This window comes from Momordica charantia (genome assembly GCF_013281855.1).
Source record: "Momordica charantia cultivar OHB3-1 chromosome 2 unlocalized genomic scaffold, Mcharantia_2.0 BLBB01000002.1, whole genome shotgun sequence".
Classification (NCBI taxonomy): Eukaryota; Viridiplantae; Streptophyta; class Magnoliopsida; order Cucurbitales; family Cucurbitaceae; genus Momordica; species Momordica charantia.
Window position 1 is genome coordinate 15,452,761 of NW_028275160.1, and position 115,722 is coordinate 15,568,482.

The following is a 115,722-nucleotide window of genomic DNA, read 5'->3' on the forward strand; positions in this document are numbered from 1 at the left end:
ATATCTAATGGATTAACTTCTCTAACGAACTTATTTACCTGAATAATTTGTTTTTGTCAATAAATTTTTGAAAATTTAAATGACAAAATAGGAAAACAAAAACTCTTATAATATGAAAACTAATACAATAACCTAATATGTAAATAATTAATTTAACAAATCAAGTAATAAATATTCATGGTTAAGTATTCAAGTTAGTTAATAAAGACATAAAAATAAACATAAAGACATAAACATAAAAATAAACATGAAATAAAGAGTTTAAAAGTAGTTAAGACATATACAACAACAATCATACAAACACTAATAAACTAAAATAAATCATTAATATATTAATATAAAAATGTAATTTTATACTATACCTCATCATCAAATCAAATAAATTTATGGATTCTTAAATCTTTAGTGTTTCTCTTGTAAATAATGAAAATTTTTCATTGCAAGAGAAAAGCCTTCATAAACATTTTGAGAGAAAAAAAATATATAATTCTATGTACGGTGTTTTCTTTCATGTTATATAGATGTTTGTAATCACACCTATTTGGGAATGAATATATCATTTCATCAATCACACCTCTTGGATTAACTAATCTATCTAAAAAAAATACGTCGGTCTACTATATTATATATAAACAATTATCAATCTCAATCGCACCCATATGTGAATGAACACATCACTTCTCTTAACAGGTACCTCGACCAAACAGTTGCATCCTACATAAGTTTCAAGGGTAAAATAGGTATTTATTAAAAAGTGGAGGGCAAAAATAGAAGGCAAAGATTCTCCTCCATAGCCTCATTTATATAACTAATTAATATCACGTGCATTGCACGTGGTAATAAACATTTTAATATAATATTTCTAACAATTTAACATATAGAATAACAACTCAACAAACTTTTAAATGTACTAATATTTTGTTTCAAATAAAATACATTTAATATAATATTTCTACCAATTTAACATCTAGAATAACAACTCAACGAAACTTTTAAATGGTACTAATATTTTGTTTCAAATAAAATATATTATTATTTGTTGACATTTTCAATTAAAAAAAAGGGTAAAGTCTTCAAACTAAAACAATAAAATAAGAGATATAAAAAACATTGAATATACTATAAAATTGAGTTAATTAATGTGGTTATCAATTTTTGATAATCAAGTCTATTGTTAATTGAGACATAATAAATTAAATTAAATTATGTAACTAAAAATTCGAACAATAGTGAAATAATTTGTTAGATTGTCAAAATTATAATTAAATATTAAATGATTGGAACAAATAAAATTACTTATTTTTACTCTTAAGCTACTTTCTAAAATTGAAAAATCAAATATATTTTTTTTTATTTTTAAAAGGATAAATATAAATTATACTACACCATTTAAATGTAATAATAATTAAAAAAATACAATCTATACCTAGCACAATTATTAACAACTTTCTTAATCTAAATATGGATACAAAACTATTAGACAATTTAAAAAATGATGGTATAATTAAATATATTAAGGTAATATTATGTAGTTAAAGAAATAATGTTTTGATATTAAAAAACTATAAATAAAATAGACACAATACAAAAATTGAAGTTTATGACGTAAAAATAAATTACACCAAAATAGTAAATAAGAAAAAATTTATAATCTTATGTAACTAATGAATGATGATCTGTCTCGTTCATCTTAAATTTATTAATTATTAGTTTCAATAATTATTTTTTTAAAACATTTTTAAAGTGAGAACTTTATATTGCTCTCTCCTGCCAACGATGATTCATTACTATCTATGCAAACATAATTTCAATGCAAAATTCATTTGCAATTCTTATTCGTTGTCAATTTTTTTGTAAAAAAAACAACAATAATCTTTTTTCTGTGTTTTCTTAAATTATTTACTCATTCTTTTATCTTTTGTATATTATGTAATAAGGAAGAATGAACCAAAATTAAAGAATTGAAATTTGAGAAATAAACTTAATACCATGTACTGCCATGAAATCATTGAAAAAATGTGAGATAAAGAATCACATGACCAAAAAAAATAAAATAAGAACAACAGCAATCAAAAAGTCATATTAAGATAAAGAAGAAAACTAATACTAAAATATAACATGAATATATTTTAAAACGTGAAAAGAATATTAACTAAATATCAAAACACGAAGGTATCATGAATATAAAACTTAAAAGTAATCCACATAAAAATATTAAAATAATCTAAAATAATAAAAGTTGAAGATAATACAAATACATAATTTTGTTACTCTACCTCTTAATCGATTAAATATGTTTCTGGATTCTCAAATATTCTTTTGACATGGTTCAATGTTCACTCATGAACATAAGAAAAATCTTCATTAATATTTTGGAAATGAGTTTTAGGTCATAGAAGAAAAAGACATAATTTTTCATTTTATAGATTATTTGCTATGACACCTATGTGTGGATAGATGCATCACTTCATCAAACAGTTGTACTTTTCATCGGATTAACTTTTCTCAACACATTTTTTCACTCGAATAGTTACAACTCTTTTGGATTAAACTCCTTGTTTCATCGAATGGTCACAACTTTTTTGGATTTGTTATCCCAACAGACACTTTAACTCGAACAGTCGTGTCTCTCGTAGAAATTTGAAGGGCAAAATAGGTATGTATTTAAAAGTTGGGGGCAAAATGAGGAGGTTTTTGTAGATTATTTGTTATGGCACCTATACGTGGATAGATACATCACTTCATCAAACAATTGTACTTTTCATCAGATTAACTTCTCTCAACACATCTTTTCACTCGAACAGTTACAACTATTTTGGATTAAACTCCTTGTTTCATCGAATGATCACAACTTTTTTGGATTTGTTATCTCAACAGACATTTTAACTCGAACAGTCGTGTCTTTCGTAGAAATTTGAAGGGCAAAATAAGTATGTATTTAAAAGTTGGGGGCAAAATGGGAAGGTGAAGATTCTCCTCCATGACCCCATTTAGATATAGTATAGATATAGATATAGATATAGATTTAGTCAATCTTCTTTATAAATGGCTTGATTGTTATATTACAAGTAATTTTTTAACCGACCAAGACATGAAATATTGGAACTTCTAATTAATATATATATATATATATATATATATATATATATACACATTAAGGAATATTTACGAATAGCCAACATGAGCAACACTACTAAAAGTTCATAGTGTTTAGGTTCACGTTCAAGTTCCGTACCTCATAGTATATGTATATATATCTTTTATGATATCGTGAGAATTGAAAATGACTCACGAGCAAACAAATCACATTTTTTTTTAATTTAGTACAACAAGTGAGGATCAGGAATTCAAATTCATGACTTTATGATCGCAGATGAATGCCAAGGCACAAATCACACCAAATTTAACCAACAAAATACCTAAAATCAAATCACACAAGGGTTAAAAAAAATTAAAAAATGAAAAAAGAACCCAAAACTTAGCAATACTAATTAAAATAGTTTCATCTAGTTTCATCTAGCCATCTAAAAAACAAAAACAAAAGCTCAACTAATAAAATATGTTAGTATTTAAGTTTAGAATCCAATTTTATTATCTGCGGAAAAAAATTAAATTTGATAAAATTAAAATTGATTCTTTTTTTTTAAGGACATATGGGAGTGAGAGATCGAACTCATGACCTCTTGGTCATGATAGATGACTTAACTATTTGAGCCATGCTCCGTTTAGCAATTAAAATTGATTCCTAAGTCAAGTAAATAGAGGAGAAAAATAAAATGTTTCCTTAATTTATCAAATATCGACTCTGTATTTATCAATAAACTAATTTCTAACAAATGCGTGACAAATTTTAGATGACGCGTTAATATTAAATAAATTTATCTTATCTTTATCATATGTTTATTTTTTTTCCTTTTTCTTCTCTTCCCCTCTCCCCTCCCTTCTTTCTCTCCCCCTTCATCTTCTCTAATATCCACGATTCTATTATTCTCTCAAACGCTATAATTTTCTCTAAAAAAAAAAAATCGAGAAGAGGAGTTTTTGCCCGTTGCTTAGTTATATAGGTTCGAGCACAATAATTTATCTGAACTTCATTTATGGCTTTCAAAAAATTCAATTCTTCACAATGTTTGTGCTTGAATGAGAGCAAAATTAGGAGGCTGCTTAACCGGATGAGCAATAAAGGGCTACAAAACCCATCTTCTCCATTTTTTTAAAAGAAAATTATGCAGGCTCGACGTAGGGGGAAAGAAAAGGGAAGAGAGAGGGGAAGAGAAAAAAAGAAAAAAAAACAATTACACGTAAGATAAAAGTAATATAAAATTAATTAACATTGTCACATCATTTAAAATTTGACAACTCAATTATGCCACGTCATTTTTCTATTAGTCAACTAATGGTCAAATAAGTTCAAGGAGCATTTAGAACCATTTTCTAAGGGTCGGGACCAAACTGTCACTTTTTTAAAACTTAGGAACCAAATAGACACTTATCCTCAAATTAAGTGTATTTTACCCTATTAAAAATAAATAGAATTGAACCAACCCAACCTAATTTTTTTTTATAAATCGATATGGATTGAGTTTATAACTGTTGAGGGTTAATCGTGCACGACCGACCTGAATAAACCGAGACCCAAAGAGCCGACCTGCCAACTTTGACGAGGAAGGAAACTGCCAAGCCTCATCCTCCAGAACGGGGAACGGACCGGTCACTGCCAAGGACCGACGGTCGCTCAACGGACCCCTGCTCGGGCAGGGAAATACACCGATGGGACGTACACCTACCCCATCTACCGTTATAAATACACCACTCATCGATGGGCCCAGATATGTGAAATCTATTTGATGCTTACCTGTTGAGCTCGGCTTAAATACTAACTTGAGCTCGGACTGGCTTACCTCCTTGCAGGTACCTCAAGAAATCCTCCAAGTGCCGTCAGCCGACCTCCGAGCTCGTCTTTCGTACATCGACAGAATTTTGCATCAATAGTTGGCGCCGTCTGTGGGAAATGACTGTCACAGCCAGATCAAGTAGATCAATCAACCTCTAATGATAGAAGGTTCCCAAACATCAAGCAATCACCATTCCAAAGACCCGAAAGCTCGGCCAGTTGTCTCTAAACCACTGGCAGGATGGAAACCGAAGACCTGGACTGATTCCCAAAGGTCGAAGTCCCGTCTCCAGGTCGAGGTGGTATTCGACCCGCAAGAAGAAATGAATGCCATGAGGGCTCAGGTCGCGGCCCTAACTGAGGCACTACAGACAGCGAGAGTGCCACTCCTCGAGCTCCCCTAGCTTGAAATCCAATACGATCCCCTAAGGGGAAAGGCGAAGGCTACTGGAACCAACCAAGAGAGGTCGATGGGGCGCAATCCGTCAAAGCTCGTCCTTGGGGGAAACGACAACCCTCAGGAGCCGGAGGACATGCGCGCCCGTCTCTCCTTACTAAATGAACTAGACCTCCGCAACGTGCTAGATCAGAAATACACCAAGAGAGACGATCCCCCGACGAGGTCGGAGTTGGTCAACAACGGGGATCTGTTGCTACAGTTCGAGCAGCTTCTGAAAGAGCTTAATTACAACCTTCGAAAGGTCTAGGGCAAACCCGTCTCGGATAACGACAAGCCCGACGAGCCACCCTTCACTCAGGCTATCCTAACTACACCGATCTCATCCAAAGGAAAGCTCCCGAGCTTCGACAAGTACGATGGATCCGCCGACCGGTGGACCACGTGGAGACCTACGAGTCCCTGATGGAGTTCCACGCTTACACTGACGTGATGAAGTGTAGAGCGTTCTCCATGACTTTGCAGGGGTCTGCAAGAAAATGGTATCGGCAGCTCACGCCTCACTTCATTTCCTCCTGGAAGCAGCTCCGCAAGGCCTTCGTGGTCCAGTTCGCGGCTCAGCAGGGACCCAACACTCGGCTTAGTATCTGCTCACGATAAGGCAGAAGGCAGGCGAAAGCTTGAGATACTATGTTAGGAGGTTCCTCGCCGCACAGATCATGGTGACCTGCAACGAAGAGTTCGATTGCTCGGCGTTTGCCTCAGGGGTCTGACATGAACAGTTGAAATGGTCACTCGCCAAGAAGCCCGAGCTCAACATTAAGGGCAACATAGAGTGAGCCATGAAGTTCATGCAGGCAAGCAAACTCATTCAAACAAGGGAGGAGCCGCTGAGGACTAGCTCCACAGGTGAAAGGAGAGGTTGGAGTAGTTCTCGGAGGTCACCCCAGCACCAGCAGTAGTATGACCGCGAATCTCGACAGAAGCAAGATCAGAAACGCGGACGACATGAAATGTATAACCGCTTTACACCTCTGAACGTCCCGGTGGCTGAGATTCTCGCCAACATACAAGAACCGAAGCTGGATCTGCTGACCGAGCTCAAGCCTATGCTTCGGGACCCTGAGAAGCGCAATAGATCAAAATTCTGTCGCTTCCACAAGGATAACGGCCACGACACCTCTAACTGCTACGAGCTGGAAAGGTAGATCGAAGGACTCATTCAGAAGGGGTATTTTAAGAAGCAAGGGACAGCTCTAGTCGGAAGAGGAAACAGAGCAGACAGCTCAATAGGAGAAAGGACCGAGAGATAGATAATGTAGTCTCCCCCAAAGCGTCCAAACCGACCTGTCGTGATCAACATGATCTTCGGAGGACCAAGTGGGGGTCAAACTGGTAACAAGCACAAAGCGCTGGCAAGAGAAGCCCGCCATGAATTATGCGTGAGTTATGCGCAGCTCTTCACTTACCAGATTTCGTTCTCGGACGAGGACATGAAAGGACTACACAACTTTCACAACGACGCTTTGGTCATTGAGACTCAGATCGATCACGTGACTATCAGGCGCATACTGATCGACGGAGGTGCTTCCGCTAATATTCTGTCATTTTCCACTTACATCGCTCTTAATTAGATGAAAATAAAGTTGCGTTGAGCATGACATTACTTTAGTTAATATAATTATTATATTAATGTATGCTTACAATACATGATTATAGTTTTAATTTATTAAATTTTATAAGAGTTATAAAATTTGGCAGATAGAAATTTAAATCTATAATAAAGAATTGCATGGAAACATAGGGTCTAAGTTAATTAATTTTAAAGGGGTTTAAAATGAATTAGACCTTAGGTTATATCTTCTAATATGATTAGGGGTAGTCTTTTATTTTGTTTTAACTAGGTTTAAAATGAAATGATAAAAGACTAAATATAAAATGCCTATAACGGAAGCCTGTCTAAGGAATGTTCTGTCTAGGTTGAGGTATTTAAGCTGACCGTAAGGAAACACCTCTACCTTGGAACCGATCTGGGGGTTGAATTAGTCTATATTTTATATAAATGCAATAATGTCGTTGGTTTATTAAAATGTTTAATGAACTAAAACATTAATGTACAACTACCAATATAATAGTTCTATTGGGTCAACTAAAAATTCACTTAGTTAATTTCACTTAAGCCGGAATTTATCTAAGTAATATACTCTAGTCTTAGAATACTAAGTGGGAGCAAAAGAGAATATGTAATATACTGCTTATATATTTGATATACAAAGTATATATAACATACTTTTCTCTCTCTATCACGTTCTCCTTTATATTCACACTATGAGTTCCATGCTCGGCCTCATGTCGCCCTAGGTGCGGCCTCCCTACGGAAGGTGTTTGCATGGTTCAATATCGGGGTCAATCGAGATAGTATTCATAGTAAGTGGGAGAAGGACATGTGACAACACATCCTGCTGTCTCCGCCATTGGTTTGCACCGTGAGGTTTCATACATAACCTGCGTGTCGTCCTGGAGCGACCATCCCTACGGAGGGTTCATTGTATGGAATCAAAACCAAGGCAAACTCCAAAAATGGATAAGGGTCTCTTAGGTTTTGCTCCGATATTTTCCTTCCCTACGGCGGGATTATTGGGGCGGACCTCTGAGGTTTGAAAATGGTGGGTCACACTTACGGGGAGTTGTTAAGCTAGTTAGCAATGTCCTGACCAAATGAACGATGACTAAAGATTATAGGAATAAGAGTTATTCTGGTGTAAAATTTAGTTGTGAACGTCCCCTACGGTGGCTGTTGCTCTAAATCACTGAAGCATCGCTGCAAAACTTTTTTGTTAGGGTGCTTAATTACTTTTGCTAAAATATGATTGGGTTTAAAGGCTAATGCATGAAACTAATATAGGTTTGTTTTTACTTTTAGCATGTCTACTTCTATAATTGCACTCCTAGCCGCGCAAAAAACTTAATGGCGAGAATTACAAACAATGGAAATCGAATCTAAACACTATTTTCGTGATACATGATCTTCGGTTCGTCTTGCAAGAGGATTGTCCTCAAGCTCTTGCACCTAACGCCACTGTGACGGTGCGCAACGTCTATGACAGATGGATCAAGGCCAATGCCAAGGCCAAGGTCTACATCTTGGCGAGCATATCTGATGTGCTTGCTAAGAAACACGAGGACACAGTCACCGCTAAGGAGATCATGGACTAGTTGCAGAGCATGTTTGGACAACCGTCCTTATAGGCTCGACACGAAGCCCTTAAGTTCATTTACAACTCCCACATGAAGGAGGACTCCTCAATGCGAGAACACATTCTCAACATGATGGTCCACTTCAACGTGGCAAAGTCGAACGGGGCTGTCATAGACGAGCAGAGTCAGGTCAGCTTCATTCTGGTACCTCTTCCGAAAAGTTTCCTGTCATTCCGCAGCAATGCGGTTATGAATAAGCTGGAGTTCACTCTTACCACGCTTTTAAACGAGCTGCAAACCTACCAGTCTCTTACGAAAAGTAAGGGACAAGAAGGGGAGGCAAATGTTGCCACCTCAAAGAGGCTCAACCGAGGTTCGTCCTCTGGAACCAAGTCTGCGACCTCTTCTTTTGGAAGTAAGACTTTCAAGAAAAAGAAGGCTGCTGGTAAGGGGTCTAAACTTGACTCCGCTGCTGCCGCTGCCAAGAAAGGCAAGGCCAAGGTTGCAGAGAAAGGAAAGTGTTTCCACTGCAATATGGACAGGTATTGGAAGCGCAACTGCCCAAAATACTTGGCTGAAAAGAAGAAAGCCAACAAAGGTAAATATGATTTACTTGTTTTGGAAACATGTTTAGTGGAGAACGATGACTCCGCCTGGATACTGGATTCAGGAGCCACTAATCACGTTTGTTCTTTATTTCAAGGAATTAGTTCCTGGAGGCAGCTTGATGCTGGAGAGATGACTCTCAAGGTTGGAATGTGAGAGGTCGTCTTAGTTGTGGCGGTAGGGGAGCTCAAGTTGTTTATAAACAAGAATATGTATATATTATTAGATAATGTGTACGTAGTTCCTAAAATTAAACGGAACTTAATTTCAGTTTCTTTTTGTTAGAACATTTGTATTCCATTTCTTTTAATTTAAATGAAGCGTTCATTTCAAGAAACGGTGTTAATATTTGTTCTGTTTTGCTTGAAAACAACTTGTATGTGCTAAGACCAACCATAACTAAAGCAGTGTTAAATACCGAGTTGTTTAAAAATGCTAAAACTCAAAATAAAAGGCAAAAAGTTTCTCACAAAGAAAATACCTATCTTTGGCACTTAAGATTAGGTCACATTAATCTCAATAGGATTGGGAGGTTGGTTAAGAATGACATTCGAAGTGAGTTAGAAGACGATTCTTTACCACTATGTGAGTCTTATCTTGAAGGCAAGATGACTAAAAAACCTTTTACTGGAAAATATTATAGAGCCAAAGAGCCCTTAGAACTTATACATTCAAACCTTTGTGGTTCGATGAATATTAAAGCTCGAAGAGGGTATGAATACTTCATCTCTTTTATAGATGATTATTCAAGATATGGTTATTTATACCTAATGCAACATAAGTCTGAAGCCCTTGAAAAGTTCAAGGAGTACAAGACTGAAGTTGAAAATCAATTAGGTAAAACCATTAAAACACTTCGATCTGATCGGGGTGGAGAGTATATGGACTTGAGATTCCAGGACTATATGATAGAACATGGAATCACGTCGCAACTCTCAGCCCCTAGTACACCTCAACAAAACGGTGTATCAAAAAGGAGAAACAGAACCCTGTTGGACATGGTTCGATCATGATGAGCTATGCTCAGTTGTCTAACTCGTTTTGGGGTTACGCAGTGGAGAATGCGGTTTACATTTTGAACGTAGTTCTATCAAAGAGTGTTTCTGAAACACCCTTTGAGCTATGGAAGGGTCATAAAGCTAGTTTACGTCACTTCCGCATTTGGGGACGCCCGACAAACATGCTCATGACTAACCCAAAGAAACTGGAACGTCGTTCAAAAGTATGCCTATTCGTAGGTTACCCTAAAGAGACGAGAGGTGGTCTATTCTTCGATCCTCAAGAAAACAGAGTGTTTGTATCGATAAATGCCAGTTTCTTGGAAGAAGACCACGTTCAAGATCATAAACCACGGAGTAAGGTAGTGATTAACGAGATTTCCGAAGAGGCTACAAACACGTCAACAAGAGTTGTTGATCAAACTGGCACTACAACAAGAGTTATTGATGAAGCTAGTACATCACGTCAGTCACATCCACCTCAAGTATTGAGGGTGCCTCGACGTAGTGGGAGGATTGTGTCACAACTTGATCGCTACGTGGGTTTAACTGAAACCCAAGTTGTCATACCTGATGATGGCGTTGAGGATCCATTGACCTACAAAAAGGAAATGGAAGATACTGACAAGGACAAATGGGTCAAAGCAATGGACCTGGAAATGCAGTCGATGTACTTCAATTCCGTTCGGGAACTTGTAGATCAACCTGACGGGGTAAAACCCATAAGGTGCAAATGGATCTAGAAGCGAAAACGAGACGCCGAAGGAAAGGTACAGACCTATAAGGTGAGACTTGTGGCAAAAGGCTACACACAAAGGGAAATGGTAGACTATGAAGAAACCTTCTCCCCTGTAGCTATGCTTAAGTGCATTAGAATATTTTTGTCAATTGCCACATATTATGACTATGAGATCTGGCAAATGGACGTCAAGACTGCTTTTCTGAATGACAATCTTGAAGAAAGTATTTATATGTCTCAACCCAAAGGGTTCATAGCACAAGGTCAAGAGCAAAAGGTTTGCAAGCTTAAACGGTCCACATATGGACTGAAACAAGCATCTCGATCTTGGAACATAAGGTTTGATACTGCGATCAAATCTTATGGTTTTGACCAAAACGTTGATGAGCCTTGTGTATACAAGAAGATCGTCAACAACATTGTAGCCTTCTTAATGATATCCTACTCATTGGGAATGATGTAGGATACCTCACTGACATAAAGAAGTGGCTAGCGACTGAGTTCCAAATGAAGGATTTGGGAGAAGCTCAGTATGTTCTTGGCATCCAAATTCTAAGGGATCACAAGAACAAAATGTTAGCCCTGTCTCAAGCAACTTATATCGACAAGATGCTTGTTCGATATTCGATGCAGTATTCCAAGAAAGGCTTATTGCCCTTCAGGCATGGAATTCATATGTCTAAGGAACAATGTCCTAAGAAACCTCAAGAAGTTGAGGATATGAGACGTATACCCTATGCTTTAGCAGTGGGCAGTCTGATGTACAGTATGTTGTGCACTAGGCCTGACATTTGCTATGCAGTAGGGATGGTCAGTAGGCATCAATTCAACCCAGGATTTGATCACTAGACTGCTGTTAAGGGAATACTCAAGTATCTAAGGAGAACGAGGGACTACAAGCTCGTGTATGGCGTTAAGGATTTGATCCTTACAGGGTACACTGATTCTGACTTCCAAACAGACAAGGATTCAAGGAAATCCACGTCGGGGTCAGTATTCACTCTTAACGGAGGAGCAGTAGTTTGGCGAAGCATCAAACAAGGATGCATCGCTGACTCCACCATGGAGGCTGAGTATGTTGCAGATTGTGAAGCAGAAAAAGAGGCGATTTAGCTTAGAAAGTTCTTAACAATTTGGAAGTCGTTCCAAACATGAACTTGCCCATCACACTTTATTGTGATAACAGTGGTGTTGTGGCAAATTCTAAAGAACCTTGAAGCCACAAGAGAGGCAAACACATCGAAACGAAGTATGACCTTATACGAGAGATAGTGCAACGAGAAGATATGATTATCACAAAGATCGCTTCGAAGCACAACATTGCTAATTCTTTTACGAAGGCACTCATGGCTAAAGTGTTTGAGGGCCACCTAGAAAGTCTAGGTCTATGAGCTTTGTACGATTAGTCTAAGGCAAGTGGGATAAATGTAATAGGTATAGTGTATGCCCTAGTTTATTGTATTTTCCCTTTTGTCTTATGATAATGTACACCCTACTCGAGTTTAGTTCAAGGGAGTTTGTTGGGTGTGTTGCCCTAAACTCGTAGTTTGTATTTATATAGAAACAAATTTATATTCAATAAAGTTTTATTCAATAAATTTGTTGTTGAATTCATAGCATTGTATTGTCCAAAATCCAATAAACTAAACATCCAAGGTTATTTTCATGTAACCGGGACAGTATATATACTGGGTATATATTTGATATACTAGGTATATATTTGTAAAACCCCTGATATACGAGGTATATATTTGATATACCCTTGATATACGAGTGGATAATGTCCCGTGAATAACTTAAATGGTCTATAATATATGGATAAGGCTGGGTACCTTATACTGGCAACACTATGGATACGACCCACTTTGTAAATGTTACAGACGACTCGATCTAGGTCGTTCGTGTGGAGACATGCGAGTAAGGGTATCCTATACAATGAGTTTGTATAAGACCGGACTGCGAAATAGACAATCTTTAGATGTAACGCCATTGACTAACAGATTGCTATTTCATAAGATGACCAAACAACTCATTCTCAATCCTGAGTGAGTTATGGACTCCTGTCCGTGAGGGCTCGTCCTTTGATCTGTATGGGTGAGAGTGGCCTAAGTTGCCGACTCAATATTCCTACTATTTTGGGGATGAGACCGAGTGGGGAGCTGGGAACATAACTTCACAAGATGGAATTCACTCCTCTACGACTTTAGGGGAGTAGATGAGTGTTATCTTAAATGCTGACTCCGGGACTTGAACAAGGGGCCCCACCCTCTCATTGGCCTGAGAGGGACTTCCGATTATTGGTCAGACCATAACCGGGTTGTTCATTAGAGGAGCAATGGTAGTTAAGAAGTAAGATGTAACTCAGGGGTAAAATGGTAATTTGACTCAACTTGAGTTACGAGCCCTTGTGAAGGATTGACTTGTCATTAATGGTCGTATATCCGTGGACACAAAAAACATTCTACAGTGAGAAGAGTGCAACTGCGGGTCTTTAATGGAGTGACTCGTAGTTAACGAATGTTGATTAACTCGGTCAATGAGTTTGACCGATTAATCTCGTATCGCTGGAGCTGATTACGCTTGTTTACATGCGTAAAAAGAAGGTTTTAGATGCTGTTTTTACTATGTTTCAGCTTTGTTTCGGATTTTTCTCGATCGTTTGAGTTCCAATTCATGCAAAATTCATATACTATGGTTTGTCGATGGCTTATGTTGTATTTATGACATTTTAGGACCATTTGGGAGTGCAAATTAATCAAAAGAAGCAAAAAGACGAAAAAGTTACATGGGAGGCGCCAGGCGCCTGGGATGCCTGCAGAAAAACAGGTTTTCTTCCAACTTTGCCCTTAATGAAACGCGTCTTCCCATGCGTTTTGGTGGTTCCAACCGATGCATACGTGTAGAAGAAGTGTTCCACTATCAGTTTGAGCACGATTTGGTCAGTCAAAGGAGTTGGAAATGGGTGATTCACCATCGTTTTAGGACCTACCTAACCAATTCTGCACAGCTATAAATTCCAGCAACTTCTCCACCAAATTCATCAAGCCTTGCTTCCTTCTCTTGATCATTTTTAGTGTTTCTTTGTTGCTTTCTAAGTACTTTTGAGTTGCTTTCATTAGTTGCTTTTGGTTTTTAAATCCCGAGTACTTTACATTCTTTTATTGAGCTTTGTTTTGTTTCCATTTGTACTTAGTTATTTTCTACTTATTCAAATATATAAAAATCTAGCACTTTGCTTATCTTCTCTTTGCCTTTACTTTATTTTTAGTTAAGAGAGTTGTGTTTTTGGAGGAAAGAGCACGTGACACTCTCCCTTGCTTGAAAGAGAAGGGCGAAGCTCTCAATCCCGATAAAAACTCTCCGTTAGTTAACTTTCGTTTTTCACACATGCATTCCACATTCAACCATTTGACTTGCTGTATTTTCTTCAATATGTCTTTCTAAATTCCCGTCTCTAGCCCGGTTATGGATAGTTAGCCTTTTATGTCTAAAAAGGGTTTGCTAAGAAGTAGTGTTTTTACTTTCCATTCATTGCTCAACATGTTTTCCCAAAAAGTTAGGATTTAGAGAAGGCCACTGTAAGTCTTAACAAGTCAATACTGAAAAGGTTGCTTATTTGCATTGTTGAGTGGTTAAACCGAGGAGAGGAGCGCCTTAGACATAAGGGTTCCGCTTAAGTAGCCTAGACATAGGACCTTAACCTGAGGTTGCGACTATTTCCATCCTAAAACTAAGATATATCTCATAATAGATATATTAGGGAATGTCTTAGGACTTTGAACTTGCTTAGACATAAGTAAAGTGAGAAGCGTAGTCGTTAGTTTCTAAAGTAAAATGCATATTGTCCTTAGCATGCCCTTGATTCTTTGTTGGCTAACTTGAAGTAGTTCGGGCTAGGTTTTATTATTATAAGTCCAAATCCCAAATCCAAACCATTATTTGTGACCACTTCCCATTTTACAAGAATCACTCATTCCAACATTCACTATTCTTTAAAACTTTAGAGTTTGGAAATTGTTTAGAAGTCCTTGAGGATCGATACTTGGATACTCCATCCATTTTATATTACTCTGACAGGTGTGCGCTTGCATCTATATAATTGTTACCACGCTTAGTGCGTGCGTTCAGCATAAACACCCAGTCAAGTTTTTGGCGCCGTTGCCGGGGACTTTAGTTTTAAAATTATTTTCAAATTCTTTTAGTTTTTATTTTTTGTGAATTGTTGTTGGGTGTAATTTCCATCCACTGTTTTTGTTCTATATTTTTGGTCGTTTATCTCACAAGGGTAAGTTAAAGTGCATGAGCACAAGATCTTTTCTTCTACCCCTTGACCCTGAGATTGAGCGGACCCTTCGAAAAACTCGAAAGGAGCAAAGACTTCGAAAACAACTAGAAAAGCAAAAAGAGAGACAAGGTGAAATCAGTCCTGAAAGTGAGGTAGAGAGTACGAGCACATCGATGGTAGATATTCCACCTCGTGATCCGGTTGATCCACCTGCTGTTAACGGTAATATGAGGGATCATGCAAGAAATGATGAATTCAACCATATCCAGATGGCGGACAACAGAGACGTGGCAATGCGAGAATATGCCGCCACGGCTTTTCAGAACTTTGATTCAGGGATAGTCAACCCTATTCCAGCCCACGCAAACTTTGAGCTTAAACCAATGATGTTCCAAATGTTGCAGACAATTGGACATTTTGGAGGGCAGGAACATGAGGATCCACATGATCATCTGAAATCATTCATTCAAATTGCAAATGCATTTCGATTACCTGGTATAACAGACGATGCTCTGAGACTAACACTTTTTCCATTTTCTTTGAAGGACCAAGCTAGAGCATGGCTCAATGCATTTCCACCGGGATCCATCACCACATGGGGGTCGTTAGTGGAGAAGTTCTTAACAAAATTCTTCCCACCTACTCGCCACGCTGATATCAGAGAGGAGATCATCTCCTTTAGACAGTATGATCGTGAACCTGTTCACGAGGCGTGGGAGAGATTTAAAGAACTAATCAGGAAATGTCCGAACCATGGCTTGCCGGCATGCATCCAGATAGAACATTTCTTTAGAGGTTTAGATCATCTTACTAAGATGATGCTAAACAATGCTGCCAACGGAGCCTTTACAAAGAAGACATTCAACGAGATAGTTGACATCCTAAATGACTTAGCTTCACATAACGAACTATGGTGTTCGCAAAGATCTAGGGCAGCACCAAAGAAGCAAGATCCAGCTGGAGTTTTGGCTCTGGACATTGCGACCTCGATGCAAAAAGAGATGGTTACAATGAACCAGAGGCTAAAAGAGATGGCATTGGGAATAAAAAATCCATTAGCCACGCCGATACAACCTGTGCAGTCGGATTATTGCACTCCTGCCCCTGTTTGCCAAGTCAACGATCTCATTTGTTCATTCTGCAGTGAAAACCATATTTACGATAATTGTCCACATAACCCTGCTTCTGTTTTTTATGTAGGACATGGGAACAATAGGAACTTTAACCCATATTCGAACACCTACAACCCAGGTTGGAGGCACTACCCTAATTTCTCATGGGGAGGACAAGGAGGTTCGAGCGGTTTTAATCAAGGGCAGAGCCAGCAGAATAAGCAGCCCTATGTTCCACCTACACAGCAATACATCCCACCATCGCAACAGCAGTACAATCAGAGAACACAGACTCCACCAGTTCAAAATAACAACTCAAATCTTGAGAATATGATGAAGGAGTACATGGCCCGAACCGACGCAGTGATACAATCCCAAGCGGCATCAATGAGGAATTTCGAGACCCAATTGGGACAGCTCGCCAATGAATTGAAGAATAGACCACAAGGTTCTTTTCCAGGCCATACTGAATTACCAAAACGAGAAGGGAAAGAACAGTGCAAAGCTGTCACCCTCAGGAGTGGACTGGCATATGATGGACCAACAATGCCAACAACAGATGTACAGATTCCGTCCACTGAACCAATTGTAAAGATACCAGAAAATCCAACAACACCAGAAAAAGAAAATATTAGAAAAGGTAATGAGGACACCCCGAGTGTTCCTCCACAGGTACAGCCTTCTTTTACCCCTACTCCCCCGTTTCCACAAAGATTAGTAAAGAAAAATAATGATTCCCAGTTTAGAAAATTTTTAGATATTTTAAAACAACTGCATATAAATATACCATTAGTAGATGCTCTAGAACAGATGCCAAATTATGCTAGGTTTTTGAAAGATATAGTTTCTAGGAAGAAAAAAATAGGAGAGCATGAACTGGTAGCCATGACAAAATGTAGTAGTGAAGCTGTAGGCAGCCCGCTACCCATGAAATGTAATGATCCTGGTAGTTTTACCATTCCATGTTCCATAGGAGGAAAAAACTTAGGTAGGGCATTATGTGATCTAGGCGCTAGCATTAATCTTATGCCATTATCAGTTTTCAAATCTTTAGGAATAGGAGAAGCTAGACCTACTATGGTTACCCTCCAACTAGCAGATAGATCTATTATAAGACCTGAGGGAAAGATAGAAGATGTTTTAGTCCAGGTGGACAAATTCATTTTCCCTGCGGACTTTATCATTCTAGATTGCGAGGCAGACTTAGACGTTCCCATTATTTTGGGAAGACCATTTCTAGCCACTGGGGATACAGTTTTTAATGTGAGGAAGGGAGAAATTACAATGAGGGTAAATAATGAAGAAGTTAAATTTAACGTTCTAGTTGCCATGAAATTACCAGGAGACTTTGAAGAGTGCTCTGCTATAAATAGCTTGAATCCTATTATGTTTGATGAGTTTTATGACTTATTAGTTACAGAGATTGAAGAAGAGCTTGATAAGATAGCAGAAGGACCAGAAGATGTGGCTAATCCTATTGAAAAAATACAAAAAGAAGAATGCAAGTCGTTACTTCCGTCCATAGTGGAACCACCCACGTTGGAGCAGAAGCCATTGCCGTCGCATTTGAAATATGCGTATCTAGGGGATAACGACACTTTACCAGTTATTATAGCTTCCAATTTATCACCTACTAATGAATATTCTTTATTGCAGATTTTGGAGAAGCACAAAAAGGCCATTGGATGGACGATAGCAGATATCCGAGGGATAAGCCCGGCCTTTTGCATGCACAAAATTCTATTGGAAGAAGATGCTAAGAACTCTATTGAGAGTCAAAGGCGGTTGAACCCGAAGATGAAAGAGGTTGTAAGGAAAGAAATTCTCAAATGGCTTGACGCCGGTGTTATATACCCAATATCCGACAGCAGCTGGGTAAGCCCAGTACAGTGTGTACCAAAGAAAGGGGGTATTACCGTGGTGGCCAACGAGGAGAATGAGCTCATCTCAACCCGAACTGTGAGCGGGTGGAGAGTTTGCATTGATTATCGCAAACTCAACAAGGTAACAAAGAAAGACCATTTTCCTCTCCCGTTTATTGACCAAATGCTCGACCGTCTGGCAGGTAAGGATTTCTATTGTTTTTTAGATGGATATTCGGGTTATAATCAAATTACTATTGCTCCAGAAGACCAGGAGAAGACAACATTTACGTGTCCGTATGGTACGTTCGCTTTTAGGCGAATGCCCTTTGGACTATGCAATGCACCCGCGACTTTTCAGAGGTGTATGATGGCCATCTTCTCTGACATGGTAGAAAATATTCTAGAAGTTTTTATGGATGACTTTTCTGTTTTTGGAAATTCTTTTGACGCTTGTTTAGTTAATTTGGAGAGAGTATTGGAGAGATGTGAACAAACAAACCTAGTCCTAAATTGGGAGAAGTGTCATTTCATGGTACAAGAGGGTATTGTTTTGGGTCACAAAATTTCCAAGCAAGGAATAGAGGTAGACCACGCTAAGATAGACATCATTTCAAAGCTACCTCCTCCTACAAATGTCAAAGGGATTAGAAGTTTTTTAGGGCATGGGGGATTTTACCGCCGCTTTATAAAAGACTTTGCTAAAATTTCTAAACCCTTGTGTCAATTGTTAGAACATGATAGACCATTTGTTTTTGATGATGACTGTTTAAAATCATTTGAAATGTTGAAAGTTGCTCTAAGTTCAGCCCCTATAATTATCGAACCTACTTGGGATTTACCTTTTGAGCTCATGTGTGATGCCAGTGATTATGCAATAGGAGCTATGTTAGGACAACGTAAAAACAAGATCTTGCATCCTGTGTATTATGCTAGTAAGACTCTGACCGATGCACAACTCAATTACACTACTACTGAAAAGGAACTGTTAGCAGTTGTGTTCGCCTTTGATAAGTTTAGGTCTTACTTGATAGGCACAAAAGTCATTGTTTTTACTGACCATTCTGCTTTAAAATATTTATTTGCTAAAAAAGATGCTAAACCACGTTTGATACGGTGGATTTTGTTACTTCAAGAGTTTGATATTGAAGTTAGGGACAGGAAGGGTACTGAAAACCAAGTTGCTGATCACCTGTCTAGATTGGAATCCCCGCTCTGTGATGATGGAACTGTTATACGTGAACAGTTTATTGACGAGCAACTCTTGCGAGTTGATTCAGTTCCGTGGTATGCCGATATAGCAAATTATTTGGTAAGTCGAATAGTTCCTTATGAGTTCAACAAGCAACAGGTAAAGAAATTTCTAAATGAAGTTCGATGTTATCGTTGGGATGAGCCTTTTTTATATAAGCTAGGACCTGACAATATCTTACGCAGGTGTGTCGCAGAAGAAGAGCACGAGGCGATATTAGACGCTTGTCATATGTCTCCATATGGAGGACATTTTGCAGGACACAAAACCGCAGCCAAAGTTTTGCAAAGTGGGTTCTTTTGGCCCACTCTGTTCAAAGATGCACATAAGTTTGCCCAGGTTTGTGACAAATGCCAACGGACAGGTAATATATCTAAACGCCACGAAATGCCTCAAACCCCGATCCTGGAGATTGAAATATTTGATGTGTGGGGTATAGATTTTATGGGTCCATTTCCATCTTCTAATGGTAAGCTTTATATATTGTTAGCAGTAGATTATGTTTCGAAATGGATAGAAGCCATTGCAACTGCTACCAATGATTCCAAAGTTGTCATTCGTTTTCTGCAAAAGCACATTTTTACGCGTTATGGAACCCCGCGTTGTCTGATAAGCGATGGGAGGGCTCATTTTGTGAATAGGTCTATGCAACAGTTGCTGACTAAATACAATGTGCGTCATAGGGTTGCAACAGCATATCATCCTCAGTCGAATGGGTTAGCCGAAATATCTAATAGGGAGATAAAAAACATTTTAGAAAAAACTGTAAATCTTAACCGTAGGGATTGGTCTTTTAAGCTTGATGATTCACTTTGGGCATATAGGACAGCATTTAAGACTCCCCTCGGCATGTCCCCCTATAGGCTAGTTTTTGGAAAAGCATGTCATTTGCCTCTTGAGCTAGAATATAAAGCATTTTGGGCTACTAAGAAATTAAATTTTGATTTGTTGGCTGCAGGTGAAGCGAGGAAGTTACAATTGTTGGAATTAGAAGAACACAGGCACTTTTCTTATGAGAATGCTAAGTTGTTTAAGGAACAAACTAAACAGTGGCATGATAGGCGTCTTCGGCCGAACAATCTTCAAAAAGGTGATCTGGTTCTGTTATTCAACTCTAGGTTGAAACTTTTCCCTGGAAAACTTAAGTCTAGATGGTCTGGTCCCTTTCAAATTTTTAAAGTCTACCCATATGGGGCAGTGGATCTAGTTGACTCTAAGGGAAATGTTTTTAAAGTAAATGGGCAGAGACTTAAGCCGTATTTTGGAGAACCAGTGGATAGAGGAAAAACCTCTATTCAACTTTCAGGTCAATAAATTTTTACGAAAAATGTTTTTTCCTTCTTATCCGTTTTTGAAAGAACAAAAGTAAAGGAAGGAAGTCTTTGTATCTTGTATTTTCTTTTTGTTTAATTATAAAGTTTTTCTTATTAAGAGAATGTTTGTGAAAACGTTGAAAAAAAAAAAAAAGAATTATGCAGGCGCCTGGCGCCTGCCCTGTTTTTCCAGCATTTCGAAAACTCTCAGGTTCGAGAAGTCGTGCAACATATCTACAACTTAAGGGCTTCATTGGATTTTGCGGTTTTACCTTCATGGCCTCCAGCGCTAGCTGCTATCCTTGGTCATCCATCTCCCAGTACTGACACTGATCCTAGTCCACAACCTCCGACTTCATGAAGGGGAGGTTCCTTCTTTGCTATTTTTGTGTTTTCTTCTTTTGGTTAATGACGTAGTTTGCATATTCTAGCATTACTACGCATGTTTTTTTTGTATTGATTATGTTTCGGGCTCAGTTGAAGCATGAATAAATTAGTATCGTTTATCTTCTGATCACTTAAAGTATGCCTTCACTTAACCTTAGTTTAGCTTTTCACATGCCTATTTTGAAGCATCTGTGTTGTGCATGTGATTTCATGTCGATGATGATTATAAGAGATTGTTGAGTTTTCGGTTCTATGCCTGACTAAGCTTTGAGCTATTTCCTTTGTTTATATGATAAACTCATTTTCTTTTATGTCTTTTTGATCTTTACAGACTTTAAGCTTTTTCTTTGCCCCTATATAGGAAGTCCTTGTCCTTTTTACTGTTAAGCCTTTTTCATCCGATGCAAAAGTCTTTTCCCAGTGAGGACACTGTCTCTCTTAAGTTTGGGGGGGACAGTCGTTGTGTCAGTCGTTGTTTCAAAAAGATAAGGTGTTATTTATATTTAAAAAATCATGCTATTTTCTTTTGAAAAAGAGTCAGTTGGAAAGAAAGAAAATGTTGAAAAAGCACTTAGCTAAAAAAAAAAAAATATATAAAAACGAAAGAAAGAAAGAAAAAAGTTGCAAAAGAGTAAAAAGAGTCTTGTTGAGAGAAAATAAGAGTGGGGAAAAGACTTGTGTTAGAAAGAAAAGAGCGGTAAAAACATTGAGAATTAAAGAAAATGTATTTATGATTCCCGAGTCCTACTGTAGACACCCATTTAGTTTTAGGTTGGGTGTTGACTTTGAAAATAGCAGTAAGGATGGTGATAAGTGACTTCGTGTTTCTCATTGTCGTCGTTTTATGACCTAGCTGTTAGTTTCAAAGTCTTTCTACGAGTAGCTGTGGTTGAAACCGATGTTAGTGTGTGGAAACCTCAGGGGCTAGTAGCCGGTCTTTCAGATGTAAAAGTCTTAGTGTAAGGAGGGAGTGTGCAGATTCCTTAGGAGTATTTGAAAACGTTTTCTGTTTGTGAAAGAGAAAAAAAGATTTTGAAAGAAAAAGTTTTTATCATTTCAAACTTGGTTTATAGTGACTAAGTTTACAAAGGCAATAGAATGGTAGGCTTTGACATCTTTTCCTTGAGACAATTTATGATTGAACATCTCGGTTGCTTTTGCTTTTCCTTGTCCATGTGTTAGAAAGCTGATTAAAGTTGCTAAGTTTTGCTTGAGGACAAGCAAAAAGTTAAGTTTGGGGGTGTGATTACGCTTGTTTACATGCGTAAAAAGAAGGTTTTAGATGCTGTTTTTACTATGTTTCAGCTTTGTTTCGGATTTTTCTCGATCGTTTGAGTTCCAATTCATGCAAAATTCATATACTATGGTTTGTCGATGGCTTATGTTGTATTTATGACATTTTAGGACCATTTGGGAGTGCAAATTAATCAAAAGAAGCAAAAAGACGAAAAAGTTACATGGGAGGCGCTAGGCGCCTGGGATGCCTGCAGAAAAACAGGTTTTCTTCCAACTTTGCCCTTAATGAAACGCGTCTTCCCATGCGTTTTGGTGGTTCCAACCGATGCATACGTGTAGAAGAAGTGTTCCACTATCAGTTTGAGCACGATTTGGTCAGTCAAAGGAGTTGGAAATGGGTGATTCACCATCGTTTTAGGACCTACCTAACCAATTCTGCACAGCTATAAATTCCAGCAACTTCTCCACCAAATTCATCAAGCCTTGCTTCCTTCTCTTGATCATTTTTAGTGTTTCTTTGTTGCTTTCTAAGTACTTTTGAGTTGCTTTCATTAGTTGCTTTTGGTTTTTAAATCCCGAGTACTTTACATTCTTTTATTGAGCTTTGTTTTGTTTCCATTTGTACTTAGTTATTTTCTACTTATTCAAATATATAAAAATCTAGCACTTTGCTTATCTTCTCTTTGCCTTTACTTTATTTTTAGTTAAGAGAGTTGTGTTTTTGGAGGAAAGAGCACGTGACACTCTCCCTTGCTTGAAAGAGAAGGGCGAAGCTCTCAATCCCGATAAAAACTCTCCGTTAGTTAACTTTCGTTTTTCACACATGCATTCCACATTCAACCATTTGACTTGCTGTATTTTCTTCAATATGTCTTTCTAAATTCCCGTCTCTAGCCCGGTTATGGATAGTTAGCCTTTTATGTCTAAAAAGGGTTTGCTAAGAAGTAGTGTTTTTACTTTCCATTCATTGCTCAACATGTTTTCCCAAAAAGTTAGGATTTAGAGAAGGCCACTGTAAGTCTTAACAAGTCAATACTGAAAAGGTTGCTTATTTGCATTGTTGAGTGGTTAAACCGAGGAGAGGAGCGCCTTAGACATAAGGGTTCCGCTTAAGTAGCCTAGACATAGGACCTTAACCCGAGGTTGCGACTATTTCCATCCTAAAACTAAGATATATCTCATAATAGACATATTAGGGAATGTCTTAGGACTTTGAACTTGCTTAGACATAAGTAAAGTGAGAAGCGTAGTCGTTAGTTTCTAAAGTAAAATGCATATTGTCCTTAGCATGCCCTTGATTCTTTGTTGGCTAACTTGAAGTAGTTCGGGCTAGGTTTTATTATTATAAGTCCAAATCCCAAATCCAAACCATTATTTGTGACCACTTCCCATTTTACAAGAATCACTCATTCCAACATTCACTATTCTTTAAAACTTTAGAGTTTGGAAATTGTTTAGAAGTCCTTGAGGATCGATACTTGGATACTCCATCCATTTTATATTACTCTGACAGGTGTGCGCTTGCATCTATATAATTGTTACCACGCTTAGTGCGTGCGTTCAGCATAAACGCCCAGTCAGGAGCTTCTGATCTGTAGGTCCATTAGGTCCCCTTGCTAGCTCATAACGGGGAAAACGAATATCATTTTTTTTTTGAAGAATTTGAACTATTCAAAATTGCTCAAGGGAATATATGTATATTGATACATGATAATATATAGTTAATTCTAAATTAAAAATATATATTATGAGAGAAATTATTTGAATGAGATTCAAATAAAATTAATATGAATAAGATACATATTAAAACTATAGGTTAAAAATTATGTGCATAAGATGTATATTACGACTATATGTTATACGAGAGAAATGCTATAGAATATGATTATATTTTTGTAATAAATAATTAAGTGTTAATTATTTATTTAATTTATATATATGTATATATATTAATTAATTATTAATTAGATTAATAATTATTTATTAACTAATATGATTAATTATATATATATATATTTATTTATTTATTTAACTCCCCTGCAAAATTGCAGGGAGTGGGCAGTTAAGTGACGTGGGGATACCCCATGTCACTATCTTTGTTATTGGGTTTTTTGCAGTTCTGCAAAAAAAAAAAAAAACAGAACAGTGAATAACAAAGAAACGGAACTCTCAGTTTCTCTCGATCTAAGGCTCTCTCTCAATTCTCCTCTCATTCCAAAGAAACGCTCTCACAAGCGTGTTCTCGAGACCCAAGAGGATAGCTTAGAAGATTCGGTGGTGGTGTTCTGGTGGAAATTAACTTGAAGAAGAGTTCTTCAAAGGTAAAAACATTTATCCCCTGTATTTTCATCTTTTACACACTTTTGATTTTGTTTCTCAAAAATTGATGAACAAAGATTCGCTTCCGCTCTGGGATTCACATCCCATTAGTAGTGATAGCAGAGTTGCGTATGGTCGAGACCATGGGGGCCACGCGCTTGGATATATGGAGCGACTCGCAGCTCGTAGTCAATCAGATCACAGAGGAATACCAAGCCAAAGACGACATGATGGAGAGATACCTGCATAAGGTGCGCGACCTGTTGTCTCGCCTCTAGGAGTACACCATAGAGCGAATACTGCGAGCAGAGAACGCCAACGCCAACGCTCTAGCTAAGCTGGCATCTTCCTACCCAACCGAGTTGTCAAAGTCGGTTCCAGTTGAGATCCTAGAGGCTCTCTCGGTTCAGGAACCAGAGGCGATGAATATCGAAGCTTCGACACCGACCTGAATGGACAATATCAAAGCCTTCCTCAGGGGAGAGGAACTCCGACCTCAGGAAAATGCAACGCAAAGCAGCTGGATACATGCTCTGGGGCGATGTGCTGTACAAGTGCGGGTTCTCACTGCCATTGCTAAGGTGCCTAGACCTAGACGAGGCGAACTATGCCCTTAGAGAAATCTACGAAGGAGTATGCAGTAATCATGCTAGAGGTCGGTCCCTTGTAGCCAAGCTGGTCAGGCAGAGCTATTACTGGCCCACCATGGGGCGTGACGTTATAAAGTTCGCTCGACTGTGTGACCAATGCCAAAGATTCGCCACGACAATCCATCAACCGCCTAAGCTCTTCATGCTGATCTTGGCCCCGTGGCCCTTCGCCCAATGAGGAATCGACCTAATTGGACCCCTGTCATCCGGAAAGGGCCAAACAAAGTTCGTCGTGGTGGCCGTGGATTATTTCACCAAGTGGGAGGAAGCTGAGCCGTTTACCACCATAACCGAAGCCAAGATCACGAACTTCGTATGGACGAGCCTCGTCTGCTTGTTCGGCATACCGCATGCCATTATATCCGACAATGGGAAACAGTTTGACAACCCTAAATTTAAAAGCTTTTGCGCACAGCTCGGGATAAAGCACTTATGCTCTTCCCCAGCTTACCTAGGTGGAAGCCATCAACAAGATCATTAAGCGAGACCTAAAGCTAAGGCTAGAGGACCGAAAAGGAAGATGGGCTGAAGAGCTACCGGAGGTGCTGTGATCATATCGAACCACCACCAGAAACTCCACGGAGGAAACCTCGTTCGCCCTAGCCTTCCGCTCGGAGACTGTGGTTCCAGTTTAAATCAGCCTCCCTATAACTCGGACCGAAGCCCTCGATGTACCATCAAACGACAAAGAGCTTCGCCTGAATCTTGATCTCTTAGAAGAGAGAAGAGAGACCTCACAGCTCGAACTAGCTGAGTATCAGAGACGAATGAAGCGACATTACGACGCAAGGGTCAAGCCGCGTCGCATCCTACCTGGTGACCTCGTCCTACGCAAAGTCCTCCAAAAAGGGGGAGCTCTATAGCCAACCTGGGAGGGCTCATATCAGGTGAAGGGCGAGAAACAAACTGGAATGTACAACTTGACCAGCCTTGAAGGGAAGCAGCTCCCCCACCCATCGAACGCGCAACATCTGCGCATTTACTACCACTAAGTATGGCCTAGCGAGCTATTTAAGCGCATTATGTAATTACAAGAAATTTAAATGCAACTCTTTCATAGCAAAAACGAGCTACATTTAAATGAGGGCCTAGAACGTTTTGTTATTTAAGTGTCAAAGCGCAAATGCTTGTTAAGTGCGAAAGTACGAGCTAGACAGGACGTACAAAGTCAAACAAAGAAAGAGATAGAAGACCAACACAAAGTGAATGATAAATGCGCCGAAGTTTTATTAAAAATTCACTGAGGAGAAGGCCTCGGACATTAAAACATAGAAGAAATAGAAAAAGCGACAGCAGGAAGAAGCAGGGAAGAAGCAGTGGAGTCAATTGTCTAAGAGGTCGGACCGAGCCACCTCGACTAAAGGATCATCGTCCACGGGGGCCACCTGAACGAGCTCGTTAAACTTCTTCACCCTGGCCTGGATGACTTCTTCAAGAGCCACAGTGCCATCCAGAGAGATCGTCCACGACTTAACGTAGGCGCGTTTCGGAGGAGATCTAGCTCGTCGTGGTTCTTTTCCAAGTCGCGAGGGCAAACTTGAAGCCATCGTTAGCCAACGCCTTACTGTACACCACATAGCCCGATAGCTCTTGTAATTTGGCATCCAAAAAGTCCTCATCCTTCAACTTGGCGGTCATGGCAGCCTCAGCCCATCGGAGCTTCTCAGCCTCCGCCTACAGGCCCTGGTTAGCCAACTTCAAGGCGCCGACCTCAGAGTCGGAGCTCTCAAGACGAGCTTGGATGTCACGAATCCCTCCCCCTTTCCAGCCAGCTCACCCTCGAGCTCTTCAACCTTTGAGCCAAGGGAGGCCGCCTTCTTGTTCGCTTCCAGTAGCTTGGCCCTTGTGTCCCTGAGCTCGACCATGGAATGGTCCCTCTCTTCTATGGTCTGGGCATGAGCCGCAGTCTCCTTCTCGGCCCAGCGATCGCGACCCAGCAGCTCGGCTGCCACAAACGTCATGAACTTGCACATGAGGGCGTGCGCCTGAAGAAAGTAATGTGTTACGCTAATAACAGACAAACAACCAAAATATAGCTAGAGGCAATAAGTTACCTCGGCGACATGGTCGATAGCGAGCTGGACAGTCTTGCAAGCATCCCCAGAGGGCGAGCCAGCATGCCGGATGGCCAGACTCGAGCCCTTTTCCACCTTCTTCTTCTTCTTCTTCTTCTTCTTCCTCTTCTCTATAGAAGCATGGACCGTCTGGAGAGGAGCTGCTTCAGTCACGGAGCCTGGGCAAGGAGTGGCGAGGTCAACCCCATTGGGACCTCCTCGTCGCAACCTCGATAGGCAACGAGCTACTCCCCACCTCGACACCCCTCTTCTTCCTTCCCAACAAAAATGTTGGCAGCATGTCTGCAAAAAGACCTGCAGGTTAGCTCCTACCTACCAAAAAAAAAGATAAAAAGGGGGGTAGCGCACCTTCGGAATGGATTGGGGACAGAAGTGGCCAAAGAGATCTTGAAGGACTCGGAGTACAAGGAGCTGGGTCAGCCTCCGTGATGACGTGCAAACTGTTGTCGTTGGTTCAACTCGAAAGGGTAAGAGTTAAAGGGATTACCTTTGCAGTCATTACCTTGGGTAGACAGAATACTCACTATGCTTGAGGCCGGAAACACTCCATGAGTTTTATGACCAATCAAACAAGCATACTCTGAGGGGACAAATACGAAAGCCTAAGTTCAACCACACAAAGAAATTTGAAATTTGAAGGGGGGGATGCACACGGCAATGAGAGAAACACTCATATTCTATTCATCAAAACTTGTCTTACAAAGAAGGGGAACATACCTATTTATAGGCCAAAACCCATGGCCCTTTAAGAAAACTAACAAAATTAAAAAGAAAAATAAAATTGATAAATTCCTAAAAAGTATAAAACTTGCCTAAAGATGAATTTTAAAAATGATAAATAAAACAATTAAATCAAAGATAAAATCCAAAACAAATACACTAAAAAAATCCCAAATCAAAAGGAAATATATTCCTTAAATGGGAGGAGTGGGTGACTGGGCGTTTATGTTGAACGCACGCACTAAGCGTGGTAACAATTATATAGATGCAAGCGCACACCTGTCAGAGTAATATAAAATGAATGGAGTATCCAAGTATCGATCCTCAAGGACTTCTAAATAATTTCCAAACTCTGAAGTTTTAAAGAATAGTGAATGTTGAAATGAGTGATTCTTGTAAAATGGGAAGTGGTCACAAATAATGGTTTTGGATTTGAGATTTGGACTTATAATAATAAAACCTAGCCCGAATTACTTCAAGTTAGCCAACAAAGAATCAAGGACATGCTAAGGACAATATGCATTTTACTTTAGAAACCAACGACTACGCTTCTCACTTGACTTATGTCTAAGCAAGTTCAAAGTCCTAAGACATTCCCTAATATGTCTATTATGAGATATATCTTAGTTTTAGGATGGAAATAGTCGCAACCTCGGGTTAAGGTCCTATGTCTAGGCTACTTAAGCGGAACCCTTATGTCTAAGGCGCTCCTCTCCTCGGTTTAACCACTCAACAATGCAAATAAGCAACCTTTTCAGTATTGACTGTTAAGACTTACAGTGGCCTTCTCCAAATCCTAACTTTTTGGGAAAACATGTTGAGCAATGAATGGAAAGCAAAAACACTACTTCTTAGCAACCCTTGTTAGACATAAAAGGCTAACTATCCATAACCGGGCTAGAGACGGGAATTTAGAAAGACATATTGAAGAAAATACAGTAAGTAAAATGGTTGAAATTGGAATGCATGTGTGAAAAACAAAAGTTAACTAACGGAGAGTTTTTATCGGGGTTGAGAGCTTCGCCCTTCTCTTTCAAGCAAGGGGGAGTGTCACGTGCTCTTTCCTCCAAAAACACAACTCTCTTAACTAAAAATAAAGTAAAGGCAAAGAGAAGATAAGCAAAGTGCTGGATTTTTATATATTTGAATAAGTAGAAAAAACTAAGTACAAATGGAAACAAAACAAAGCTCAATAAAGGAATGTAAAGTACTCGGGATTTTAAAACCAAAAGTAACTAATGAAAGCAACTCAAAAGTACTTAGAAAGCAATAAAGAAACACTAAAAATGATCAAGAGAAGGAAGCAAGGCTTGATGAATTTGGTGGAGAAGTTGCTGGAATTTATAGCTGTGCAGAATTGGTTAGGTAGGTCCTAAAACGATGGTGAATCACCAATTTCCAACTCTTTTGACTGACCAAATCGTGCTCAAACTGATAGTGGAACACTTCTTCTACACGTATGCATCGGTTGGAACCACCAAAACGCATTGGAAGACGCGTTTCATTAAGGGCAAAGTTGAAAGAAAACCAGTTTTTCTGCAGGCTTCCCAGGCGTCTGGCGCCTCCCATGATGCTTTTTTTGTCTTTTTGCTTCTTTTGATTAATTTGCACTCCCAAATGGTCCTAAAATGTCATAAATACAATATAAGCCAACCACAAACCATAATATATGAATTTTGCATGAATTGGAACTCAAACGACCGAGAAAAATCCGAAACAAAGCTGAAACATTGTAAAAACAGCATCTAAAACCTTCTTTTTACACTAAAAAAATCCCAAATCAAAAGGAAATATATTCCTTAAATGGGAGGAGTGGGTGGCAAGGCCAGGCTGGCGAGCGCGGGAGGGCGGGGCTGGCACGAGGTGCTTGCGCATGGGCGGCGGTCAGGCGCGCTGGGCGCAGAGGGGCGCGCTAGGCATGCCGATAGGGGCGTTGGGTGCTGGGGGCATGCAGTCACTGGGCGCTGGACGGTAGGGGCTCTAATGGGCGTGCGGTGCGCACGGGTGTAGGCGCTAGTGGCAGTAGAGGCGCTGATGGGCGTGCGGCGCGCGCGGGCGTGGGCTCTGGCGGCGGCAGGGGTGCGCGGACGCTTGAACGTGCAGGGGTGCTGGCGTGCGGGTGCAAGCGGTAGGCAATGGAGTGAGGGCATGGGCGGCTGGCAACACGCGCAGGGGACAGACAATGTGAGGTTAGCAAGGCGATGACGTGCGTGGTTGGGGGCGTGCTGTGCGGAATGTTGGCGTGCGCGATAGAAGCGCACGCGTGCGGGGACGTGCGCCTGGCGGTGCGTGCGTGCGAGTGGCCTATGTGCATGGTAAGACATACTCGTGTCATAGGTTCACTTGGCAGCAGTTCAATAAGGCACCTATGTTGGACCTTGGTGCCTTCATTCTATTTTTCTTGTATGGAACCAATACAGTGTTGCATATATTTCTCCATGGCTCCTTGAAGCTTTTTGGCACGAACCTTCGTAATTGGTCCTTGTGGTAAGCTTGGTAGCTTTATGATCACATCAGGTAGATCGAGGAAGGACGCCGAACCAACTTCCCGACACCCTGACGAGCTATTAAGTAATACTAACCTGGGTGTTTGAGGATGTGTTTAACGGTATAGCAAGAAAGAAATTGGGAGACGGACAGATACTCTGCGCCAAGAGTATCCACGCCGAGCCCCCACCACAGCATCCAGTAGCTGAGCAGATTCCCCCATCCGTTGGTAGTGAGCTAGGGTGGAGCCAGGTTCATGGCAGTAAAGAACTCTTGCGTGATGAGGTGAAGATGGAGCCGAACCTCGAAGTCGAACATCTTCTCGTAGAAGGCGACGTGCCCTTCAAAAGGGTTTTCTACGGTCTCCTCCCGTCTAAGGAACCTCATGCCTATGTAATAGAGTATCTCGTACGTAGCCTTAAAGAAAGCTAGAGACCCCTCCTCTAGCTCGGAGGGGCTGTCAGCTGGTCGTTCTACAGGTTTGGAGGGGGAAGACATAAGGTTGGATCTCCATGCAAACGGGCAGGTTGTCCCCACCGACATGGAAGGGAGACCTATCATCAGAGGCACCACCCAAGGCCGCCCCCTCAGAGCACGCCCTTCTACTAAGCGAAGCAACAGGAGAAGACTTCCACAAGGGTGACCTAAAGCTCTCATTTGAGCTCGCCCTCCTAGACCTAGAGCTACCACTACACCTATCGGACATTGCTAACTACGATGAATTTATAGATAGGGGACGAGCTACTAACCTCGACGCGAGAGCTGAAAAAGTCTTGGAAGCGTGAAATGAAGACGAAGCCCTCGAATATATATATACCCAAAGAGTGGAACGATGGTTGATTGCTCGAGAGCACCTCGAAGGCTCCGTCGGACGTGAAATCTTCGAGCGGCCATATAATGCTCCTATCAGCCCATGATTGGTCCACTTTGCCCGTCCAAGCTCGGAGACAAAGGCAGAACCAGGTCACCCACATCCCCCTGAATATCTCTCAGGTGAGTAGCTCGCCACCCGACCTGAGAGGGGGCCTCTGTAGGTGTTAATCGTGCACGGCCGACATGGATGAACCGAGACCCAAAGAGCCGACCTGACAGGTCTGCAGCAACAACTTCAACGAGGGAGGAAACCGCCAAGCCTCATCATCCAGAATGGGAACGGACTGGTCACTACCAAGGACCGACGGTCGCTCAACGAGCCCCTGTCCGAGTAGGGAAATACATCGATGGGACGTACACCTACCCAATCCACCGCTATAAATACACCACTCATCCATGGGCACAGGTATGAGAAATCTGTCTGATGCTTACCTGTTGAGCTCGGCTTAAATACTAATTTGGGCGTCGGAGTGGCTTACCTCCTTGCAGGTACCTCAAGAAATCCTTCAAGTGCCGCCACCCGACCTCCAAGCTCATCTTCCGTACCTCGGCAGAATTTTGCATAAACAAAAACTTAACAAGAATTGTTTGAATTATATGAATCAACAACTCAAACGATTAGCTCGAGTCGAAAATATCACAAAAACTCCAACCCACGTACATCCATGCCATGCTATTTTTCAATAACGGCTTGTTTTTCGTTTTCTTATATATATATATATAGAAAGAAATTCATTAAGAATAAGTCGAAAAAGTCCCTACTAGCAACGTCATGTAACTAGAGTGGGGTACAATTGACCCAATTTTTGTTACTCTAAGACACAATGACCTTTCGAGCAAGAGAATGGGCAAAGATACATTAGCGTTTCAACTAACGTGATTACACGAAATAACTTCATAAATGTCAATCATGTTGGGATAATGGAGCCAAAACAGGAAACTCATATCCTATGAAGAAAAAGATTTTCAACACTACTACCAATTCCTACCAGGAGTAGGATATTATTGTCTTATAAGGATTACAATATTGTTTTCCTATAAGAATTAGGATATTTAACCTTTTATAAATAGAGTCATTTTGTTAAGGTTTTATTTGTATAGAATTCAAATAAAAAAGACTTGAGTGGTTGTAGACAATGTTGAAGAGGAGTTTGTATCTCGTGGGTTTAGTGAATATTTTTCATTCATGTACTAAAGTATTATTGGGTTTAGAATACTTAGAAGCTAGAGAACTTTTGTTGGAACCTCTATGGGATATTTGAAGGGACGTAAATCCCGCAACGGAAACGACGATCTTTGTTCTTGAATTTTGCGGAACAAAAACCACAAGTTTAAAGAAAAACAGGGGAAACCGAAACTTAAGTTTGAAGACCTTCTTCAAAAACTCCGGTAATTCCAACAACGAACACCACCAAATGATCTTCCTTGCTATTCTCTAGGTACGAGAATGTGCTTGTGGGAGCAATGAACTTGAAAGCCAAGGGAATTGAGAGCGTCAAAGTTTTTTAGAGCAAATCATGTTTTTTAGAAAGAAATGCAGGGGGTTATCAGAGAAAAGTTACGAAACTCTTCTATAACTCCCCACCTAAAAGTAACCACCCATTCCCCTGCAATTTTGCAGGGGAGTTTTATTTTATTTTATTAATATTAATATATTAATTAATTAATAATTAATATATATAAATATTATTAATTAATCATATTAATTAATATTAATTAATTAATTATTAATCTAATTAAAAATGAATGAAAGAATTATATATATATATATACACATACATTAATGAAATAAATAATTAACACTTAATTATTTATTACCAAAATAGAATCATTTTCTAAAACATTTCTTTCGTATAACATATAGTTGTGATGTACATCTTATGCATATTATATTTAACCTATAGTTTTAATATGAATCACATTCATATTAATTTTTATTGAATCTCATTCAAATAATTTCTCTCATAATATATAGTTTCAATTTAGAATTAACCATACATTATAATGTATTAATATACATATAATCCCTTGACCAATTTGAACATTTCAAAATTTTCCAAAACCTTGATCCTCGTTTTACCAGTTATGAGCTAGCAAAGGGACCTAATGGACCTACAGATCATAAGCTCCAACGATGCAAGATTAATCGATCAAACTCATTGACCGAGTTAATCAACATTCGTTAACTACGGGTGTAACACCCCAGAATTCTCAACATTTCCAAACAGGGACCGTTACTAAGACTATCTAAAATTTTCACTTAAATAAGAGAATTATCTTCACAACAAGATTAAACAAAACTACCATACTTCTTCTGCGCTACTCTGATTCAATACTCACGAGAGCTTGAACAATCAAAACAACAACACTAAAGATTTAAGAGAAACTCAAATCCTTTACAGATAATCCATTTAATTACCAACTTCACATTATCCAAACTCCTCAAGGAAACCTTTACTAATCATAAACCATCCACTAAATGAAAATTAACATCTCGAATGGCAACGAAGCAAAAGCTAACTCAAGTTCGATCAACTTAAACAAATGTATTCATAAGTATCCTAAGAAGATTACAGTCCTGGAGTTCAAGAAGCTAACAAAATTAATGTTCTAAAAAGAATAATGAATTGACCACCTTAAAACATCCTTTAAACCATTAAACTAAACAAAACCAACCACTAACAACTCAACTACAAGGTGAAATAACTGCAACTATCCTAACTAAAAGAATTAAATACATGCAGCACAGCTAATGGTCTTTCCGATCAAGCCTCCTCCTCGCCACCACCATTCCAAAGAATAACCCTGTTACCTACAAAGTCTAGTGAGAAAAATAAGGGGTGACTACACCCACGGTACCCAGTAAGCATTACATACTTGAAGGGTCACGCACAAACAGCATGCTATGCAAAGAATCCACACATCATGCTTATCAATAACTTCAAGCTTTAAGTAAAAAGAAACATATTAAAAGAAGTAGTTTATGCATAAGTTTAACTAAACATGCACCAAGCATGTCAAACTCATCCTTACATCTAAACTCACTAGTTCTCTTTCCTAGTTCCTCCAAGACTTACTCCTTCAAGTCGAATCGACCCCTGACCTCGCATAGCCAAGGCATCCACACTTCTCCACGATGCTCGACGTTGGACCTTGACATTTATCCCCAAGGCCTCAACTACTACCAAACGTGATGGTCCTTAGCCTCCAAGCAACTCCTAACCTATCACACTATGTTAGTCCTCCAAGTCTAACTCCTCGAATCGTATCGGCCCTTGCCATTTATCCCCAAGGCTTCAAACTGTGCATCACATTATATTAGTCCTCCAAGTCTAACTCCTCGAATCGTATCGGCCCTTGCCATTTATCCCCAAGGCCCGACATTCATCTACAGAGGCTTGGCGTTCGACCTTGCCATTTATCCCCAAGGCTTCAAACTGTGCATCGACCCTTGACATTTATCCCCAAGGTATCGACGACTACTCAACGTATTGGTCCTTGACCGCCACCACATCAAGACCCAATACTAATTCAACAAAATAGAATCACCGTGCTGACCCCCGAGCCTTTGTACCCGGAGCCTCGACACTCATCTCTACCAAGTTGGGGTATCGATCCCCGACCTTTGCACCTGGAGCCTCGATACCCAACTAGGGACGTGTCAGCCTTTTTGGCCCTGTTAGTTCTCCATTTACTGTATTACATCCCGAAACTTTCACCAGAGTCCTACTACATACTTTCTAGGCCATGACCCATGCAGCACTCAACTCACAATAAAACCAGCATACTTCCAGAACCAAAAACAGTAAGCTAAAAATGAGATGACAGGTCTACATGCATGCGCAACACAACTGATTTCTCCCATATTATTTCAGTATGCTTTTATGAACACAACCATACAACGATAAAACCATTCATAATCCATAATGCTTTCAGAAATCCCACTAAGCATCAAATCCAACAACGCAAAGCAAATCAATTATAAATAACCAGAACCAACATGATTTCATTCAACTAGTTATAATCATTAGCCAATATTCACCAAGACATCAACTTACATATTAATAAATAATAAACACACTGAAAGCACCAAACAATTCATACATATTCATACAACAAACATCCCCCAAGTAAGAACTACTTACACACTCTCAATGTTCCTAATTCTTCAGTTGATTCGGCACCTAGGCATTCAAATAAAAAAACAGCATGTCAAGAAGACAGTTCTAGTCATAAAAATCAGTTATAAGGAGGGTTCGAAAGGTCCGTTACCACAAAACGATTTCGTTTGAGTGTGGGTAACTCATATCTAACTCGAGCAAGGGTGGGTAACGTAGATCGGGTTTCAAACGGGTGTGGGTAAGTGCCAAACACCACGAAACTGCTGCTGTCCACGTTTTGCAGCAGAGGAACGCGTTGAAACAACTTCCAACGACTTCGTTTTGCTATTCGTTACTACAAAACGACTTCGCTTAGGTGTGGGTAACTCTTATCTAACTCGAGCAAGGGTGGGTAACATAAATCGGGCTTCGAACGAGTGTGGATAAGGACCAAACACCATGAAACTGTTGCCGTCCATGTTTTGCAGCAGAGGAACGCATCGAAACAACTTCCAACGACTTCGTTTTGCTATTCGTTACTACAAAACGACTTCGTTTAGGTGTGGGTAACTCTTATCTAACTCCAGCAAGGATGGGTAACGTAAATCGGGCTGCAAACGGGTGTGGTTAAGCACCAAACACCACGAAACTGCTGTTGTCCACGTTTTGCAGCAGAGGAACGCGCCGAAACGACTTCCAACGACTTTGTTTTGCTGTCCGCTACCACAAAACGACTTCACTTATATGTGGGTAGCTTAGATCTAGTTCGGATAGGTGTGGGTAAGGGTCGAATATCGCCGGAATGAAGAAAAACACTACCAAAAACACTGCTGTTGGTGACGTCGTTCGCTGCCATTGCCAGTGACGCCGATCGCCGCCGCTACCTCGCCGGAGAAAACAAAGAGAGGGGGGGGGGCAGCTGAAACAAATGGAGAAGAAAGAGATGTGGGGTAGCTTAGGGTTTCCTTTCCTTTATTTTTGTTTTAATTTACATTCTTTTTGTTTTAAAAACTAAAAGCCCAATCCCTTATTCTTAAAGGAGGCCCAATTAGATAACACAATGGCCAAAAACAATAAGCCCAATAATTATACTTTAGAAATCAAATAAAACCCACAACAACACGAAATAAAATAGTTAACTGAAACTCTAAAACCCAAGAATAATAATCCACAGAAAAAGTAGAATTTAGGAAAAAAAATCCTAAAACCCATGAATTTAAGATTTAACTAAAAAATCTCCTATACAGGTCGAGAACTTAAATTATCTTAATCCAATGAAATTAAACTTAATTCTAATTTAGCCAAAAATTAGAATTTCAAAATTATAAAATCCAAAAATTAAAGTTATCAGCTTAGGGAAAAATCCAAAGACACTATTTATCTCTTAAAATAAACGAGTTAGAGAACGCGGGGCGTTACAACGGGTCACTCTACTAAAGACTCGTAGTTGCACTCTTCTCACTGCAGAATATTTTCGTGTCCATGGATATACGACCATTAATGGCAAGTCAATTCTTCACGAGCGTTCGTAACCATATATGGGTCAAATTACCATTTTACCTTTGTATTACATCTTACTCTTTAAATACCACTACTCCTCTAATGAACAACCCGATTATGGTCCGACCAATAACCGGAAGTCCCTCTCAAGCCAGTGAGAGGGTGGGGCCGTATTTAAGAGAACACTTATCTACTCCCCTAATATCGGGAGGAGTGAATTCCATCTTGTGAAGTTATGTTTCCTGCTACCCACTCCGTCTCATCCCCAAAATAGTAGGAATGTTGAGTCGGCGACTTGGGCCACTCTCACCCATACAGATCAAAGGACGAGTCCTCACGGGCAGGAGTCCATAACTCACTCAGGATTGAGAATTAGTTGCTTGGTCATCCTATGAAATAGCAATCTGTTAGTCAATGACGTTACATCTAAAGATTGACTATTTCACAGTCCGGTATTATAAAAACTCATTGTATAGGATGCCCCTACTCGCATGTCTCCATACGAACGACTTGGATCGGGTCGTCTGTAACATTTACAAAGTGGGCCGTCCATAGTGTTGCCAAGATAAGGTACCCAGCCTTATCCATATACTATAGACCCTTTAGGTTATTCTCGGGATATTATCTACTTGTATATCAGGGGTATATCAAATATATACCATGTATATATACTATCCCGGTTACATGATAATAACCTTGGATGTTTAGTTTATTTGATTTGGACAATATATTGCTATGAATTCAACAACAAATTGATTGAATAAAACTTTATTGAATATAAATTTGTTTTTACATAAATACAAACTACGAGTTTAAGGCAACACACCCAACAATATTTTGGGGAGAGTTATTGTAATCCAATCATTGACAATATTAGTGAATTACCCACATCTGAGTGGAAGACTGGACGTAGCCCTTAGTGGTGAATCAGTATAATTTTGTTGTGTCGTATTCTTGTGTTTTACAGTTTCTTCTTTATTTGCATATTGTGATGTGTGTTTGGATATTTCTGTGGAAGGAGAAATTATACAGGACCATTAATTTCCCAACAAATCAAAACATAAATTTCATCAATAACCCAATGAATTTTGAAAAGATCCATCTCGATATAAGATACCAAACTTGCTACCTTAGAAGAATCAGTTTCAATTTGGATTGGGAAAGGGAAACCCACCAAAATTGTGAGCTCTTCAAGCCTTCATGAATGGCTAAGGCCTCTAACATCTTGATACTGCTGACATCTTGAATCCTTGCATAACCAGCCAAAATGATGCAACCTTCCTCATTCCTAGGCCCACCCAACCCTCCTCTATTACTGCTCTTTGACCAAGAAGCATAAGAATTAAGCTTCCAAATGTAAGGAGGAGGAGTCCATGACACTTGGATAGTTGGAGCTCGAACATCTTTATCGACTAGCTTAACACTCTGCATGTTGTCAATGGATGAGAGCAGGAGTCGTTTAATCTTGAACTGTAGCTTTTTGTGGATCAGGTTGCACTCCATTGAACACCATCCAATTCCGGAAAGTCCAAACATCATATTGGTTAGGGAAGAGAGTAATCCATAGTGTCCACAAACGTCGGATCGGCAAGGATGAACTAGACTGTGATCTTATAATGCCGAGCAGAGGACCTACAAAACAGAATGAGCACTCTGATGCCAAAGTCAGTGAATTACCAAACTAAACTCGAGAGAGAATTTAGTGTTCGCGTACCTCAAAGTGGAGTTGAATGGTTCTATTTATAGGCAAAATCCTCGACAGTGTTCCCGACAATGCCTCAATGACTCTTTAAGGTTGTCGTGAAATTAGGCGTGTTGTGGTAGAGTGTGTCGGAGATGGAACTTAGCCGAGGTAGAGTAATCGGTTCAACCAATAACATGGGAACAGGATTATGAGTGGACATGGTTGGCTTAGCCACCAAAGGAGATCGGCTCAGCACAAAGGGCGACCGAGATGACGAAACTTTTAATCACCCTGTGAGCCATGTGTAAAACTTTTGACCCATCCATCTCTTGCCACGTGTAAGCTAAAATGTCACCTCCAACACATAGTATATAAGGAAGGACAATTATCTCCATTGATATGAGGTTTTTTGGGTGAAATCAAAAGCAAAGTCATATGGGGGTTATTTCCAAAAGCGGGTAATATCATACATTATGGAGATACTTGGGTACCTTTAGAGAAGACTCAATTGAGAGGACTTCGGGAAGGTCTTCGGCCCAGCGACGTTCCCACTATGCAAAGGGCTAGGGGCTAGAGATGGGAGTTAGGAGCTCGTCGGTGCGGTATAGTAGCAAACTTCTGGCACTTGTCGCATTTTCTGACGAACAGCTTCGCGACGCGGTCTAAGCTCGACCAATAATAGTCTTGCCTAATTATTTTGAACGCCATGGACCGAACACTTGAATGATTTCCACATACTCCCTCGTGCACTTCCCTCATGACATAGTCGGCTTCGTCCGGGTCGAGGCACCTGAGGAGGGGAAGAGAGAAGCCTCATTTGTAAAGCTTCCCTTGTTGGATAACGTAGTGGGCAGCTCTACAACCCAACTTTCTTGCCTCGACTCAGTCTTCGGGGACTTTTCCGTTCAGGTAGTCCTTAATAGGATCCATCCATGTGAGAGAGGTCGGCTGAAGGTCTATCACCTCGGCCTGGTCAATAGAGGGCTCGCTTAAGACTTCCACCGGTACTGATTAAGGGAGCTTGGTTTTGTATGCGGGCTAATGCGTCGGCATTTGAGTTTTCCGACCTCGGGACCTAACAGATTACACATTCCTTGAACTGGCTGAGTAGTTCCTTCGCTTTACGCAGGTAGCATTTCATTTGGCTATCATTTTGTTAAGAAACCCTTGAGAGTTGCATCTAAGAACCTTGCTAACGAACAAGACCCATAGAACTCAATCCCAAAACCCCAAAAACAAGTATGGAATCGACCCAAGGAAAAGTTTAAGAACGGATTACCTTGATGATCAATATCAAGAGTAAAGAAAACTCGTTTCTAAACTCGTGATTCAAATCACTCCACAAGAGGTATGATCAACACCGCTTGAATGATCCTAACATGCAAATTCTAAAGACACAAGAAATTGCACAAGAAATGGGAGATAAAACTCTCAACCAAGCTAATGAGAAAACTCACTTTTCATTGAACTTCAAATTGTGTTTACAACAAGACGTCTCAAGGCTATATATAGCCATCCTAGCAAGCCATATGAAAAGTCTTAAGCAAATGAAAAGACTTGTAACTTACAAGAAATGAAAAGACATAACTTACAAGAAATGAAAAAGCTTGCAAACGAAAATACATAACTTCAATAAATGGAAAGACAAGCAAATGAAAATGTTAAGAACATGGAGAGTTTAACAAAATAAATTGCAATCCCATCCATAATGAAAGATGTGAGTGTTTGACTTGGTTTTGGAATTGAATGGAGCTGACTTTGACTCGCCTTAAAAACACTTAAAAATGCATAACTTGCACCAAATTGAAGTGCATAGTTCCAACTTCTTGCACATCTTCCTTTATTTCTCTTGTACAGTTCAAGAACGCTTGGACGTAAAGTAGCAAAGCTTGTTGAAGTTTCCTAGCTCTCGATCTTGTAATCGGTCCAGAGGCATAACAAAGGAAGCTCCTTGGTTCATATCACATTTGCTCGATACTCGTCATTAATTTGATTAACTATGAGCTACGAGTCGCTGAGTATGAGAATGTGATTAACTCTCATTCCTCTCGCAACCTTTAGTCCTACGATCAAAGCTTCGTACTCTACCTCGTTATTTGAGGCTCTGAAGCTGAGGCTCTGAAGCTGAACCAGAGCGCCTACTCAAATCGCAGGTTACCTAGTCCGAGCAAGAGCATGCTGACCCTAGTGCTTTTGTCATTGGAGGAGTCGTCGACATATAATGTCCACTGAGCTCGGTTGTCGACCTCATGTCTATAAGGGGTCAGCTCGGCAATGAAGTTAGCTGCTGCTTGCCCTTTCATCTTTGTTCTAGGCTCGAAACCAATGTCATACTCGCTAAGTTCTAGGGCCCATTTCATGACCCGCTATAAGGTCTCAGACTTGTGGAAGATCTACCTCAAGGGGAAGTTAGTTAACACCGTCACATGGTGGGCTTGAAAGTAAGGTCGTACTAGCCGAGCTGAGGTAACGAGTGCTAAGGCCGGTTTCTCGATGCACGAGTATCGCGTCTCTACGTCGATCAGAGACTTGCTAGTGTAGTATATTGGGTGCTGATGACCCTGATCCTCTTTAAGGAGTACTGAGCTGACGGCTTTCTCGAACACGGCCAGATACATTATAACTGTGTCGTCAGGGAGTGGCTTCGCTAGTAGGGGTGGCTTCGCTAGTAGGGGTGCCGAGCCGAGATATTCCTAGAGTTGGTCAAAAGCTGCTTGACATTCAGGTGTCCACTCGAGTTCTCCTTTCCTCAGTACTTTGAAGAATGAGAGACATTTATCGGTGGACCTCGAGACAAACCGGTTCAGTGCGGCTATTCGACCATTGAGGCACTGAAGTTATTTTAGATTCTTGGGAGGCTCCATCTCAAGCACCGGTCAGATCTTGTCTGGATTGGCTTTGATGTCTTGCTGATTGACCATGAAGCCAATGAACTTACTCGAAGCTATGCTGAAAGCACACTTCTTTGGGTTCAGCTTCATGTTATAGCGGTGGAGGACATCAAATGCTTCAGTCAGGTCAGCTATGTGCGAGCTGACCTGCTTGCTCTTGACTAGCATGTCATCCACGTATACTTCCATATTTCGGCCGATCTGCTTGGCGAACATTATGTTCACCATGCACTGATATGTGGCTCTCGAATTTTTTAGGCCGAACGACATGACCTTGTAGTAGTAGAGCCCTTAGTCAGTTACAAATGAGGTGTGCTCTTGGTCAGGTATGTGCATATTAATCTGGTTGTAACCTGAGTATGCGTCCATAAATGTAAGTATTTCATGGCCGACGGTGGCATCCACGAGCTGATCTATCTGAGGCAGAGGAAAACTATCCTTTGGACAAGCTTTGTTCAAGCTAGTGAAGTCAATGTAGACGTGCCATTTACCGTTAGCTTTCTTAACTAATACTACATTAGAGAGCCACGCGGGGTAGTGAACTTCTTTTATAAAATCAGCTCATAAGAGCTTATCAACCTCCCTACCTAGTACAAGGCTACGCTCAGTATCGACAGGTTGAGTTTTTTGCTTTAGAGGTATAAAAGAAGGATCTACGTTAAGCCTATGAACCATAATGCTCGAGTCGATCCCCTAGCATGTCTTCATGCGATCATGCAAACACGTCAGCATTTGCTCGTAGGAAAGTGATGAGCTATGTCTTGGTCTTTGCCCCTAGCTTGGTATTGATGCTTACTTGCTTATCTGGGCTCAGGAGCGGCACGAGCTCGAGTTCCTCAGCTGGGGTCTGCGGGTTGGCTCATCCAACGGTGGAGCCTAACTGTAATAGCTGCACAGGTGGCAAAGCCTTTTAGTGCTGTTGTATAGCATTCTCTTGACATTTCTACTCGCTTTGAATGGTGGCTATCCCTACGGCTGTCGGATACTTCATCATTTGGTGGTAGGTTGAAGTAATCGTCTTTAACTGATGTATGAAGGGTCGGCCTAATATATCGTTGTAAGCCGAGGTCTTGTCAATCACCACAAACTCGACGATTAAGGTGACCTGATGCTCCCTTTCATAAAAAATGACCGGGAGTGAGATATAGCCTTCGACAGTTATTGATTCTCCAGCAAAACCTACCAACGGTGTAGGGCTCACTTCAGCTGAGCTGGTTCCCATCCGAGGGCCGAGTACACTGACATGGAGAGTACGTTGGTCGAAGCTCCTCCGTCTATGAGGACTCGCTTGACCATAACGTGATCGATCAACGGGGTGATGACGATGACGTCGTTGTGAGGAAGATAGACGCCCTCCATATCTTGCTCGTCGAACGAAATCGGCAAGATCTGCTCTTTTGAGTATGAGGTGAATACCTCTTGCGCTGCTTCTCTGATCAGAGCCTTGTACTTCTGTCTTGACCGACTCCCGATGGGCCTACTAGAGATGGTATTGATTACAGAGGGTCAGTCACCGGTTCGTCGAGGTGGTGTTTGGGACCTTTTCCTGTGGTTATCCTTTGTGGAGGTGGTCGGCTCGTCCTTGTCACGAGAGCCAAAATATTTCTTCAAGTACCCATGTCGAATGAGATCCTCGATCCGATCTCTCAGTGCATAGCAAGTCGAGGTGTCATGGCTGTGGTCCTTATGGAACCGGCATTACTTCATTTTGTCTTTCTTGCCGGTCGGCTTGAGGGTTTCCCTGGTGGTGAGAGTAAATTCTCAAACCCACGTTCCTCTACAACTGTTAAAATTTCGGCTATAGGTTTGTTAGTCGGCGTGTATTTGTCTAACCGAGGTCCCCTCTTAGACTCGGATTAAGTATCACTATGCTGATCGGAAGGCTTCTCGTCGGGTCGGTAGCTGGAAGTGCGGTTGTTGTCCCGCCACTGTTTCCCTGCCAAAGCGCAAGGCCATCGATGTACCTCCGGGCGCAAATTAGTAGTTCATTCAAGGAGGTGGTTGGCTTGCTACCGAGCTTCATTACTAAGTTCTTGTCGTTCAGCCTGGTGGTGAAGTAGATTATGGCCATTTCATTTGTACAATTCACCATAGTTACGTGCTCATCCATGAACTGCATGATGTAATCAGTCAAGGACTCACGCTCACGCTGCTTAATTGTCCTGAGGTGGGATGTGGGAAGCTTCATCAATTGTCGGGCTGAAAACTGGTTGATGAACATCTTGTACAGCTGCTGATAGATTTTGGCTTCAGTTGTCGGTACCATAGTCGAGTCGAGCCCTCTAGAGCAATCTGGAAGGCTCGACATTTAATGGCGTCACTAGCAGTAAGGAACTCCATCTTGCCCTCAAATATTTCCACGTACAAGATAGGGTCCCCTGACCCATCGTACGGGTTCATCGTAGAGGCCTTGAATTTATGGGGGATAGTCTCATCTAAGATGTCCTGGCTGAACGGGGGCTCCTCACTTTCTGAGAAATCAACCCGACCTGGAGCCTTGTACTTGTTTTTGAGATCCTCGATCTCCTTCTACATCATTTCTCTGAGTTGGTCCATCTCGAACTAGATGCTGGACTTAGCTCATGACTGATCATTGACCTTCTCGCTTCGGGTCCTCTGCTCTACACAGTACCTTAGGTCACTTAAAGCCTTCTTCCTGTGAGGCATGGCTTTGCAATAGGAATGACGCATCTTGAGTACGCCACGCAGATCGTGGTTGCCTATGGAGTTATCTGGCTGAACCCTGGGGAGCCGAACCCTAACATTGGGTAGGGTGGTGACGATCAGTTTAGTCGCGGGCCCTGTCCACATAGGAAACACTCTCTACACTCTGGCGAGGTCGGGACGGTGGAGTGTTGATACGGATGCCTCCCTGACGGTGAAGGGGTCAGCTGGATCTTTGAGGGTAGGGTCGATTGATTTCTTCCCTTTAGCTTGGGGGAAGGGTCAGCTGGTCCTTTCCCCTTAAGTGGGTCTTGGACAATCGAGGGAGTCGATTCGCCATTGGTTCGCTATCCATGGCAGAAAGGCGCGCCTTTACCTCTGCAATCTCAACGATTGCATTGGCGACAACGGGCGAGTCGACACTTTGCCCTGACTAGGCATGAACGTGCCCCCACCTAGGGATGGTCGGCGGGTGTGGAGGAAAGGGGCAAACTCTCCCCTATTCTCAGGAGATGGCAGTCCGGTGAGCCTATCGCCAGCAGTAGGATGCTCCACGTTAGGGTGTTCTTCGCCTCCTTGGCGAGTCTGAACACAACCATTGGATGTCTCAACATTCTGGGAGTAGGTCTTACGAGAGTAGGTGCGACGTGCGACGTTCTCTATCTCGTCCCCCAGCGGGGGTAAGAGTGTGGGACAGCTGTGAGCGAGTGGAATTGCCATTGCTCAGTTCTCAGTTGGTTGGTAGGGAACGACTTGAGAGTATTAAAGTGACTCCCCACAGACAGTGCCAAATGTTAAATCAAGAAATTGTTCAACTCCGCGAACGTCAAATCGACAAGGATGAACTAGACTGCGATCTTAGAATGCCGAGTAGAGGACATGCAAAATAGAACAAGCACTCTGATGCCAAAGTCAGTGAACTGCCAAACTAAACTAGAGAGAAAATTTAGTGTTTTAATCCTCGAGAATGTTGCCGACAAGGCCTCAACGACTCTTTAAGGTTGCCGTGAAATGCGGCGTGTTGTCGTAGAGTGTGTCGAAGATGAGACTGAGCCGAGGTAGAGTAATCGGTTCAACCAATAACATGGGAATAGGATTATGAGCGAACTTGGTCGGCTCAGCCACCAAAGGAGATCGGCTCAGCACATAGGACAACCGATGCGACGAAACTTTTATTCACCCTTATGAGCCACGTGTAACACTTTTGACCCATCCATCTCTTGCCACGTGTAAGCTGAAATTCCACCTTCAACACATAGTATATAAGGAAAGACAATTATCTCCATTAATATGAGGTTTTCTGGGTGAAATCAAAAGCAAAGCCGAATGGTAGTTATTTCCAAAAGCGAGCAATAGCATACCGTGGAGATACTTAGGTACCTTTATCTTTAATAAATATTATTAGAGCCATTGTAAAAAACCTAGCTGTGTGGAGGAAAATCGTCCGAGACCGAATAAGAGTAATTCGTGAACTTAATAGTACTAATATTTTACCGTGTGCAATGCACACATTTTTTTTAACTTTTAAAATGTTAAAGTGGGTGAAATATTATTCAATTTAATTATTTTTAAAAATTAAATAGGATCAATTTTCTACATTCTTACCTGTAGTTTTATTTTTCAAAAAAAGAAAAAAAAGGAAAAAAAAAAGATGATACAATTTGTTTTAGTTGGTTGAATATTTCAGGAGAAAGTATATCTTTAAGTTCTTTGTGTGTTTTTTTCAATTTAGTCTTGATTGATTAAAAAAAATTCAATTTTCTTTCTTACGTTTTACCCGTTTTAATATAATCTCTTGTAAGTTAAATCTAACTAATGATAAATTTACACGAAATTGGTGAAAATTTGGAGGAGAAGAAAATATATAATTTAAGAGACGAAAGTCTCTAATTCCTCCTCCAAAATTTTAAGAAATTAGTATAAATTTAAAATTTTCTTCTCTTTAGATAATGTTTTTTCTTATATAATTTTTCATCCACTCACTAAGTATTATAATCTTTTTGTCCTCTAAATTTCCGTCAATTAGTGTCCTGTAACTTTATACTTCATCAATCTTAACCTTTACGGATCGTGAGAGACTAACTTGAAAATCTTATAATATAAGAGAACTAAATTGAAATAAGGGCCAATCTAAATAGCAAAGGGCTTAGAGGGGATGAGTTTAAACTATGGTGGCCACCTACCTAGGATTTAATATCCTACGAGTTACCTTGTCAACCAAATGTAGTAGGGTCAAGCAGTTGGCCCGTGGTTAGTCTAGGTGCGTGCAAGTTGGTCCGGACACACAGTTAAAAAGAAAAGAGAACTAAATTGAAAATTTTAAAATAATATAACTAAATTGAAAAAACAGTCAAACATTAGGATAATATGTGGGGTATGGATTCGAATCTCAATGATATATGTCTTAATCAAATTTTTTTTTTTTTTTGAGTTAAAAAGGCTATATATGTCTTAATCAATTTAGGCTCCCATTAGGCTTTGTGAATATGATTTTAATGTTACTGACTTAATTGTTATTTTTAAATTATAAGATGATTTTGCGTGATTTAAGTTCACACAATTATGGATTGAACCGAGCCGGACCGGTTTTTTTTCAAATACTTTTTCCACTTCTATCTTTCTTCCTCCATGAAACAGCAGCGGCCAAACCTACATCGCCGCATCTCTTCCTCCACGACCGCACCCGTCGCCGCCGAGAACATCTGCTCCTCCCGTCGCCGGCGTGCTGAGATCTCCCGTCGCCGCATCTCTGTTCCTCTCCCCTTCGGTTCTTCTGTCAATCGATTCCTCTCCCATTTCATTCAATCGATTCTCTGTGTCTCTATACCCCACCATTCCAATCTCCCAAACAATGCTGTCTTCTCACTCGCGGTTCCGCCCTCTCCACGTCGAGCCCATCCACCATCTCAGACGGTATAGTCTCTCTCTCTCTCTCTATCGTTTTTTTTCCTTCTTACGGATCCTGTTTTCGTAACCTAATTCTTATTACAGATCTATTTCTATTATAGATTTATTTTTAACAAACTATTAGTTGAGTTCTCTTGTCGCCACTTTGATTTGTATTCGAGGTAATTTTTTCTTGTTTTAAGAAAATGTTGGGGATGTATAAATATCTAATTGCTGCCTACAGTGGTCATACATCATATGCTGTTGTATAAGTCTTTAATTTTCTATTAATAATGCTTGGCACAATATATATAAAATGACAGTTATCTAACTCTTTCTAATCTTGTGTTCATTCATATGGATGGGTTTGATTTACCAAAAAATGTTTATAAAAAACCAAGTTAAGTGAACAAATTGTAAATTAAGTGTGTACAATATTAGACCCATCAATACAATACAAGTGGTATAAGAGGGACGTGAGGAATTGGAAGACAGAAAAAGGGTAAGTGAGAAATTTGTAGAAATAAGTGTGTATGTTTCTTATAAGAAAATGGTTAAAATTTTTGTGCAAGGAAAATTTTGTGGTAGTACATATGCATTTGTGAGGATTTGGAAAGAGATTAGCTAGAAACACCCTTACCAATTGCGACTTAGCCTTCCATTGACTTAGCATTCAAAAGAAACATGCTATTAGCTAAGTCCTGAGTGTGAGCATTGGTAATCATAGCTTGTATTATGTACATAAGGTTTAAATTTTTGAGCGAGTTAGTGTATTTATGTTCATTTCATAAGTTTAGTTATTTATATTCACAAATTATGAGAACTTTAGTTGCTTATATGTTCATAAAGCGAGTTAGTGTTTTTATGTTCATTTCGTAAGGTTTCATTATTTACCGAGTTAGCGTCTTTGTGTTTATGCTTATACTTTTGATTATTGAGTCTGTTTCTGTGACGTTATGATTTCTGATAATAACATGTTTTCTATGTTACCAATTCAGAGAAATGTTTTATAGTTTGAAGTTTGGGAGGTAACAATGTATGTGGTTTTGCGTTATTTGAGTTATTTTAGTAGCTTGATGGCTTTTGATTCCGCTTACACTTTTTGCGACGAAATTTTGCGCACTGCTGAAAGTCTAATTTGTGTGTTACTTCATATGGTCTTTATCTAATAGAAGCATAATTACCTCATGTGCTTCCTTAACACATAAATAGTAGATGGAAGGGGACAGAATCCAATGGAGAAACGTCTTCTGCAACTTCTCTGTGGTATTTATGCTTCTATTAGATAAAGACCATATGAAGTAACTTTACTTTCTTAGGCACTCTGGACTCCCGGATCCAAGGGGGATTTGAGTTTAGCTCTCGATTTGGTGAGTTGGAGAAAGGCAGATTTCGCCGTGACCCGTGAAGGAGCCAAAAGGGTCAATCTTGGAATTTGAAACCTAAATTTAGCTTTGGAGGGTTATCTAATTTTTCTTTCTTCCCCCTGGGAACTGTGTGAGTGCACCTTTTCTTTTTGTGAATATTTTAGGTGAGGTTATCATGCCAACTTTTAACCTGTTGAGCTCAATTAATTTACAATTGCTTATTAATATGTTTCTCTTATCCATGTAAGCAGTGATTGTGCACATTAGCAAGGTTTCTGCTCATTATTCTCACAGTACTTGGTAAACTTTAGTACTGTGAAGGGAACATATGCAAAGATGGGGCGCTTGAAGCTGCAAACTGGAATAAATGCAATTGAGGAAGAACCTGAGGAGTGTGATGTCACATATACAAATAAAACTGCTTTAGCTTGCATGATTAATTCAGAAATTGGTGCTGTATTGGCAGTAATGAGAAGAAATGTAAGATGGGGAGGTCGATATATGTCAGGTGATGATCAATTAGAACACTCTTTAATTCATTCACTGAAGGCATTAAGAAGGCAGATATATTCATGGCAGCATCCATGGCATACAATCAACCCTGCTGTGTATCTTCAACCATTTTTAGATGTAATTAGATCGGATGAAACTGGGCCACCTATTACTGGGGTTGCTTTATCTTCTGTGTACAAGATCTTAACTCTTGACATGATTGATCAAAACACTGTTAATGCTGGAGATGCTGTTCACTTGATAGTTGATGCAGTTACCTGTTGTAGATTTGAGTTAACAGATCCTGCATCAGAAGAAATGGTTCTGATGAAAATACTTCAGGTTCTTCTTGCTTGTATGAAAAGTAAGGCATCCATTATGTTGAGCAATCAGCATGTCTGCACCATTGTGAATACTTGTTTTCGCATAGTTCATCAAGCAGGCTCAAAGGGTGAGCTATTGCAACGGATAGCTCGCCACACAGTTCATGAGCTTGTTAGGTGTATCTTTTCACATCTTTCAAGAATCAATACTACAGAACGTGCACTGGTCGGTGGCAATAGTTCCAGCAAACAGGAGGTACTAATTTATTCTCGGCATTTCTCCATAGCTAAATTGTCATTTTTGCCTATTGCTGGCTGGGATCTTAGGGGACTAAGATGGGAAACGAAGCTGAATTAAAAAGAAATTTATTCATTTTTGCACGGTAGTGTTACTTTAACTTATGAAAAGGGTCTCTTTTCAGCATACTTTCCGTACTAATATCTCTGGGTATGAATTATATCTTATATCTTTTTTCATTTTTAATTTCAGTCTTTTTTGGAATCTAAAGTGATAGAAAAAATTTCCTGTTTCCGGCTGGTTTTATCAATATCAAAATCGGATGATATATATTATGACTTATGAGATACCTGTTGCACCAAGGTCATATTTTACAGCATTCTCAATTTGATTTTAATTATTTTGGGTACAACGATAAACAATGGCTTACAAATGTATTATTGTTAGAATCTTTTATCTTATTATATTTTTTGTGCGAGATGAAATCTCACGCACGGTTTTGAATGAGAGGAAGAAGTGAGCTATTATGTGGATACTCATTCTAAACCACATGGGAGCTTATGTAGCCAAATACTCTCACCTCAACCAATAGAATTTCTGCAGATAACTTGAGAAGTGCCTAGAGAGTTTCTACGAGAAGAGACTACATCATCCTCTTTTTGGCTTCGGCCAAACACTTTTTCTCGCTGGTCGAGCTTTCTACAAAAAGGTTGATTCATCACCAGTTCTGCAGTTCAGGCTTAGAACCTCTCGTTCATTATCTAATGGATTTTCCATTGTAATACTCCCTCCAAGAGTTATCAAGGTTTATATAATTTGTTCGGAGATAAGGGAAAGCTATTGGATCAAATGACAAAGCCCTATCAAAAGAGGAGAAAAATCCCCTTTTCAGAGATCAAGATCAAATTAACGTTTATTCTCTTCATTTCCAATTCAGGGAATTGTTTGGGGGTGGAGATTGAAGATATGTGGGGCCTGCATTGATCTAACTTAAAAATATGAACTGAGTGCCATTTGATGAGTAATTGAGAACAAGGGAGAGGGACATGTTCATAGGGAGAACAATGTATATATATTTTTTATGTGAATTTTACATAACAGGTGAGAAACCACTACTGGTGCAGGGAGCCAAGCATTTTGCCCGATGTCGCCTATGATACTAGGACCAATAGGTCAAAAATGAGTTTGTTTGTCTATTAGTTCACAGTTCTTCTCTTTATCGCCGTTAGGAAGCAGTAGAGAAAGAATCGTTTATTGAAACCACTTTGTTTGTAATGAAAAGGAAAGAGAAGGCAGCTGAAAAAAGATAGGCAAATTTCTCGGAATCAGCGGGCTATTTGAAATCAGACTATCTTGAAACGGGTCAGCTAACCACTTGCTTAAGTGTCAAATGGTTTGGCAAGAGGTCAATGATTACGTAAGTTGCTCAAACAATCCCAATCAGCCCCTCCGAAGAGTTAAGGATTCCACTTTTTCAAAATCGAGAATGGATTTGGTCAACTACATTAAAAAAGAATTAGCAAACCCCATTATACAGATGATAGGACAGGGCTGAGGTAGTAATCTCGACGGAGAGGGCTTTTTCAGCTTACTCTGCTACAGTGGACCGTTAGATCCGCAGGGTGCCGCAGTTTGTACGGAAGATAAGAGACCGCTTTCCTTTTATGCTTCCCTGAAGCATACCTTATACTAGTGGAGGAGTTGTTAGATCTTAGTGTCAACTGTTTAACAGTTCATCTCTATTGCATGTTAATTACCGAGGTCATAAGGTATTTGGTAATGAATGTATCTGCTGCCCCGTTGACACTTCATCAAGTTCATGTTCTATAAACCACTATGATTGAAATTCCACGAGAAGAAGAGTTTGTCAAATGGGAGAAAGTCTTGTGCCCAACTGATCAAGGAGGTCTCGGTCTTCACAGGCTGCAAAACAATAACTGTGCCCTCCTTGCAAAATGGATTTGGCGCTTTAGAGTTGAAAAATCTGCACTTTGGAGAAGAGTCATCGAGGCTAAATATACAGCTGAAGCATTCAACACTAAACCTGGATCTAAATCCATTAAGATAGCACGCGGTCCTTGGAGGAATATATACAAGCAGAGGCACCTCATCTTTGACAGAATATCTTCCAAAGTGAGAAATGGGGCATCAACTTCCTTCTGGCATGATTCTTGGCTGACTGATACCCCTTTGGCCTCAACCTTCCCTCGCCTCTTCTCCCTCTCAGTTCGGAAAACAGCTTCTGTCAAAGAGATTTGGAACCCAAATCTTAATTTTTGGGACTTGGGCTATAGACGCTTTCTAAAGGAAGAGGAAATAACGGACTGGGCATCATTATCCAATCAACTAGAATCCACCTTCCTCCATGCACGTGAGGACTCATGGATTTGGCCACTAGATAAAAATGGTTCCTTCTCCATCAAGACTCTTCTCACTGACATGGCTCCAAAGAGATCTCTCCTGCATTCAACTCTTGCCAAAGCCATTTGGAAAGACACTTACCCCAAAAGAACCAAGTTCTTCATCTGGGAACTTGCCCACAAGGGTATCAACACATCAGATAGGCTTCAGAAAAGATTACCCTTCATGGTCCTCTCCCCACAATGGTGCATACTATGCAAAAAAGATGGGGAATCGCCCTCCCATCTTTTTCACACATGCTCAATGGCCAAGGATTTTTGGAATTTGATTCTTCACGCTTTTGATTGGACTGTTGCTCTCCCCTTTGACATCCAAGTCTTGCTTTCATTTGTCCAAGTGGGTCACCCCTTCAAGAAAGCTCAAGAGATTATGTGGAAGCACTTCATTCGAGCCTTTCTTTGGACATTTTGGAATGAAAGGAAACATAACATAGACTATTTCTTGACAAGGAGTTGCCTTTCATCAATCTTTTTGACGCCTGAGAGGCAAACCGATTTTGCCCAGGTGCACCTTACAAGGTGCCCAGGCGAGTGTCTTCAATCGGGCGCTCGCCTCGGTGTGCCTTTCGCCTGAGGCCAGGCGATCGCCTCGTTGAAGCTAGGCGATCTGCCTTATATATATATAATTTTTAATTTTTAATGTGTTTTTTTAAAAGAACTTTATATATATATATATATATTTAATTTTTAATGTGTTTTTTTAAAAGAAGCTTTCTCTCTCGCAAAATACCTCAGTTCACAATCCCTAACCATTCTCTCTGCCTCTCGACATTCACCTTCACCACCCTCAATCTCCGGCCATCGCCCGCTCCCATCTCCGACCATCACCGTCGCCGCTCCCGTCTTCGACTAAATTTATTGAATTTGGTTGTTTTATGTATCTTGTTGACATTTACTATGCACTATTTTGGTATTTATTTTTTAAACTATGTTTACTATATAAATTTATGCACTATATATATAATTTTTATTTATTTATTAAGGTGCCCCTCGCTTCACTCGGACGTCGCCTTTGTATCGCCTCTCGCCTCAAGGCGATCAAAAGGCTTGTCGCCTTGAGGTGTGTCTTGCGCCTCGAAAATACTGATGCTATGTCTTGGCGTAATACAACCCCCCTATTTTCACTCTTATAGTATGAACTCTTTATTAACCAATTGGAGAAGTTTTATGTAACTCCATTGGTTTTTTGGTGGGTTCACCCCTCTCATTGTAATTTCATCCATCAATGAAATTGTTTCTTATCAAAAAAAAAAAAAAAGAGAGAGAGAGAGATAATATCCCATTTTTATGAGTTGGATCATGGACTCCGCTCAGCCATGTGAAAAAAGGAAGCATATAGATGCATTTTCACGTATCTTTCAGTTCCTTTGAAATTTTGGCTCATAAATTAAATAAAGTGATATGGTTCAAATTATGGATTTTAGATAATTGGAGTCAGGAGTGTGTTGATTGGTATATTATATGTGGTTGAGATTTATTACGTAGTGATGGTAATGAGGAAAATGGGGTTAAAATTGCAAATTTATTATTATTATTATTATTTTTTGTATCTATGATTGTCCAGATCTGCTTACATGCATCTCAGCTAATTTCACAGGACAATCGCTCGCCCTACTACATTTGATTGCCAAGGAAACTCGTTAGACATTAAAACCTAGGTAGGTGGTCACCATGGTTCAAATCCATCACATCTAAGTCCTTAACTATTTACATTGGTCCTTATTAACCACTAGACAAGACAAGATTTTTACATAGTTGAAATATCAAATTTCATTATATACTAGTATTAAGTTTCTACAGCCTTTTAAAAGGCTTTTGAGGCTTACCTCTTAGGAGACTTGAATTTTTAGTCTCGTGGCTTATGCTTTCTTTGGTTCATAAGAGACATACTTGAGTTGAGACAGAAATTATTAGCTTCAAGCTTCTTTGGTTCACAAGGGGCTTATGCTTCCATGAGAGAACGCACTAAGGCTTAAAAGTATTTGTACCTCATTTAATATATAGAAGAATAACATCAATTTATTACATATTCTTCAAAATAGGACGTCCACTTGTGCCACAGTAACTAAAATAACGGTGGAATAAAAGAGTAAGGTAATCCTCTTAGCATAATGGTGATGATGTTGAGAATGATCTTTATAATCTTTATTTAAGGAAGTGAAAGTTGATGGAACACATCCTTTTGTCTTTCCAATTTTATATTATGAAAATCATTATGTCCATAATACATGGTTTTGCGTTTTTTTGTGTTCTTTATTACATTTACAATGAGGCTTATGCCTCACTTCTTTTAGAGAAAAAGCCTGAAGAATGCTTTTAGCCTTTTAAAATGTTGGGCTTTTCGTCAAACCGAACATAGCTCAAGTGGTTAAGACATCTATCTTTGACCAAGAGGTTATTAGTTCGAACCCCTACCCCCACATGTTGTATCAAAAAAAAAATGTTGGGTTTTTCATATTATCTTATATTAAAACTGTTAAGCTGCCCTTTGTCAAAAATAAATATATAAATGAATAAATAAAAGAAAAAAAGAAATTGTTAAATGGATTTATGAAACAGTGTTTTCTTGTGCAGGCTGGTACAGCGGCTAATGATGACCATGTGCTTGGAAGTAGACTATTGGAGAATGGAAACTTGGGCCATGCATTTGATTGTCAATCATCATCCAACAATTTTCAATCCAATTCTTCATCAGGTCCGATGGCAACTGGGATGGAGGAAAATTTACTTGAGGATGGTAGCACGAAGGATACTGTTCCATTTAACTTTCATCTCATGAATGAACCTTATGGGGTACCCTGCATGGTGGAAATTTTTAGATTCCTCTGTTCATTGTTAAATCTAGTTGAGCATATGGAGTTGGGAGCTAGGTCAAATACAATGGCTTTTGATGAAGATGTTCCTCTTTTTGCCTTGGGATTGATAAATTCAGCAATTGAGCTGGGTGGCCCTTCCTTCCGGCATCACCCTAGGTTATTGAGTTTAATCCAAGATGAACTATTTCGAAATCTTATGCAATTTGGTTTATCAACAAGCTCGCTAATCCTTTCAATGGTTTGTAGCATTGTTCTCAATCTATACCACCATCTGCGCACTGAGCTAAAGTTGCAGCTTGAGGCTTTTTTTTCATGTGTAATTTTGAGGCTTGCTCAAAGTAGGTATGGGGCTTCATACCAGCAGCAGGAGGTTGCCATGGAGGCTCTTGTTGATTTCTGCAGGCAGAAGACATTTATGGTGGAGATGTATGCAAACTTAGATTGTGACATAACTTGCAGTAATATCTTTGAAGATCTTGCTAATCTTCTGTCAAAGAGTGCTTTTCCAGTTAATAGTCCTTTGTCTTCAACGCATATCCTCGCTTTGGATGGTCTTATTGCCATTATTCAGGGAATGGCGGAGAGGATAGGTAATGGAACAGGCCTAGAAAATAGTCCTGTGAATCTTGAGGAATATACTCCTTTCTGGATGGTAAAATGTGAAAATTACAGTGATCCTAATCAATGGGTTCCATTTGTGAGAAGGAAAAAGTACATCAAGAGACGGTTAATGATTGGAGCTGATCACTTTAACCGTGATCCCAAGAAAGGTCTGGAGTTCCTTCAAGGAACCCATCTCTTGCCCGATAAACTTGATCCCAAAAGTGTAGCCTGCTTTTTCAGGTACACTGCTGGTTTGGATAAAAATCTGGTTGGGGACTTCCTTGGAAATCACGATGAGTTTTGTGTCCAGGTTCTTCATGAATTTGCTTGGACTTTTGATTTTCAGGACATGAATTTGGATACTGCTTTGCGACTGTTTTTGGAAACTTTCAGACTCCCTGGAGAATCACAGAAGATACAAAGGGTGCTTGAGGCATTCTCTGAGAGATATTATGAACAGTCACCTCAAATTCTTGTGAATAAGGATGCTGCTCTTTTACTATCATATTCACTCATTATGCTCAATACAGATCAGCACAATGTTCAAGTGAAAAAGAAGATGACGGAAGAAGATTTCATTCGGAATAGCAGGCACATAAATGGAGGCAATGATCTACCAAGAGATTTCCTCTCTGAGTTGTATCACTCAATCTGTAAGAACGAGATTCGTACGACTCCGGAACAAGGCAATAGTTTTCCTGAAATGACCCCGAGCCGATGGATAGATCTGATGCTTAAATCCAAGAAATCCTCTCCATTCATTGTGTCTGATTCTAAAGCCTACCTTGATCGTGACATATTTGCTATAATGTCAGGGCCAACAATTGCTGCTATATCCGTGGTATTTGATCATGCAGAACATGAAGAAGTCTATAAAACATGTATTGATGGATTCTTAGGTGTTGCAAAGATCTCCGCGTGCCATCATCTTGAAGATGTACTTGATGATCTTGTTGTGTCCCTCTGCAAGTTCACGACCCTCTTGAACCCATCATCTGTTGAGGAGCCTGTGCTGGCCTTTGGTGATGATACAAAAGCTAGGATGGCGACTATGACAGTTTTCACCATTGCCAACAGGTATGGTGACATCATTCGCACAGGTTGGAGAAACATCCTTGATTGCATCTTACGGTTGCACAAGCTTGGTCTTCTCCCAGCCCGTGTTGCCAGTGATGCAGCTGATGAATCAGAACTTTCTACTGACACTGGGCACGGAAAGCCGCTTACAAGTTCTTTATCTGCTGCTCATATACAGTCAATTGGAACTCCCAAGAGATCCTCCGGATTGATGGGACGGTTTAGTCAGCTCTTATCACTTGACACTGAGGAGCCAAGGTCACAGCCTACCGAACAACAACTTGCTGCTCATCAGCGTACCCTTCAGACTATTCAGAAGTGCAATATTGACAGCATTTTTACAGAGAGCAAGTTTCTTCAGGCTGAATCTCTATTACAGCTGGCACAAGCACTCATATGGGCTGCCGGACGGCCCCAGAAAGGAAACAGCTCTCCTGAGGATGAAGATACTGCAGTCTTCTGTCTGGAATTGCTGATTGCCATTACTCTGAATAATCGAGATCGAATCGTGCTTCTTTGGCCAGGTGTTTATGATCACATATCTACTATTGTGCAGTCAACTGTCATGCCCTGTGCCCTGGTGGAGAAAGCTGTTTTTGGACTTCTCCGTATCTGCCAGCGGTTGCTTCCTTATAAGGAGAACCTTGCAGATGAACTTTTGAGATCTTTGCAACTTGTCTTGAAGCTAGATGCTCGGGTTGCTGATGCATACTGTGAGCAAATTACACAGGAAGTAAGTCGCCTAGTAAAAGCAAATGCCTCTCATATTAGATCCCCATCTGGATGGCGAACAATAACATCCCTACTCTCGATTACAGCTCGCCACCCGGAAGCATCTGAGGCAGGATTTGATGCGCTACTATTCATTGTATCTGACGGTGCTTACTTGTTACCAGCAAATTATACCCTCTGCATAGATGCCTCAAGGAAATTTGCTGAGTCTCGTGTTGGACAGGCTGAACGCTCTTTACGCGCATTGGATCTTATGGCTGGATCTGTTGATTGTTTAGCACGGTGGGCTAGGGAGGGTAAGGAAGCTGCAAGGGAGGAGGAAGCAATTAAAATGTCACAAGATATTGGAGACATGTGGCTGAGGCTTGTGCAAGGGTTGAGAAAAGTTTGTTTGGACCAACGAGAGGAGGTTAGAAACCAGGCCCTGCTGTCGTTCCAGAAGTGTTTGATAAGTGTTGATGAAATCCACCTTCCACATGGTTTGTGGTCACAGTGTTTCGATCTTGTGATCTTCACAATGCTCGATGATTTACTTGAAATTGCACAAGGACACTCTCAGAAGGATTACAGAAACATGGAAGGGACACTGATCCTTGCCATGAAACTCTTGTCCAAAGTGTTCTTACTGTTGCTCCAGGATCTTTCTCAGTTAACAAACTTTTGCAAACTATGGCTTGGTGTTCTTAGCCGAATGGAAAAGTATGCAAAAGCTAAAGTTAGAGGGAAAAGAAGTGAAAAGCTTCAAGAGCTAGTTCCTGAACTGCTCAAGAACACCTTGCTTGTTATGAAAACTAAGGGGGTGCTAGTTCAAAGGAGTGCGCTAGGTGGAGATGGCTTGTGGGAACTCACATGGCTGCATGTAAATAACATTTCTCCCCCGTTGCAATCCGAGGTTTTCCCGGATCAAGATTCCGACCACTTACTCGGTCAGGGTGAAAAAGGCGGCGTAACATCCAGTGAAGTGAATTCTGTTTCTTGGACTGAAAGGGTAGCATCAGACAGTGCTGGAACTGGAGGGTAGTATTATTCAGTTGGAAATCTCAAACTTGTTTCTGCTAGTGATGTCACTATGCATATACTTCAGCATCAGGACAAAGTTTTTGTCTAGAATTAGTCTGTACCCATCCAGTAATTCTTAAATTTACTGAACGGATGATAGGGCACATCTATACTGGAGCTTGCTTTGTTTACGGATCTATACAATTAGAGAGAGGCTATGAAAGTGAGAGCATGTTTGAGAGCCAGGTACACCCTAACAAACTTCCAGGCTTTCGTCGTTTTCGTTAAGGCGTTTCTTCTCTTTGCAATTCTTGATCACATAGTTCCCAGAGTTAAAATTGGCTCATTATAAATGAATGATGTTTGTTAGTGTTGTTATACATATCGTACAACTAGGCATAGATTGAATGTGGAGGTGTATTATCATTCATCCTTGAATGAAAGCGTGTACTTATTGTTTTGTATTACCTTGCTGAGTTATGTACAGAACCAAAAAGTTTGCTAGTAATCTCTTGATATGATTATCTTGTATGATGCTTTACATAATTTGGATGCCAGGAGTTGAATTTTAGGGGAAAATATGATAGGTGAGCCTGGATTATACTCATGCATTAGATAGTAACTTAATATTATTTTGGTCTCAGTATTTTTTTGACTTTGGTTCATTTTGGTCCCTATATTTTTAAAATGTTTATATTGGTCTGGTTTCTGTACTTTCAACTTTTTTTCATTTTAGTTTTTATACTTCCAAGTAGTTCTTGTTAGTTGATGTAATTTTAAAAAGTGATTAATTTGGTTATTTTTACAAAATTTTAACACAAATTTTATACAAAATGAAAAATATTTAATACAAATTTATGGTTACATTTCAAGAAATTTATTGAGTGAAGTATCGAGCTAAAATTATGATCGAAAAATGAGATAAAAATTACATAAATGGACGAAATTATCACTTTTTAAAAGTATAGAGACCAAAATAGATGTTTTGAAAGTACAATGACTAAAATGAATAAAAGTCAAAAGTACAAGGACTAAAATGGACGTTTTGAAAGTAAAGGGACTAGCCTAAGTACAAGGACCAATGTGGTATTTAAACCTACATATTTTTTTAGTACCTATTTAGCAGTTAAACTCTATATCATACCATTAGTAAATGGGAAATTGGGATTTATGATGGTGCTTACTTGTTGCCAGCAAACTTTAAATTTCCATGAATGATGCAACTAAGATTTAACATTTTTGATCAAATCAATATTTAAAATCTTGCTAGTGAGTAAGGTCTTAGTCACATACCAGTAAAATTTTCTTTGATGGCATTAGTGTCCAACTCATTTCCATTTCTAACTGATTTTTGTCATTGTGATAATTGTTAGATGATGCCATTAACAAGAGTAAAAAGGTTCTAAGCACGATGTCTCGAAGAATCAGTTGAAATAAATGGATAGTCGGGTCAGTAATTGGCGTTTTGGTACTCGTAATCATCCTCATACTGTATCTTAAGCTTTCACATCATTAAAAGATGTTTCCTTGATCACAAAAGGAGACATACTCTTATCATTTGATTTTCCAATCGTATCGATTGGTTGTCGATCATATGTTTGATGTATTTTGTAATCAGTATGTGGTATTCATGTCTGTAATTGAATCAAATCTTGTGCTTGATAGTGTTATGATCAATCAATACCCAGATAGTAGGCATTTCTTGATTGTATGTATTTGGTGGTTACTTTCTGTATCTGCACTTGGTAAATCAGGACACTAGTGAACAAAATAAAAAGTTAGAAAAATCACTAATCCATTGATGATTTCATTTTTCATTTTTCATTTTCTGTACTGGAAATTGCTATTTTGGGAGTGGTATTCTCTTCATTTTAGGGAACAAACATATCATGGGGTGGCTGATTTTACATTTTGTTTGTAGAGAATGTCAGTTTTTCTAATCTTTGTGAAAGTAGTAGATTTTTGAAAGTTGAATGTAATTATAGAGGAGGTAGTATGTCGAATCATTGATCTGATTTTTATCAGATTAATACATTAAATCCATTTTTGTTTAAGTTTTCCTTCTATCATCATAAACCTAAATATTTGTCCAAGATAACTGCTAGTCAATGGACATCGATTTCCGTGCTAGGGAAAGTTTCAAGGTGGTAGTTTTTAGGGTTGAAAAGCATGCCCATGGATGGTGAGAAGTAGTTTTTTTTCCCTTAAAGTTATCTTTTGACTTGAGATTCTAGATGTTTGTTGTAGAGATTGAATTGGATCAGTTCGACCAGAATTTTCTCTGATATAGTGTGATAGGTCTCTGTAGAATTTTCACATAATCTTATATTGGATGTAGGAGAGGTTAATTAGGCCAATAATCTTGATTATATTGTTTTGGAAGTCGATATTGTCCTATCCGAGTAGCATGCTTTGTAACGATGAGTACTTGGACCAATCGGTTCTTAGAGTTTGAAGGGTGTAGGGGGAGAATAAGACCTCTTGCCTTTTGTTTGATGGATTCGAATGGCATCGACGATTATGAAACATAATCTCTGCACTGAGAACGACTGATTTTTGACTTGATTCTCTCTTAGGAGTGAAATATCAAATACCAATTTGGCTTTTCCTTCTCTTCATTTGGCTGATTATTCACCATTTCTCTGCTGGAAATACTATCGATATCGAAACAGGGCACCAATGAGAAGATATAACCATGCCAAAAAGTTGCATAACCCTTAAGATTTCTGCACATGGTTTAAAAAAGGCTTGTTGGTAACATGTTTATCTTCGACGAGAAACAGGGAGCGAACAAATGCAGCGATCGGGTTGGAGAGGCTGTGGAGCTGCCATTCATGGTTGTGGTTAGAGTTAAAACGTCCAATCAATGGTATGTTATGGATAATATAATTCTTGTAATGTATCATCTCTCATATCCTGCCTTGTCTATGAGTTCCAAATTGTTTTCCAGTTGGTGCTTTTCGAACTTAAAAAACTGAAATCACTTAAAACCATCAAGAAAATTGAACAAAGAACAATGACCTTTCTTGGTGGTAGAGCATGACTTCTTCAACCTTTTACTAACTTGAGAACTCGAACATAATCGTCACGATTCATTTGAAAACGTTGTTGTTTGTTGTTTTTGAAATCCTAAGTTTGTTTACAGATCACATTTTTATATTTTAAGTCTTCTACGTGGAGAAATAACCAACCCAAATGCGAAATACATCATTTTTATTAATATTTTCAAGTATTTTTAGAGCTTTAAAAATATTTTTGATTATGAGGTTGAACGTCAAGAAATAAATAAAGAGTAATTAAAAATTATTTTTACCTATTTTTCTTTCTTTTTTAGTTCGGCACACAGAATGGAGATTCGAATCTCTAATATTTTAAATCTAGAAAATATGCCTTAATTAGTGAAGTTGTTAACATTTTTTGTATCCAAGTATGTCAACGAAGACAACTGGGGTATCTATCCTATTCGCTTTTCTAGCTTTCGTCTCTTAGTGTCAGTGTCGGCCTAGAAGAGTGCTTTTGCCATTGGTGTTTCTTTCTATCTTTACGCATGCATTTCACCGCTCCACCTAAAATTTCCTCTACCATACCATACTCCAACTTGGTAGTTTCCACTACCTGGGATTTGACAGCAGACTTAAAGAATGCGAGAAATTACCTTTTGATTTACCAAAAGTAAAAGAATTAGTAGCGGGTTATCAAATTGAGTATTCGGGTATTAACACATGCTCTATATAGGTACTCGATCACAACCACAAATTGGCTAGTAGTTAGGTGATTGCTAGTCTAGTAAAGGATAAACTGGTTGGAATTGGTCGTTCCTAAAAAATCCACTACATAATGGAGGATGACAAGAAAGAGTACGAGGTAAACATACACTATGACAAAGCATATCTTAAGAAGGTGTTGGCCTTTTCACCCTTAATCTCAAATTAATTAATTAATATTTTGATGATAACAAACCTAATTTTGTTTATTGAAAACTTTAGTGTTTTGAAGTGTTTCACAACATCGAGCTCGAAAACAACTATTCCTACATCTTTTGAATCACCCAAATCAGAGCTCAAACGGAGAAGTTACAGCTGAATGAAGTTGAATGAAAAAATACATGTGACGTTGATGTGGCGGCTGAATCATCCAAACATACCATTGAAAAGTTGACATGTGGCAAAATGTATTATTAAAAAAAATTATGAAGAAAGAAAGGACAGAGAAAAGAGAAAAAAAAAATAGAAAAGAAAGAAAAGAAAAGATTGTCTCTGACGGATAGCTCGAAGATTCAACTAATATCTTTGAGGTCTTGGGTTCAAACTACAAAGAACACAACTAAAAGAATACTAAAAATAATAAATACTCAGAGCCTCTTTAATATAAGATTTACAAAATAAGAGAGTAAATATTATTAGGGAGGAATATTTTAATTAGTTTTTTTTTTTAAATTAGGCTTTTAAAAAAAATCAGATGAGGAGAACTAAAAGAAAAAAAGAAAAGAAATGGAGGGTAGTTAACAAAACGACACCTTCCCTTCTTTCTCTTACCTTATTTCGTCTTCATTTTCTCTTACCTTCACGCCACATGCTTCCTTTTTTTTTTTCACATGTCCTAACTCCATTTTTGTAGCTCCATTCGAACACACACGCCGCACACCTAGAAGGAGTAAAGCTTCGGGTGCAATGACTCAACGAAACCAGACTTTAACGAGAAGGATTGTCTACAAGGGTATATACTCCACGCTAGCCTGATTTGAGAGTTCCCCTTTCTTCTTCCTCTAAATTTTTTCGACTACATGTTTGGGATTCTTCCCCCAAAATTTACTTCGATAATACATTTGTCGCTCTCTACTAATTGTTCCTTTAAATAAATGAAGTTTACATAATAGACCGTTGGTTTTTTAATCTCTACTAATTGTCGCTCTCGGGCCACTAAGAGGATGAGACCCCTAGTTCAAGTCCCAGAGTCAGCATGTATGAGAACACTCATCTACTTCCCTAAAGTTGGGAATGAGTGAATTCTATCTTGCGTAGTTATGTTCCCAGCTCCCCACTCGGTCTCGTCCCCAAAATGGTAGGATTATTGAGTCGGCAATCTGGGACACTCTCACCCATACAAATCAAGGGACGATCCCTTATAGACAGAAGTCCATAACTCGCTCAAGATTAAGATTGAGTTACTTGGTCATCCTATGAGATAAACAATCTATTGATTAACGATGTTGGAGCCAATGATTAATTATTTCGCGGTCTAGTCTTATACAAACTCATTGTATAAGATACCTCCACTCACATGTCTCTACATGAAAGACTTGGATAAAGTCGTTTGTAAATATTACAAAGCGGGCCGTATCCATAATGTTACCAGAATAAGGTCTCCCAACCTTATCCGTGTACTATAGACCATTTAGGTTATTACTGGAACATTATCCACTTATATATCGAATATATATTTTATATCAAATATGTAAATTGTATATTAAATATATACTGTATATCACATATATATTTTATATCAAATATATATTGCTCTAGTTACATTAAGTAACCTTTAATCTTAGTTTATTGGAATATGAGTAATGCAAAGAAATAATAAAATAACTCTCTATTGAGTAAATAATTTGTTCATAAATTACAAATACACGAGCTAAGGGCACCAAACCCAACAATATGGACATACTTTGTTTATGCTTTTTTGTTTGCTACTATTTTTTACTTGTAGGATCAGGAAGTTACCACTTGTTGTAACTTTCTTTTTGTTTTCTTTTGAAAATGGGGCAACTACGTAGTTATACTGTGTATAGACAATTTAATCATATATTTGGTTGCATTTGATAACTTGAGATAAGATTCTCTTATGATAATTTTTTATGCTTTCTTTTGACCATGTAGTAACTACATATTTATACTATGCATGAAATGTTTAATTCTATTTCGAAATCCAATCGTATATTTGTTATTTTTGTTTATGTCTCCATCTATCATATTTATACTATTTATGTTTGTCTTCCATCCATCCATGCTGTATCAACTTCCAAAAGTTGGTGTTCAGTAAGTTTTTGATGAGTACATGGTTCTGCCTTTTTTGTTGGCTAGTATTTTTTACTCGTAGGATCAGGAAGTTACCACTTGTTGTAACTTTCTTTATGCTTTCTTTTGAAAATGAGGTTAACTACGTACTTATACTATGTATGGACAATTAAATCTGGTTGCGTTTTATAACTAGAGATAAGATTCTCTTATGCTAAATTTGTATGCTTTCTTTTTGACCATGGAGTAGCTACATGATTATATTATGTATGAACTGTTTAATTTTATGTTATCAAAATGCAACTTATATAAGGTAATTATTTGTAACGACTCTATCCGACCCCAAATTGGTGATGGTGTAATTGTTGACTGGAAAACAAATAATAAAATAACCCTCACTGTTTATTATAAAAAAAGACAGTAAAGCTTACAAATTAAAAAAAAAAAAGAACAAATCAATGTCAGAGTGCGTTTTTACACCGTCTCTGATTGTGTCCTAGCCGACCGCATCTACCCCACTTTACTGTCGATCTCTTTTCAACAAGAGCAACAAGTCTCTTTTTTCGTGGCCCTACCAGTAGAGTGCTTTACATTTGGAGGAAGGATACGGCCTGTCTTGTCTTCACAAACTATTGAGGCAATGTTGTACGTCTGTCTAATTGGATGTATGTCGCTTTGATATAATAATTGCAATGTTGACACTTTATAGAAATCATGAATAAACGTATTTAAATCCAACCCAATAGCAAGACATGCATGTGGGCATGAGATCAAGTCTAAGTCTTAGAGATGCAATCAGTGAGTTGTTGTAGGGTGGAACCGAATGGAATTGTCCTGCTCCTCTCAGCTTTCATCATGTAAAACTGTGGCTACAAACAATTGCATAGTGATTTCCTTTGTTTATAAGGATAAAAAAGAACTAGTTAGGTGCTGTTTTCTACCATTTTACACTCAGAACCCATATTTTAAACTTAGTTTAGTGTTCAAAACCTTTCATTTTGAGTTATCTTAGGTTATACATGCATATAGGACATTTTTACATACTTTAGAGTTGATTTCTAACGGAATTTACAAATTTGTGCTAAAAAATTTCAAGCTAGGCACCTGGTGCCTTCCCCAATTCCGAGAATGTCCTTATGTAAAATGCAAGTTTTGGTTTGGTTTGAAGCTTCCCCAAGCCCCTCCACGTGTCTTCCATGCATTGATGATGGCCAATTCAACAAACAAACCAACTAAAAGATGTTGTAAAGGGATGACTTTCCATGAATGTCTCAACCTCTTAACTGCTTTGAAGTTCCTATAAATACAACAACTCCCCTCACTTCATGGATCATCCTCAAGTGATCATTTCAGCTTTAGACATTTACTCTCAGTCTATTTACGTTTTCCCTTTAAGTTTTGAGTTGTTATTGTTTTAAACTTTGCTTATTTCAAGTTCATCCTTTATCTTCCAGCTTGTTATTCTTGAATTGTAAGTTTGATCTTATTCAATTAAAATTCCAGCAAGTTCTTTGATATTAATTTCTCTCATTACGAAGTTGTAATCACACAATGTTGTGGAATCGACCGACTATTGCTCCCCAATCTTGAAAGAGAATGGGTTAGGGTCATTCGGGTTACAACTCCACCATTTTCAGCTTGTTTTAATTCTATTCATCTTTTAATCATGTCGTCTACTTCCATCAATGTTAAATTCTATTTTTCCTCTAAAGTTATGAACTAAATTTATTTTCCCAAGTCTGGTTATGGATGATTAGCTAAAGTTTTTTTTAAATCCAACAAGACAATAGGCGTTTTTCTCTTCTTTTATCATTTAATGTTTTTTTACAAAGTTAAAACTTGATTTTGTCAATTAGTGTTTTAACCAAGCATCAATACTGAAAGGGTTGATACATTTTTCACAACATTAATGATTTAACTTTGGAGAGAAATACTTTAGACATAAATATTTCGCTCGGGTAGCCTAGACATAGGACCTCGACCTAAGGTTACGGTTGGCTTTTATTAAAGTAAGTTCAATTTTCTAATAGACATATTAGGGATGAACTTATATCATCAAAATCACTTAGACATAAGAAGATGGCGAAGCAAAATCGATGAAAAATAGTGAGAGGCTAGTTGGAAAAAAGTGTCATATTATTAGCTAATTTGAAGTAACTAGGCTGAGTTTATTGCATTGAGTCTTAGAACACCAAACCAACATTATACTTGATATTTGTCACCCCAAATTCAATTGCAAAGTCACCAATCAATATCATTTTCATTAAAAAGACTTCAATTGTCCCTATGGATCGATACTCGAAATAATCATTCTGTTTTACTACTTGTGACAGGTGTACACTTGCGCTCTATCATTTATTTTCATTCCAAAATCCCAAACATATAGTATTCCCGCATTGATTGATTTAATTTCTCAAAAAATGTAACAAAAGATGGATTGATGAAACTTGTGTAAGAATATTTAAGAGACACCGTATTAAGATGGTGATTGCAGTGGAATTTGCTAACTAATTAGTTAGGTTTGTTATACATTTTAATTAGTGTTGGAGGCAAATTAATAATATTTTAAAATAGTTTGAATGATATAGGTAGATTTGACGGTTTGATTATGTAGATTTGGTAGTTTGATTATGTAGAGATCTTGCCGGTTTGGTTATGGAGCGATTAGGGATTTCACGGTTTGATGATGTGATTTCTCGAATGTTGGTGGTTGAAAACATGAAGAGGTAAAATGGAGAAAGGATGAATGTGTCCAAGGATAAATATGGAATTCTACCCCTCCCTTAAATTTCGAGAATTCAAATATGGCCATCATATGCAATTTACGAAAACTTTTACCATTTTTCATTACGGTATCATGTACGTAGCCATTACTCTGGATTTTCCAAGTTTTTTTAGAACAAAAACTTCATTAAATTAAGAAACGTCCTTATTGGCCAAAATGCACAGCCAACTCGAAAAACAAACTTACCACAACTCACTTTCCTTCAGTTCAGCTGCTCTCTTCGCAAGGGAATGGTCACAAATGTTAGCATTCCTATCCACTTTAACAAAAGAGGCAACCCCATAAGAATCACTCAAATTTAGTTCTTCACAACAATCCACCAAATCTCGGTGAGGTCTTCATCGATTCCATTCAACAGATTTGCAACTTCGATTGAATCAGTTTCAACGCGAATTGGGAACGTCATGCGGAAGTCCAGATGCCGGAACCTTTCATGAATGGCCTCTGCCTCGAGCATTTTGACACTGGTACAAGTATCCACTGTGGATTCCCAGCTAGAATGAGGTCTCCTTCCCAATTGCGAAGCACCCAACCCAAACCACCTCTTTATAGGGATTCCGACCAAAAGGCATCTGCATTGAGAATCCAGGTATGGACCTGAGGAGGTACCCACTTCGATTTCTCCTTTACATCCCTAATCGACAAACTGGTAGTAGGAACTTTAGGGATTTTGTTGCACTGCTTTGAAATGATTTTTGTAGCCTAATGAATCAGATTTAAGTAGATAGGATGTTCCCGTTGAAAAACGACATGATTTCCATGGTGCCAAATAACCCACGACCCGATCTTAAACACTCCAAACTCCTCCTCTGTTGCTCGATCAAGGATCCAATCCTAAGATTTCCCAAGTTCATTTACGGGGTTTGGCTGTTTTGTCATGGTTTATTAAGTCTGAATTTGTTAAGTTTAGGATTGTTAAATCTGTGTTTGGTTGATGCAGGAAGTAGGTTTATTAAGTCTAGATTCGTTTGGTGTTAAGTTTTGTTAAGTTTGTATTTTGTTAAATCGACTTTATTGAACTTGTATTCGTTTGGTTGGGTTTTGATTTTCTTTTTAAAAAATATAATTTATAAACTAATTATTTTACTAAAGTCAATTTTCTTATGAAATTAGGAAACAATGTTGTGAGGATATATGAAATATTTTAAATACATTTGTCCATTCAATTTTTTTTCAATGATTAATTTTTAAAATAAATATTCAATTATCTACGAAAATACTTTTCAAGTATTTATCAAAGTCTAAACAAGAGTATAAAAATTCATTAAAAATATAAATTTCATCGTAGAGAAAATGTTATCAACAATTTATTTAATTTTTCACTATTTACAATCTTAAGTAAATTTGATTTCTTAATTATTCTAGAAAAATTGATTACTTAATTATCATCAACATTACTATTAAATTTCACTTATTTTTATTTGACAATTACATTTTATTACAAAGTGAAAATCTTTTAAACTATTAACTTCATAAGTTAAAAGAAAATATAAAATTAAAATAAATAATTACACAAAATGATAACGTCTTTTACAAATATGATAGTGATAACAAAAAGTAAATAAAAATGGTAGGAACAAAATGAACAACTATATAAAATGAAAAAAAAGAACAAAATAGCTAGAACAAAAAAAAAAAGATTTTTCTTGGATTATTTGGAAAAAAACTAGAGAAAAAATTGTCGATATATGAATTAATTATTTATTAGATGTAATTTGAATTCAATTGATTTACTTATTTATAATTAAAATTATTATTAATTAATTTCTTCATTTATTTAATATATTTAATTAAAAAAAATTAATAAAGAGAGAATAAAGACAAAATATGCGATGTAACAACCTAGGGAGTGAAATAGTATTTACTGTAACAAACTCAGGTTTAAAACTGTGAAGCAAACGTGGGTTTGTTATTCCCCGTTTTGAAAATGGGGAGGGGGTGTTTGGTTCTGGGATTTTCTTGGCAGGAATGGACATGGATAAGTAAAGCTATTGTTTGTTACACAGATTTGAAAACTTTTCATGGGAATAGTTATTCTCAGACATCCCTTATTCCCATGGACAAGGACTTTCTTTGCCCTTCCAGTTTCATGGATTTGTCTATGGGTTTTGTGGTAGACTCTTATCTCAATAAATTATGAAATTACTATATAGATGATTTATTTAGAAATCATAATTATGTAAAACAATGGAAAAGTATAGAATTTACACTTTTGTTATGAAAGAATCCCTAATTAAATGGTACCCATCACACAAATTACTACTATATACTTAGGAATCTCAATATTAAATAATTATTAAAAGCTAGAATTGGTAACTTGGGAGGTCAAATCCCTTAAAATGTGTTAATGATAGTTTCCAAAATAAAAAAAATCCTAAAACCCCAAAAAAACATCCATTTTTGAAACACACCCCTTTCGTCTTCCTCGTTTTTCTTTTCTTCCTCTGACCCTCCATTCCTCTTCTCCAACCGTCCGTCACTGTCTGGCTTCCTCTCCGGCCGACTCCGCTTTTATCCCCTTCTCAGGAGATCTCCATCGGTTCTTCTTCTCCAGTCGTTTCTACCTGTCTTCGTCTCTGATCGACGTCTGTCTGCCTTCATCTCCGACCGCCTCCATTTTTTCTCAGTCGCTAGAGCAATTCATCTCTAGATTGAAAGGTTTGCATTCTAACGAATGTTTTCAATTTAGTTTATATTCAGATATATCTGAGGGTTGTAGTTGGAGAGTGAGTTGCTAATAATGATTTTAGGAAGTTTATATGGAATTTAGTTTATATCCGGATATATGTGAGGGTTGTAGTTGGAGAGTGACTTGCTAACAGTGATTTTAGAAAGTTTAAATGGAATTTAGTTTATATCCACATATATCCAGGGTGGTTGTTGGAGAGTGAGTTGCTAAGAGTGATTTTAGGAAGTTTATATGCAGATATATCTGAGGGTTTCCTATAGCAGAATTAAGGACACAAAACTCACCGGTGAGAAGATGTTGGGTCATTAAGATTTGGATATTTTTGTAATTAATAATATTGGTAAATCAAGAAAATCAATATTTTTTAATGAGTAAATTGTGGTTTTGAAGGGGTGAATTAAGGAATTTGTGTTAGTATGGGACCCACAATAATTAAAAGATTATGATAATAATTTATGAAATTAAATCTTTTATATTTCAAAAAAAAAAAACAAATAACTATAATAAATGTAAATGCATTAAATAATGGTAAACTCGGAATTAAAATAAAATTCTACCTGCAGAAACCTAAAAGTGTAAAATTAGAAAATTTTAGACATTTGTGTAAATAAATTTCTAAAATAGTCTTCCGAAGACATTATCTCATAAATTATTTACTTTATTTTATTTGAAATAATGAGTTAAACTATTCAAATTAAATTTATAATTAATAAAACAACATTAAAATTTTACCAATAATATACTAAATTAATTATTCTATTGTAATAAATTAATTTATTAAATTGTATACTTAATTTTTTAAAATAAAAAATGTAATTATTAATAAGATGAAAATGATTAATTTTGTTAAGTGCATAAAATGATAATTATTAAGATTGATTATTATTAAGATTGATTGCTAAATAAAATCAACAACATATACTATATTTATAAACGAGTGAAATTTAAATTAAAACATAATTGCTTAAATTAATTTTAATCCCAGACATATATACAACAAAACACAATTATCTTTACTTTCCGGACATCGTCTACTTTTTTGAAACCTTGAACCAAACCGTCCCGTAGGGTTTTCTCTCAACTCTCTTTCTCCTGCTTTTTCTCAACTCATTTAGGATTTCAGGTAATTTGGCTTGAAATTCATTTGCCCCAAATTTTGCTTCCACTCTCCCCTCCTCTATACAACATTATAAGAAATTGAGAGTCGCAAATTGGAATCGAATTCTTTGCAGAATGCATTTGAAGGAAACTTAAATGGGAAATTGGGTAATTGGAAAATTGGGATATTAATTAGTACACGTGGATTAACCACTTCCATTAAATCTAACATAATTGACTAAATTGTTATCAATTTTAAAGTATAGGACTAAATCTTTATTTTCAAAAGTTTAGTAGGGACAAAATCGACATTGTTTAAAATAAATTTAACATTTTGTGATTGAAGAAATTAAAATGTTGTCCAAAAATGAGATTATATATTAAGTCAGTCTTGTTTACAAATTATTTGATTGTTGTCCAAGTAATGGAATATTGGACCTGCTAAGAAAGGGTAAAATTTTCTAAGACTAAGGGTAAAATTTTCTAAAAAAGGGTAAAATTTTGTGTAGTAACATATATATTTATATAATTGCCGAGACTCGAGGTGAGGGAGAGACAATTTCCGTCTTCATTCCTTCTTCGTTCTGCCCTTGCTACCTCGTTGCAAGAAAAGCTAGAAACATAAAAAGCGACATAATAACAATAAATTATTTCAATTTTTGTTTATTAATCATAGTAAATCTTTAAATTAATCCATTTGAATCACTCAACACGAGCAACACTACTTCTAAGAGTTCATGGGTTTAGGTTCAAAGTTTTCCGTCCCCATAGTTTATATATATATTTGGATAAAATACACTTTTAATCTCTGAGTTTTGAGCTAGGTGTCAATTTGGTCCCCGAAGTTTAAAAAACCACGGAAAAATGATGTGGCATTTGAGATGTCAATTTTTAGATGAGGTGGCAATTTTTATTAATTTTATATTAATTTAGGTTTAGTTGGCTTTATCATTAATATTTTTAATTTCTTTTTTTCCCTCCCTTTTTTCTCTTGCTTGCGGCACCTCCATGTAACGTTCCAAATCCAAATCCAACTGAAATTCTCATCCCAGATTCCAAATCCCACCTCTCCACCAACTGGGTTCATCAATTTCATCTACTTCAAAACCCTCAAATACAGATTCTCAAAATAATCTCTCATCCGTCAAGAAAACAAGCGTGAACAATGGCAACGACAACCAATTGAATGGGGAAGCAAATGAAGAAGACGATGACGATGATGCCACGGCCAATGGACTTATGCAGATGATAGGTCCAGGGAAGTCTTGCAAGAGAACGAATCTGGCCGAGAAAAAGGGGGAGAAGAAGTTGGAGGAGGGGAGGGAGGAGAGGGAAGAGAAAAATAAATAATTAAAATAGCCAACTAAACCTAAATTAATATAAAATTAATAAAACTTACCACCTCATCTAAAAATTTACACCTCAAATGCCACGTCATTTTAACATGAGTCAAACTAACCGTAAAATTGACTCAATGACCATTTATAACCGTTTGTCAAACCTCATGGACTAAAGTGTCTCGAATTCTAGGGACAACATTAACACCGAACTCAAAACTCAAGGATTAAAAATGCATTTTACCCTATAATTTTTTAGAACCAACTTGAATATAACTCAACTGGAGTAGCTATCGTAGCTATCGCAAGAGTATTTCTATTTTTATCTGAAAGAGGAAAAAAAAACAAGATCAATAACGTGATCTCCCCATTGAAATAGATATTATTATTAGATTGAGGCAAACCATCCGGCATAGAGAGGCAGAGAGTTGATGAAAGGGGAAGTAAAAGTAAATATATATTTTTACAGCAACTCCATTTTGAGAGCAAAGCCTGACGATCTCATCAACCATCTCTCTTTTCTTGCTTCATCATCTCTATGAATTCTCCAAAAACTGTAACCAAACAACAATTTCGTTTTTGTCAGTCACAAAGCATTCAAAATTCAATTCCATCCATCCACACAACTGCAAATTCCGTCATGCCTTAACAATGAAACATGTGACATGTGTACCGAATATGTCGAAACCGACTGTGAAGCTATAACGAAAAAGCTTTGGTTCATGAATTTCTACTCATTTCTATTTGTATTTTAGCCCCTCACCCTCTTGTTACTCGTTTCCATTATGGTCCTTTGTTTGTCCCTAGCTGTGATTGAACTCCACATTTAATCTCTAGTATACATAGTGCTACTGCTACATCATATGTTCTAAAATTCAGAATAATTTTTTACAGCACGAACCATACATGAAGTTTGCAGTTTGCTGACAGCGGAAACTGGGAGGAATAAAATTTGGAATCTAAATTCTAATTAGGGGTAGAAGTAGAAAACTGATAAACCGACTTTACTGACCAGACCAAAACCGGTTGATCGGTCCTAGCCAACCCATGGTTGAAGGTCGGTTTTGCATGACGGTCAGATGGAGGTCTAACCCCTCCATTCCGACCAACTTTCACCCCTAAATCTAATAGTTAGGATGCCAAAATAGAATGTGAATAAAAATTCAATAATTTTTTGAAACAGCTCAAAGACTAAAATAGAATTAGACAAGTATGCAGGGACCAAAACCATAATAATTGAAGTTTTAAAATAAAATGTTTGTTACCAGAGTCAGAATCATGAGGTCCAGGGGATGCTTCAGGGTGGTATTGAAGAGACATAATCTTTAGCTTTGGATAAGCAAGACCAGCACAGCTTCCATCATTAAGATTGATGTGGGTTACTTCAACACCCTCTGGAAGGGATGCCGGGTCGACAGCGTAGTTGTGGTTCTGCCACATGAAATACATAAGCTAACACGAGCACAACACAATGAACTCTTGCTAATAAACATAAGAACATGGATGGTAGATTTTAAGTGATAGGCTCCAATATGATCACACCTGAGCGCTAATTTCTACACGGTCATTTCGGAAATTGCGAACGGGATGATTTCCTCCATGATGACCAAATTTCATTTTGAAGGTCTTCCCACCCAAGGCCTGGCCAAGCAATTGGTGGCCCATGCAAATTCCAAAAACAGGTACTTTTCCAAGTAGTTGCTTGACTGTTTCGACAGCGTAAGGAACTGCAGATGGATCACCAGGGCCATTGCTGAATAGAACCCCATCCGGATTCAACTTTAACGTCTCTGATGCCGCCCATGTGGAAGGGACAACAGTGATTTTGCATCCATAAGATGCCAAGCGCCTAAGTATATTACTCTTGATTCCAAAATCATATGCCACAACCTTATTTTAACACAAAATATCAATATAAAGGTGCATTGCCAAAGTACAAAATACGAAGAATTCATCGTAACAATTGTAATATCATCTTATAGTTCTTGCACACTCACATGGAAGGTCTCTGAACTGTGCCCACCAGATTTAAACTCCCATTCCAAATATGTTCTATCCACCCACTCATAAGGAGATTTGCACGAAACACCGCTAATTAAGTCAACACCTGCCAAATGGGAGCACGAACATTATATATCTTCAAGCATTTTATGAATATTACAACTTGCATTTTTGTACTTGCACTTCCCAATTCTTACCAACAATGTCCCATGATCGAGACATTTCTAATAGCTCGTCGTCAGTTTTCAATTTTTCAGTGCTTAAAACACCAATAAGACTTCCATCTTCCCTCAAACGGCGAGTAATAGCACGTGTGTCAACATCATCTGCTCCATGATGAAACAAACCCATACTTTTACTGATTATAGAAAAAGGCAGCATTCAATAGTTTAAACGATTCTACATATTGTCATCAGGAAAATCATAATATAAAATATGACTTACAAATTCCCATGATATTTCTCTCTATTAAATAATCACCAAGTGTCTGTTTGCACCTCCAGTTTGAAGTGCTGGAAGAAAATTAAGTGAAAAACCTGAGCCCATTAGTCATGACTACAAAAATCAATTAGCCAAATAATTCAGTTCTCAGGAAAATAAAAATGTGGAAGAAGTTTCTCGTTTTATGGGAATTCTCTTTCATATTTTCTTCTTTTTTTGTTTTTTTTACAGTGTAAAGGAACGAAATGCACCTGATGCTTAGGCTTCTGATCACCAAGCCAGCAAGGAAGCATTGTCGAGCTTCTTCATCATCTAATCGAAAAATGTACTCAAAGTGAATATTTGCGAGACGAGACGAGGCAAGGCAAGGAAAGTATTTTGAAGGCATGACCTACCGAAATTGACACCAGTATTGCCAATATGGGGGTTTGTCATCAGAACAAATTGACCAGCATAGCTGGGATCAGTTAGAATTTCTTGATACCTGCAGATTCAATGTGTAAGGAAGTATTGGTAAACCTTCAATAATTGTTAACTATCCTTTTATCTTTTTTTTTTTAAATTACCCAGAATCAATAGCTCTTAAGCTTTTTTACCCCATTTACCCCAATAACCAGGGGTGCCCGCACCCACTCCAAGGCCTGGACTAAGGAGACATCAAGGATTTTTGGTATTAAGCTCACCTAAAGGTTTGAACACCAGACCTATGATAAGTGATACCACAAGACTTCATGCCGTTGCTAATGGAGCTGCCCCATGGGGTGAAAAGTGTTTTATCACATAACTAAGCTCGTAGGAAACATACCAAAAATTAGCAAAGATAAAAACAGAGGAACTGGAGAGACTGGCATCATTCCATTCTAACATAACTCCTTGTTTTGTTAACAGGTAATTACAATCATAAAATTGTCAATAGTCAACCTTTTTGCATTGAAGATTGCAATTTCCACTTCAAAGCAACACTAATACCTTCTTCTACCCAAGCATCTATTTCAATATGACGACATTTGAGCGGTAACACTAGCGAGTGCCATGACCTCCTTCAATAATTATCAAAGAGATCTCAACATTCAAATTCGATTGTAACAATTTAACTAATATAAGCCCGGGCTAATATAAGTGGATATGAAGTATCACTAGTTTAAATTATGGTCCTAAAAATAGTTGGTCAATCATCGTGGGGAATACAGTGGAGGAAGAGGATGGTAGTTGAGGATGAAGTTAAGCTCTCCTAAGGGTACCGATAGGAATCCCTATCAAGAACAACCTTAAAAAAACAAAAAGCAAATCAACCGGTGGATGACCAATTCGAGAGGGTCGTCTAACTCTCCACACTTCTTTAAGAAACCACACAAAATACACAAGGTACTCCACTCTGTACCCAAATCAACATAATAAAGAGACACCAACAAGAGCCAGAAAACTACCTAAGGAAGTTGTAACTTCTCTAACACAATATTGACAAAGAAACCAAATAAACAGTTAATTCCCGTTTTGCCCTTCCTTATGTAAACCTTTTGAATTGGAGGTCTAAGAAATACATACCCAGTTAAAGAAGTATTGAAAACTACTTCACCAACTTGGGTTCCGGAAGCGCCAAAAGACTTGGCCTTCCAGACTGAACCATCTTCAAGCACCAATCGAGCATCCGATACCTTCCATGGCCTCTCACCCAAATCTTAAAACAATACAACAAAAGCATAATCATCGAAACAATAATTGAAAAGAAAGAGAAAAAAAAAACGATGCAAAAGAAGGGAATTCCTGCTAGTACCAATCGTGGCGGAGCCATGGGTAGAGAGAGGGACGGAGCATGTGATAGTGAAATCCCTAGATTTTACATGCCCTCTAGGGGTTTTGAAATGAAAACAGCTGAGAGAGGCTCCGAACGCCATGTCCATAGCTTTGATAGCCATTGACGAAGTGGATACAGTTCAGTTGAGGCACTAGCAGAAATGGAGGAGCTGCAGAAAGCGGAGAATTCAATGAAACTTCCAAATCAAAAGCAAACCAACAACTACTTGGAAAACAACGTATCGCAAGAAAACATCCACATCCACATCACAACGCACTCAAAATTGAAAAAATAAGATGTCGTTTTCTTAGAAAGAAAAAGAAAAGAAAAATGTCATCCAGTTTTGGTAACTTTAATTGGGTTTTGTCATCTTTATGGAGTAAAGTAATGGTTCTTGATAGTTGCCAAAGGCCGCGTCCCTCACCCTCACCAAATGGGTCTTTTATATTAAAATTCCAACGAACACGAAGACTAAAACAACAATCCAAATACCCACAAAATAAAAGCAAATTCAGAACCTCATATACTAAAAACAACAATTCAAATACCCAGAAAATGAACTGAGAACCGCTTCTCATAAACTATATTTACCCACCTTACTGCTCGCTGGAGGAGCTCGTGTCGAGGCGTCGCCGGCTGTCGGGGTGCCGCCGCCGTGGGTGTGCTGCCGGCGCGAGGTCTGAGCCGCCGCTCGTCGGCAGAGATGGGGGAGAGAGAGAGGGGTAGGGCGGCTGAGTTTGAGAGAGAAAATATAAGGGAAAGGGTTTAAGGGTTTCAAGAGAGGTAATGGGTCAAGGATGAGAGGGAATGAATGGTAAGAAAAATGATTAAAACAAAGAAGATCTCTTCCCACCTAAAATACAAAAATGGACTAAAACAAATCTACATTAATTGAATTCAACTTTTAATTTTTTAGTTTTTATTGTGTTTTTATTCACTCAAGAAATAAAATTAAATTAAGTCGGACCAAATAGGAGTGTTTAGGGATCGGTCGGGTCGATTTTTAGGTCGAAATCCCGACCGATATGTTGTCGGTTTCCAAAAATGGAAACCGATCGACCGCTTAAATAATATAAAACTGACCGACCTGGTCGGTTTGATCGGTCAGTTTTCACCAAAACCGACTTTTTTCTATTATTAATATTAGTGTGTCAACTGTGTGTCTTATTTTTTTATATTTATAATTTTAATCCAAAAAATTCAAAATCATGATAGTTCAATTTCAAAATATTGTAATAAAAAATAAAATCTATTTCAATTTCTTATACAATGTAAAATCCATGCAAAATAGAAAAAATAGTAGTCCAAAAGGGCTAGGGTAAAGTGAGAGGAAGTGAGTTTAAACCCTATAATGGCTACCTACCTTAAGAATTAATCCCTATGTATTTTCCGGCACCAAATGTTATAGAGTCAGAGAGTTGTCCCGTGAGATTAGTTGAGGTGCTAAAGTGGAATTTTCTCCATGTTTTTATCGAAAGAAGTCTTAATAGAAAACAATGAGTCTTCGAGAACACTCCAAGACGGGGTCGTGATAACCGTTGGTGTAAAAATATATTGGGGCAACTTGAGATATGGCCAAAAAATTTAGCAAAATAACAACCATGTTTTGGTTTTTTAAATATAGGAAAATATTTCAAAAAAATGGAGGCCCAAGTGAGTAAATCTCAAAATTACCCTTAATTTAGCCAAAAAACACGAAGGTCCAATAGCCTAGACGTGTGGGTGTTGGGTTCAATTTCCGTCAAATTTTCACAGATATATATATCTGATATATACTTGATATACCTATAATTTACCACTGATATACCACTGATATAACTATGATATCTACTAATATAATTTATTATTTGTTTATATGATTTACTATTTATTGATTTACCATTGATATATATGTCTGATGCATACTTGATAAACTCATATACAACTGATATATCACTGATATACAACTGATATACCAATGACATACCACTAATATAACTAAATATCTACTAATATAACTTTTTATATGATTATATGGTTTACCATTTATTGATTTCCTACTAATACATATTTGATATACCTTTTATATACTACTGATGTACTACTGATATATAATTGATTTACTTATGATATGATTATATGATTTACCATTGATATATCGCTGATATATGTCTGATATATACTTGATATACCTTTGATTTACTACTGATATACCACTAATATAACTTTTTATATGATCATATGATGTATCATTTAATTGATTTACTATTGATATACCACTAATACATAACTCATGTATACTTGACATACGTTTGATGTACTATTGATATACAATTAATACACTTCTGATATAATTAGAATATCTACTGGTATAACTTATGATATGATTATATGATATACCATTGACTTAACCACTAATATACGTATGATATATCCTTCATATACCTCTGTTTTACCACTGATATTTCTCTAATATAACTATGATATCTATTGATATTGTTGATGCGTCGATTTCGGTCCTTCGATTCTCCTTCTCGCACCCACCAAACTTGTTTATTCGGGACTAGTACCTGCAAAACCAAATCAAGCTAAACTGGTGTGACTCTAGTCACACGGGCTCCGATGCTTAAGTTAGCAAGAGAGTAACGTAAATGTAGTCAACTTTTAGATGCCCCTACCTCTAAGGCTGGATCGCTACTTATAACCGTGAAGTTGTTCCAGAACTTTCCGTAGCTAACCCTAATTCCGTTGGAGGGCATGGGCGAATTGTCGATCGAAAATGGGGATCGCTGGAGGGCCGTGGGCCGAGCACGGCTCGGGATCGAGCCCCAGGTCAGGACCGAGCCCCTCACGGCCCAGTGGGCTTCCCTCCGATCATAACCTGTAGCTTCGACTACCGATTCCCTTTGTATAACAGTTGCCCCCTACTCCCAATGCGATGCTTTCGATCTCATCGGGAGTATAGCTTTTGTAGTGACCTATCTTGTCATGTAGGCCCGCGATCAAGGAGAATGCAAGATTTTCGGGGTTCGCATCGAGAATGTTTCGGTCTAACGGTCAAGGATCGTGGCCCGGTCGATTGAGTTGTCGAATCATTGTGGGGCTCATGGCACCCTAGTTGCAGTGAGCTGTCTTATCTTCACGAGACACAAGAAAGTGTATGTCGATTTTCCCTTTCCTTGCAAGACCCAAGGCAATCTGCCATGCAATTGTCACATCTACAGTAGACCCGTGACTTTGAGATCTCAAGGTGTTGGGTACCGAGCCGAGAAGTCATAAGAGTGTTGGGTACCGAGCCGAGTAGTGACAAGAGTGTTGGGTACCGTGCCGAGCACGCTTCGGTCCGTTGGGTAAAGACCTCTAGACCAAGAACCGTGCTATGAGTTAAGGGCTATTTAAACCCCTTCACAACATGCTCGATCTTCCATGCCTCCGACAGCTCCGAGGCGTTCTGCCTGACTTCATGAGACATCTATCCCGTCCTCCCCTCGAGGTCATCTAGGGAGCTCCTCTCAAGTCTCAATCTTCCCTTTCTCTGGCCCATATAATGCTGATGCTGACGGGACAGCCTACCTGGAAAGAGCATTTAGTCTCTAGCAGGGCCTCGACGACTCATCAAGTGGGTCAGATTTTGGTCTGTCAAATCCTCAACACAGTATCATCACATGCCTTAGTGATCTCCACCAGGTGAGTACTTGGTAACCTCAAGTATTTGTCGTAGCATCCTCTCCTAACGTCGAATTCTATCCTTGGCAGATTTTCAACCATCTGGTGGTATTCTCAGGTCGAGTTGCTGATGAAATTAACTATCTCCGCTGTCATTATGCCCCTCGGGAAGAGCTGGAACAGGCCATTTCTTCCTTCAACCAGGCCAACAGCCTTCTAGAGGGTACCCAACGTGAGTTGGAAACAGAGAAGAGAAAATCCCGAGACAAGCTGGCTAACCTACAGAGGAGACTTGACAAGGCCAACGCTCGACTCTCTAACTCTGAATTCTTGGTCGGAGAATTCAAGAAAACTCAGGAGTACGTCGACTTACAAAACTCTGCCATGGAGTGCGGTGTTTCCTGGCCTCTCCGTCAGGTTTCTACTCAACACCCTGATATTGACTTTTCCTTCCTCCCGGAGCGTTTTAGGGCCGAGCGTGACGCTCCTGATGACATGGATGATGACGACTACGAGTAGTACGGTAGCTTGAGTGAGTCGTTTTACGGTTGACTTTTATGTGCTTTGTCACTACGTTGCTTGTATTTCTTTCCTTTGGAATTATCAATTAACCCTCTTACCAGCCACTTACTGGCTTACGACTCTAACCCTGATGGAGTTTTGTTGCTTCCATTTCCGTAGGCTTTTAACCCGTTGGTCATAGTCAATGGTTTTACACCCGCAATTGCTTTTTGGCCTTTTACTCCATCTCATGTTTTAACCGTGCTAGGTCAATCGACCCGCTTCTGGTTTGGCCGTGTTGAGATTGTTTAATTGTTCTTTCCAAACGTGTCGATTTAAGTAGATTCATGCTTCGTCGCACGTGATCAGCGTCGAGTGGTGGTCGGACTCGAGCCGTGCTCAGTCGAAAATAAGACCTATTGACAAAAATAGGCTATCTCATAAAACTGCCGATTAATGTAGATTTGTGTCCGTTCGCACTTGGTCGATGCCGAATAATGGTCGAACCCGAGCCCTGCTGCTCGACCTGCTCGGCTATAGCTGGTTTTACTGTCGCCGTGTAGAGTTGGATTTACCAAGCTTACGTCGTTGAGTAGCCGTAGTCGGTACCTATTGCCCCCTACTCTCAAGTGTATTGTCGATATCTTTTGAGAGTACACTTGTAGACGAGGCAAAATGTTTTATCAAAGTCGCTTGGTATCTCGTTTTGAATTTAAGAGATATAGTTGACAGAGAACCAAACAAATGGATACTTTATTGAATAAAAGAAATAATAATTAGAAATCTTGCTAAAAGTAGGGAAACAACAACAACCATATTTGAAGGAAGAAAGGAAAGGTCAATAGCCCCCCTTAGTAGAAGTCCTGTCGTTGTCCCTCATTGAGGTATAGTAGCATTCCCGCGACACTCGTTGTTCTCCTTTAATCTCTCCTACCCCACCCAGTGTTGGAAATTTCATGGACTGGTGATATGTGGATGGTATTGCTTTGAGCATATGCATTGTCGGTCTTCCCAATATTGCGTTGTAGAAAGATGTGTAGTTAACGACCAAAAAGTCCACCATCTTGATGACACTCTTTGGCCCACTTCCAAACGTTACAGGCAACTCTATCCTCCCTTTGGGAATGACCCGTTCCCCTCCAAATCCTACCAGTGGCGCTGGGCTGCTCTTAAGCACCTTTTCTCCTTGATCCATAGCTTTATAGGCAGTTCAAGAGAGGATATTCGCCGAGCTGCCCCCATCCACCAAAATTCGATGTACTTTCACATTTGCTATCTTCAAAGCGATAACCAGTGCATCGTTATGAGGGTGGAGGAGGTGAGTCGCCTCGTCCTCTGAAAACTCGATCGTCACCGGCCGGTTTGTAGTATACGCGTGGTAGACCTCATTTTGATCGCGGTTCGCCCTAGCTTCTCGCACATCTGCTTTTATTTTTCTCCCAGATTCTCTTTCTATGGGGCCTCCCATTATAGTTCGAATCTCTCGAGCAGGAGACTTGTCGCTTTCGCCGTTTTGTGCCGCTTTAGGTTCCTCTACATACTCTTTGAGGTAGCCCCTTCGGATTAGTCCTTCCACCTCTTCCTTGAGATCAAAACAATCCTGAGTTGCATGGCCGTGATCCTGGTGGAAAAGGCAATATCGGCCTTTACTTCGCTTAGTTGACGGGGCCTTCATCCTCTCCAGCCACTTGAGCAATCTTTGGTCTCTGATCTCCATCAGCACTTGCTCGAGTGGAACGGTGGTCGGGGTATACTTTTAAAATTTTCGGGGTGGATCTTTCTGGCTACCTCGATCCCTCTTCTCCCATCTCGACCCCTGTGGTTTATCTCCCGACCTCTCCCTCTTTTGGTCGGTTCGCTTTCCGTCTGGCTCCCTTTTTGAGTAACAAAACTCACTAGCGCTCATGTACCTCTGAGCTCGGCTCAGTGCCTCCGAGAAGGTACTCGGTGTTCTCTTTTCAAACGAAAATGACAAATGCTCATCCCTGACGCCGGACATGAAGGCCAGCAGAGATACAGCGTCTGTAAGGCCTTCTAACTGCAGCTTCTCCTCGTTGAATCGAGCTACATAGTCGTGCAGACTCTCTGCCGTCCTCTGTTTAATAGTTAAAAGATAGGCCACCGGTCGGCTTCGACACCGTCCCCCTACAAATTGGGTCATGAATGCTCTGGCCAAGCTCTTGAAACTCGAGATTGACCCTCGTTTTAATTGTCGGAACCATATTCTGGCCGACCCGTTTAACGTAGTCGAGAATACCCGGCACCTGATCGCATCCGACACTCCGTAGATATCCATCCATTCTCGATAAGCATCTAGATGGTCCACTGGCTCGGTCATCCCGTCGAATGGTTTCACCGTGGGTAGCTTGAATTTTGGAGGGACCTTCTCTCTCATAATCTCCTCCGTGAATGGTGAGTCGGCTTGACCCAGTAGCTCTTCAAGGTCGAATCCCTTCTCCTTTTGGTTATGTCGCTTCTCCGAAGACTCTGGCCGATCTATCGGTTTGCCTTTGTTGAGACTTATCGGCTCAGAGTTTCTGTTATCATGGTCGTTCTTGCTCCCGTTTGGTGCCAGGGATTTATGTTGTTTTTTTATCTTTTGGGAGTCGAAAATCCGGGTTCGTCGCCTAGTATTTCCACTTATCCGCAACTTGCTCCCTGCACTGTTTGTTGACTCCTCGGTCTCGCTTTGAGCTGGGCCCTTCCCCTTTTTCGGATCTCTGACAAAGGGCACCTCGTCGGACTCTTGTCGCTCGAATTGTCGAAGGACTTGGGTCATGCGTTGAAGCATGTCCTCTACCTTGTCTTCCAAGACCGCGAACTGCTTTTGGAGTGGCTCAGGGGTCGTTAGTGCATGCGCCTCAGGCAACCCCTCCTGGCGTTCTGGGTTTGACTGGCTGGTCCCATCCTCGAGTCCTCCAACCTGGGGGTCGTCCAAGTTCAGCCTCCTCTTGGCAGAGCAGTTATCATCAGAGCGTCGTGGACTCCTTTCTGGTGTCATGTTGCTCAACTGGATGCTTAAATCGTCCCCACAGACGACGCCAATTGTTGATGCGTGGATTTCGGTCCTCCGATTCTCCTTCTCGCACTCACCAAACTTGTTTATTTGGGACTAGTACCTGTAAAACCAAATCGAGCTAAACCGGTGTGACTCTAGTCACACGAGCTCCGATGCTTAAGTTAGCAAGAGAGTAACGTAAATGTAGTCAACTTTTAGATGCCCCTACCTCTAAGGCTGGATCGCTACTTATAGCCGTGAAGTTGTTCCAGAACTTTCCGTAGCTAACCCTAATTCCGTTGGAGGGCCTGGGCGAATCGTCGATCGAAAATGGGGATCGTTTGAGGGTCGTGGGCGAAGCCCCGGGTCGGGACCGAGCCCCTCACGGCCCAGTGGGCTTCCCTCCGATCATAACTTGTAGATTTGACTACCGATTCCCTTTGCATAACAGATATACTTTAATGGCCATAAAATTATCTCTTTTGATAGACTCAGGCACAAATCCGCTAACTTCTAAATTTGATATCAGTTATAGTAACTAATCAGTATCAATATAATATAAATAATAGTGATAATCAATCAACCTAGATAATATTGGTATATCGATGCCCATTGGAGGTTGTGTGTGCCTTTTGTTGGATGTTGGTCTGATGGGGACATAATTTCTTGTTGGAGTATGGTGATGATTAAGGACAAATCCTCAATTGGTTCTTCATCCTCATCTTGGTCCAAGAGGGACATAATTTATTGGTTGCATGATTTTTAGCATTTCAATTCCTCACCTTCTTCACTCATCATGTGTTCATTAATTTGGGTATCATTGTTTTGCTTTGAGACCTTTTCAAATAGATCGATTTAGATAGGCACATGATGTATGTGCAAAGGTGAAGAGAAAAAAAAAATGAAGAGAGAATGGAGGATGAGGAGCCTTAAACAGAGGGAGCCAACAAAAAAACACAGAGTTGTGGTCAAAATTTAATGGAAAATTGAAGCTCATGGATATTGTATTGCATTTGAATGTGGTCAACACAACAAAAAATGTCCAACTTATATAAAGTTTATATTGATCAACAAATAAAAGCGATAAACTACAATTTAAAACTCTGAAATTTTGAAAATTGAACCCTAGATTGTGAATCATAATTCCAACAAAGAAGAAGAATCTCAACTTCCATGAAGATGGTGAACTAGAAAGAAATAAAACCCAAACGCGAATGAGAAAGAAGAAGATCTGTTGAAGAAGAATCAATTAAACGAAGGAGAATTGTGCGAGATCTACTGAAGACCCCAAGGAATAAGAAATTAAATGAAGAAGAATCGATTGTGAATGAAGAAGAACCTGAAAGCTGATGTTGCGAAAGAAAATAAGAAAGAGCGTGAAGAAGAAAGACTGCAAAGAATGACCTAAATGCGAATAAGAAGATTGCAATAAGATCTGGAACAAAGGGTAAAATTGGAATTCGAATATAATAATTATGATATTTTGCCATATTTGCAAATTCAAAAAGAGGGTGACATTTGTTTAAATATGACAAAGAATTTTGTCATCCAATACAATTTCCCAAATATATTTAAATTCAAATATACAGTTATTTCCGGATTTCTAGGTAATCGTACGCCTCGAAAGAGGGAGTATGGTTATGCAGTTAAGGATTAAAATGTTGAGAACAAGCTCCGACATTTGATGCTTTAGTTCAGCATTGGCCAAACATGTCTGAACTCATGTAAATTCCACACGTGTCCTCTTAAATGAACTGAAGATGATGTGTCTTCGGATGAATATCCACCTTAATCAATAGCCCACAACTTCAGAAATATTAAAAAATTTGATTTGATTTTTCCGAAGTTGCTCGTGAAACAAACTCGGATCTCTAATCCACGCCATCAAGAATTTTCCCGCTTTTATGAACTGGGGTCACTTAGTTGTTAGGTATTTAAACCCTAACACTACGTGTTGGAATCCATTTTCATCTTTATTTTATGCATTCTCTCTGAAATTGGGTTCAGTCGATTATGGCAAAATTCTCCCTTCTCAGTCGTTCATCGTAGAAGAAATACGTTGAATTTCGCCTGCTTCTTCATTTTCTAGATAGTCTTCTGACCCAGATTAAGTCAAGTTTCTATTTAGTTCTTGCAATTTTAGTTGACTGATGGCTAGGACAAAGATGTTCGATCCTAGCTCGCAGAGGCCTTCTACCTCTCAGGTCCTTCGCAAGATACCTCTAAAGCTTTGTCCTATAGACGTCATCGAAAACATTCTCCTTCCTCTAACATTAGCAAAGATAATTTTGATTTTCATTATTCAAATTGTCCTACAGAGCTTTTAGAAATCCTTAGGTACAACTATTCGATACCCAAAGATATTGAGTTGAGAATTCCAGTAAAAGGGGAAACTATAGATGAAACCCCTGTAGGTTGTGTTAGTTTCTACCCTCAAATGTTTGAATATGGGGTTCGATTACCTCTCCATCCTTTTGCTCAACTCTTCCCAAACATTATCAATTTAGCCCCTGCCCAATTGGCTCCGATTGGGTGGGGGACTTTAATGGGATTTTGGTACATTTGGTGGAGATTTTGTAGTGATAGAAGTTGTATCATATCAGTAGATCAAATGTTAGCTAAAAAAGTCGACCACAGTTTCAAGCCACTTTTACTTAAAGTAGTCTCCCTAGTCTAAGCCAAACTACTGAATGGCTCTGAGATGGAGAAATGGTTTACCTCCATTATGAATGGTCCCACCTCTATAAAGAATTTGAAGTAGATGTAGTTTTATGTGTTTGGTAATTGGTTGATGACAACTACTAAGGGAGCCTCTTATTGTGATGTTCTTATGGAGTTTAGTAGGCTGAGTAAGATTTTAATCTTTTCTGTTTCTTCCTGCCTTGATTCTTTGTTTGATTATCTAACTTTTATTTGTCTTTGCAATGCTTCTTTAGCTATAATTGACCCTCCATCAGGATTAACAAAGGAGACCAGATCGGTCTTAGCCGGTTACGGTACTTTGACTCCTCAAGATTTCTATAACCTTATTCTCTTATCTAACGAGTGTTGGGTGTGTTGCCCTAAACTCGTAGTTTGTAATGATGTAAAAATAGATTTATATTCAATAAAGTTATTCAATCAAATTGTTGTTGAATTCATTGTCCAAATCCAATAAACTAAACATTCAAGATTATTTTCATGTAACTGAGACAATATATATATTGGGTATATATTTTATATACCCTATATACTGGATATATATTTGATATACCCTCGATATAGAGGTGGATAATGTCTCGGGAATAACCTAAAGGGTCTATAGTATATGGATATGGTTGGGTACCTTATCCTGACAAAACTATGGATATGACTCACTTTGTAAATGTAACAAATGACCCGATCCATGACATTTGTGTGGAGACATGCGAGTGGGGATATCTTATACAATGAGTTTGTATAAGACCGGACCGAGAAATAGTCAATCTTTAGATGTAATGCCGTTAACTAATTATATTACTATTTTATAGGATGATCAGACAACTCATTCTCAATCCTGAGTGAGTTATGGACTCCTGCCTACGAGGGCTCGTTCTTTGATCTGTATGGGTGAGAGTGGCTCGAGTCGCCGATTCAACATTCCTACCATTTTGGTGATAAGACCGAGTGGGGAGCTGGGAACATAGCTTCACAAGATGAAATTCACTCATTCCCTACTTTCGGGGAGTAAATGAGTGTTCCCTTAAGTGCTGACTCCGAGACTTGAACAAGGGGCCCCACCCTCTCACTGATCCGAGAGGGACTTCCGGTTATTGGTCGGACCATAACCGGAGTGTTCAATAGAGGAGCAGTGGTATTTAAGGAGCAAGATGTAAGTCAGAGGTAAACGATAATTTGACCCAACTAGAGTTACGAACACTCGTGAATGTTTGACTTGCTGTTAATGGCCGTACATCCGTGGATATGAAAATATTCTACAGTGAAAAGAGTGCAGCTGTGGGTCTTTAGAGGAGTGACCGCAGTTAACGAATGTTGATTAATTTGGTTAATGAGTTTGACCGATTAATCTCGTATCGTTGGAGCTTCTGATTTGTAGGTCCATTAGGTCCCCTTCCTAGCTCACAACGGGTAAAACGAGGATCAAGAATGATGATATAATTTGAAGTGTTAAAATTATTTAAGGGAATGTATATAATGTATATTCATACATTGTATATAAATATATTTTAATTTTGGATAAAGATTCAAAATTAATACTATATATTATGAGAGAAATATTTTAATAGGATTCAAATAATTAGTATGAATTGGATTGATATAAAAAGTATTGCTTATACAAGAGAGATGAATTTGAATATGATTCAAACATTAAGTTTTAATTAATATATATGATATTTAATTGAAAGTTAAATCGTTAATTATTTATTTAATTAATATTTAGATTTAACTAATTAATTATTAATTAGATTAATAATAAATAATTAAATTAATTAATTATTAATTTTGTTATTAATTAAATAAAAAAAAGGAAAACCAACTCTCGTACATAAATGCAGGAGAGTGTGTGGGGGAACCCCATGTCCCGTTTGGTTAAAAATGCAGAATGGTTATGGTTTTTGGTCTCTCCAACCTACAAAAACAAAAACAGAGAACAATTTTTCTCTAAAAAATCTCTCTCAATTCCTTTTGGTTTTCAAACAAGTGCTCCCACAAGCATTCCTTCGTACCCAAAGAATAGTCGAGAAGATTGGTGGTAGTGAACAAATTCATTTGCTGTGGTTTCTTGTAGAAGGTCTTCAAAAGTGAGTTTTATTCCTTTGTTTTTTTTTCCTTCTATAATGTGTTGTTTTTATCCTTAAAATTCAAGAACACATTCTTTACTTCCGCTGTGCGATTAATGTCCCTTCAACGAGAACTTGAGGAACTGTGGCCTTGCTGCTAGGCTTTCTGAAGGTAAGTTTTTGCTTTATTATTTTAATTAATCCTTACATTTATATAATCTGCTTGACGTGTCAAATGAAATTTTGATGCATAAGAGATGTCATCTTGCCTTGCCCAATTCAACAGCAGTTGTGAATGGAATGTTCCCAAAGGCAAGGAACTTGAAGGTTCTTCACAGCAAAATAGGGTATCTGAGAATGTCGCACAGGGAAGTAAATAACCCATGTCTACTGCTATAATGAAGCCGCCAAACTGTAATAAGACTCGATCACTCCAATCGTCTTGCCCAGGTCCAAGAGATTGGAAAAGGAAACTAAATGTCATTGGGGTAAGTCCATCAAGGATCGAAGAAGTTCTTACTCTGAGTGCTCAAGATGCTTTAATTTATCCGAACATCGTGATTCATTTGAATGCCGAAGTCTCGGCTCCTTGTGAAAAGTTAGAGAGTCAACTACAAAGAAAGAGACGTGCTCGTTGTTGCGTCCACACAACCGTGTTGACAACACGTGCAAGTATACACGAAAATTACCGATTGTAGCATGAAATGAGGTCGAATCCACAGGGACTTTGGATTATATTCTAAACTATGTTCGTAGATACCAAAAATATAAAAACAAGAAACTATAGATGATTGTGTTGAAAGTAAAAGAAAATATCATAAACAAGCAGTAAATGATCTCAACAGCAGACACACTTCAAAATGTTGATAGCATAAAGAAGTTACATCACAAAATAGTGAAAATGAGGGTTAACAGATATGGAAAAGTGGGGGAGACATAACATGCTTTCACTGACTTCTCAACCTACCCTCTAGCAGGACAACATTCATTAGTTCTCAACTCGACATGGTTCCCTTCCGAGACACCCAAACACGGATACCCACAACTCCGGTTTCTAAGTTTCCAAGCAATATACACAAGTTTTAAGCATGATTAGGGGACCCCATTCCTGAGCATCCACAAATTACTATAGAAAGGTACTAATCACAAATAGAGCAAGTCAACAAACCGTAAGCTCTCCCGGGTCAATATGGCCACTAGCATACAGAACAGAGTGACCAACAATGTTAGGTAAGATTTAAGAAATAAATACAACTCTATTTAAAAACGAACGAGATCAGCTAGATGTTTGGTTGCTTATCAGCTACAGCTTGTAAATCTCCCAAAAAATGGGGTTTAGTTCATGGAGAAAGAAGAAAGTACAATGGGTAAAGGAAGAAGACAACCAATTTCAAGAAAAGAGAATAAAAACCGAGGAAGAAGATGACAGTTCGAAGCAGCAATCGAATATCCTCCTCTGTTGTCAGCTCTCTCCCCGAAAATGGAGAGATTCCTTCTCCCTTGTCGTTTTAGCTCTCAAAAGTGTGTCTCCCTTGGGATCTGTGTGTGATGGCTAGGACAAAATGTCATTTTTATATCGAGTCTCGTTTTCAGGGTATCCAGCTGAAGATTGTACGGACATGGTAAATTCCTGTGTCTGGGTTGTTACTACGTTGTAACTCCATGCTCCCGCATTGCGTCGCTCCAGCTTTCGTCTGCTCTGTCTTGAACATGCTTCATCCACTCTTCTCTGGGCTCAGCACTCTCTTCATGCTTTGTCCTCTTTTTCCAAACCCGTGCATTTAAGCCAGAAATAAGAGATTTTAGCATAGTTTTTAGCTAAAGCATTCATGACCTAGGACTTTAGCTCGAAGTTCGATTTATAAGATTTTTCAATATGTTTAAGAGCTAGAGCCGACACACTTTGACATTTCTTTATATAAAATCACCAAAATAATTACTAGAATAACTCTCTTTTGGAGAGTTATCACTCGTCCCGAAGAAAAACCTTACATTTCTATTCCAAGAAGACAAGTAGTAGCACCTTCTTCGTGGCCCATCCACAAGTAGTAGCACCTAGGAACTTGGATTTCGATTGCTAGATCTTGGGTGAAGCTCCGAGAATTTCACTTCAAGAGCTTGCTGAAGTTCAATAAAAACCTCCTCCAACAGACAAAGGTAAGGGAGTTATGGGAAATGATGTGAGAGAAACTTCTTTTGAGTTTCTGGCTCTTTGGCTGAGTTTCATTTCGGATTTCCACCATTTTTGTCGAATCTTCAGGGGGGTGAGGCGTCAGGATTGACAGACAAGATCCACCCTCATTTTCCTAAGGACATCAGTAAATACACTCAGGACGTTAATCTCCCTTCTACCACTGAGCTCTTCAAAGAAGCTCTCTCCCATATTATTAAGGTAAATCAAAACTTACTGCATATACACTTTATCTTATGTCGTGAATTTCGTTTTCACCATTTCATTTTCTTTCAGGGTTTTACTCTTTCTTTTCATGGAGTAGCTCTAGTAAATGTTGAGCTTTCTCAACGTGACTTAGCGAGACGTCAGAACAAAATGAAACTGTCCGAGGTCTCTAAAAGAGCTGAAGTCTACTCCTCCCAACTGTCTGAATATGACTCACTCATGGCTGAATTAAGGAATGAGTAGGCCACACTGGTCAAAGAAAGGGAAGAATTTGCAAATTTAAAGTGTAAAACTACCTTGACCCTTGCTCATGCTAAAAAATGCATCTTAGAAAACAACGAATACAATACTCAGCAAACTCGACTGGAAGAAGAAAACAGTGGTTTACTTTTAGAGAAAGCTGAATTAAAGTCTGAAGTAGATCAGTTGAAATATGATATGGAGAAGCTTACTGAAACTAGGCCAAATCGAACGAACTGTTATTATCCGAGTCGAAACTGAGATCCCGAACCTAGTCTTTACTTGTTGAGGCATAAGCCAAACTCAAATGTACTGAATCCAACCTTTCCCAGATCGAGAATAAACTTCATGAGTCAGAGAATTTAGTCGCCGAATCGGTAGTCATGCTTATTGATGCTGAGGCGAGACTCTCTCGTGCCGAAACACGACTTAGAAATTTCAACCTGCTATATGAGACTATATCCCAATTTCTAGACTTCAAAGATCTTGAAAAAGATTTAGAATATAGCGGTCTTGATTTCGCGATGCAATGGCTAAAGAACCACGTGCCTGAAGTTGACACCGAATAACTGATATCCGCAATTGATCATGATTGGGAAATTGCTTCGGGTGGCCTGAGAGTCCAATCTTCTGAACTCCTTCAAGTTGATGTAAATCGGACTTCTCAAGAAGTTGAGGCTCATGCTCAAAAGAGGTTGATGTTCGTGAAATTGAAGAGGTCGACCCTTCTTCTTGAGCTTACGAAAGACAATGAACACATGCCATCCAACTCCGCAGCACAACTTCCACCTATTCGAGAAGTTGAAGTTCGCGAGGTCGAATTGAATGCAAATTATGGACTTGCCTGATCTATTCGAAAAACTTAAGTAGCTCCAGCTTTTCTTTCTTTTTTATATTGTATTTCCGTACTTGTCCGAATTATAATAGATTTCGAAAGGTTAAGACTTTCCACGCGTTCATTATTTAATGTTTGAGATTATATGAATCCGATTTTCTAAATTTAATCATCACTTTCATTAATTGCGCACAGCTGTTCACACACATGCATTTAGAGCATCAGTTCGTATTCCGAAGTGGTCATTAAATTACGTATCGCCCCACCTTCCATTATCTTTTATATTTAAGGGACGTTTTCCCCTTTCTTCAACTTATTCAGTTTTTATTCTCCCCTTCCTCGAAAAGTGAGGATGTTTGAAGAAGTAATGGGTCTTTGGCTATTATTATGGAGATTTTCTCTGATTCTTCAGGGCAATCTTCCTCATCTTTCTCTTTTTTTCTCCTCTGTCTTCCTGCTCCAGCAAATTTTTTTGCATACCTTTCAACGAGTGAAGGGCCTTCAGTAGACGACATGCGCTCGCTAGCTCGGCTTCCCACATGTCGTGAAATGCGTCAGGTGATGCGTAAAATTATCAAGCTAAATGAGGAGCTCCAAGATTCCATCATCAAGGCACTCAAATACGAGCTTGAGTGTAAGGAGTTGAATAAGGAGAAGATGGTTCATGAGCAGCAGAAATCTGCTTTAGAACTGAAGTTCGCTTCACTGGAGGGGCGCCTTCGCTGGGGTCGCGAATGTAACCTTGGCATGTAGCGGCGTTTTGGCTTTATCAACTGTTTTTTTTTTAACTCGCCTCCATGTACCCCAAAAAAAATAAAAACTATATAAAAACTTTTATCTGCTATTCACATGAGTACGATACATTTTACATTTTTTTTTTGTTTTCGACAAAAATTAGTTGAATAAATTTACAACAGAATCGTAGATTCGAACATTTATTTGAAAGTAGTTACAATAGCCGAACAAATGAGACAAATAAGGGAATGAGCCATTATAATGGTAGTCCTTAATTTGATCCATTTTTGTATAAATGTTGGTCAAGTTACAAAGATTATTGATAATATGCTTTCAAATATTCTACATTTCATGGGTAGGCCAGCTGATAAGACCCTATATGAACAACCTCTTTGATCTTTAATAGTCCCTCCTAGTTCGGTTCTAAAGCCACAGTTTTTTGTAGAACTTTCTTTAAAACCAGGTTACCTACTTTGAAGCTTCGATGTTTAACCTGTGAAATACAATATTTCTTCATTCGATTTTGATATTCGACATTTCGTAACTGGAAAGTATTTTATTGTTCTTAAAGTAAATCTAAATTTATACATAAGGCCTCCAAATTTTCTTGTTCGTCAAATGGTCTGTCAATACGTTTAGATGGCATTTCGATCTCAATTGGAACTACAGCTTCTGAACCAAAGGCAAGGGCATTTGGTGTTTGATTCGTGGAGCCCCTAGGCGTGGTTCGGTAAGACCATAGTACCACAGGAAGTTCTTCTGCCCAACTTCCTTTCACTTCTTCTAGCCTTAGCTTGAGTCCTCGCTTTAGAATTTTGTTGAATGCTTCGACCTGCCCATTTGCTTGAGGGTGAGCAGGTGATGAAGTCACATGCTTTATCCCAAGTTCGGAACAAAAGTTTTGAATTTTGCATTATCAAATTGTTTTCCATTATCATTTATTATTGTGTACAGGATACCAAATCGACAGATAATGTTGTGCCATACGAAATTACTAACTTTAGCCTCTATTATAGTTGTAAGCGGTTCAGCTTCTGCCCATTTTGTAAAGGAATCAACTGCTACAATGGCGAATTTTGTTTGTCATTTCCTCATACGGAGAGGTTCAATCAGATCTATTCCCCATTGTGCAAGCAGCCAAGGGCTCAAAACAGGGGTCAAGTTTTCTGGCGGCTGCTTAAGAATGTCCGCATAACGTTGGCATTTGTCACTCTTCTACACAAATTTCTTCGTGTTCTTACTAATCTCTGGCCAATAATATTCTTGTCAAATTATCTTAGTCATTAAGGTTATAGCTTTGGAGTGATTTCCACAAATCCCCTCATGAATGTCTCTAAGGACATAATCTGCCTCATTCGGTTCTAGGCATTTGAACAATGGCAAAGAGCCCTCTTTTATACAATTTTCCATCCGTGATCAGATGATAATGAACAACTTGTCTTTGTACCTTTTTTGCTTCCTGTCGATCTTCTGGTTGAATTACTTGCAAGAATTCTATTATTGAATCCGTTCAACAATGCGTTCCGACTGTAACGTCACACTGTTCGACTTCATAAGTAGATGGTGAACTTAAAACTTCAATTAGTATAATGCGTGTGAGTTCGATCTCATAGGCCGACGCTAATCTCACTAATGCATCCGCATTAGTGTTTTCCGATTTAGGAATTTGTCTGATCATGAAATCCTTAAATTGTGCCAAGCTCGCTTGTGCTTTTTCTAAATATTTTACCATTCTACTATCCTTGGCTTGAAATTCCTCGGTAATTTGGTTAACGATAAGTTGAAAGTCACTTAAAATTAACAAACATGCCGCTCCCTTACTTTGAACGATCCGAAAACCTGCCAACAAAGCTTCGTACTTTGCCTCATTGTTGGAAGTTCAGAAGTTAAATTGTAATTCGTATTCAAAACGCGTCCCTTCTGGAGACTGTAGTAAAATTCCGGCACCACACCCATTTTCATTTGAGGAGCTATCGACATATAAAGTCCACTGTTGTTTGGAGTCAGTTGTTATTTGCCCTGATGTTAATTCGGCAACAAAATCAGCCATAACTTGTCCTTTTAAAGAAACATGTGGCTCGAAGAAAATATCATATTCACCCAATTCTATGGCCCACTTCATCGGTCTTCTCGGAGTTTCAGGATTTTTAAAAACTTGTTTCAAAAGGAAATTTGTCAGAACCACTATCTTATGAGCTTGAAAGTATGGTCGTAACCTTCGAGCAGACGTAACTAACACCAGTGCTAGGTTCTCTATGCTCAAATATCTAGTTTCTGCATCCATCATGGACTTACTTGTATAATACACCGAGCTTTGTCGTCCTTTGCTGTTTCGAAAAAGCACTGAACTAACTGCTGTATCCGAAACTGATAAGTAAAGATATAGATGATCACCTGGTTTAGGTTTCTATAACAATGGAGTAGTTCCGAGATACTCCTTTAATTGAAGAAATGATTTATCACATTCATCTGTCCACTAAAATTTTCCTTTAGTCTTGAGGATTTTGAAAAATGGCATACATTTGTCAAGAGATCGAGAAACGAAGGGGTTTAAAGTAGCTACTCGTCCATTTAAGCATTTGAGTTGCTTTAAATTTTTAGGCGATTCCATTTCGAGAATAGCCTTAATTTTTATCAAGTTGCTTCAATTCCTCTTTGATTGACCATAAACTCTAAGAACTTTCCTGATGACACTTCAAAGGTGCATTTACTAGGATTGAGTTTTGTTATAGGGAACAAAACGGTCAAAACGAGAATAAAGGTCGGACCGTGAAGAAACCCGAGGTTATAGACGACTAGGGTCGGCCCATAACGTAAGGGCCGACCCACCTCGGCGTCGAGCCCTCTTCGGCGCCGAGGTGCCAAGATATCTTGGCCTTCGGGTTGGGAGATTGCTCTATCTCTCCCCCGATTCCTATGCCAACCAATTGATACCCCTGCATGGTGTCGAGCCCAGCATTCTCTCTCTTCCATTGTTTACGAAACATTGGGCCTTCACAACGATCATCTAGGACTCATTTGGAAGGTTATAGAACCTTCCAAGCGACTATAAATAAATCATGTTGCCTAACCCTAAGGTAAGCAAGAATTACACCGTAATTACTTTGCTCATCAACTCTCCTCTTGATAACTTAAGCATCGGAGCCCGTGTGACAAAAGTCACACCGGTTTAGGTTTTGTTCGGTTTTGCAGGTATTCGATCCCTTGATCATTGAGTTTGGTGCGAACCTCAGAGGCAACCGGGAGAGCATAATTCACGCATCAACAAATTTCATCTTATAATGTTGTAATACTCGAAAAGCTTCTGTGAGGTTGGCTATATGTTGTTCGGATGTTTTGATTTTAACCAACATGTGATCGACATAGACTTCCATATTTTGGCTGATCTGTTTATTAAAAATCATATTAACTAGGTGTTGGTATGTTGCTCCGACACTTTATAGGTCGAAGGACATTACTTTATAACAGTAAAGCCTCTAATTGATTACAAAGGCAGTATGCTCCTGGTCGGGCACATGCATTTTTATTTAGTTATATCCGGAATAGGCGTCCATGAATGTTAGTATTTCGTGCTCTGCATTCACTTCTATTAATTGATCGATTCATGATAATGGAAAGCTATCTTTTGGACATGTTTTATTTAAGTTAGTAAAATCAACACACATCCTCCACTTTCCGTTAGCTTTTTTAACCATTACTAGGTTAGAGAGCCATGCAGGGCAATAAACTTGATGGTACATGGATGAGATGGCCTGCAAGTCATAATGTAAGGCTTCTCAAGGATGGTGTTGTAAGCAGAAGCTCCGTCAATCACAACGAACTTAGTGATTGTTTGAACTTCAACATCTGAGTGCGATATGCCCTTCATCACAATGTCTGCTAGCTTTGAAATTTTTGAATTTAAATCTGCCACCACATCATCATTTGCCAAGCCTTTAGATGTCGTCGATGAAGTAGCCCTGGACTTTGACAATTGGTGCTTATTGCACGAGATTCTTTCTAAAATATCGAAGGCTTCAGAATAATGCTTGACAATATTGCTCCGTTTGCTGAGGCATCTATCACCAACTGCGTAGCCTCATTCGACCCATTATAATACGTTTCAACAGCACGATATGCTGTGGTGTGGACATTTTTGGAGCAGTCCCTCAAATTGTTCCCAATACTCACTCAACGATTTTCTCCTGGGAGTTGCTAAAAATTGTTAATCTTGCTCCAAAGCTCAACATTTTTTTATGGTGGGAAATATTTCATTAAGAACTTCTCAGCTAAATCATTCCATTAGGTGATTGACTCGGCTGGTAGTGAATCCAACCATACTCCAACAGTATCCCTCAGAGAATAGGGGAATAACTTTAGACGCATAGCCTCCTTACTTACTCCTTCTACCTTGAACGAATCTGCCACTTGCATGAAATACCGTAGGTGTCTATAAGGATCTTCTGATGCAGCCCACGAAATGGCCCTACGATCTGGAGCATCTGAAACATTGCGGGATTAAGCTCAAATCTATCGGCTTCGATGATAGGATTTGCAATCACTGGGTTGAAGTCATAGAATTCTGGGGCCGCATAAGCTCTAATTTCCTGCTCAATATCATCCACAAGAAAAATATCATTCAGAGGAGGTGCTGAAGCATATCTTCCAGCTACATCCTCTTGTACTCTCTCTACTCTCAACTGTGGTAGATTCGATGGGTTATCCATTTCAATGTCTTCTCTACGCTAGACTCTTTGCTCGGCCCTCCTCCTTCTAAAAGTTCGTTCAATCTCTGAGTCAAACCCAAATTCCAAAGTAGGGAAATAGTTCATTCACTGCACAAATCAACCGAAAGAAAAGTGAGAGAGCTCGTTAGGTACTGTATTCCAAAATGCCAAAATCAAAGTATGAAAACTCAATCCTCGACAACAGCGCCAAAAACTTGTTCGCCTCCTCACAACTAAGAGAAAATTAGTGTAAGTATACACAAAATAATCAATTGTAGTATATAAACAAGGTCGTTTCCATAGGGATTGCAGCTATACTTTGAACTAACAAATCAGAATACCAAAAAGAAAAATAAAAATAAAATAGTTTGATTGGAATATTGTGGGAATAATGAAAATAAATTTGTAAAACAGTAAATGACAGCTGCATAAATATTCGCTACAATGCTGAAGCATCAGAAACAGAGAACAAACAGATTGTGAAGAAGAAACGATTTGAATGTAATTCGAGGGGGATTCGCTAAGATTCTTTCACCTTTTTAGTTAACTATGCTTTAGTAAACAAAAAATACTGAATGCCCAAACCGTTGTAGTTCTCTCCCGAGATACCTAAACATGCTTAAATCCAACTCCCTTTGTAATGAAAGTAAGCAATAAAAGCAGTTTATAGGCACAATAGGGTGACTCTTATCCTTGAGTACTCACCATCCTACTTCAAAGAGAGGAATCTAAAACTAATAGAAGCAACCACACTCAACAAGGACTCTCTCAAGCCTCAAGCAAGCAAACACACCAATAGAGTTGGCCAAACTAAATGAGTGAGATGGAAGAATAAAAACACTTATATTAAAACAGTATTTAAGTTTACTAAAGCACAGCAAAAAACAAGGTTACAACAAGCTCATCCCCCTCGAAGGTGGGGTTTAGTTCATAGCGAAAGAAAATAGAATAATGGGTAGAACCGAAATAAGCTCCATCGGTGAAGAAGACAACAGAGGAATGTAAGCTTCCTCAGCAGTAAGATGATGACGTCAAGGAGAATCAGCCCACGCGTCCTCAGCTCCTTATTCGATGAGAAAAGGTAGGAAATGTTCTCTAACTTCAATGCCCAACTTGATTTTCTATTCTATGGCTCTATGTAACGGTTGGGCACTATTATGCTATTTATACTGGGTTCTTAAAATTAGGGCAGCACCTAGAAGCTTTACGGACGTGGTAAAAACTGGTGCAAGTTAGTTACTGCGTAGTCATTTATGCTAGAGCATCCAGTAGACACCAGGCTCCAACATCGCAACTCTCTCTTTTCGACTCTAGCAACACCCTAGTAGTCTTTTCAGCCCTCAGCTTAATCATCCTAAATTTTACAAAACACACCAAACTAACATAAAATCAGCTCAAACTCACTCAGATAAAAGATAATGAGAATTCTAAACAGGTTAGGTGATTTATTCACTCAATCCCTTTCTTTTCTTGTTAATTAACCAAGGACCCTCACGTTTACACACCAAAATTGCCCAAATTACACCATAAAACACTAGCTTATGGAGAGTTACACACCCCGAAACTTAAAACATTGCTTGTCCCCAAGCAAGATTAAATCTAGCATCCTAGAAATATGAAAAGCATTTGCATTTATTGAACACACATCTTGCTTCAAGTCTTACTTTCTGCCTTCAGACATAATGCCAACACACACTGAAGCCTATGAACCTACTTTTGCTAAAAACATCTACAAGAGGGCAGCTAAATTTTTGTTCCAACTCTAGTAAAGGTTCTTTCCTACAGCTCTAGCATCATCCTATTTTCCTTTTCAAAAACATCAACTCACCTAGAGATGCACTTCTCCAACTCCCTCTCGCTCGCCTAAGGTACTACTCTTTTATTACCATCCTAGCTCTTCAACTATGGGCTACTAGCCCTTCCTAATCCTGTAGCCTTTTAAATTTATTTATTTATTTATTTCTGAAATGGGCTGAATTATAAGACTAGAAAGATTCATAGTTATACATTATAAGCTCAACCTTACAAAAAAATAAAGCAAGCGACACACCCCCACACTTAGAATGTAGCATTGTCCCTAATGCAACTAAAAGCAGGATTTAGGATGCTCCCGCATACCCCCAAACTTAGAACTAAGAAAAATGGAGTAACGGAAGGGGCCTTTTTTGCAGGTCAAATGTAGATAGAGTAAAGGAACATCAAAGTGGGTATGAAGTGTAAGGATTAGTTTTATCGTAATACTAAAGTATTGTCTGGCTTGGGTAGGTGAGCTATGAAAGCTTCTCATCTAACTGTTATATGTGTTTGAATTGCATTCATAGGGTAATGCTAGAACTTTCATACTTGGACATATGCGAGAGCAGGAACCAAAACTGTCACTGCCTGCAAGCGGATACTCTATCAAAAAGCTAAATTCAAGACTAAAGAGGCATTGACAGTATTATTACTTAAGAAGGTAAGGCAGGCATAAGATGCACAGAACCTAGAGACAAAGACAATCAGATTTCTATCCATTAAGCACTCAAAATATAATTGGGGGAGGGGTAGACATATCTAACTACAAAAATCTAAAGTTGAATGCATGAAGAATTGAACGACAGAAAATATAATAAATGAAAATAAACTGCATAAAGTAAAAACAGAAATTTAAGATATCATGAGGAGGGTTATTCAATATGAGCAAAAGGGAAAGGTACTTTCTCTTGCATGTCAAGCAGTTAGTCAATCTTCTTCGTCTTATTTCTCAACCAATGAGTCTCCCGTGGGCTGATCTTCCTCTTTGGATCCATCATCTTTTTCCATCTCTTTGCCGCTGGGCCAGGCTCTTGTAAAATAGCTGTAGCATACCTCTTCTCCTCAGTTTAGGAAACAAAAATTTCCTTTTCAACTTTTTTGTTTATCTTGGAAGTGGTGACTGGAGTTGCTTCCACTTGTTTGATTTGTACTTCAGCGTGTGATTTGGAAGGTTTTGCCTTTTTCTCCTTGCTGCATGATGATTTTTTCAGCCCTCTTTTATGTTTCCTCGTCCTTGATGCAAGACCTTTTAGAGTAGGCTCGATGTTGGGTGGCTCTTCTACAAGTAAGCTTGGTGGCTTTTCCTCTACAATTATGTGCACTTTATCCACATGGGCTGTAAGGTTCTATTCTTGATTGAGGGCACCATATGTTGGAACATCTACCCTCTCTCCACTTGGTTAGGCCTCACTAGCTTTTGCATGTTGTGCTAGGGCTTCCAACGTCTTAGCATTTTTATGCTCTTCTACCAATGTTGGGGTCTCTATTACAGCGGCAACACCTGTTGGGTTTTATGCCCTAAACTCGTGGTTTGTAAACATAAAACAAATATTTATTCAATAAAGTTGTTATTGATGCTTCTCTTAGAATCTCATTAACCCAAATCCAATAAATTAATATCCAAGGTTATTTAACGTAACTAGAACAGTATATGATATACAATATATATTTAATATACAATATATATATTTGATATACAATATATATTTAATATATAGTGTATATATTCGATATACAAGTGGATAATGTTTCAGTATTAACCTAAATGGTCTATAGTACATGGATAAGGTTGGGTACCTTATCCTGGTAACACTATGGATACGACCCACCTTATACTAGTTACAAACGACTTTATCCAAATTGTTCATGTAGATACATGTGAGTGGGGGTATCCTATACAAATGAGTTTGTATAAGACCGGACCGCGAAACAATTAATCATTGGCTTAATACCGTTAGTCAATAGATTGTTATCTCATAAGATGACCAGGTAACTCGATCTTAATCTTGAGTGAGTTATGGACTCCTGCCTATAAGAGATTGTCCTTTGATTTGTATGGGTGAGAGTGGCCTGCGTTGCCGACTCAACAATCCTACCATTTTGGGGATGAGACCGAGTCGAGAGTTGGAAACATAATTATGCAAGATAAAATTCACTAATTCTCGACTTTAGGAAAATAGATGAGTGTTCCCTTATATACTGACTCCAAGACTTGAACAAGGGGCCCCACCCTCTCACTTGCCCAAGAGGGACTTCCGGTTATTGGTCGGACCATAACTGGGTTGTTCATTAGAGGAGCAAGGTGTAACCTAAGGGTAAAACGGTAATTTGACCCAACTAGAGTTACGAGCACTCGTGAAGGATTGACTTGTCGTTAATGGTCATATATCTGTGGACATGAAAATATTATGCAGTGAGAAGAGTGCAGCTGCAGGTCTTTAGTGGAGTGACCCATAATTAACGAATGTTGATTAACTCGGTTAATGAGTTTGACTGATTAATCTCTTATTGTTGGAGCTTCTTATCACATGTTCAAAATTTAAACCAAAATCACGCAATGTTTATTTCATCCATAAAACTTGAGAGCAACAGCTAGCAGCAATAATATTTTCAGCCTCAGTAGTAGATAATGCAATAAAATTTTGCTTTTTACTAAACTAGGAGACTAGAGAGCTACCCAAAACCTGGCAAGTTCCACTAGTACTCTTCATATCAGTTAAGCTACCAGCAAAATCAACATCAGAATAAGCAATCAATTCAAGAGATACATTCTTAGGATACCATAAAACCAAGTCAAAAGTTTTAAGCAAGTATTTAAAAATTCTTTTAACAACATGCAAGTGTGATTCTTTAAGACATGATTGAAGTCTAGCACACATGCATACATAGAATATAATATTCGATCTACTTGTAGTTAAGTAAAGCAAGGATCTGATCATACCTCTATAAGCTTTTATATCTACATTTTTACCTTTTTCATGTTTATCAAGCTTCGAGGTAGTGCTCATTGGAGTCTTTGCTACTTTGGCATTATTGAAGTTGAACCTCTTGAGTAGATCTCTTGTATACTTTTCTTGATTGATGAAGATTCCCTCTTTAAGTTGTTTGATTTGAAGCCCAAGGAAGAACTTGAGTTCTCCAACATGCTCATCTCAAACTCACTGTGCATACACTTAGAGAATTCATCACATAATAAAAAGTTAGTGTCACAAAAAATAATGTCATCTACATAAATTTGCACTAACAAAATATCTTTTTCTTTGGTTTTAATAAAAAGTGTAAGCAAAAACTTACATACCAAGCTCTAGGAGCTTGTTTAAGACTATAAAAAGTTTTCTTTAATTTAAAAGTATGATTTGGATTTCAACACTTTCAAAATCAGGAAGTTGTTCAACATATACTTCTTCGATTATAAAACCATTTAATAAAGCATTTTTAATATCCATTTGATATAAAGTAAAGTTCTTATGAGATGCAAATGCAAGTAACATTCTAATAGATTCAAGTATAGCAATAGGAGCAAAAGTTTCCTCATAATTTATTCCTTCTTTTTGGCTATATCCTTGTGCAACTAACTTAGCTTTATTTCTAAAAATATTACCAGACTTATCTATTTTATTTCTAAAAACTCATTTAGTACCAATAACTGGATGATTATTAGGACGGGAGACTAATTCCCAAACACTATTTCTTTCAAACTTATTTAACTCATCTTGCATAGCAATTAACCATAATTCATCAACTTCAGCTTCTCTAAAAGACTTTGGTTCAATTCGAGATACAAAAACAACATTATTTAATACATTTAAAGAAGATCTAGTTCTTACCCCCTGGGATACATCACCTATAATTAACTCATTTGGATGGTGAGTTGAGAAACTCCAGTCCTTAGGAAGGGTTTCCTCTAGCACTTGTTGAGTCTCATTTACTTCAGCTTCTGAGTTATTTTCTTTAAAGTTCAAATTCTCAATAGGCATTTCTACATCACTAGTAGAAACTTGATTAGTAGTAATATGAGATTCATCAAAACCACCATCTATTGACTCTTCAATTACAAGGGTTCTTTTATTAAAAACTCTATATGCTTTACTACATGCCGAATATCCTAAAAATATGCCAGTGTCTGTTTTTGACTTAAACTTTCCAATTTTCTCTTTATTTTTCAAAATAAACATTTGCAGCAAAAAACTTTGAAATAGTTGATATTAGGAGTTTTATCATTAAAAAGCTCATAAGGGGTTTTAATTTAAAACTGGACTTATGAAAACATGGTTCATCACATAAGAGGTAATATTAACAGCTTCAGCCCAAAAATATTTTGGTAAATTATACTCATTTAACAAAGAAGTAGCTAATTCTTGCAAAGAACGATTTTTCCTTTCTACAACACCATTTTTTTGAGGTGTTCTTCGAGAAGAAAAATCACAAGAAAAACCATTTTCATTACAAAACTTTTCAAAAGCTGCATTGTCAAATTCTCCTCCATGATTACTTCTAATTTTCAAAATCATAAAGCATTTTTCATTTTGAATTTTCTTTGAAAAAGCTAATATAAGTTTTTAAGGTCTCATCCTTATGAGATAAAAATAAAACCCAAGTAAATCTTGAAAAATCATCAACTATAACGTAAGAATAATGTTTTCGACGTAGACTTGCAACTCTAGTAGGTCCAAATAGATCCATATGTAATAGTTGCAAAGGCCTAGAAGTGGAAACTATTTTCTTTCGTTCATAGGACTTAGTTTGTTTACCCATTATTTGACATGCATCACAAACTTTGTCTTTTTCAAAATTTAATTTTGGAAAACCTCAAACAATAGATTTCTTTTCAATATTTTAAATCAAATACATGCTAGCATGACCTAATTTTCTATGCCACAACCAAGAATCATGATGCATAGCAGACAAGCATTTATTATTAACAACTGGACAATCATTCAATTCAATAGTATAAAATTTTTTATCTCTATTTCCTACAAGTAGTATTTTTCCATCACAAGCATTTTCAATTCTGCAATTTTTATTGTTGAATACTACTTTATAGCCTTTATTACATAATTGACTAATGCTCAAAAGATCATGCTTTAAACCATCCACGGGTAATATATTCTCAATCAAAAAATTTGAACCATTACCTCCCCACCCACCAACTTCCCACTTCGTTACAAAATGCAACAAAGTGGGTTATTTAATTAAATTAAAATTAAATCAATTATTTAACTAATTAATTAATAATAATTAAATATCATATATTTAATGAAAGTTTTATTTGAATCATATTCAAATATATATCTTTCCCATAACCTATAGTTTTAATGTGAATCTAAAAAAAAAAATTGTGAATCTCATTCACATTAATTTTAACCTATAGTTTTAATATGAATCCAATTCATATTAATCATTATCTGAATCTTATTCAAATATAACTCTTATATTATATAGTTTAATTATGAATGTCATTCATAATTAACTTTATCTTATAATGTATCTATATGCATTACATTAATTCTATCTTATACAATTAACCTACATTCCCTTAAATAAGTTGAATACCTAAAATTCTTTCACATGTCTTGATCCTTGGTTTACCCATTGTGAGCTAGCGGGGGGACGTAATGGACCTACAGATCATAAGCTTCAATGATACGAGATTAAATGATTAAACTCATTAGCCAAAATAACAAACATTCGCTAATGAATATTTTGGGTCAATTATTATTGATCATTAACAGTAAGTCAATTCTTCACGAGTGTTCTTAACCTCTGATATGTCAAATTATTGTATTACCCATGAGTTACATCTTTCTCCTTAAGTACCACTGATCCTCTAATGAATAACCTATTTATGGTCCAACCATTAAACAGAAGTCCCTCTCGGACTAATGAGAGGGTGGGGCTCCTTGTTCAAGTCCTGGAGTCAGCATTTAGGAGAACACTCATCTACATACCCTAAAGTCAGGAACAAGTGAATTTCATCTCGTATAGTTATGTTCCCAACTCCTCACTCAGTCTCGTCCCAAAAATGGTAGGAATATTGAGTCAGAGACCTGTGCCACACTAACCCATACAAATCAAATAACGATTCCTTATAAGCAGGAGTCCATAACTCACTCAAGATTGAGATTGAGTTACCTGTGAAGGGATGCGAATCCCGCAGCGGAAGCGGACCGTTGTTCATGACATTTGGGAAACAAAATCAAAACCGTTAAAGATGAAAATACAGAGGAAAACTATACCTTTGAAGAACTTTTCTTCAATGAATTTCCCTCGAACACCACCACTGAATCTTCCTTGCTATCCTCTTGGGTTTCGAGAACACGCTTGTGGGAGCGTTTCTTTGGAATGAGAGGGAGAGTTGAGAGAGATCTTGAAAGAGATGGAAGTTCTTTCCTTTTTCTGTTCTGTAAAAATTGCAGAACTTTTCTGCAACCCATTTGACAAAGAAAAGGAAGTCCACACGTCATTACCAACTTCCCACTCCCCTGCAATTTTACAGGGGAGTTTAATATTAATATAAATAAAATATTAATAATATATAATTAATATATATATATATATAATTAATTAATTAATCATATTAATTAATTATTAATCTAATAATAATGAATTAACATATATATATATATATCAAATAATTAACACTTAATTATTTATCACATAAATAGAATCATATTCTATAGCATTTCTCTTGTATAACCTATAGTTTTAATGTACATCTTATGCACATTATTTTTAACCTATAGTTTTAATATGAATCTTATTCATATTAATTTTATTTGAATCTCATTCAAATAATTTCTCTCATAATATATAGTTTTAATTTATAATTAACTATATATTATAATGTATCAATATACATTTAATCCCTTAAGAAATTTGAATAGTTCAAATTATTCCAAAAACTTGATCCTCGTTTTACCCGTTATGAGCTAGCAAGGGGACCTAATGGACCTACAGATCCGAAGCTCCAACGATATGAGATTAATTGGTCAAACTCATTGACCGAGTTAATCAACATTCGTTAACTACGGGTCACTCCACTAAAGACCCGCAGTTGCACTCTTCTTACTGCAGAATGTTTTCGTATCTATGGATATACGACCATAAATGACGAGTCAATCCTTCACGAGTGCTCGTAACTCAAGTTGGGTCAAATTACCGTTTTACCCTTGAGTTACATCTTACTCCTTAAATACCACTGCTCCTCTAATGAATAACCCGGTTATGGTCCGACCAATAACCAGAAGTCCCTCTCTGGCCAATGAGAGGATGTGGCCCTTGTTCAAGTCCCGGAGTCAGAATTTAAGAGAACACTCATCTACTCCCCTAAAGTCGGAGAGGAGTGAATTCCATCTAGTGAAGTTATGTTCCCAGCTCCCCACTCGGTCTCGTCCCCAAAATGGTAGGAATATTGAGTCGGCAACTCGGGCCACTCTTACCCATACAGATCAAAGGACGAGCCCTCACGGGCAGGAGTCCATAACTCACTCAAGATTGAGAATGAGTTTTCTGGTCATCCTAAGAAACAACAATCTATTAGTTAATGATATTACATCTAAAGATTGGCTATTTCGTGGTCCGGTCTTATACAAACTCATTGTATAGGATACCGCCACTCGCATGTCTCCACACAAACGACCTGGATCGAGTCGTCTATAACCTTTATAGAGTGGGCCGTATCCATAATGTTGCCAGGATAAGGTACCCAGCCTTATCCATATACTATAGACCCTTTAGGTTATTCACGAGACATTATCCACTTGTATATCAGGGTATATCAAATATATACCTCGTATATCAGGGGTATATCAAATATATACCCAATACATATACTGTCCCGGTTACACTAAAATAACCTCGGATGTTTAGTTTATTGCATTTTGGACAATGCAATGCTATGAATTTAACAACAAATTTATTAAATAAAACTTTATTGAATATACATTTGTTTTTACACAAAATACAAACTACGAGTTTAGGGCAACACACCCAACAACCTGATATTCCTATGAAATAATAATCTATTAGTTAACGGTGTTACAACTAAAGATTCATTATTTCGCGGTTCGGTTTTATACAACCTCATTGCATATGATACCCCCACTCACATGTCTCCACATGAACGATTTGGATAAAGTCGTTTGTAACTATTACAAAGTGGGCCGTATCCATAGTGTTACCAGGATAAGGTACCCAACCTTATCCATATACTATAGATCCTTCAGGTTATTACAGAAATATTATCCACTTGTATATCGAATATATACTATATATGAATTATATACTTGTTTGGGATTTTGAATTTTAAATAATGGATAGAGCGCAAGTGTATACCCGTCACAAGTAATAAAAGGGAATGAGTATTCTGAGTATCGATCCATAAGGACTAATGAAGCCTTTTTTGTAAGATTTTGATCAGCGACTTTGCAATTGAATTCGAGGTAACAAACATCAAGAATTCTGTTGGTTTTGATGTTTAAAAACTCAATGGAATAAACCCAGCCCAGTTACTTTGAATTAGCTAAAAATACACAATATTTTTCCAACTAGGCACTATGTGCCTCTCTGTATTTTTCGTCGATTCTGCTTAGCCATCTTCTTATGTCTAAGTGATTTTAAAGGTATAAATTAACTCCTAATATTTCTATTAGAAAAGTGAACTTAATTCAATAAAAAGCAACCGTAACCTTAGGTCGAGGCCCTATGTATAGGCTACCCGAGCGAAATTTTTATGTCTAAAGTCTTTCTCTCAAAAGTTAAATCAATTAAAGTTATGGAAAAATTATCAATCTTTTCAGAATTGATGCTTGGTTAAACCATTACTTGGCCAAATCAACTTTTTGTTGGGTGTGTTGCCCTAAACTCGTAGTTTGTAATTTGTAAAAACAAATGTCTATTTAATAAAGTTTTATTCAATAAATTAGTTGTTGAATCATAGCTTTGCATTGTCCGAAATCCAATAAACTAAACATCCAAGGTTATTTTTTATGTAATCGAGACAGTATATATACTGGGTATATAGTTGATATACGGGGTATATATTTGATATACCCTTGATATATGAATGGATAATGTCCCGTGAATAACCTAAAGGGTCAATAGTATATGGATAAGGCTGGGTACCTTATCCTGGCAACACTATGGATACGGCCCACTCTGTAAAGGCTACAGACGACTCGATCCAGGTCGTTCGTGTGGAGACATGCGATTGGGGGTATCCTATACAATGAGTTTGTATAAGACCGGACCACGAAATAGCCAATCTTTAGATGTAATACCGTTAACTAATAGGTTGCTATTTCTTAGGATGACTAGGTAACTCATTCTCAATCCTGAGTGAGTTATGGACTCCTGCCCGTGAGGGCTCGTCCTTTGATCTGTATGGGTGAGAGTGGCCCGAATCGCCGACTCAACATTCCTACCATTTTGGGGACGAGACCGAGTGGGGAGTTGGGAACATAACTTCACAAGATGGAATTCACTCCTCCCCGACTTTAGGGGAGTAGATGAGTGTTCTCTTAAATGCTGACTCCGGGACTTGAACAAGGGGCCCCACCCTTTCATTGGCCGAGAGGAAGTTCCGGTTATTGGTTGGACCATAACCAGGTTTTTCATTAGAGGAGCAGTGGTGTTAAAGGAGTAAGATGTAACTCAGGGGTAAAACGGTAATTTGACCCAACTTGAGTTACGAGCACTTGTGAAGGATTGACTCGTCATTTATGGTCGTATATCCATGGATACGAAAACATTTTGCAGTAAGAAGAGTGCAACTGCGGGTCTTTAGTGGAGTGACCCGTAGTTAACGAATGTTGATTAACTCGGTCAATGAGTTTGACCAATTAATCTCGTATCGTTGGAGCTTCGGATCTGTAGGTCCATTAGGTCCCCTTGCTAGCTCATAACGGGTAAAACGAGGATCAAGTTTTTGGAAGAATTTGAATTGTTCAAATTACTTAAGGGATTATATGTATAGTGATACATTATAATATATAGTTAATTATAAAACCAAACTATATATTATGAGAGAAATTATTTGAATGAGATTCTAATAAAATTAATATGAATAAGATTCATATTAAAACTATATGTTATACGAGAGAAATGTTATAGAATCAAGAATATGATTCTATTTTTTGTGATAAATAATTAAGTGTTAATTGTTTATTTGATTTATATATATATATATATTAATTATTAATTCGATTAATAATTAATATGATTAATTTTATATTTTAATTTTTATATATATATTAATTATTTATATATAAATAAATAAATAAATATATATATATATTATTAATATTATCAATATTAAACTCCCCTGCAAAATTGCAGGGGAGTGAGAGGTTAGTGTGACGTGGGGAGTTAGCCCACGTCACTATTTTGGTTTTGTATTTTGCAGTTGTGCAAAATACAGAATACAGAAGTAGAACTCCCAGTTTTCTTTTCTCTCAATCAAGCTCTTTCTCTTGGTTTTTTTCCCCTCTCGTTCCAAAAGATTGTTCCCACCAGCACGATCCCGAGACCCAAGAGGATAGCGAGGAAGATATAGTGGTGGTGTTCGAGGGAAACTCGTTGAAGAAACGTTCTTCAAAGGTAAAGTTTCCTCTGTATTTTTCTTCTTTGAAATTCGATTTTGTATCCCGAAAATCAGCAACGAAAATCCGCTTCCGTTTCGGGAATCACATCCCTTCACTTTTAACTTTATAAAACAACCTTAAGTGATAAAAGAAAATAAAACACCTTTTGCCTTGTTGGATTTTTAAAGACATTAGCTAATCATCTATAACCGGGCTTGGGGAATAAATTTAGCTTATAACTTTAGAGAAAAAACAGAATTGAACATTGTTATAAATGGAAGACATGATGAAAAGAAGGATAGAATAAAAACAAGCTGAAAATGGTGGAGTTGTAACCCAAATGACCGATACTCGTTATCTTTTGAGATTTAGGAGCAAAAATATTAGGTCGATTCCACAAGATTGTATGATTACAAACTTCGTAAAGAGAAAGAATTGAGATTAAGATTAATGAACTTGCTGGAATTAATTTAAATGGAGTTCAAAACTTACAACTGAAAAGTAACAAGTTTTAAAATAACAAATAATTAAAGAACTAAAGGAAAACGAAATAGACTAAGAACAAAAGAGTAAAAAGCTGAATTTGATCACTTTGGATAATGATTGAAGTGAAGGAGGTTGTTGAATTTATAGGGAGTTTCAAGGTGGTTAGGGAGTTGAGCTTTTCGTACAAAGCCATCGCTCCAAAACTTCTTCAACTAAGTTTTAAAATAACAAATAATTAAAGAACTAAAGGAAAACGAAATAGACTAAGAACAAAAGAGTAAAAAGCTGAATTTGATCACTTTGGATAATGATTGAAGTGAAGGAGGTTGTTGAATTTATAGGGAGCTTCAAGGTGGTTAGGGAGTTGAGCTTTTCGTACAAAGCCATCGTTCCAAAACTTCTTCAACTAAGTTTGTTATTGAGTTGGCCTTTATCATTGCATGGATGAAACGTGGAAGGGTTAGGAGAAGTTGTACATCAAAACATTTGTTTTACATTAAGGGCAATCTCGATATTAGACAATGCGCCAGATGCCCGACTTGGTAATTTCCTGCACAAAATCATGATTTTTGTTAGAAATCAACTCTAAATGATATAAAAATATCCTATATACATTTATAACCCCAGATAAATCAGAATTAAAGGATTTGGACACTAAGGTAAGTTTAAATTACGATTTTTTAGTGCAAAATAATGGAAAACTGCACCTAACTAGCTTCTTTTTACCCTTGTAAATGAGGGAAATCAATATTATTGTTTATCAAATATATAATCTGTAAAGCAATTATACTATATATCAGTTATATACTGTTCCAGTTACATGAAATAACCTTGGATGTTAGTTTATTGGATTTATGTTAATGCAATTCTAACCGGAACTTCAATAATAGCTTTATTAAATAAAGATTTATTTTACATTTACAAACCAGGAGATTAGGGCATAAAACCCAATAATCTCCCACTTCAACTAAACTCTAGTGGGGTGTTAAAAAACTTAAAGCATTGGGTGTTGTACAATATTATAAAGAACAAATACAATAAACTAGGGCATACACTATACCCTTTACAAATTTTCCATTTGCCATAGACTACATTTTACATATCTTGTAGGCCTAGACTTTCTAGATGGCCCTCAAACACTTTAGCCATTATAGCCTTCGTAAATGGATCAACAATGTTATGCTCCGAAACGTTCTTCGTGACGATCACGTCCCCTCGTTTCACTATTTCTCATATCAAATGGTATTTCCTCTCGATGTGCTTACCTCTTTTGTGACTTCGGGGTTCTTTAGAATTTGCCACAAGACCACTATTATCACAACAAAAGGGCGATAGACAAATACATATTTGGAACAACTTCCAAATCAGTTAAGAGCTTCCTCAGCCATACAACTTCTTTTGCTGCTTCACAAGCGGCAACATATTCGACTTCCATTGTGGAGTTTGCAATTCATCCTTGTTTGATGCTCTGCCATACTATAGCTCCTCCATTAAGAGTGAACATTGATCTCGACGTGGATTTCCTTGAATCCTTATCACTTTGGAAATCAAAGTCAGGGCTATACACAAACACATAGTTCCTTGTTCTCCTAAGATATTTGAGGATTCCCTTAACGACAGTCTAGTGATCATATCCTAGGTTGAATTGATACCTACTGACAATCCCTAATGCATAGCAAATCTTAGGCCTAGAACACAACATGACATACATTTGGCTACCCACTGCTGAAGCATAGGGAATGCGTCTCATATCTTCAACTTCTTGAAGTGTCTTACGACATTATTCCTTATGTAAAGAGATTCCATGCCTGAAAGGTAGTAAACCCTTATTGGAATTCTGCATCAAATATATGACAAGCATTTTGTCGATATAAGTTACTTGAGACAGGGCTAGCATTTTGTTCTTACGATTCCTTATAATTTGAATCCCTAGAACAAACTCTACTTCACCAAAATTTTTCATTTGGAACTGAGCCGTTAGCCATTTATTGATGTCAGTAAGGAAACCTACATCATTCCCAATGAGTAGGATATCATCCACATACAACACTATGAAAGCTACAGTGTTGTTGATGATCTTCTTGTATAAACAAGGTTCATCAACATTTTGGTCAAAACCGTACGATTTGATCGTAGTATCAAATCTTATATTCCAAAATCAAAACGCTCGTTTCAATCCATAGATGGATTGTTTAAGCTTGCAAACTTTTTGCTCTTGACCTTACATGATGAATCCTTAGTAGACATATATATACTTTCTTCAAGATTACTATTTAGGAAGGCAGTCTTGGCATTTATTTGACACATTTTATGGTCATAATATGTTGAAATGGAGAAAAGTATCCTAATAAACTTTAGCAAGGCAATAGGGGAAAAGGTTTCCTCATAGTCTACCTCTCCTTTTGGGTGTAACCCTTTGCAACAAGTGTAGCCTTAAAAGTATGTACCTTTCCTTCGGCTTCTCGTTTTCTCTTGTAGATCCATTTAGAACCAATAGATTTTACCCCATCGGGTTGATCTACAAGGTCCCATATGGAATTGAAGTACATAGACTCTATTTCCAGGTCTATAGCTTTAATCCACTTGTCATTATCAACATCATCCATTGCCTTTTTATAGGTCAATGGATCCTCAACGCCATCATTAGGTATGACAACCTGGATTTCTACTAAACCCATAAAACAGTTAGGTTGTGATAAAATCCTCTTTCTATGTCGAGACAATCTCAACTCTTAAGACGGATGTGATTGACGTGATATACTAGCTCCATCAATAACTCTTGTTAAAATGCCAGCTTCATCAACAATTATTGTTGATGTATTTGTAGCTTCATAGAAAATTTCATTTAACATAACCTTGCTTCGTGGTTATGATCTCTCATGTCGTCTTCTTCCAAGAAAGTAGAATTTGTCGATACAAACACTCTGTTTTCTTGTGGATCGAAGAAGAGTCCACCTTTCATTTTCTTGGGGTAACCTACGAAGGCACACTTTTGAATGAGGTTCAAGTTTCTTCGAGTTTGTCACTAACACATGTACTGGACATCCCCAAATTCTAAACTGACGTAAACTAGTTTTACATCATCTCCATAGTTCAAAAGGTGTTTCAGAAATACTTTTTATTGTGTTCAAAATGTAAACCCCAGTCTCTACTGCATAACCCAAAAACGAGTCGGCAATTGAACATAACTCATCATGGATCGAACCATGTCCAACGCGATTCTATTTCTCCTTTCTGATACATCATTCTATTGAGGTGTACCAGGTGCTAAGATTGGGACATGATTCCATGTTCCATCATATAGTCCTAAAACTTTAAGTCCATGTACTCTTCACCCCCATAAGATCGAAGTGTCGTTATCGTCTTACCTAATTAATTGTCAACTTCAATCTTGTACTCCTTGAATTTTTCAAAGGCTTCAGACTTATGTTGCATTAGGTAGAGATATCCATACCTCGAATAATCATCTACGAAAAAGATGAAGTATTCATACCCTCTTCTAGCTTTAACATTTATCGAACCACAAAGGTCTGAATGTACAAGCTCTAAGGGCTCTTTGGCTTTGTAACATTTTCTAGTAAAAGGTCTTTTAATTATCCTACTGATTACGCTTGTTTACATGCGTAAAAAGAAGGTTTTAGATGCTGTTTTTACTATGTTTCAGCTTTGTTTCGGATTTTTCTCGATCGTTTGAGTTCCAATTCATGCAAAATTCATATATTATGGTTTGTGGTTGGCTTATATTGTATTTATGACATTTTAGGACCATTTGGGAGTGCAAATTAATCAAAAGAAGCAAAAAGACGGAAAAACTTCATGGGAGGCGCCAGGCGCCTGGGAAGCCTGCAGAAAAACTGTTTTTCTTCCAACTTTGCCCTTAATGAAACGCGTCTTCCAATGCGTTTTGGTGGTTCCAACTGATGCATACGTGTAGAAGAAGTGTTCCACTATCAGTTTGAGCACGATTTGGTCAGTCAAAAGAGTTGGAAATGGGTGATTCACCATCGTTTTAGGACCTACCTAACCAATTCTGCACAGCTATAAATTCCAGCAACTTCTCCACCAAATTCATCAAGCCTTGCTTCCTTCTCTTGATCATTTTTAGTGTTTCTTTGTTGCTTTCTAAGTACTTTTGAGTTGCTTTCATTAGTTGCTTTTGGTTTTTAAATCCCGAGTACTTTACATTCTTTTATTGAGCTTTGTTTTGTTTCCATTTGTACTTAGTTATTTTCTACTTATTCAAATATATAAAAATCTAGCACTTTGCTTATTCTCTCTTTGCCTTTACTTTATTTTTAGTTAAGAGAGTTGTGTTTTTGGAGGAAAGAGCACGTGACACTCCCCCTTGCTTGAAAGAGAAGGGCGAAGCTCTCAATCCCGATAAAAACTCTCCGTTAGTTAACTTTTGTTTTTCACACATGCATTCCACATTCAACCATTTTACTTGCTGTATTTTCTTCAATATGTCTTTCTAAATTCTCGTCTCTAGCCTGGTTATGGATAGTTAGCCTTTTATGTCTAAAAAGGGTTGCTAAGAAGTAGTGTTTTTTGCTTTCCATTCATTGCTCAACATGTTTTCCCAAAAAGTTAGGATTTAGAGAAGGCCACTGTAAGTCTTAACAAGTCAATACTGAAAAGGTTGCTTATTTGCATTGTTGAGTGGTTAAACCGAGGAGAGGAGCGCCTTAGACATAAGGGTTCCGCTTAAGTAGCCTAGACATAGGACCTTAACCCGAGGTTGCGACTATTTCCATCCTAAAACTAAGATATCTCTCATAATAGACATATTAGGGAATGTCTTAGGACTTTGAACTTGCTTAGACATAAGTCAAGTGAGAAGCGTAGTCGTTGGTTTCTAAAGTAAAATGCATATTGTCCTTAGCATGTCCTTGATTCTTTGATGGCTAACTTGAAGTAATTCGGGCTAGGTTTTATTATTATAAGTCCAAATCCCAAATCCAAAACCATTATTTGTGACCACTTCCCATTTTACAAGAATCACTCATTTCAACATTCACTATTCTTTAAAACTTCAGAGTTTGGAAATTATTTAGAAGTCCTTGAGGATCGATACTTGGATACTCCATCCATTTTATATTACTCTGACAGGTGTGCGCTTGCATCTATATAATTGTTACCACGCTTAGCGCGTGCGTTCAGCATAAACGCCCAGTCAAGTTTTTGGCGCCGTTGCCGGGGACTTTAGTTTTAAATTTATTTTCAAATTCTTTTAGTTTTTATTTTTGTGAATTGTTGTTGGGTGTAATTTCCATCCACCGTTTTTGTTCTATATTTTTGGTCGTTTATCTCACAAGGGTAAGTTAAAGTGCATGAGCACAAGATCTTTTCTTCTACCCCTTGACCCTGAGATTGAGCGGACCCTTCGAAAAACTCGAAAGGAGCAAAGACTTCGAAAACAACTAGAAAAGCAAAAAGAGAGACAAGGTGAAATCAGTCCTGAAAGTGAGGTAGAGAGTACGAGCACATCAATGGCAGATATTCCACCTCGTGATCCGGTTGATCCACCTGCTGTTAACGGTAATATGAGGGATCATGCAAGAAATGATGAATTCAACCATATCCAGATGGCGGACAACAGAGACGTGGCAATGCGAGAATATGCCGCCACGGCTTTTCAGAACTTTGATTCAGGGATAGTCAACCCTATTCCAGCCCACGCAAACTT

The 115,722-nt window shown here is 38.3% G+C and overlaps 4 protein-coding genes and 1 non-coding gene across 13 annotated transcripts; 2 read left to right on the forward strand and 3 right to left on the reverse strand.

Annotated features, from left to right (window-relative positions):
* Window positions 1-15,770: 15,770 nt before the first annotated feature.
* LOC148212889 (small nucleolar RNA R71) lies at window positions 15,771-15,877 on the reverse strand. Its single transcript, XR_015789562.1, has one exon. It is a non-coding gene; the product is annotated as a small nucleolar RNA R71 (small nucleolar RNA).
* Window positions 15,878-25,102: 9,225 nt separating this feature from the next.
* Window positions 25,103-25,426, forward strand: LOC148212890 (uncharacterized). The gene has a single exon (XM_088120421.1). It carries the CDS (start codon window positions 25,103-25,105, stop codon window positions 25,424-25,426), a length of 324 nt encoding a protein of 107 aa, XP_087976547.1.
* A 21,437-nt stretch (window positions 25,427-46,863) lies between these two features.
* LOC111025550 (ARF guanine-nucleotide exchange factor GNOM) lies at window positions 46,864-61,117 on the forward strand. Of its 9 annotated transcripts, none has more exons than XR_002603554.2 (5): window positions 46,864-47,155; window positions 48,301-48,625; window positions 48,747-49,566; window positions 54,543-58,441; window positions 60,868-61,117. XR_002603554.2 is itself a non-coding variant. In XM_022303419.2 (4 exons), the coding sequence occupies exons 3-4, from the start codon at window positions 48,832-48,834 to the stop codon at window positions 58,215-58,217; spliced, it is 4,410 nt and encodes a 1,469-aa protein (XP_022159111.2). In that variant the 5' UTR covers window positions 46,864-47,155; window positions 48,301-48,625; window positions 48,747-48,831; the 3' UTR covers window positions 58,218-58,726. The 9 variants fall into 9 exon arrangements, 1 of the variants encoding a protein (XP_022159111.2); XR_015789297.1 differs by lacking the exon at window positions 60,868-61,117 and adding an exon at window positions 59,569-59,906 and having other exon boundaries at window positions 48,301-48,659; XR_002603553.2 differs by lacking the exon at window positions 60,868-61,117 and adding an exon at window positions 59,569-59,906.
* An 11,363-nt stretch (window positions 61,118-72,480) lies between these two features.
* Window positions 72,481-77,166, reverse strand: CARA (carbamoyl phosphate synthetase A). Its single transcript, XM_022303415.2, has 11 exons — window positions 76,954-77,166; window positions 76,338-76,527; window positions 76,109-76,241; window positions 74,959-75,047; window positions 74,815-74,875; window positions 74,567-74,634; window positions 74,320-74,448; window positions 74,119-74,228; window positions 73,664-74,011; window positions 73,387-73,552; window positions 72,481-72,675 (listed from the first exon to the last, which is right to left on the reverse strand). The coding sequence occupies exons 2-11, from the start codon at window positions 76,477-76,479 to the stop codon at window positions 72,626-72,628; spliced, it is 1,296 nt and encodes a 431-aa protein (XP_022159107.1). The 5' UTR covers window positions 76,480-76,527; window positions 76,954-77,166; the 3' UTR covers window positions 72,481-72,625.
* A 4,548-nt stretch (window positions 77,167-81,714) lies between these two features.
* LOC111025549 (uncharacterized) lies at window positions 81,715-82,221 on the reverse strand. The gene has a single exon (XM_022303418.1). The coding sequence runs from the start codon at window positions 82,219-82,221 to the stop codon at window positions 81,715-81,717; it is 507 nt and encodes a 168-aa protein (XP_022159110.1).
* Between the last annotated feature and the right edge of the window lie 33,501 nt (window positions 82,222-115,722).

Bases quoted from the DNA above. Each gene is read 5' to 3' on its own strand.
- LOC111025549 (XM_022303418.1), bottom strand. From the start codon at position 82,221: ATGGAGATCAGAGACCAAAGATTGCTCAAGTGGCTGGAGAGGATGAAG.
- CARA (XM_022303415.2), bottom strand. From the start codon at position 76,479: ATGGCTATCAAAGCTATGGACATGGCGTTCGGAGCCTCTCTCAGCTGT. The intron at 74,449-74,566 runs GTAAGTCATATT...ATCATGGAGCAG, and splicing joins GAGAAATATCATGGGAATTT to ATGATGTTGACACACGTGCT. The intron at 72,676-73,386 runs GTAACAAACATT...GTTTGGTTACAG, and splicing joins ACCTCATGATTCTGACTCTG to TTTTTGGAGAATTCATAGAG.
- LOC148212890 (XM_088120421.1), top strand. From the start codon at position 25,103: ATGCAACGCAAAGCAGCTGGATACATGCTCTGGGGCGATGTGCTGTAC.
- LOC111025550 (XM_022303419.2), top strand. From the start codon at position 48,832: ATGGGGCGCTTGAAGCTGCAAACTGGAATAAATGCAATTGAGGAAGAA. The intron at 49,567-54,542 runs GTACTAATTTAT...TTTCTTGTGCAG, and splicing joins ATAGTTCCAGCAAACAGGAG to GCTGGTACAGCGGCTAATGA.